Raw genomic sequence first — 144179 nt, 5'->3', positions numbered from 1 at the left:
TAATGTTTTTATTTTTCTACGGCATGCTTATAAAAGCTACTTAAATGTTCTAATTAAGATAAGGCTAAATCTAAACCCTGTCTGTGAAATCAGGGCAGTGGCTATTTGCACTGTGTAAATGGCAACTAGGTGAAAATAAAATTTTCTTAGTGATAGATGATATTTACACTAAGTGCAAATAGTTGTAGATCCTATTTACTAAATTAAAATAGTAGGGGTGTTACGGTAGGCTACACATATTCGGTACATAGTTTTAGCTTCGGTGCACGCGTGTACTGAACGGTTTCCTAATGTAGGCTTGTTTTAAGCACAGAACACACTTCAATCCGAGTTCCCACACTAACAAGTATTCAGTCCATTTTATCACGAAATTCAAACGATAAATGCCGTTTTTGACGCTCTTTAATGTGGCGTGACTGATCACAGTTCAAGCGGCCGCGCGCGCGTGAACGCAATCATCTGTGAGCGCGATCATCTCTTCCTAAAGAATAAACATGATGAACATCTGAAGGTATGTTGAGGATACATTACAGCTTACTGTCACTTATATATGTGGTGTAATCGCTCAATCAGTGTTTCAACGGCGGAAAGACCTCAATATAACTGCTTGTAAACTCAACATTGTCACGTAGTATCACATTTACCTCAGGCAGTCATTCAGTGTTCACAGAATTGTATTCACTTTAGAAATCAATGCTTTCACTAAATATATGCACTATATTCATTATATCTAATTAACCTGTTCGTGATGTTTAAATAAACCTGTCATGAAAATGACAGACACTGTGTATAAATGATTATATTTCAACAACGAATTGGAGAAAAAACCTATTTTATAATTAGATTTAGAAGTTATAGCAAAAACTGCCTAATGTGAAGTTTGCGTAGGCCTACTATGTTATTTGAGTGTTGATTATTATACCTAAAAATAAATCGCAACTGAATTTAGGCTGTTGTTTACCTTTAATATTAATGCGCAAGTAAGGGCTCCCTATATGCAATATCTTAGATAAACTTATTGAAGTTATAATTTAATTAATTTAAGGACAGACACTGTGTAAACCACTTTTTAATAAAAATAAATAAAAGCAATTTTGTAAAACTGCTGTACCGAACCGTGACTTCAAAACTGAGGTACGTACCAAACCGTCAGTTTTGTGTACCCCTTGAAAATCGTGATATATTCTATTTACACCATGTAAAAGTAGTTCTGTGCAATATGTGTAAATAGTAATTAGATGCTATTTATACTTTATTTTGACAGATACATACTATTTGCACCTCAGTATTGTTGTACATTAACAGGATGCAATAATAACATGGAGTGTATGATTACATTTAATAAAATAATTAAATGGATGCCGCCTTCATGGGACAAAAAAGCCCTTCTTACACCGACCCCTAACCCTACCCAATAAATGCTTTTATTATTATTAAACATTTCATTAGTCACCATTTTTAGAACATTTTCTTCATTTTTATTGAAAGTAAATGCCTTTCTGATGTGATATGTGATGGGAAAAGAGAGAAGAGCGAGCTCGGCAAAAGGTGGATTCGAACCCGGGTCGATCGCGTCAACCTAGATCTTTAAGCCTTACGCTTTACTTACTACTCCTAACGTAGAAATACGCCCGTTAATTTTTTTTTAATCTTGTTTTTCCTAACCAGGCATTGTTAGGCGGAGCTAGCGCGAATAGCACTTGCCAACAAGGCACGCAATTTGCACTAGAGTGGGTGGTACGTGTCAAAGTAACATCCACATAGATGGCAGGACCCAAGGTTTCCTGGCCGCCCATGACCCTGTCGCCGGTTCTCCACTGTTCCTTCCTTGGAGCACTTTTGATAGAGACTGACCTCTGCAGACCGGGAACACCCCACAAGAGCTGCAGTTTTGGAGATGCTCTGACCCAGTCATCTAGCCGTCACAATGTGGCCCTTGTCAAATTCACTCAAATCCTTACGCTTTCCCATTTCTCCTGCTTCTAACACATCAACTTTCACAAAATACTTGACTTGCTGCCTAATATAGAGGAAATAATTTTAGGTATTTCTGCCAATTTATTGTTGCTTTTTAATTGTATTGCATGTATTTTTTATGAATCATTTTAGTACATTTTGTTTTAAGAGAGTCAAGACAGTTACGGTTAACAGTTAACAGAGTTTTTTTTATGCAAGACCCTTTTATCCTCACTTTTGTTTCGTTTTTTTTGACTGTTTTTGTGCTAAGAATGACTGTCATTATGACTGTAATGTTTCAGTTTGCTACACTGGAATGACCATTTTTTCTTCCCATAACCCCATAAAAAGCAAATGACTGCTTCATTACTGTGGCCATAAAGAGCACCTGTAAGAATGCAGTGTAAGCAGTGCCAGCGTACAGAGTCCAGAGCGTTCAGTCATTCAGTGTTGTGGGAGATGCACTGGATGCATTCGGTGACGGCTCACTCTTAGGGGGATTTACTGAAGACTCACACTCTCAAGATGGCCTCTTGGAAGACCGTCAAACTCATCCTTTATGAGCTCCTGCAGTTTGCATGTCTCTGTATTCCTGTGTTTGTAGTCATGGAGCGCTTCGCTTCAGTCATTCGACTCGTGAAGTCTAGCACCACTGCCTACTGGCTGGTGGTGGCCGCCTCTGTGGCCTATGTGGCGTCTGCAACCCTGTTTGTGTGGGTTCCTTTGAAGTACTTCATCCTCAAGACTCAACGCTTCTCAGAAGTCACTAACTGGTGAGTAATAGAGCAAATGCACACCTTATGTCCTCCGACCGATCATAGTTTTTTTACATTGTAATTATACCATTCATAATCACCTTTTTTGCCTCCTCTGGTTCAGTGTAAATGGTTATGAGGTGTAATGATATACATTTTTTATATATTCAGTATAGTCATAAAAACTAACGATAGCAGTTTAGATGAATTATAGCATGTCACTGATATAATGTCATGTTAACTAACTATAAACCAAGCTGTATTATACGGATGGGGCTTCCAAAATATGGAATCATGCTCTTAATCTCCAATCTGCCTCTTAGTTTGTGATGTTAATTCAATAATGAAACTACTCTTATTTCTTCTGCAGGAGACCTGTTACACTTGCATATGTGATTCTCAGTACTTTACCATGCTTTGCCATCATCATAGCCAGCTCAAAGGTAATGCATTATTCACTCTCATCAAGAATCTACTATATGAATATACAGCAATACATTATTTTAATGTAATTCATATATTAATAACAGCTAATAATCATAATTACAAGCAACTAACACTAAAACAAACCAAACCTTAAGCACACGTTATTACAATTACGCAGTTCTTATTTTTGTAATTACACTGGTGCATTAAAATGAATATTATAATCCATATTTCCGATTGCAAAAATAAAGTTTCTTCAACGGTTCACTGTAGAGGGTTTTTAATTTGTTTCATGTTACGTTATTAGTTCTTAAACATTGCTTTGATTTAAACATCACTACCTTAATGGTTTCCTAAGAACTAAATTTCAGACTCACTGTAAAACTCTATTATTTTTGTAAAATAATGTCTGTAACCACTTGAACGTATACAAATACGTATTGTAACTTCATTATGAAAGTATAGGAAGGAATGTATTCTGAATGAGAGACATTATGGCAGTTTCGGTATGTAATAAAAACCGCAGGGCTCATCAACACGACAGAAACCTTTCATAAACAGATCCTCTCTGAGGTACTCAGTAACTCTGTAGAACTGCAGATTTACTATTAACCCAAAGATGGGGTATTATAGACTGTGGAATGTGAATGGAGCTGTATTGCAGCCAGCTTTAGTCTCTGGTTAAAATCACGCGGCCCGTCGTCTTCAGATGAGCATTACCAGATTCTAAAGGGGTTCTTGCGGTTTTTGATTGGTGATGATACACTCAAAAAAAATATTTGTTGAATTTACTTCAAAAAGCTGCGTCAAGTGGTTCCACACAACTATATTGAGTCATTTTTACGAATAACAATTTAGTTATATGAACAAAAGAAAGTCAAGAAAGCTGACAAAAGTTCTTTAAGTAAATACAAACCATTTGAATTTGTCACTATTACATAATATTTATATGTGCAGTTTACTTAATAATGTTATGTTAAATTGATAAAAGTTTATTATGTTATGTGAACTTACCTTTTTAAATCAACTACTTGATCTACAAGTGTAAGTGGAAAACTATTAAATATAACAAAAAGCATATTTTCACAAACAACATTCAAAAATAACTTAATTGAGAACAGGAAGTCCATCCAATAAATGAGCGTATGAGTGGCCACAGCCTAAACACAGGCACCACTCTTCTGCATAATGGTAACCACAAAATTACAGAAAACTCCTCTAAATGTCCAACATAACTGAACACAACATCTTTCCCTTTACTGAAAAAGATAAAATAACACTTTAATCCCTAAATTTACTCTCCTAATGCAGTCCCTTGCAAAGCATGCTGGGAACTACAGATGCACTGCCCAGTTTGTTCGTTTCACTCAGCAATGTTAAGTTGACCGAACAAACACTTATTAAGTAAAGCTGACAATACTCATTTTTAGTAGAAACAACTCACAATAAATTTAGTTACATGAGTTTTTTAAGTAATGTGAACAAGGATGATTTGAGCGCAACTAACAACAGTGAAAGTTCATTTAGTGTATAGTTTGTTTTTGGCGATAAATCTAAAACTCATTTTTTAGTGTTCTACCTCTCTGTTCTCTTGGGATGATGAAAGGCTTTTTGCTCCTAACACTTTATCCTCTCAGCAACTTTCTGGCCTATTTATGGTTGTGCAGGTTCAGGTTGATGCTGACGTTAAGTATGACTGCTTCACTGAGCTCCCCGTCTCTCTGGTCTTGTTCTCCCTCATTTGCGTGGACATAGTGGAGAGAATTCGTCCTCTTTGCCTGACAGGACAGGGTAAGAGATAATAACCAATAATATAATACGGCCAATTGAATGCAGTGTCTAAGTTTGTGCTCTACTTTTAAAAGCAAGCGGATTAGAGCTGGATTTTGAGATGCCGGGTCCGGTTCTGACTCACTTGGAGCAGGTGACATCAGTGTCCGCACAGCTGCAGGCTAATGGACGGGACGGCAACACATCTTCCAGGTCACCGGTCGGGAACGGGTCGCTATTGGGCCGTTGGGGAGATACGTCCCGCACCAGCAGCACGGCATATCTCTACTCCTCTCATTCTCACTCAGGTCCGTTTCGCTTTGCCTGGATACGAGACCCTCGGCATGACCTCTTTGTGGCCACCTTCGTGTTCTGGTTTGACACTGTGGAAATGGTGAGGGTGGCCGGGACAGATTCTGTATATTACTCGGCGTGGGTGTTTCCCATATACATACTGGCTTATCTGTCCATCCTGCGCGCTGTTATCGCTCCAGACAGTCCTCTTCTGGCTTCCTCCAGTGTCCTTTCCCAAGATTTGCCCTTCCTGGTGGTGCGCATATGCCTGGTGGCGGTCTTCGGTCATGTTACCCCCGTGCTGTACATACTAAAGAACATTCTGGCTGCGGTATCTTTTGTGTACTTTGTCTTTATGACTAAACTAAAGCTGCTGAACAAAAGAAGCATGTTCTGAGGGCATTGTGGAAAAAAATCCATACTGATTTACAGCCCGTGTATTTTAACTTGTAAATATGTTTCAGTCTCAGAATGTTATTTTTACAGATGACCAAAACTATAGACAGACATCTGAATGTTTAGTCATTCTATGAATATTTATTGAAAAATATATTGGTAAAAATATATATATTTTGAGTATATTACATGTTTTAAGGCTTTTTTTCACAATACATGCATTACTGTACATTTTAATTCATTATGCCAAATGTCATGTTTTCAAATTGTATTAAGAAAATCTATTATTGCAAACGTTTATTGTTGGATTTCATTTCAGCATATGAGTGTAGCTATGGTTCATATTGACTTAAGGTAATGCAAGATCATCTTATGGCAGGACCTGTTTTTATCATGTAAAAACTGATTGCTTTTCATAAAAAGCCTGAACAGTAATGCTTCGGTTCGACTCTGATGCATATCATAAGACGCAGAGAAGCTTTTGAATTCCCATGATGTTCAGAAATCCCCTTGCATCTCATAAATGAAACCTCATTTAGCTGCAAACCATAATTCCATCCATCATTCTTTTTAATTTCATGATACATGGGCACACTTGATTTGTTGTTGTTATTGTCAGATACCAAGTACTGCATTTGTAACCTTGAAAGCTGTGACAGTGTGTGGTGTGACAAGGCTCATATATGTAGGGTCTTAGGGTTACATATTATTAAATTAAATTTAGCTCAATAGGGAACTATGGGTATTAATATTTAGGGATTTATGATCAATCATAACGGTTTATAATCTAATCATAAATCTCCAAAATCACCCAAAAAGGGGGATACCTAACCTAGGTATTTATGCAATATATAATATATATGGTCAACAACAATTTATTGCAATTAACTACAGATATATCTATATTAAATAATCACAGAATAACCTCTAGGGAGTTGATTCAAAATTCCTTTCCATTCCGTTTAACGAATGAGCAGTAATCATTTATCCACTCACAAGGTCTATTCTTCCTACCCAATTTTCGGGAAGTTTATCCCTCTGGCCACAAAGGACAAACTTTCTGAGTTCTGGTTTTAATTAAAGAATTCAATGATGCTTATAAGAGCTCGTAACTTAGATCTGACATTAAAGGGACTCGTGTTTTGTGAGCAACAACAATGACAATCAAAACGTGGATACCATGGTTTTAATAATGATTGATACTACGATTACATATGACTAAGTAAAGGATACATGTATATACAGAATAATGGAAAGTAAAGAAAGAGGATGAGGATAAGGGAAAGGAAGAAGGGTATGATCGTGTCCGATCCGACACCTTCCCAAACATAACCACTAGAGCCAGCAAGAACCATATCACCTTACAGGGGTACAATCTTAAAACGCATCTAAATTTCGATAGAATTGATACTTGCATGGTTTCTTTGTGTTGTGTAAAGCAAGATGCGTGCGTTGGCGTTTCTCAGAGTGTTCGTCCGCTGAAGCGCTCTCTCCGTTTGGTCCTTCCGGAGCTTAGTCGGTCCGCGGGAGATTTAAAGGTGTTTGGAAGGGAGTGTCTTGGAAGGGAAAGTTCAACTCGTCCAAGCTGAGAAGGTTCCTGCTCTGACGGAGCGCGCCGCTGGTCGTGCCGCGGAGCGCGTCGATCTTCAAAGGAAACAACCAGCTTGGCTGGACCGCGCTGATGTGATGTGAGGAAAAGAAAATTTGTCTCGTCGGAGTCCTTGCAAGTTAACTGAGCAAAGATGTGCTTGTGTTTCTGTCCTTTTAAGTCCATTAAACTATGCCCATTTTCCCTGAGACGACCAATCGTTGGTGTGAATTTCAGGCGGGAGAGAGTTTCTTTGTTCGCACTTTATTACTCAATGGAATGTTCTTGCTGGAAGCCAGAACTAGTAAAGTTTCACTCCAAAAGGACTAAACATACTAGTGGTACATCTCATAATCATATACTTTGCACCATTGACTAAGACAAAGAAAAAGGAACCTTTAGACATCAAACATGCCTTGGTTAAAAGACATAAAAGCAGTGCATCTTCTATACAGAGCCATTTTGAGCGTTTAAGATGGCTCTTACATCACGCAAACATGAGAAATATAGGGAGCATGCATATACTTAAAGGGTTAGTTCACCCAAAAATGAAAATTCTGTCATTAATTACTCACCCTTATGTCGTTCGAGACCCGTAAGACCTCCGTTCATATTCGGAACACAAATGAAGATATTTTTGTTGAAAGCTGATGGCTGAGAAAGGCTTCAGTTAGGCCTCCATTGGCATTCAGTACACTTATACTCCCAAGACCGATAAAAGGCACTTAAAATGTCGTTACAAAGTCCATCTCACCAAAGTGACTCTACAATAATCTTACGATGCGACGACAATAGTTTTTGTGCGCAAAAAAAATCAAAATAACACCTTTATCCAGCTTGTTATTGCCTTCCGCGTGTGCCTCCACGACGCATGCGCGAGAATATGACGTAGCGCCGGGGCTCGGGATTCCATGAAATGCACACTCTAACCCCATTTTGAGCACTACGCCGAGACCTAAAGCACGATCAATGTAGAATCCAACAGCTGAGATATGCGCGTCTTCCTCTGATTGTAAACAAATCACTTCTGGGTCATCTGTCCGAACGCCGGATCTGCGTCATATTCTCGCGCATGCGTCGTGGAGGCACACACGGAAGGCAGTAACAAGTTGGAAAAAGGTGTTATTTAGATTTTTTTTGCGCACAAAAACTATTGTCGTCGCATCGTAAAATTATTGTAGAGCCACTGTGGTGAGATGGACTTTGTAACGATGTTTTGAGTGCCTTTTATCCGTCTTGGGAGTATAAGTGTACTGAATGCCAATGGAGGCCTTTCTCAGCCATCAGCTTTCAACAAAAATATCTTCATTTGTGTTCCGAATATGAACGGAGGTCTTACGGGTCTCGAACGACGTGAGGGTGAGTAATTAATGACAGAATTTTCATTTTTGGGTGAACTAACCCTTTAAAGGGGTGGTAAAACACATTCTTTTGAAGGCTTGATTGTGTTTGTGGGGTGTACTGTAACATGTGTTCATGCTTCGTTTTTAAAAAAAAATCATTATTTTTCATATATTTGACCTTTATTCTACACTGCTCTGTCCCTCCTTGTAAAACGGTCTGATGCTTTCCGGGTTGTATGAAGCCAGTCCCTCAAAAATACGCAATGGGCTCAGATTGGTTAGCTGGCCCAGTGTGTTGTGATTCGCTAACCGCCTAGTGCACGTTTGTCGGAAACGTCACGCCCCTTTCCCGGTAGACTGTGCTTTGGTCAGTATTAGAAACGATGGCGTCAATAAAACCATACCAATCTGAGCCCGAATCAGACCCAGAACATTTTAGTGAAGATGATCGAGCAGAACCTGTTCAGTCCTCAAGAGTAAAGACTGCGGATCTATAATGATCGCTACTGAATGGCACTGTTACTTTTGTATTTTTAGAACGATTATAGCCAAATATCTGTCGCAAGAGCTATTAACCCAAAACACTAATAATAAATCAGACTTACAGGTTGTGGCCCATAAACAGCTTCTGTTTGTAAATCCAGCTTTCAGGACAAGCCGTTGTGCATATCCTGCATTGAACTCGCGAACATTGTGGAAGTTTTCCTCCGTGAAATGTGCTGAGGGAGGGAGCCCCGCGCGCGTCGTGCATTCACACACTGGCAGTGTTTGTCTTATGCAGCTGACGTTGTGCAATTCCGGCATTGAACTCGCGAAGATGGAAGTTTTCCTCCGTGAGATGTGCGTGCGGGCGCCTGTTCCCTTCTGTCTCATACACACGTGCATATAACATGCTGTATGTTAAACGCTCTGCAACGCACCCCCGTCCCTATGAAGGCTGAACAAAGCAAGTACCCCAGACCTGCAATCCGGATGAATATAACAGCGTTTCCTCGGCATCGCGGCAACAACACTCCAGCCTAACTATACCACAACAGCGCCGCGATACAAAATGGCCTCACCCCCCCCTATTTAATATTCTCGGAGGAGGGGTTTATGTAAATATTGAGCCTAGTGATGTCACCAACCCTGGAGGAATGTGTGTAGTCGCCTACTGGCCGTTTGCTGTAGTTCTTAGAAATGGATTTCTTTAAAAGCAAATATCTCCCTTTGCTTTAAACTTTGAATGTTGTAACTTTGCAGATGTTGTTTATGCTCAAGCAGCAACATTACACGCTAGCTAAAGTTAGAATAGTGAAATCGTGGTTTACCACCCCTTTAAGAAATCATCATATATGTAATTTATGGGATAGTTTAATTAAAGGCTAAATAAAGAGGAATTCTTGTGTATGTGTGTGTTAAGGTCATTCCCCGGCCATTCTCGACCGAAAGGTGGGTTAGGGGCCTGGGCTGATTAGCATCTCCTTGAAGCCCTCACAGGGCCATTCTCATATCTTCTGGTCACACTCAGGCATGGGCAACTCCAGTCCTCGAGGGCCACTGTCCTGCAGAGTTTAGCTCCAACCCTAATCAAACACACCTGAACCAGCTAATCAGTGTCTCCTGGATTACTAGAAGGCTACAGGCAGGTGAGTTTTATCAGGGTTGGAGCTAAACTCTGCAGGACAGTGGCCCTCGAGGACTGGAGTTGCCCACCCCAGTCATTAACCAGTCGGTGGTGTAATTTGACTCAGACTTGTTGGAGCCATTGGAGCAGGGATTTAATCAGGGCTCCGAACCGGTTCAAGGAACGAAAACGAAAACCGGAAACGAACGAAATTTTAAGAGGAACAAAAACGAAAACGAAATTAAAATCAATTTGAATCGTTCTGAACAGAAACGTTAATTTGAAATGACCATTAACCGGTTAATAACGTTATTTTATCGTTCTCTTTAATATTTTTATTTGGCAGTGACCAATCATGAATTGAGTAGTACAGCATGTGACGTTGACGGATCAAGCGTGAGTGAAATGCCCGCGCACCATCATCTATGAATCTACCGTCAGTGCAGACTCAGAGCGCGCATTTTCATGCCTCAAGTACGTTTTCTTTCCCCGCTGAGGTCTACAATGAAAGCGCAGGAGGACATTCTTTTCGTACGTTTAAATAAGCAGTACAGACTTTAAGCTCAAATAGACTGATTTAGGCTAGTTTATGGATTCCGTTTAAGCCTCTTTAGCATCTATCAAACATTTTTCCTATAGGCCTAGTCTTTCAGATTGCCAATACAGGACAGGTCAATGTTTTCTATATAGACGGTTGTTGCTTCGTATAAAATGGTATGTTATATTGCATTAAATGATCGAGCTTTATTAGCAGACTGAATTTGATTATGTGATGCTGTGTTTGCGCAGTGTTTGCTTTGAAATTAGCAGTTGACGGTGCATTAAAAGAGCAATGGTTATCCAGTTTATTTATTCTTTATTCATGCAATTTTTAAAACAAGTCGTGTTGAAAAAAAGTTATGTACAAAGAATGTTATCACTCTTCTGAAAAGAATTAGGCATAAGAGGCCACTTTAGATTGTCTAACGCTCCATTAAAACAGGTCCGCTGTTTATGCCTTGTGATTAATGCATGTATTTCTGTTGTGGTTTTAAAAATGTTATGAAATAAATATTCAAGTTTAATTACCATGCGTATTATTATTATTGAGTGAAAAATAAGTCTATTTATACATATTTGTATAGGCTAAATTAAAATAACGTTATTAACCGGTATTTTTTCAAATCAAACCGTTTTCGGAACAGTAATGTTTATTGAGGAACGCAAAAACGGAAACGCTATAATATCGATTCTGCTCGGAGTGAACCGATTGATATTTTTTTTCGTTTTTAAGCCCTGGTTTAAATAAGCAGTACGGACTTTAAGCTCAAATAGTCTGATTTAGGCTAGTTTATGGATTCCGTTTAAGCCTATCCAAGTAGGCTATAGCATCTATCAAACATTTTTCCTATAGTCTTTCAGATTGCCAATACAGGACAGGTCAATGTTTTCTATAGACGGTTGATGCTTCGTATTAAATGGTATGTTATAGGCCTATTGCATTAAATGATCAAGCTTTATTAGCAGACTGAATTTGATTATGTGATGCAAGGACGTGTTGCGCAGTGTTTGCTTTGAAATTACCAGTTGACGGTGCATTAATGGTTATCCAGTTTATTTATTCTTTATTCATACATTTTTTAAAACAAGTCGTGTTGAAAAAAAGTTATGTAACGTTACAAAGAATGTTATCACTCTCCTGAAAAGAATTAGGCATAAGAGGGCCACTTTCGATTGTCTAAAGGCCTGTACACACCGGGACGAATATCGCGCGCGCTTATCGCCAGCGTTTTTCGTGCCGTTTTTCGGCGCGTCTTGAGTGTTCACACCCAAGCGATTTTCACTGGCGCTGCGCCGAGTGAACGTGCACATTCAGTAGATGCGCTCCCGGTACACAAGATGGTGCTGCGGCACTTTAAGCCTCTGACACTCACTTGTCACACAGAAGGAGAAGAGAGACAGTATTTACGTGCTTGCCAAAACCATAGACATATTATGTATATGGACAAAACCATTCACACACTTTTTGCTAACTGGCAAGCAGCATTAGCAGTTCATCTTCTTCTTTGTCTACTTACTACTTCTTCGTCGTGTCAATGTGTGCTCGGCAAGAGCGTTTTGTGCTTGAGCGCCACCAAGTCGTGTTTTACTGTCACTTCAGCAGCTCCAGGCACGTGAACAAAAGCGCCGATCTCATTGGTCGGCCAGTTTTTTACGCGCCGCGTCAAAATAAAAAAACGAACCCGAGGCGTTTTTTTTAAAAATGACGCTTTTACGCCTGGCGTTTTGCGCGTCGGTGTGAACACTCACATTGGCGCCCATTGTTTAGTCCCGAGGCGTTAAACGTCGGCGATAAACGCGTGCGAAAATCGTCCCGGTGTGAACAGGCCTTTACGCTCCAAAACAGGTCCGCTGTTTATGCTTTACTTAATGCATACTTCTGTTGTGGTTTTAAAAATGTTATGAAATAAATATTCAAGTTTAATTACCATGCGTTATATTATTATTGAGTGAAAATTAGTCTATTTATACATATTTGTTTAAAGTATAGGCTAAATTAAAATAACGTTATTAACCGATATTTTTTCATATCAAACCGTTTTCGGAACAGTAGCTAATGTTTATTGAGGAAAGCAAAAATGGAAACGCTATAATATCGATTCTGCTCGGAGTGAACCGATTGATATTTTTTTCCGTTTTTAAGCCCTGGATTTAATTTATATGCAGAGCTGCTTGGAGAAAAGCATCTCCGATGTTTCTCCAAACGACTCACCACTTTGATCCCATGAGAGAGATACTCCAGACGCTACATATAGTTATGCAGTCTTTTTACTAGATCTTAGATATTCTTACTATTTATTAAATACTATATAATATATTTATATTTGAATTAATGTAATAATAAGGATAATATATACATTAGTAATTTTTACTAGAAAAGAAAACAAATATTTCATTATTATATATCAAATAATTTTCAAATGATCAAATTATAATATTATTGATATATATTTTTTTATGTATTTTAATTATAATTCTAGCTAATTCTTTTCATACTTTTTTACTTTCAAATTTAATTTAATTTCAACAACAAGAAAATAATGTTATTAATATTTTACTGTAAAGAACATGCATTGCCTTTTGTAGATTTTCACAGAAAATTACATGGTAAATGTATAAGTAAGTTTTTACAGCATTTTGCATTAAACTGCACGAATTGTCCTGATAAATGTATTTTTACCACTGTATATTGTAAAGGTAACATGCCAGGTTTAACAGATTTTTATTAAAATTCTATGATTTTCCTATTAAACGTTCAAACATATATATAAATAGATATATATACAACATTTTTGTTTTTGCCACCAATTTTCATGAGCTGAGCTCAGACTTTTGTACACAAAAAGGCCTATTTCTCTCAAATATTGTTCACAAATCTGTCTAAATCTGTGTTAGTGAGCACTTCTCCTTTGCCGAGATAATCCATCCACCTCACAGGTGTGTGTGACATATCAAGATGCTGATTAGACAGTATGATTATTGCACAGGTGTGCCTTAGGCTGGCCACAATAAAAGGCCACTCTAAAATGTGCAGTTTTACTGTATTGGGGGGGTCCCGGGGAGGTCCAAAAAAAGTAAATATCTGGTGTGAGCACCATTTGCTTCACGCAGTGCAACACATTTCCTTCGCATAGAGTTGATAAGGTTGTTGATCCAGAGCATCCCAAACATGCTCAATGGATGACATGTCCAGTGAGTATGCTGGCCATGCAAGAACTGGGATGTTTTCAGCTTCCAGGAATTGTTTACAGATTCTTGAAACATGGGGCCTTGCCGATATCCAGACCCCCCTAATACAGTAAAACTGCACATTTTAGATGTGGCCTTTTATTGTGGCTGTGCAATAATCATAATGTCTAATCAGCATCTTGATATGCCACACCTGTGAGGTGGATGGATTATCTCGGCAAAGGAGAAGTGCTCACTAACACCGATTTAGACAGATTTGTGAACAATATTTGAGAGAAATAGGCCTTGTGTGTACATAGTAAAAGTCTTAGATCTTCTTAGTTCAGCTCATGAAAAATGGGGGCAAAAACAAAAGTGTTGCATTTATAATTTTGACATATATATAGTCAAATAAATTATATTAAATGTCCAAATATTTTTGGAACCAGAATGTTGCTTTATGTGTTATGATTTCTCAATTATTTTATCTGAAATCCCAATCCTTTTCAAGATGAAACCTCTGAATATCATATTTTTCTTTATCTGTCTAATGCTTATTTCAAGCCTATTTTCTCAGCTCCGCATTATCCCCATCTAACCAATGAAGCGTAATTTATTCTCTCGAAAGATGTTAAAAACCCATCTCTGAGCGTGACTAAACTGTTCGCCTCAGTGTGCCTCCCACAGATTTCAGAATAGAGCTTCATTTGAATTCATTCCGTTTAAACTTGACAGTCAGCATGTGAACAGATGAGCTCTCACTCGCCTCCTCAGCAGGGGACCACAGAGGGAGAGGAGACAGCAAGGACAGACACTCAGATACAGTATACTGATAAAGAAGAGTGGACTGACTGATAAAGCCCATGATGCCGGAAAGGGGCTGAGATTTAATGAGAGAGGAAGAAGGAAGCGCATTTTAATTCAGTCTGTGTTTCCCCTGCGTTATGAGCCCCACTAAGTGCTCTAGCATGCAGCGTAGCATCAGGGAGAGAGGGGAAATGGGAAAATACAGCCACAGAAAGGACATGAGGGGGTAACCTGACGACATTGAGGGAAAAAGAGACCGAAAGAGCCTGAATCCACAGGGGACGGAATCCAGCAGCGGAAACCAGGGAGGAGAGACAGCAGACGGTGGACTCCAGCCTCCTCTGCCTGTGTGGACTGGAGACAAGGCAACCCAGACGTGGCTCGCTTCTGGATTGTGATTGGCCAGAGTGGGCGGGGAAAAGCTGACGCAGAGAAAGTCAGGCAGGAAAATGACATTTACACCGTGTATCAATTTTAAAATCTGAGCCTGTGTCTGTCTTTGAAAAAAGGGGTGCGGTGGGAGGGGTGGGGAGGGGGGGGTTTGTCTGGGGAGGGCATAAATAAATAAGGCGAGGAACTCAACGGGGGAAGAGCGGAACAAACAAAATCGCACACACCTGGAGCCAGCAGACTGTGAGCCTGTTGGTCTCAAAGCATCAGGAGGATGTGAATCACTCACTTTGACTGACTGCATCGCATTGATCACTGTTTGTGGCGGAATGTGCTCTTTTTATACGCTCTGTGAACCCAAGGGCTGGACCAGAGGCTGCGTGGAACGGAGACAGTTACCTGCTGCTGTGTCTCTCATCACACTGGTGTGATGGCTGTCCCTTACAGAAAGGGAACCAGAGGCTGTGTGACACAGAAAGAGTGATTTAGACTTGGCTGCACCCTCATCAGGACCCCCTGGATGTTCTCTTGATGTATTGCTGTGGTCTGGGACACTGGCGGAGAGAACAGTCCACCTATGTGAGTAACTGCAGCATGCTCGATGCGATCTTCCACTGTCAGGATGCTCAGGGGCTGTGCATGAAGATGTAACCTGTAAACATACAATTTTGAGAAAGTATCACAAAGTGCACTTTATGGAGAACTTGAAAGTGTGAAATAATGGTATCGTTCTAAGCCTCAAAGTTTTTTTTGTGTTTTATAATGCTATAAACAGGGGTGAAGTTCATGTCATTAATAACGTCCTGACTGTTTTGTTCTGGACTTTTAATGATTTCAAAATGGCAACCTGTTCCCTCAGTAGCATTGAGTGAAGAGGTCCGAAATGAAAAGGTCCCACGATCCACCTACCACCACCACCACCATGTCTCGTCATCATAACATTTGACGTACGAGTACCTATTTTCAGCGGGAACTCGAGGTCTAAAAATATCCTTGCTGTCATTATAAGCCACGTTTTTACTGCCACCTGGGTTGCCGCATGGAGAGAAAGTGAATGAGAGTGTGTGTAAAAGAACAGAATGAGAGACGCGTGAGTCACTGTGTGTGTGTGTGTCATGATGAATGCCTTACCTAAATCCCCCAGAGCAGGCGGAAGGGGATCACAGTCACACAGAAGCACACTGAGCTCCAAAGCTGTCAAAGCAAACAGGTAGTAAATAGGCTTATCGTGCCTCAGACCTTATGCAGTGTCAGGCGCAGACCTCAAAGTGCAAAGAAAGGAATCATAAAAATGAGAGCAGCGTCTTTTACTGTAACCGCTGCGTCAGATGTTTCCAAATCCTCAGAAATGTGCCGTTGGTATTTTTGGCACAGGACGATCGATGTCTTGTGCTATGAGTAGTCAAACTAACTGACAGTGCGATGTGTAAGTGTGTATTCTAGCACTGCATACGATATTAACAAAGAAATTACCTTGATTTGTAGCTTGTAATTTCTTAAGTACCTTGTGTGGAGTCAACATGAAATGAACATAAACCCTGTTTACTTAATGGAATTGCCTGTTTTATTGGGGAGGGATGTGTGGAGGTCATCTGTTCAGGTCATTTCAATGAAAAATAAGTTTGTCTTTGCAATATTTTAATTGAAACGTAATTGAAAGCAAATGGAACTGAAAAACGACGTTCTTTGTGCTGACGTCACTTAGGCAGTGCGGGCTATTGTATAATGGTAATAACATTAAAATGTGTTACAGGTAATCAGTGTTTATGCATGTTTCCTAGTTTTCAGTTCGTTTTTATTGATTTTTCATTGATTTGATCAGATTTGCACCTGTTGTTCATTTTGTTAATTCGTTTGCTTTGGTATTTAAGCTACGTTTCTTTTATTGTCTGTTCTCGTCATGTTTTTCTAGTTCTGAGGATTTATAGTTTTTGTATTGAGTTTGAGTTTAATAAAATAATTACTGCTGCGATTTGTTCCGTTTCTCATCTTTATTTGCAACCGCCACTGACAATGTGAATAGTCAAGTCACCTTTATTTATATAGCGCTTTTTACAATGCAGATTGTTTTTAAAGCAGCTTCACAGTGTTAAACAGGAAAATAATGCAACAGAATTGGATTCGGCTGTACAGCCGCTCTGAGGAAAACAGTGATGTCATCAGCTCATTTCAACAGTGAAAATGTGGGCTTTAGATCAGTAATTTAGTTTATATAGTTAATTTAGTTTATTAATTAGATTTATTTGGATATTTAGTTGAAAATGTAGTGTCCCCAACTGAGCAAGCCAAGCCAAAGGCGACAGTGGCAAGGAAACCAAAACCCCATCAGGTGACCTAATGGAGAAAAATAAACCTTGGGAGAAACCAGGCTCAGCCGGGGTGCCAGTTCTCCTCTGGCCAATTAACAAACAGCGTATGATTATTATTCTGGCAACTTTACAGGTCAGGGGTCATATTAGATCGAAATATTTGAAAGATCGGAGTCATCATAATATTAATAATACATGTTACAAATAGTCAAATATTCAGGCTTTGTTTTAACAAACATGTTCAGAATGTACTGCTATACAACTTACTGCATATTGTGCTGTATACATACTGTACAAACTGTATATGGCCTACTTTTTTATTTAAAGTGATAAACATTTCATAATAAATGTTTCAAGCTGCTTAATTTTTATCCCGACTATTGCCACATGACCTCATCAGCAAGTGGAGCCTAAAAATCTTGGGTATAAAAACAAATGTGACCCTAGACCACAAAACCAGTCATAAGGGTACTGCTTATGCTGAATAAATAAGCTTTCCATTGATGTATGGTTTGTTAGGATAGGACAATATTTGGCCGAGATACAACTATTTGAAAATCTGGAATCTGAGGGTGCAAAAAAATCTAAATATTGAGAAAATCACCTTTAAAGTTGTCCAAATGAAGTCCTTAGCAATGCATATTACTACTAATAATACATTTTTATATATATTTACAGTAGGAAATTTAGAAAATATCTTCACGGAACATGATTTTTACTTAATATCCTAATGATTTTTGGCATAAAAGAAAAATCGATAATTTTGACCCATACAATGTATTGTTGGCTATTGCCACAAATATACCTGTGAGACGCATGACTGGTTTTGTGCTCCAGGGTCACAAATGTTATTTTGTATTTCAAATCTAGTTTTGTGAAAAATATATATCCTAACTTGGGATAGTCTAATCATGTACATTGCATTGTGGGATGCAGTATTTCACACACCTTTGTCGTATAATATTCTATGCATAAAGAAAATTTGTACACACTGTACTGTAAACTGTAAAAGTATGCAATTAAGTATGCAATAAAAGTATGCAATAATTAGCATTGAATGTCCTGTTTCAATCTGACATATCACATTATACGGACTACAGGTTGCAAATGTGTTTTCATGTTTACTGAAATGATTTTAGGGTAACACTTTACTTTTAAGGTTCCCTTTGTAAAGGGTTCATAGAGGTGTTTTTAAATGACTAATAACTCATTTATAAATGCATTATAAATCGTTGATAAGCTGTTTTAACTGCATGAATAAAAAGAGTGACTTTAACGCAATACCTGCCAAATAGTGAGCCATTTTTAACTCACATGTTATAAATACTTAATAAATGTATTTATTCACACTTATTTAACTCAAAACCAGATTCCTGATTTATTTCATGATGCAGCAAAAATAGACAATCATAGTGAGACTGAAGGGTGTTGTATTTGTGGTTTTCTCATTAATATCTCAATGACTGATACTTTTCTTAAAATGTCTTACCCGTGATATTCCACAAAAAGCTCATGATGCCTATCCACAGCAGTGTTTAAAAAACTGATTTCTTGTTTATCAAGATGAAATGATCAAACTTTATTTTGGGAAGAAAAAAAAACCCCACAAGGGCACAACGATAACTTGATGAGATATTAATAATGAATATTTTAATTCCAATTTAATTGTGAACCTTAATGTAGGGAGGACACTTGCGAACCATTTATTAATGAGTTACAAACATTTATAACCTGTGAAAGTGAACCTTAATGTAAAGTGGAAACCTGAGAACCTGTTCACTTCAGGAATCTGGAATCTGGTTTTGAGTTAAATAAGTGTGAATAAATACATTTATTAAGCATTTATAACATGTGAGTTAAAAATGGCTCACTATTCGGCAGGCATTGCGTTAAAGTCACTCTTTTTATTCATGCAGTTATAACAGCTTTTCAACGATTTATAATGCATTCATAAATGATTTTTAGTCATTAACAATCACCTTTAGAAACCCTTTACAAAGGGAACCTTAATGTAAAGTGATACCGATTTTGGATATCTTTTTATTAGAAAACATGTTTTTATGTGAGGTGGTTTTTCCACCAAACTCTAAATTTGTCTTCAGTCAGTGTGGGAGCTTTGTGCGATATATTGATGCATTGATCTTTCATGTTAAACCTCTGAAGTGCACTTGGGAGGTGCGGCCTGTTCCAATTCCCTGTCATGTGTTCTTGGTTTCTGTTGTGGATCTAATCCCCTAACATGGATTATACAGCGAGTATTTGTGTCTTAAAGACACACTTTAGATTTCATCCTCTTGTAGACACATTTACCACTTCCCTTGATAAAAGATTATCTGACTTAGTGATGGCATTTGCAAACTTGATCAAAGGTTATACCTTGTGGGTACTATTTGTTTTTGATGTGATTTTTTTTTAGATGTGATTCACGTAAGGGTGATGTTGTGAGGAAGAAACTTAATCAGTTATAGTTTCATGAAGAAATCATTAAATGGAAATGCTATCACTTAGCTGCTTAACTTGACAAGGTGAAGCATTACGGCTTTAATATGAGTGGAAGGGTTGGAAACATGGCCTTTGACTTTAATGTTCTTCCAATACGACGTTCAACTCTTGTATTTCTTTGGCAGATATTGATCTTGAGTGAACTTGAATTATATTAAGTGTTTATCTGGCTATTGGCAGTGGCTAATGGAAGAGAACCTGTCTCTGTCATATCCTGCCAGAATACTGGAGACAGGATGGCAGCGGATGAAGGACATTCCTCTGTTAATGCCAATTTCTGGCATTCACATACACCACATTATTTAAATGAAAAGGTTGAGCAAAGCTATTCTATTTGGTTTGATAAGCCAGTAGAGTTGACGACACCCCCCAAAATGTTTTATTAATGTACACATGACACTTTAGCAATGCATTTCATAACCCTTGGAACGTACTTTATTGTTTTATGTGAAGAATGATGTGTCACATGAGTGGCAAAGCTGAGGAGGTTTTGAATTAAGGAAATGAATGTAGGCGCCAGTACACAGTGTAAAGCTTCAGCAAGGGAGTAGATTTGGTTTGAACATCCCCTTGTTCGAATTATTTATTTAATCAATTATAGGTTACCTAACATCCACACATGCAAAGTTGGATGATAACTGCAATTAAGTAAGTGAGTGTGTTTACACGTGTTTACTTGCTTATTTTGTGGACAAAATTGACCACCGTAACTACAATAAAATGTGATCAATTCTAGGATGGCCATGAAAAAAAAAAGCCTTCCAATTAATTTTGGTGCAAGACGGTGTTTTCTCTGTTTCTCTTCAGTCTTTTTAGATTATGTGGCTGTTTGATGTTTCTATATAGCATTTTAAGTACATTTTCAATAGAAATCAGATAGTTTGTATCATAGGCATTGTGAAAGGAGCGGCTTTTGTTGATATTTAATCATATAGTTGGCCATTTTGTGCGGGAATCGAATCATTCTACATGTATTCGTTAACTATGGTATAGACGGTTTCAACGGCAACAACATAAACAAACATTACTGCGCATGCGCGCTTTTGTGGCCCAAACTTAACTTCCGGTAGACGTCCGCAAAGAATCAATAACAACAGAGGCTGCGTTATCTTTCTTATTTCTTTTAATTGGGCAACATTGTCTTAATTTACATGTTTTTATTGTTTCAGCATGTTTATTATAAATAATCTCCCATTTCTGTCTGCAATATAGAGTGGGAGAAACACCCCCCTTAAAGGGTTAGTTCACCCAAAACTGAAAATCCTGTTATTAATTACTCCCCCTCATGTCGACCCCAACCCATTAGACCGTAGAGAAGAAGAAAAATATCTTAAGTTGTGTTCCGAAGATGAATGAAGGTCTTACAGGTTTGGAATGACATGAGGGAGAGTAATAATGACAGAATTAAAATTTTTGGCTGAACCCTTTAAGGACCGTGTAATGCCGTTTTCTGTACAGTATCTATAAATGCTTGCGCGCTCGCCTTCAATCATGCAATGCATCGGAATAACATGTTTCTTTGTTTCATAATATAAGATTAATGTTGGGAAACTTAACTTGTAGATAAAGTACCCTATTTGAGATTGATTGTATATGAATGCATTACAAAAAATCCCGTGCTCTATGGGCACTGCCATTAATGGAGGACAAAGCGAAAGTTGTTTTGCACTCCGTGATAAAGGCACATTTAAATATTATGCGGGAAACATAAATCTGATCAGTTATGAATGGCGACCACTTGCTGTGAACAAATGTAAACTTGCTGTGTCCTGATTGACTGATGATGATCACGGTGCTTGCATGTCAATGCCAAGTCTAAAGGCAGCCAGAATAAGATACTTCTAGAGTAGATTATTTCTGATAATAAGCTAAATAAATAACAAGTAAATTACATTAGACATACGGTCTAAATTACATTAGAAGCTGCTCTCGTATGCTGGATATTTATGAAGCATTTAAGGCTTTTTGGTGAGTCGCACACTGTTTTTGCACTGGTGTAATATTCTCTCTGCTTGATCGTTAATATTTATATCATGTTATCCAAGAATAGTACGTCAAAAATGTGTTTCTACTGAGTAGTGCGCCATACTATCCCCTTGCCAGACCGATAAACAATCACACACCGGAAGTTAACTTCGGGCCAGGCGCGTAATCGTGGCAATGCGCGTGTGTCCGATGAAACCGTCTATAAATATTGAAGTTATGCTATAGTTTTGGTTATTCTATTTTACCTGTATGTTATCTTAAAGATTCTGTGGTAAATAATAGTTCATTGCTAGATGAATATAGTGGCAGAGTCAGAATGGTGTCCCTTGACATCTGATTGGCCACCTTTATTTGCTGTACTGACAGTTTGCTGCTCATTGAAATTGAATGTCCCCTGTTGTTGATATAAGCATTTATTTTGACGTGTGGCGTATATTAACATTGAGTATTAAGGGAAAAATTAACATTAGTTGCAAGATACATATTAAAGGGGGGTGGGGGGGGGGGGTCTAATGCTATTTCATGCATTCTGACTTATTTATCCTGTTAAAAAGTTGATTATCATGCTTAAAATGGCCAAAATTTCAAAATAAGAGTTGGACATATGACGGCGTATTTCTGTGCCAAATACACTCCTTCAGGATTCAAACAAGTTTCGGAATTTTTTTTCCGAGTATGGCTGTATGACGTCATAAAGGGCGAAATTGCTTGTATGGGCACTTCTCCCGGATGAGCACACACACACACATCAACCAGAGCGAGAGCAAGAGCAAGACCATCAGGGTTACAGAAGGGTTATGTCACTAAAGAAGTGTGTTTGTGGTTGTGAGAGAAAGATAGCCTTGTTCAGCTTCCCAAATAACCCAGCGTTAAGCAAACAGTGGATGCAGTTCAGGGCTCCAGACTAAATTTTTTCACTAGAGGAGCACAGTGGCCCCCAACTGAACATTTTAGGGTCACAACCAGAAAATTTAGGGGCGCACACCTACTAATCTACTAATTTCCACTGTATTACTAATAGGGATCGGTATCGTTAAGGTTTTAATGGTATTACTACTCTTACCGATACTGCTTATCGATCCGGTACTTTAACGGTATTCTTATCGGTTCTTTTTATTATACTGTATATATTTTTTTTATGAAAAAAACCCCAACATAATTAAGAACATAATTAACATGGCTTTATAATCTGAAAAGTAAAATATCTATAGCAAAACAAACAGCAATGTTTGAACAAAAATATAAAACATCTATTTGTAAATGGACCAGTGTGCAGGCATTCGGAAGGTCTGTTAAAATTAATGTTACTTAGAAAGAACAACAAACAAACAAAGAAATCTAATAAAGTAATGAAATGTAAAATAACACTGCATAGTTTTCACTGTATGAATTGATAGATTAATGCTTATAAAAGCTAAAGTTATTCATTCAAGAGATGTGAATATTTTCTATTTGCCTTTTGTTCGATTTGAATTAATGGCTCAATCGTCAGCAGGTTTATTAGACGCTGCCCCTTTAAGACCGAATAAAGAACTAATAATATCATATTCTCCTATTTCTCCAAACTATTTACACCCATTTAAAATATAAACTGTTAAAATAACTACTCTCCAATCCGGTCAATTTGACACCGGCTGTTTGTTGTTTATTTGATGGTTTAGACACGCACACAAAGCCTAAAATATAAAGTGCAAGTCGGTCCATTTCGCAGCACACAGACACACACATAAGCCGCCTTGAAGTTGGAAACAGCGTCTCTTGCGTGGATTATTGTGCATTTAATAGCTCTTTATTATCAAACACATCCCGCAGTTTAGCAACAGTAGAGACTGCAGTTTACAACAATCACTGATTCTGACGTTAAGTTTAGGTTTAGGGAGAAATGACAGCGCAAATCTGTGAAGGGAAGGATATCGCGCTCGACGGAACACGGTTATAGTTTTACCTCAGATCATCTTTTTATAATTCTTGGAAGCCGCAATCGAAAATAAAATTAGATTAATATCACAGCACATCCCTAAAGTTTAAGCAGACTAAACTTTTGTGTAGTTCTCTTGGCCATCGTCACTCATTAAGCAGACTGTGGTGTTGTGTTCGCTGTAGCTCCACGTGAGAGAGAGAGAGAGAGAGAGAGCTTTCTCTCTCTTCTGGATTGCGAATAGCAAAAAAGTCCTCACGAACAAATGGTTTAATATTATCTCATATAGAAACGGCTGGCAAAAATAGAATTTGCCAGATATAATGCAGGGTTGCCAACTTTTAAGATCAGGTTGGAGTGAGATTTTCTTTTCTTTTTTTTAGGGGTGTTGAGGGGCTGACGGTATACAACGGTATATCGATTTCCGTATCAATTCATAGCCTGCTGTACATATAAGGAAATAAGGATATGTACGTTATTAACATTTTAAAATTTCACATTTAAAGAAATCTAGTGTTTGATCATATCTAAATATTTATTCAAATGCAAAACTGCAATACTTTTTGAGCAACTAGATTAGATACATGTATATTGATTAAAGAGCCATAAAAGCACCAGTGGGTAATGGCATTACAAATGGAAATTATTATTTTTCGAGCCACAAAATGACTCTAATTTGCCTCTTTGAATAAGAATTCTCTAATTTAACCTTAATTACTATACTAATTGTAATATAAATAAGAAAAATATTAGAAGAAAAATATTTTAAGTGGTCATTAATGTACCATAATTATTGCACAAATAGTATTTAGTACCAAAATATCTCAAAATATTCAATAAATATTATTTAACTAAAATATAGAACATTTATTCAATTGAAAAATAGTTAAGGTGTATGGTCACATTTGACCATCAATGAGTATGAGTGTGACCAATTAAGGAATACCTGAGGGCTAAATACAATAAAAAACATGAACATTAATGTTAACATTGTTGCATTTCATGATTATATGCATAATATCAAGATTATTACGCATCACTCTCCATTATAAAACGATCCTGTATGGTTGATGTAATAATCAATGCACACTATGCTGTACTTTTTACCAAAACTTGCTGCAAACACCTGTAAAGTGGAGCTGTTGTGTATCAAGCCATTCAAATGTATTGACACAGTGCTAGAAGTATTGAGAGCTCCGTGAAGCATGTGACCGCGCGCGCCACCGGGAGATGAGAGAGCATGTCGCAACTCCATTTTTCAACACTCTGGCTTTAACTGTTATGCCATATTAGCGCCAAAACGCTATTTATTGTTTGAATTTCGCATTAAAACTTAAAAAAATGTAAAAGCTTAGACTTTGTTTAATATCAAAAGCAGGTTTGGCAATTTGGCGTGAGATTAAGTTGGGCAGCATGAGAGCATGAGACTGAGCCTGAAAGCGTGAGTATCACGCCAAATGCGTGAGAGTTGGTAACCCTGTATAACATCTATCAATTATAAATAGTAAATGTATTTTCTTAATTTCTCCAGCACACTCTCAAATTTCAGTTGCAAAATGCGACCATCTGGTCGCAGTCTGGAGCCCTGCAGTTTGTGTTTCCGGAGTTCTGCAAGTGTGTGTGTTTGTTCCCGGTCACGAGTGGAAACCGCAGGCGGTGAACGAAACTGCATCAAATGTGTGTGTTTTGTTGGCAATCGGCGCGTAAGTGCATATAATGTGAACAACACGAATGTTTAGAGAATCAAACGTTATCCAGGGATAATGGCATAATGTATTGTGTGTGTGTGTGTGTGTGTGTGTCTCTTTAGCTCCGCCCACTGCACGCCAGCACGAGCTTGGTTGTTTTCAGAAAGGATCGATACAGTGTATCTGTCTTTTATAAATCTGATAAAACTAAAGACTCTTGGGAGATATGAAGGATGCAATACTGCTCTATAGGTACTCAAGATTAACATGAAACTGTGTGTGTTATGTACCCTTTAAGAATAAAGGAGGTTGCACACTGTTCAAAAATCCCGCCGCAGCTGAGTGACATTCACACTTTTCCATAAAAATAGGCTACATTATAGTATTTTCACCAATTTTGGTCAGATCCGTTTCATTTGTCGTTACTACCAAACTCTTTATATACAGAGAAAAGGCTGGTATTAGTTGATGATTATGAAATGCATACTGTGCTGTTTTGCCTATTCCAGAGGAAGGACAGAGAGTGTTTGAACAGTGGCGGAGGATTATGGGCATTGCTCATCCTGTTTTAGAGAGACATACAATCTGTCTGACAACACTGGGCAGGACGTGCCCTGTGCTCCACCTTATTCCTTCTATCATTTTAAATCTCCTCTCCCAGCTGTTGGGTGGGCTGGATTGGCCGCTCATGAGTTCCTGCCTCCAGCACTATGGGGCGGAGCATCATCCAGATGTTACGTTGCATATCCATGCAGTATTTTAATGCATTGCCAGTCAGAGGGGTTGAGGAGGGAGAAAATGATAGAGACAAGACGACCAAACTTTGTGTTTTTCGTTATGTCCCGGTCATGTCAGTTGCTGTACACATAATGTAGGTGGTGGCCGATGGCCGCTGTGTATCATAGCAAAGCCTAACTTCAGTGGGACCAGACACCAGCGCACATGGGCCACAGATCTCAGAGGTGAACTTGGAACTTGAGGGCATCAGTCGCCGGTTCTCCTTCTCCTCTTTGCAGAAATGCCTAAAACTCTTAAGAATAAAAACGTCTCTTGGGTGAGTACTGTCTGAAACTAAAGGGGTAAACGCTGAGGTACATTGTGTGAGCTAAACTGTCATTCAATGCACATGGATTTCGTCGGGACATTTGACTTAAGATGAACTCTGACCTCTTTATTGACATCCGTAGAGTGTGAGAGAGGGCCAGTTTTTGGTTAGAATGATGTGACTGTCAAAATTGTAAAACAAGGTCCTCGTTTGCATATAAAAGGAGCAGCCCATCCTATGCCACAACATTAGTCTTTATGCATAATATAATTTGGCTTGACATTATTAGCACAATGATCTTGCGAAAGTGGTTTGAGGTTTGAAAATGCACAAAACGCGGCTCAGCAAGACTAAAAATTGCTCCATGGTCCCTGGAGACCCTATACGTTTGATTTATAATACCATATCCAAACAGATGTGCAGGGAAAGATGCTTTCATGCCAGGACGCATTTCAAACAGGCATAATGAGTGACCTGAATGCTGTTAAGAACAAGGATTACTGAGGGGGAAAAAAACCTCCCAGAAACACAAATTAAGCTCTTCTGGAGACTGGAGTATTGTAAGTAGACAATCAGATAGCCAACATTACAAACAAGTACAAAAAAAGCGGCAGATATTCCAGTTGACTAAATTTGATAAATCATTAAAGTCAGCAATAACCGAATTGAATCCCTCAGAAAGTTCAGTGAACTTATGAACTATGCTTTTTTTTTGTTGGCAGTTTTGGACCCCATACTTTCATTGTATGAAAACAAAGAGAAGTTAATCAAACAGTTTAAGATGACATGAGGGTTAGTAATTGATTTGCATGAACTGTCACTTGTCACCTAGAACTAAGGAACAGTGGGTTAGGCTTTTAATCTGATCATTTCTGGTGTGATTGTAAGGTCAGACAGATGTTTGTCTTCCAGCTGGATGTGTTTTTGTGTGTGGGGTTGAATGGACCAGAGGAGCGTGGAGCTGAAGCTGGAACTCCAGCAGTGAACGTCTGCCTAGTTGTGCCCTTCTGAGCAGTGTATTACTGAGCGTGGCTTTACACTGCACACACCCCTCTGTAAGAGGCTTATAGATTCACTCTCTGTGTGTGTGTGTATGAAAAGTGTAATCCAACTGCATGTGCTTTCACATGCATATCATTGCATGTTCATTGCCATGAATATATCATGCTTGCTTGCGTGTAATATTTATGCATATGTAAATGTGCAGGTATATAAAAATAATTTTATAAACAGGCGAAGAGTGTGTCCCTATTTGGATTGTAGGCTAATGCAATCTATTCTTAGACTATGCAGCAGACATTTTTATGGTCGAATTCAGTTAGTGTGGCTGACGTAAAGTGTCTCATGCTAACATTTGTCACCTAGTAATTTAGTAAGTGCATCTGTGTACTCATGGAATGATCACGACTACTGTGTGTGTGTGTGTGTGTGTGTGTGTGTGTGTGTGTGTGTGTGTGTGTGTGTGTGTGTGTGTATGTGTGGGCATGTTTTCGTGAAATATCAGGACACAAATGTGTATAATGACATGGGTATGACATAGGTATTACAAAAAGAGGGTGAAATATGAGGACGTTCCCCATGTCCTCACTTTTCAAAATGCTTATAAATCACACAGAATAAGTTTTTTTTCACAGAAAGTGAACTGCACAGTCTCCTGTGAGGGTTAGGTTTAGGAGCAGGGGCAGTGTAAGGGGATAGAAAATACGGTTTGTACGGTATAAAAACCATTACGCCTATGGAATGTCCTCACATTTCACAAAAACAAACATGTGTGTGTGTGTGTGTGTGTGTGTGTGTGTGTGTGTGTGTGTGTGTGTGTGTGTGTGTGTGTGTGTGTGTGGATGGCATTTTAAAGTGAGAAACATATTGGCTACTCAGACAATTACACTATTTGTTGTCATTTTTACTGGTGTAGACGATAAAAATGTAATTCTGTAAAAATCTAAAGAAATCAAAAGAACCAGGCTAACTAATGCTGCCTTCACGTGCTATTGGAGCAGGGCCGTTTCAAGCCATTTTGACGCCCTAGGCGAAATCCTTATTGGAACCCCCCAGCCAAATCTTTTAAAAGCAACATGGTATTACTGGTATTAATTTGAATCCTTATTAACAAATACAGTGAGGAACATAAGTATTTGAACACCCTGCTATTTTGCAAATTCTCCCACTTAGAAATCATGGAGGGGTGTGAAATGTGCATGTCCACTGTGAGAGACATAATCTAAAAAAAAAAAATCCAGAAATCACAATGTATGATTTTTTAACTATTTATTTGTATTATACAGCAGCAAATTTGAACACCTGAGGAAATCAATGTTAATATTTGGTACAGTAGCCTAGTTTTTCAGCAGGTTTGCACTGCAGGAGGGATTTTGGCCCACTCCTCCACACAGATCTTCTCTAGATCAGTCAGGTTTATTGCCTGTTGCTGAGAAACATGGAGTTTGAGCTCCCTCCAAAGATTCTCTATTGGGTTTAGGTCTGGAGACTGGCTAGGCCACGCCAGAACCTTGATATGCTTCTTACAGAGCCACTCCTTGGTTATCCTGGCTGTGCTTCGGGTCATTGTCATGTTGGAAGACCCAGCCTCGACCCATCTTCAATGCTCTAACTGAGGGAAGGAGGTTGTTCCCCAAAATCTCGCAATACATGGCCCGGTCATCCTCTCCTTAATACAGTGCAGTCGCCCTGTCCCATGTGCAGAAAAACACCCCCAAAGCATGATGCTACCACCCCCATGCTTCACAGTTGGGATGGTGTTCTTGGGATGGAAATCATTATTCTTCTTCCTCCAAACACGTTTAGTGGAATTATGACCAAAAGTTCTATTTTGGTCTCATCTGACCACATGACTTTCTCCCATGACTCCTCTGGATCATCCAAATGGTCATTGCCAAACTTAAGACGGGCCTGGACATGTGCTGGGTTAAGCAGGGGAACCTTCCGTGCCATGCATGATTTCAAACCATGACGTCTTAGTGTATTACCAACAGTAACCTTGGAAACGGTGGTCCCAGCTCTTTTCAGGTCATTGAGCAGCTCCTCCCGTGTAGTTCTGGGCTGATTTCTCACCTTTCTTAGGATCATTGAGACCCCACGAGGTGAGATCTTGCATGGAGCCCCAGTCCGAGGGAGATTGACAGTCATGTTTAGCTTCTTCCATTTTCTAATGATTGCTCCAACAGTGGACCTTTTTTCACCAAGCTGCTTGGCAATTTCCCCGTAGCCCTTTCCAGCCTTGTGGAGGTGTACAATTTTCTCTCTAGTGTCTTTGGACAGCTCTTTGGTCTTGGCCATGTTAGTAGTTGGATTCTTACTGATTGTATGGGGTGGACATGTGTCTTTATGCAGCTAACGACCTCAATCAGGAGCATCTAATTTAGGATAATAAATGGAGTGGAGGTGGACATTTTAAAGGCAGACTAACAGGTCTTTGAGGGTCAGAATTCTAGCTGATAGACAGGTGTTCAAATACTTATTTGCAGCTGTATCATACAAACAAATAGTTAAAAAATCATACATTGTGATTTCTGGATTTTTTTTTTATTATGTCTCTCACAGTGGACATGCACCTACGATGACAATTTCACACCCCTCCATGATTTCTAAGTGGATTTCTAAGAACTTGCAAAATAGCAGGGTGTTCAAATACTTATTTTCCTCACTGTACATACACACATACCATTTTGGAACTGTAATCCTTATGAACAAATATATACAAATACAATTTGGAAACTATAAAATGGGACAATTACACACTGGTCCTTTAACAATGCATTGGCGCAAAAACACACACCTTTTGAAGGTGCAAGTAAGAGAAGAAAGCTTTATAGAGTCAAAATATAATAATATCATGAAATGCTAAAGCGAGTGTGGTTAGCCTATATCTTGCCTCTAAAATACACACTGAGCAATATTACGCCATCTGCCCATTTCACAGCGTGATTTCTCGACTGCCACAAATACGGCCCTAACAAAATACAGATTTGTGCACTTTTTATTGTACCTGTTTTTTTAATTGGCCTTTGAATTTAGCTTTATTGTGTGGTTAAAAAAAGTGTTACCTTACCAAAGCTTTGACCGAGCTCTTTGATCTAATGGTGTTGAGCACTCCAAATGCCAACTTTACATGCAACAGTCAAGTAATTGACAGTACACTCAAAAAAAAAAATCTTGTCTAAACATAGCATTTATGTATTTTAATTGCATATAATTTTTTCATGCATTTAGATTACATAATTTTAACATTAACAATTAATACATGTAATGCGATTCTTATATGCAAGTCATACATAAATGTAACAGGTAAGATTTATTTAATTGTATTGATTAATTGAATGTTATTCATATATGCAAGTTTTACGTAAATGAGCTAAGATTTATGTAAAAGTGCACAGAAAAACGCCCATGTTAAATTAACACTTCGTAGTGTTCATGTGTGTGCTCACTACGGTGTTAAAGTACAATTGAAGCAGTGTTAAAGTTAATGAGATAATTAAGTGATGATTAAGCATTAATGATGAACACCTATTAATAATGAGCAGAATCACTGACACAAGAAACACGACAATGTATAAAAGGCTCCATTACCTTGTATCTTACACTATTCACCCTGTAGAAGCCGTTTTTGTAAAAATAGGCTAACGATTGCGTCATAACCACGCGACTCTCTGTCGCACAGTAGAGAAATTGTAGACCGTTTAGACAGGAGGAGAAGCTCAAAGGCAATCTTTACTGCGTACTGGCGTTACATTTTAAAATAAATAAATACTATGCAAAACGACTAAATAATTCATCAGAATTCTTACCAAAATGTGCTCCTGCTCACGCTCTCCGTCTCTGCAAGATTCTGTGATTCAGATTTCACTTTGTACAACTACTAGAAGACTTACAAAAGTCAGACAGGTTGCTCACGTCACATCTACGTCCTCAAGCTCAGTCTGAGGCTGCGCAGTACGCTCAGACATCAGGAAGTGAGTGCTTCTAATTGACTTCCCTTTCCTCCGTTGAAGTCTATGGGGTCGCTGTGTCCCTTTCTTTTACTGTCTATGGTTTTTTCCCCAAAACAGCTAACGTTAGGTCGTCTTGTCTTGACATTAATGTAGTGCACATTTACGGGTAAAATCAAAATCATTCGAAGCGTATTGTATGTTTGATACACAGCGAAAATAGCCTGCATTTGACTGAAATGACAGAATCGTCAGAAAGCGGACTATCTGGAATGTTTATATGGTTGTCAGTGCATGGGACACTACATGTGATGTTAGTTTTAATATGATTTTCCCAATAAATAGGCAAGAATAAACCAGTGAGTACTCTAGAATCAAGCATTTGAATTAAATATTGGTTAATTATTTGTGCAGGAGTTTATATTTTATAAGAACACAGAATGCATCAACATTAACTCTTGTAGCATTCAACATTAATTTTTATGAAACAATTATAATCAAAAGACTTTTGACCGACTGAATTACTTATGATGACTAATTCCATGATGATTTTCATGCTTATTTAATTGCCTAATATATATGATAAATCCAAAATAGCAATCCATTCAGGATGATCCAAATATAATATTTATGCCAAAATAATAATAACTGGAGGCACAATATTTAGTGTTTTGCATTTATGGTTCTGATTCCACTTTCTCACTTTTTTTCCCCTGCAAGATCTGCGTTAGTGCTTTCCCATTGTTTTTGTATTCGACTTCTTTAGCGCATGCTATCTAGAGTCCTTACTATCCTTATACTTCTATCAAAGCAAAGAAACATGCAAACACTGAGGAGAAATACACATCCTAAAAGAGTCTCTCTCTCTCTCTCTCTCTCTCTCTCTCTCTCTCTCTCTCTCTCTCTCTCTCTCAGGTGTACACCTTTAATACCCTGTCATCTGATTAGTGCCATATATAGGTCATCTAGAAAGATGTAGTGGTCTTTAGTGGGCTATAGTTTTAGTCTATAGTAATTATAATTGACTGTATATAAAAACAATAGGGTCTACATTATTTACAACAGCCGTGTGTCCAATCAGACTGCAGCATTTTGGTGCAAATTCACCTGTCACTTGGAATAATGGCTATGCTAATGTAATATTTGGCCCAGTGTTTTCTCCATGTGTTGGATGGTGAATCATACTCCTGCTGTTGTTTATGCATTTAAAATGTCCAATTTGCTGTCATGTTTTGTTGTGTGAATAATTTGGATGTTATTGGGCCTCTGCTATTTTTGGTAATTTAAAAAGTATCTGATTTTAAGAACACAAAGTTAGTTCTGGTCAAATTTGATTGGTCAAGCGCCATTCTAAAAGTGCTGATATTACAGTCCAAGAGCAATGGGCCTTTTCACTGTTTATAATTCTGGTTTCCAGACAGACTGGGAATTACTCTTAGTGACTTTTTCTAGATGTTACATCATTTCGCCAGTAGATGGCGACAAGTGACTTTAATATGAGTGAGTAATTTCCCCCATCTGATTAATTTCAAACACTTGATTCATTCAGGAATGCAAGTTAAGCAACAATCATGTGCTGAAATCGGAATAACGTTATATGGCAGGAATAGTAAAAGTAGTGTTCTAGCATGCTATTTTGAATTCAGCCAATGTCTTCTTAAAGGTGCAGTGTGTAAATTTTAGCGGCATCTAGCGGTAGGTTGTGAATTGCAATCACCTAACGCTCACCCCTCCCTTTCGAAACACAGAGAAGCTACGGGGGCCAACATTGGACAAAAATGTCATAATCGGAGAGAGCAGAGAGTGACTAGCGCTCTGTAGAGAAGTTTGTCCATTTAGGGCTACTGTAGAAACATGGCGGCGCAAAATGGCGACTTCACTATAAGGGGACCTGTGGTGTATGTAGACAGAAATGGCTCATTCTAAGGTAATAAAAACATAACGGTTCATTATGTAAGGTCTTTATACACCACTGAAAACATAGTTATGTATATTATATTGCATTTCTGTCAATAGATCCTCATAAATACTACACACTGCAGTCATTGAATCATCTACTCAACCTGACTAGTTTAGAAACTCCTGTAGGCTACTAAATACTAGAAAATTTGAGTAAATGCAACTTTAACATATATTAACAAATTTGGAAAAACAAAGTAGATCCCACTTTAACTTTGTAATATGGAAAGATAAGTTATGTAGATTACGCATGCAAATAAAAATGACTAGAGAAATGTTAAACTTAAGTTTACTTTATGTGCAAATTATCTTTCAACAGATAGAGAAATTCAGTCGTTTGTACAAAAACTAGTCTTGTTTGATCTACAATACAACTATGCCAAAAAAAAAACAAAAACATTTTTATCGCATCTAGCGGCAAGGTTGTGAATTGCAATCACCTAATGCTCACCCCTCCCTTTCGAAACACAGAGAAGCTACGGGGGCCGACATTGGACAAAAATGTCATAATCGGAGAGAGCAGAGAGTATCTAGCGCTCTGTAGAGAAGTTTGTCCATTTAGGGCTACTGTAGAAACATGGCGGCGCAAAATGGCGACATCACTATAAGGGGACCTGTGGTGTATGAAGACAGAAATGGCTCATTCTAAGGTAATAAAAACATAACGGTTCATTATGTAAGGTCTTTATACACCACTGAAAACATAGTTATGTATATTATATTGCATTTCTAAAGATAAGTTATGTAGATTACGCATGCAAATAAAATGACTAGAGAAATGTTATACTTAAGTTTACTTTATGTGCAAATTATCTTTCAACAGATAGAGAAATTAAGTCGTTTGTACAAAAACTAGTCTTGTTTGATCTACAATACAACTATGCCCAAAAAAAATCATATTTTTTAAGTCAATCAAGCAGAACATTTTGTATCCGTGTAGGTGTGGCTCGGAGATGTGAATCATTTAATTCTGAAGTAGCCTTAATAGGAACAATTTTATTTTTGAGGGCCATTAATTGAAAATGTCCTCACTAATATACAGTAGTAGGCCTAAAACATGGCGACAATCGACTTGAGAGGGGTCTCCACTATTTGAAAAGCTCATATCTGACATGAATTCTCCAACTAATTTAAATGTACTGATATCAACAGGTCTGTGAGATTAAGTTTAGTTGTAATGTTATGATTTGGGGTAGGAAAACATCATTATCTCCGTGTAAAAAACGTTAAGAGATGTCCTTACCTTCTATAGGCCTACAGAATATCAGTTTTGCTAATCTCGCGGGTTTGCAGCTCGTGCTTGGAGCAACAGATGCCACGATGTGGAATAAAGCCCTTTCATGGCGGGGGAGGGTGGAGGAGTAGTGTGGCAAACTCCACTCACAGAGAGAGAGACGCTCAGCACTCACTGCGTGTGTGTCCACTCATGGAGAGACTTTCGGTCATCATCGTTTGCGACAACTATCAGATAAACTCGAGGCTCGCGACGTTATGAATTTCAACACGCGCAAAAACATGCCGTAAAACCTGCTTAGGGTTCATCTGACAAAGTTGGCTGGCTGTCCTGGGACGGAACAGATTAAAGGGGATAGTACATGGATATTTCTCAGTCGTTGGTCAATCTCGGCTGTGAGAGCACAACATTGACCACTACTTAAGCTGTTAATCGTGGAGAAACGAAAAGAAAAGCGACCAAGTGGGCATGCCACCCAAGAAAAAGGTAAAATATCTGTTAGTGCATTTGTGTGTGTGTGTGTGTGTGTGTGTGTGTGTGTGTGTGTGTGTGTGTGTGTGTGTGTGTGTGTGTGAGAGAGGGAGTGATGATGATGAGATAGACATGAGAGTGCCATTCGAGGAGAGTGCCATCTGTTGCTTTCAGCTGTAATCCATGTGAGCTTGAGCTGCTCTGCATTGCTTTAATGTAGCTACCACGGACAGCAGCTACACAGTACTGGGGTAAAGAGCGCTCTAGAAGCTGTCAAAAAGTCAAATTGTCCTGAAATGCAACCTCATCCAAGTGATTGCGCAATGCTGAAAGTGATGGAATTGTGCTGAGCGGTGTTATGAACGTAATCCTTTTTCAATTGTCAGGATTACAAAACTCAGCTGTTTCTCAAATGATATCTAAATATAGAACAGGTGTGTGTATATTTTTTGGGGGAAATACCTGGATAACTGTTTGGCCTACCTGAAACACTTGACCTGGCAAAGGGGCATTAATCTAGTCCCTTTTGTTGTTTTTTAATACCATTGTGTGTGTGTGTAGGTTCGGAGACATTACTATTTGTTTATATTTTTGAAAGAAGTCTCTTTTGTTCATCAAGGCTGCATTTATTTTATCTAAAATACAGAAAAAACTGTAATATTGTGAAATATTATTACAATGTAAAATAATGGTTTTCTATTTTAAAATACATTGAAATGTAGTTTAAACCTGTGATGGCAAAGCTGAATCTTCATCAGCCATTACTCTTCAGTCTCACATGATCCCTCAGAAATCCTTCTAATATGATGATTTATTATTAATATTGTAAATGAATATATATATTTTTAATAACCTACACTTTTTCAAGGATTCTTTGATGAATACAAATTTTAAAAAAAGAACAGCGTTTATTTAAAATCGAAATCTTTTTTTAACAATATACACTAGCGTTCAAAAGTTTGGGGTTAGTCATTTTTTCTTTCTTTTTTTGAAAGAAATTCATACTTTTATTTATGTGTTATATTAAATTGTTAGAAAAGAAGATTTCTATTTTTAATAAATGCTGTTCTTTTTAACTTTTTATCCATCAATGAATCCTGAGAAAAAAAAGTATCACAGGTTCCAAAACACTATTAAGCAGCACAACTGTTTCCAACATTGTTAATAATAACTGAGTATCAAAACAGCATATTAGAATGATTTCTGAAGGATAATGTGACACTGAAAACTTGAGTAACAATGCTGAAAATTCAGCTTTGCATCACCAAAATAAATTATATTTTAAAGTATAATAAAATAGAAAACCATTATTTTAAATGATAATAATATTTTTTCAGTATTTTGATCAAATAAATGCAGACTTGGTGAGCATAAGATTAGAAAAAAATTGAAGATCAATAACTTTTAAAACGAATTAAAATGTAGTTGCAAGTCCATGTTTTAGCTTCAGGTGAGGACGTGTGAAACGGTCGCTGTCTGCAGTGTTGTCCGCTGGACAGGACGAGTTTGTATTTGTCTCTTTCTCTCCAAATCCTGGATTGACGCATGCCATCTTAATCTCCTTACAGAGAAGCAATCATGACCAGGAGCAACAGCCAGAAAGAGAGACATACTGTCCATGAGTGTAGCTTGGCCCAACGTCTCTCCCACAGTTCTCATAGTGTGCTGTTTTTTGTGTTTAGTAGGCCTACAGAACGGGCTGTATCTGTTCCTGCTATACATTGCCCCTAACTAGTGTTTAGATGATATAAAAATACAGGTTGACATTGTATTTGTCTACTAGGGAAAGAAATTATTCAGGGATTGAGTAAAAAAAAAGCCTCTAGAGCGAGTCCCTGTTTTATTGAACATTTGATATGTCTGTCTTTGAAGTGAGAGTTATTCAATGCTTTGGTAATATGCAGTGTTTTTATGGGAAAACACTAAAATCATCTCTCAAAACTGATAAATGTGATTAACGCCCCTTATTATTTAACATAGGGACCAGCCAGTTAATCTAGCAGAGCCTTTTTTGTATTATGATATCTTGTGCCTTATTTAAAGTTGGAGAGGTGCACTTCTTGTATTAAGAGATTAATATGACATTTACTTGCATGTTTACCTATTTCTAGATGATAGCATCACTTACTTAAACATTACAAGTATAAATTGTAAAAGAAATCAATACAGTCATTTCTTTACAGTGTACAAACAGTAACATTTGGCAAAGCCATGCATACAGAGCAGTTGAATACCTGGGCGACCTGCCAGAGCTCATTAAGCAAAAGTCAGGAAATCTTAATCTTATAGTCTCAATTAGATTAGGAAGCAGTTTCGAATAAGAAAGTGTGATGCTTCACCATCCGGATTTGTCCTCGGGTACTTAAACCTCACCCATACATTCACCTGAGGCCGAACTTAGCCTCGAATCTAGTTAATTAAACGCTCACTTTTTGTATTACTCTGTATATGAGCATGTAGTGTTACTGTCTGAAGTCATTTTTCCGAGAGAATATTTTTCACTAAATTTGTGGCTCCTGCTGGACTCCCAGTGTTGAAGTGAAAGGTGCTGACTCACTAAATGGATCTGACCCAAATCTTATGACATGTTCTGTGGTGCGGTAGCAGGAGTCACACAGGTTGCAGTAGGTGGATGTTGGAGTTCGGCCCAGGACTCAAACCATTATAACACTAGACTAAAAAATACAGTGATACTGTGACATACTTGTGTCTATTAATCAGAATCTTTTAACTATCATAATTGCTCAAAAACAGAACATGAATATGAATAACAAAAAACCTTAACTACTCCTACTATTACTTTTTCATTACTTATTGTACTTTAATGGGAAATCTAGAAAGTAAAAGTCATAAGAAATTTACTGCATAGCCAGCAAATTTCCTTTTCTTGAGGTTTCCATAGCAACCTCTGTTCTCGCCTCTGTCCCTTACAGATTTTAATGCAGACACACACACACACACACACACACACACACACACACACACACACACACACACACACACACACACACACACACACACACACACACACACACACACACACACACACACACACACACACACACACACACACACACAGTTCTCTGATGCATTGATAAATAATTTTTCCTCACTTGAATTTCGTAATACCATCAATCTGAATTAGGTTTATGATAAATGTTTGCAATGTAATGTTTCATCTAACTGCATTAAAGCTGCAATGTGTAACATTTCTACAGTAAAATATCCAAAAACCACTAGGTCAGTGTTTATATATTTTGTTCAGTTGAGTACTTACAATATCCCAAATGTTTGTTAATCGTGTGAAAATTGCTATTTCAACCAAGGAACCAGGACGTGTGAGGGAGTCGCCTGTCATTGGTGTCATATCTGCGTTCCCCACGGTTTCCTAGTTTGATTCTGCAGAAACACTTTAAGGTCCTTTCACACTGGACGCGATTTTGACGCGCAAATAATTTGTGCGATGGTTTTATTTTTTGATCAGCTGTTTGTGTAAAGAGTGCTTCCACACCGAACGCGAATGTGCTGCGGCGAAAAAACAATGTTTATTTTTTCCGTTTCGATGACGATTTTTTTTAAAGGTCCCATGGCATGGCATTTTTCTATTATTTTATAATGTTTCCTGAGCTGTACTTATATTGTTAGTATGACTTTTACATCATAAAATGTCATAATTTAGAAATAAAAGGCATTTTTTCTATACTGCTGTTTGCCCTGTGGCTGAATGCCCTGCTTCAAGAGGCGTGTCTGCTGTGAGACTTCAGTAAAAACACCCACTGTTGTGATTGGCTGACATCTTTGCATTTTATATGAGCGGAGGGGGCGTGGTTTATCGAGGCACGAGCAGGCACGAGTCTGCCAGGGAGACGGATGGACCTGAGTTCACTTCACATCAGTTCTCAGCATGTCTGAACTGTTTTAGTTACAGCATATACTTTAGGTTATTAGTCTATTTCTAGTCGGAGGGACTGTCACTCATGTCAGAAAGTTAGTAACTTTAGTAAATTATGGATCAGCGCTGACTGGAGACGCGAACCGTTTAGAACGATTCAGTCCGATTTGGTGAACTGATTCGGTTCACTAAAAAGAACTGGTTCAAAAGAAAGATCGTTCGCGAACCGGACATCACTAATGTATCAGAGACTGAGCTCAGCGATTGCTAACAAAGTTATTTATAGTAACTACTGAGTTATGAGAGCGCTGTCAGTCAGCGCGAGTTTATTGTGTTTGTATCTGAGAGTTCTGAATAAACAGTCACACCGAGTCCGTCTCTTCATCATTATTCTACCAACTTTGTAACACATGCAAAGTACCATTACAGCTGTCGAGATGAACGAGTTAAAAGTAAGTGTTGATAATAGCATTATTTTTAAAATAAAATAAAAGCGTCAGTGACGCGCGTTGAGTACACAGCGCAAACACTGTGGGTCGGGGATGTTGAAGGCCGAGCTTCGGCGTGTGTGAGGTTTATCTCTGCTGATGTTGAGCAGAAACTCATGACTGTATGCACATTTTAGAACCGATAGACGCGACGAGGACGTACAAAAACACTGACTCACAAGATATAAAACACGAAAACACCGTTCTGTCTGGAGAGAGAGAAGCCGCATTGTGTGCACGAATAATAAATAATTAGCTACACATCAGAAATCACTGATCACAGATCAGAAGGAACTGAAAAAAGACTTCTGTTTTCATTTGTACATCCAAACACTGAGAAACTGCCAGCGTTCACTCGTTCACAAGCAATGATGCAATGATCTCTCGACGAGCGTTTGCATGGGCGTGCCAGATTCTCTGGGCGGAGGAAAGGGAGGAAACCGTGCCTGCTTGGACGTCAAACCAGGAGACTTCAGGATTGGCTAGTCTGGCCTGTCATTTTCTCAAAGGCAGAGAAAGACAGCCACAACTCGGTTTTACACCGATCAACATTTCTATCCACTTGGGGACAATATTCAGGCTAGGGGAACTCATATTAATGTTGAAAAACCTCATAAAATGAAAATTTCATGCCATGGGACCTTTAACACTCGCAGCAACAGAAAAGGCTTAAACCAATCACATACAAGAAAACAAAGCTTAATGTATCCACGACTATGGAAAGTGATTGTGTTTCCATCAAGTATGACTGTGGCACTTAAATGTTTACATTGTGACTCAACTGGAAACTAGGCTTGCTACGATAGTCGGTGTTGCCGGTGTTACCGGTGTCCAGACTCAACACCGGTTACATCACTTGCCCACCGTCTTTTTGATTTTTTTATAGTAATAAAATAATTTAGTTCAGTTAGAGAACAGACAATACAAATAAAAACTGAACGTATCTGCTTAATAAAGCAGGATCCGACCGTGAGTCTCGGCAGCGGCAGGAGTCATTCATCAGATTTAAGAGTGAGGAGCTGACTGAGATGATCGCGGAAGATTTGGTTTCAAAGCGAAACGTAAAAGCGCCTATTTAAGGGAGGTTGTCATTTGTTTTGTTGTTGTGTTCTTCATTAAAAATAATAGACTAATGAACCCATAATTCAAGCAACCCGCAGCCGACTTGGCGCTAATTCAAAACCGAAAGTTAAATGTGCACGGCCGCACAGAGAGCGCATTGTTTACTTTCGCCTGGCTCCGCAGTGCGAGCCTCCGCTACGCTGACTGTGCGCATTTATTTTTGCCGCGCGCACCCTCGCGCTCGTGCGGGCGCGCCGAGTATAAACGAGGCTTTACGGACGAACTGTTATTCATTCATGGCGTGCATCTCAATCATAGACTGATCAATGCTTGATCAGTGCCCTGACTACTGAACTAGGGAACTGATTGAGACGCACCCATGGCCTCACAGAGCGCGCATTTACAGACGAGCTGTCATTCACGGTTTGTGAATACGCAACACTGGCGCGTTTTCAGTTCAGAGCGGTCGTGTGCATGTTACTTTCGGTTAGATAGAATTAGTGATTTAAAAGCCTCCGCCGGTGATACCGGTATTACCGGTGTTGTCACACATCAATTAACCGGTGGGAAAATTTCCTCACCGTCACATCCCTACTGGAAACATAGCTGGAAAAACACCTGCTCCGGATCGATTGGTTCCTGAAATGTGTGTGTCTCGTCAGATGCGCTGTCACTGTCTGTCTCGAGCTCCACAAATTGTCCCACTGACATTTGAAGTAACTTAAGTGCGGAACCGGCATGATAAAGTTTTAGCTCCTGTACAAGATTAGCATACTCCCCTTCAGACTCTCTGTTCTTTAAGACTGGGTGCACTCAAAACCTTCTTCTCTGTCTTTTAAATTAAATGAAAAGCTTGTCTTCACTGCATGATGAAGTGTCTGTGTTTTCTCAGCTGTCGCCGCGAATGTCTTGGAATGTTGGAGCTCTGAAACGTTGCAAACTCGCGTCGTGGCTGGTGTGAATGGTTTTGACACAAACTATTCACACGCAAAATATTCGTTTTTCCGCTTCACTTTTTCGTTACGCATCCGGTGTGAAAGGGCCTTTACTCTCATTGCAGTGTGAACAAGTGTCATAGCAGCCGCCGAGCAAACGCAGAGTAACGTCATATCTTTTTCAACACACTCAAATGTGTCTAATATGATAAAAAGAGCTGCGTTACCTCATAATCATGACCGGAAAAGCGGTAACGGTGCCGGCGACTATCCCGATTCTTTTCCACCGGCTGTGAGGTGAAGACCACATGTCCCAAGATTCTGAGCTCAAAATTGGCGTCATCAAACTACACCTTTGTTTTGAATAGGCGACCTCTAGCGGACGGAAAAGTTACATAGTGCACCTTTAATTGTAGCTTTAACAAAACAAAACAAAAAAACAAGTTGTCATACTCTTGTTTGGAAGTTAATAATATTCATATAAAACCATGTAGGGTACAACGGGGCTAAAGGCTCCACGGGGTAAAAGGCTCCTTTGATTTGATTTTCCTCTAAACCAGTAGATGGCACAAAAACTTGCCTCAGCACTTTCCCAAACATTCACTTTTCAAGATGCACGTGGACATTTGTCTGATCTTTGACGCGATTACAGACAGCAGCGCGAAGTTGATTCTGCGGTCATTTGATCTAATATTTGATGTGTTTAAAAATGTTGTAGATTTAAGTAGCAAATAAGAATCGCTAAAATTATTGAATATATTTTGAAACAAAGGTCTTGTTAATGTTTGTCAGTTTTGTTCAAGGTAATTAAAGCAACAGTTTTTCAATAACAGAAGAAGTATGGTATTTGGGGTAAAAGGCACCATATTTAACATGATAATAAACAGCGGCTGACTTTTCCATTTGTTGACATGACATGGTTAGATTCAGATGGTAAATATAATTTATTAAGTTGGTTGTCCACCTTTAGAGATAATCACCATATTTATAATGAAACCGTCATATTTAAAAATGTGATATTAATCATAGCATATACATTTTATTTATTTATTGTTACTACTGTAAATCGATATAAAATTATTATGGGATCTCCTTCAATGCTTTCAGAATCTTTACTTTTTTTAATGATTTTGTTTCTATATTTTTCAGATATATTTCTATATTAACATATTTTAATGACAGCATATGTATTGATCAAAAATGTTATTCATCAAAATAAACAGAAAATAGTTCAAACTTTGCTAAAGTGATTGTTTTGAACCAGTATTAACTTAAAAACATATTATTTTAGCGAAAGTATTTGTATCAATACCCCCATGTGTGGGGTAAAATGCCCCCCTCGACACCCCATACATTTTTAAGATTTTTAAATTAATAAACCCCTTTTATGATATATTTTCACACAAAATCTGTTGCTCCATAAATGTTCAATACAAACATATATATTTTTCCTGCATATCATACATTATAGTAGTAGTGAAAAGCACATTTTTCTTAAGGTGTCTTTAGCCCCGTTGTACCCTATGAACTATACATAATCACATCTTAGTAAGATATGTCAACATTTGAACCGCTTTAAAGTTAATTTTTTTTCACATTAGTATCATCAGAGTAAGTTGAAACCCAATACTTACGTTTAAAAGTGTAATTCCGCATTTTCTCTCAAAGAAATTATTTTGTCTCTGGCGCAAAATAGGCAGCGAAGGATCCAGCTGTTCCCTTTCGTTCAGTCACTACGACGTAACGTTAGTGACTAACGAATGGGGGTTTCGCTTAGAAGCCTATCAACTTCGAGTTTTGAGAAAACGCCCAATGGCGTGCCAATGCCATGGGGCATGCGGAATTTGCATACGTAACTCCGCCTCACTGCGTGAGTATATAAGGAAGTACGAGGCAATATCGCATTATGTTTCTGCTTTCGGAGCCAAGAGTACCTACCTCTTCACTCCTACAGCCTTCTGAGACTCTGTCAGCTTCTTCGAGACGAGCAGCTTTCCAGTCGGTGTTGGTGTGACGGCGCGTTCCAGTGATCGCATACTTCCTGCCTGCTGATCTGTGCAGTGGTCCGCCTGACAGCTGGTGTGTGTTTCCCTGGGCGCTTCGGCATCGACTGCAAAGTTTCCTCTCACAAAAGAGCTTGCACGTGACACGTCCTTTTCAGGATGTTTCGTCCGTGCACTCCTGGGTGCGGTAGATCGCTTTTTTCTTTCGACGGGCACGATGCTGTGTGACGTGTTTGGGCTTTCAGCACGCTCAGGCAGCGCTCGTGGATGACTCATGTTCTCTCTGCGGGAACCTGGCCATCTCAGTGCTTCGATCGAGACTCCGTGAATTCCGTGCTGATGCCGGAACGAGAGTCCCCTCCGCCACCCCCCAATCTGCGGTCTCCTCTGGAGGCGGCACTTTGGCTGGTGACCAGGGTGATCTGAGGGTGACGGTGTGGAACAAAGCTCCGACGCTAGTTCCTCGGCCCACACCCCCCTCTCAGGCACTTGACCCGGTCCGCGCTCAGGCGTCTACATCGGGGCCGGCTCCTGCTGTCCCGACTGTGGCGTTTGGCGCGGCGGAGGAGGAAGTGATGTCTATCGCCGCATCACAAGGTGGGCTGGAGTCATCTGAGGATGAGGATTCGGCTGTGCTGCCACCTTCGGGTGCGCCAGCATTGCCCGAGTCGGACCCAGAGTTGACAGCCATGCTGTCTCGGGCCGCCGCGGCGCTTGGACTGGAGTGGAACCCTCCGCCTCAGCCCGAGCGTTCGCGGTTGGATGATTGGTTTTTGGGGGCGGCGCGTTCGGACACCCGTCCGGCCGCTCCTCCAATACCTTTCTTCCCCGAGGTGCATGAAGAGGTCGCGCGTTCCTGGAAGGCCCCGTTGTCTTCCCGTGAACGTTTGGCGGCCTCTTCCGCCTTCACCTCTCTCGATGGAGCCGCGGCTCATGGGTACACTGGGGTCCCCCCAGTCGAACGTTCTGTTGCGATGCAACTGTGTCCACAGAGCGCTTCGTCCTGGCGTGGTGACCCAAAGCACCCCTCCAAGGCCTGTAGGTTTTCGTCATCTCTGGTGGCGAGGTCCTATAGAGCTGCGGGGCAGGCCGCCGCTTCTTTGCATACCATGGCAACTCTTCAGGCTTACCAAGCCAAGTTGCTGTGCGATATGCACGAGAGAGGGGCTGATCCAGGGCTCAGCAATGAGTTGCGTGCCGCCACCGACCTCGCTCTCCGGGCGACGAAGGTGACCGCACGCTCCCTGGGTCAGGTGATGTCCACAAATGTGGTCCAGGAGAGACACTTATGGCTCACCCTGTCTGATATGCGCGACGCCGAGCGAACACGTTTCCTCGACGCCCCCATATCACAGGATGGGCTATTCGGCGGAGCGGTCGAGAGCTTCGCCCAACAGTTCTCGGCCGCTCAGAAGCAGACTGAGGCTATAAAATACATCCTGCCCCGGCGGTCAGCTGCTGCCTCCACCCCACCGCCCGCGCAGGTGCCTCAGCCTGCTCGCCGCCGAGGACGCCCTCCCGCGGCTTCCTCCGCCTCTGCGCCACCCAAGCAGCAGCCTCCACCCGGGCCGCGCAGAGGCAGCCGCAGGAAGGCGTCCCAGTCCGCTCCAGCCCCACAGCCCGCGAAGAAACGCCAGGCTAAGCGGCGCTCCTGATGCGGACGGCTCAGGGATGGGCAGTTCTTTCCAGGAGACGGCGGCAGGGCCGCTCCTTCCCCCGGTGGAGGGCCGGGGGAGAATCTTTTGTTCAGCTGCTGGCCCCCGGGTCAGCAGCACCCTAATGTGGTTAAAGAAAGAACTGACAACCCCATCCCTGAGCCCCCAGAGATCGGTGACGGCAGTGCGCGCCACCCTCGGGTCTCGCCACTCTCGTCCCTCTCTGTCGCCAGCCCCCTGGCAGAGCAGACCCCCGTGGAACGCGAGTCCTTCCCTGGTCTCCTCTGTCAGGGCGCAGCCGTTAACCGTGCTCCGACCCGGGGACGCCCAACAGCCTCCCCTGTCCGCGCCGGTAACGCTGCCTCGCTGCCCCACCCAGGGTACGTCTGTCGTCCGTATGACCCCGTTGGTGCAGTCTCTGGAAGCCTGGCTTCAGCTTCCGGGGCTGTCCCGCTGGGTTGCCCGGACCATCAGGCTCGGCTACGCGATTCAGTTCGCGCAGGCTCCTCCCCGTTACAGGGGAGTCCGCTATACCATGACCGGGGCCCATGCCCCCGTCATGCGTGCGGAGATTGCCACTCTACTGGCGAAGGGTGCGATCGAGCCTGTCCCTCCAGCCGAAATGAGGTCGGGGTTCTACAGCCCCTACTTCATTGTACCCAAGAAAACCGGTGGGTTACGCCCAATCCTGGACCTTCGCATCTTGAACCGATCCCTTCACCGGCTTCCGTTCAAGATGTTGACTGCGAAACGCCTTTTCGAATGCGTTCGTCCGGACGATTGGTTTGCAGCGATCGACCTGAAGGACGCCTACTTCCATGTCTCCATCCTTCCTCGACACAGACCGTTCCTACGGTTTGCTTTTGAGGGGCGGGCATACCAGTACGCAGTTCTCCCATTCGGGTTATCTCTGTCCCCTCGCGTCTTCACGAAGATCGCCGAGGCAGCCCTTGCGCCCCTTTGGCAGCACGGGGTCCGCATCCTGAACTACCTCGACGACTGGCTCATACTAGGCCACTCTCGAGAGCAGGTTTGCGGACACAGAGATCTGGTTCTCCACCACTTAACCCGTCTGGGCCTTCGGGTCAACTGGGAGAAGAGCAAACTCTGCCCAGTGCAGAGGATCTCTTTTCTCGGTATGGAGATCGACTCGGTCGCCATGTACGCGCAGCTTTCGAGCGAGCGCGCGCAGTCTCTGCTGACTTGCCTCCGACAAATCGAGAGCAAGAATGCGGTTCCACTGAAACTTTTTCAGAGGCTCCTGGGGCATATGGCATCTGCAGCCGCGGTAACGCCGCTCGGATTGCTTCATATGAGACCGCTTCAGCACTGGCTTCGCGATCGAGTCCCGAGATGGGCATGGCAGTCTGGCACGCTCCGGGTCCAAGTGACTCGGGCCTGCTTACAGACACTCACCCCGTGGTCGAACCTCAGCTTTCTACGGGCCGGTGTGCCCTTAGAACGAGTTTCCAGGCATGTTGTCGTATCGACGGATGCCTCTGCCACGGGCTGGGGTGCCATGTGCAATGGACAAGCAGCCGCGGGCTCCTGGACAGGACCCCAGCGCCTCCTGCATGTCAATTGCCTCGAGTTGCTGGCAGTACGGTTCGCCCTGCACCGCTTCCGAGCGTTGCTGAAGGGTCAACATGTGCTTGTCCGGACAGACAACACGGCCGTAGTAGCGTACATCAACCACCAGGGCGGTCTACGCTCCCGCCGCATGTCTCAACTCGCCCGCCATCTCATCTTATGGAGTCAGAAGCGCCTGAGGTCCCTTCGTGCTGTCCATATTCCGGGAGTCCTGAACCACGCAGCCGACGAGCTCTCGCGGTTTCAGCCTCTCCCGGGAGAATGGAGACTCCATCCCCGGACGGTTCAGCTGATTTGGGAACAGTTCGGCGACGCACAGGTAGATCTGTTTGCCTCCCACGACTCTTCCCACTGCAGCCTGTATTATTCCCTGACCGAGGGCACGCTCGGCACGGATGCAGGACAGCTGGCCGCGGGGCCTACGCAAATATGCGTTTCCCCCAGTGAGCCTACTCGCACAGCTTCTGTGCAAGATCAGGGAGGACAAGGAGCAGGTCCTTTTGGTCGCCCCGTACTGGCACGGCCGGACCTGGTTCCCCGAACTCATTCTCCTTGCGACAGCCCCTCCCTGGCCTATTCCTCTGAGACCGGACCTCCTTACTCAGAGACGGGGCACCCATTGGCACCCGCGTCCCGACCTTTGGAGCCTCCACGTGTGGCTCCTAGACGGGACCCGGCAGGTTTGAGTGGCCTACCACCTACGGTGGTCGCCACCATCACTTCCGCTAGGGCAGAGTCCACTCGGCATGCCTATGCGTTGAAGTGGAACCTCTTCGTCACCTGGTGCTCTTCCCGCCAAGAAGACCCCTGGAAATGTCCGATCGGGTCCGTGCTTGAGTTTCTCCAAGAGGGGCTGGAGCGAAGGCTGTCTCCCTCCACCCTCAAGGTATATGTGGCCGCAATATCTGCCCACCACGATCTCTTGGAGAACAAAAAGGTAAGTCAGCACGACCTGGTCATCAGGTTCCTGAGGGGAGCTAGGAGACTGAATCCTCCTCGCTCTCCTCTCGTACCCTCTTGGGACCTCGCAGTAGTGTTAACTGCTCTGCAGAGACCTCCCTTTGAGCCTTTGCGGTCGGTCGATATTAAGTTTCTGTCTATGAAGACGGCTCTGCTGACCGCATTGGCCTCAGTCAAGAGGGTCGGGGACCTGCAGGCATTTTCGGTTGACGAAGCGTGCCTGGAGTTCGGGCCGGCTAACTCTCACGTGATCCTGAGACCCCGGCCTGGATATGTGCCCAAGGTTCCCACCACTCCGTTCAAGGACCAGGTGGTGAACCTGCAAGCGCTGCCTTTGGAGGAGGCAGACCAAGCCTTGGCATTGCTCTGTCCAGTACGCGCTCTCCGCGCCTACGTAGACATGACGCAGTGTTTCAGGACCTCAGACCAGCTCTTTGTCTGTTATGGTGGAGAGCGGAAGGGAAGTGCTCTCTCAAAGCAAAGGCTGTCTCACTGGATAGTGGACACCATTGCTTTGGCTTACCAGCAGCAAGGCCGACCATGTCCCCTTGGTGTGAGGGCACACTCCACCCGGAGTGTGGCTTCCTCTTGGGCTCTAGCGCATGGCGCCTCGCTAGCAGACATCTGCAGAGCTGCAGGCTGGGCGACACCCAACACATTCGCCAGATTCTATAATCTCCGAGTGGAGCCAGTGTCCGACTATGTACTCGCCCCCCCGAGGGGCCGGTGAAGGACCAGGTTCAGGTGTCTTCGCTTGCTCGCCACTCCACTCCACGGACTGGATACGTGCGATATTTCCTCAGGTGAGTTCCCCGAGAGCCCTGAGCTCCTCCAGCACTGTCGACGCCGACATCAGTTCAGTCTGCCCTTTCGAGCCCAGACCCTCATGTCCGGCCAGGTGCCCCATGTGCATGGTTCCCTCTGGCGACCCCCACATGTGTATTTCACCGTAAGTCTCCGCAGTGAGCGGGTTTCTTCCCTTGGCGTGTCCCCGCCACCCCTAGGGTTAAAAATCCACCTTCGGCTGGTACCCTAGAGATCTTCCATATGCAACCCTCTCCGGGTCATATGTGTCTCTTAAGTCCTCCCCACGGGTAGGCATCTTGGCATTCCCTCACTGGGATATGCTTCCCAGTGTACCTTGGTAATCCTGTGTTAAGTGGGAGTCCCTCGTCCGTACTAGTCTTACGACAGGGTACTCACACTTACGCAGGGCACTGGAAGACAGCTGAGTGGCGGGATTATATTGGGACCCCCATTCGTTAGTCACTAACGTTACGTCGTAGTGACTGAACGAAAGGGAACGTCTCGGTTACGGATGTAACCCTCGTTCCCTGAGGAGGGAACGGAGACGTAACGTCCCCTTGCCACATCGAGCTGTGTTGCCTGGAACGCAGGAGTTCAGTCTTGGCTCCTCAAGCAGGTAACATAATGCGATATTGCCTCGTACTTCCTTATATACTCACGCAGTGAGGCGGAGCTACGTATGCAAATTCCGCATGCCCCATGGCATTGGCACGCCATTGGGCGTTTTCTCAAAACTCGAAGTTGATAGGCTTCTAAGCGAAACCCCCATTCGTTAGTCACTAACGTTACGTCTCCGTTCCCTCCTCAGGGAACGAGGGTTACATCCGTAACCGAGACGTTGTATCCTTTATTTCATGGGATTTTGGAGCTTTTGAAGTAGCCTTCAAATTGGGACAGCCTTCATGGTGGCGCTCTGACGCAATCGGCCTTCGATCGCGCCCTTCGAAGGATGCAGCCGGAATTGGGACGACGGAATTGGGAATTAGCTACTGTTTCAGATTTATGGGGAAAATGGTTGTGGTTGTGTAATGTGTACACACACTGCGGACAAATAAATATGTTCAAAAATCCTCCCTTTAAGATACACTCACCTAAAGGATTATTAGGAACACCTGTTCAATTTCTCATTAATGCAATTATCTAATCAACCAATCACATGGCAGTTGCTTCAATGCATTTAGGGGTGTGGTCCTGGTCAAGACAATCTCCTGAACTCCAAACTGAATGTCAGAATGGGAAAGAAAGGAGATTTAAGCAATTTTGAGCGTGGCATGGTTGTTGGTGCCAGACGGGCCGGTCTGAGTATTTCACAATCTGCTCAGTTACTGGGATTTTCACTCACAACCATTTCTAGGGTTTACAAAGAATGGTGTGAAAAGGGAAAAACATCCAATGATGTGGTGTGGGGGATGTTTTCTTGGCACACTTTAGGCCCCTTAGTGCCAATTGGGCATTGTTTAAATGCCACGGCATTGTTTCTGACCATGTCCATCCCTTTATGACCACCATGTCCCCATCCTCTGATGGCTACTTCCAGCAGGATAATGCACCATGTCACAAAGCTCCAATTATTTCAAATTGGTTTCTTGAACATGACAATGAGTTCACTGGACTAAAATGGCCCCCACAGTCACCAGGGGCCTCATTTATAAAACTTTGCGTAGGATTTGCGTCAGAAGTGGCGTACGGATGAAACATAGGACGTGGGTACGCACAGAAATATTCGGATTTATAAAACCGTGCGCACGCACATCCTACGCAGTTTTCCCTTAATAAATCACAATCAATTCTAAATGTAGCGCAGCTTTTGCGGCTTCATGTCACGCCCATAGTTGCCCATAAATAGTCCGTGAAACGCCCACAAATTAATATTCATCGATTGCGAAATCATGGCAAATACAGAGAGGAAATCAAAAAAACGTAACTTCACTCAATGTGAAGTAGAAATTATCGTTGGCGAGGTGGAAAAGAGGAGAAAAATATTTTTTGGAGGGCACAGTGTGGCCATTACTAATGCCAAAAAGGCACTTGAAGTGCAAAAGGTTGCAGACGCCGTAAATGCTGTAGCCTCACAACCTCGGACCGTGGCCGAAAAAAAAAGAAATGGTCGGACATCAAAGTCGAGGCAATAAAGCGTCTAGCGCTGCATCGCCAGAGTGTGTCTGCCACGGGTGGGGGAGACGGGACACCGGAGCTGACCCCTCTTGATGAGAGACTGGCGGCAATTATTGGGGAATCCCTACTAATCCCTATCTATTATCTATGTGGAAATGGGAAATAGTTCAGTGCAAATGTAATTTCTTGCAGCTTTCTGAATGGTTGAGACATACGTCAGTTATTTTATCGAAAATAAAACAAACTAAAGGCATTTGCATGAATACCATGATTCCGTAGCTGATGAAGAAATTTTTACTATGAAAACAACTTTCCCCAGTGGACCATTAATACATCTATCTATCTATTTATCTATTTATCTATCTCCCTAATTATCTATCTATCTGTCTATCTAATTGCATCTATATCTGCTCCGCCAGACGGACACATTGACGAGAATATCAGTTTTGTACATTATTTCGTTCTGTTTACCATATTATATATGAGGATGAATTGCATAACATGCCAATATTGTTGCAGAACATATTTCCCTTTTTTTTTGTGTTGCATTTCTGTTGTAATTTTCGTTTGATTTTGTTTGTTTTACACTGCAGATCGATCAAACGGGTGTTCGTGTAGGCTGTTAATTGTAATACTTGTTTTGTGAAGTCTTCAAGTTATTTATGAGAGGCATAGCCTATTGCCATTTCTTTTACACAACGGTCTACAGTTTCACACACTTTCACGTGTTTCTTCCATCTGCCGACGGTGTCGCCATTTCTCATTTCATCCGTTTTTGTGCGTACGCCTGGGTCAGAGCTTGCGTGAAGGACCGCACATTTTCCCGTCAAGTTTGCTTTTTATAAATACCAATTATTGCGTAGAGAGCGGCGTACGCCTTCTTTTGTGCGTACGCAACGTTTATAAATGAGGCCCCAGATCTCAACCCAATAGAGCATCTTTGGGATGTGGTGGAACGGGAGCTTCGTGCCCTGGATGTGCATCCCACAAATCTCCATCAGCTGCAAGATGCTATCCTATCAATATGGGCCAACATTTCTAAAGAATGCTTTCAGCACCTTGTTGAATCAATGCCACGTAGAATTAAGGCAGTTCTGAAGGCGAAAGGGGGTCAAACACAGTATTAGTATGTGTTCCTAATAATCCTTTAGGTGAGTGTATTACACAGTGACTGACTGGCTTCGAAAATGTATTATTTATTTACAATCTGCAAACATGACTGTCCATTCTGTTCAATCAGTCCAGTATTATAAAAGGAGAAGTAGGACCACATGGCCCACTAAGTGGCCCACTATCTATTCACTTAATATCTGTCCTCTAATTAAAAAAGTGCAACACTTAGCAGCACTCTTTTGACATTTTATGGATATTGCCCTAAAACTATATACACAACATAATTTTTATTGCAATCTGTGAATATTTGTCAAGAAATTATACATTTTCTTTCTGGTCTGAACTTTTTTATACCTTTTCTTTATATCAGAGTGGTGTGGGAAAAGTAGTTTTTTACTGAGCATTTCCCAAAGAATGGTTAATTAACATCAAATACAATTTAATTTTAGACAATGGAAGAAAATACAAATCACAGTTTCTAAATTATTATTTTAATATCCCATATCGGCCCTGTGAAAACTAAGCATGGAACTTTGAATGCAGGTCTTCCTGATGTAAAGTGAGTATCATTCCCCTGTAACAATATCATATTGGCGGCAGATTGATAGTGTAGGTGTGTTTTGATGCATTAATAAGAACTGTATAATTTGCAATATTCTAGACACTTCTTAAAGAGATTGTCTAACCATCTGTGCATGAGCTGAAGCTAAAGCCTAATTGGGTGATGCAGTAGGACAATCATCCAAAACACAAAATCAGGATGGGCCTAGTCAGCTTTTGAAGACTTTCCAGTCTGTCACAGTTTGTTCAAAGCAGTATGGCAAAGATATTGCTTAAATAATGCATTCAAATAAACCATTACAATTATACAGTCTGTTCTCTTTGTTCAATGTTACATTTAGTTTGATTTGTTTTTTAACCATTAGTTCCCCAAAGAGGAATATCCACTGTAGGTCAGATCAGGGAATTCAACTTTGGCTAGCTGTCACTCACTTAGTTGTTTCTTAATTTGGGTTAATCAATCACAGGGCCATCTTTAATGAACCTATGAAGATAAAGGAACACTGAAGTCTAGGGCCCTATTTTATTGATCTAAGCGCATGGTCTAAAGCAAGTGCACTTTAGGGCGTGTCCGAATCCACTTTTGAAAAATGGAAAAATGGTCGGTGTGCCCGGCGCATTGACTAAGGGTTTGTCCCTATTCTCTTAATGAGTTATGGGTGTGTTTAAGGCGTAATGTGCAATAAACCAATCAGAGTCTCATCTCCCATTCCCTTTAAAAGCCAGTTGCACTCGGACCACTGCGGATTTGCTATTTACATGGCAGAATATAGACAACCTTTATTTTATTTGATTAAATACATGTGTGTATTGCCACAATTGGTCAATAAGTAGACAATTTCATTCGTTATTAGGCATTTTTATCTTTATGTACACAATAATAATCTTTTACATTGTAATCCTTTTATTTTTAATATTTGGCATGTTTGTGTGCTGCTTTGCCCTGTGTTTGTAATAAGCAGAGTGTATGTTGTGCACCCGCCTATATACTAACGCACCCTTTAAATAACACAAAAAATACTGCGCTATTGATTGTAGAGCAGGTTTTTGTTGGTCAATGGCGCAGTCGTTTTCAGTTGCCTCAAAATAGCAACACGCCAACAATGCGCCTGAACACACCTGGTTTTCAGACCAGCATGGCCGCACAAATAGGCGCAAATACATTTGCTATTTGGACGTGAAAATGATACCTGCGTCGGGCTGAAACTAGCAAAAAACACCACATTGCGCAGGGTGTATGTTAGGTCTCCAAAAAATGTTCTTGTCACAAAAACAATAAGTGCTTGTACATTTAATTTCTGCTGTTGCATTTCTGCGATGTTTTGCATAACATGGCAATACTTTGAACAATGTGGGAAAGAATGGGGAGAGACGGTCAGATCCGCTACTCCTTTTCAGCATTGTGGAGAGGCATCACACTTCAATACATGTAAGGCCTATAAATGATCCGAATCCCCACTAAACCCTGTGGTTGGAAGAGCATCTTGGTGAGCGTGGCATTGGTTAATAATTCAGCAGCGTTTTGTACCGCTCTCTCCGTGACATTGACTTGCAGGAGAGGCGGCACTGAGTGAACAGATGTCTATGGCAGACATGAGTAAACAAAAGCGAGCACCTCTACATGACTGTGCCTATGGGAACCCAATTATCCCAGTCTCCTCAATTCCTTCTTTTATTCACTCCTTTTCTCAATCTCATTTCACCACCTTCTCTGTTAATTAGCCTAATTTCTTCTAGCGCAAACTATGTTATGCTCATGTGTTTGCTGCATGCCCTTGAGTCAGTTTATCCAAGCCGGTTTGTTTTAAACACTCGTGAGCACAATATTGATTAATAATAACATTCAAGCTCACATTGATGCTCTTGACAGACTTTATGAAACACTTACACCATTTGCAATATTAATTCAAATGTTGCTTTGATGTGATAATTTTCATTTTGTCTTCCTTTCTGATTCACGAAAGCATGAATTTCCATGCTGGTTTGGTGCTGGTCTAGCTGGTTAAGTGATGTATATGCTGTTTATCAGCACTCCGGCATCCAAATCACGGCATATGCTGTTGACCAGTAGTCCAGTAGTCTTGTCAGCAAGGTTATCAGCCTTATATTAAGGTCAATATGATGTTGTCAGACTGCGTAGCACCAGTGTCTCTCGAGGGGCTTGTCACTGTGCCATTACTGTCAGCGTGTTAGTGTGCATGTGAGCATGTAGGTGTGCCTTTGGGAGAGTGTGCTAGAGTGAGGGTGCATTTCAGTCAGCATGACTTTTGCTGACTTTGTAAAACTTTTTTCAACTGAAATTTTGAACTGTTATACACTAGAAATGGACTGAATCTTGGGATGAGAATTTTAAACTGCACATATCTAGTGACATAATATGCTGTTAACCAGGCTAATTAGGCTAGAGGTTTGAATATTTATATATAGTCTAGTCATAATATTGTGTTTAAACAAAAAAAAAATGTTTGAAGAATACAAGAAGCAGGCCAGGAAACATTAAAGTGCCCCTATTATACTTTTCGGATATTATCTTTCATGTAGTGTGTAATATAGTTGTTTGTGAATGCCTGAATGAGTCGTCAGTAATTCAAGTCATACTTCCTGCACAAACCCACGTAGGTTTGTAAAAAATCAGGATCGGAAGCAAAATCCGTAAGGATGAGGACTGTTCATATCACTGTGTATACAAGGGCTGAGGAAGTTTCTGGAGCTGAAATTCAGATCTGGGAATGGGCGTTTTGTTTCCGGCACAGGCTGTAAGCGGTCAACCAATCACAACAGACTGGACTATCTGACCAATCAGAGTACCTGACCTACAAGAGTAGGCTCTCAGACAGGATTTGTAAAGAGAGACTGGATTCTTGATCCTTATATTGTGTTGGTCCCACTTTTGCTGCCAAATCAGCCCTGACCCGTAGAGGCATGGACTCCACTAGACCCCTGAAGGTGTGCTGTGGTATCTGGAACCAAGATGTTAGCAGCAGATCCTTTCAGTCCTGTAAGTTGCGAGGTGGGGCCTCCATGGATCGGACTTGTTTGTTCAGAACATCCCACAGATGCTTGATTGGATTGAGATCTGGGGAATTTGGAGGCCAAGTCAACACCTCAAACTCGTTGTTGTGCTCCTCAAACCATTCCTGAAGCATCTGTGCTTTGTGGCGGCGCATTATCTGCTGAAAGAGCCACAGCCACCAGGGAATATCGTTTCCATGAAAGGGTGTACATGGTCTGCAACAATGCTTAGGTAGGTGGGACGTGTCAAAGTAACATCCACATAGATGGCAGGACCCAAGGTTTCCTGGCAGAACATTGCCCAAAGCATCACTGCCTCCGCCGGCTTGCCTTCTTCCCATAGTGCACCTGGTGCCATGTTTTCCCCAGGTAAGCGACGCACACGCACCCGGCCATCCACGTGGTGTAAAAAAAAACGTGATTCGTCAGACCACCTTCTTCCATTGGTCCATGGTCCAGTTCTGATGCTCATATGCCCACTGTTGGCGCTTTCTGCAGTGGAAAGGGGTCAGCATGGGCACCCTGACTGGTTTGCGGCAATGCCGCCCCATACACAACAAACTGAGATGCTCTGTGTATTCTGACACCTTTCTATCAGAACCAGCATTAACTTCTTGAGCAATCTGAGCTACAGTAGCTCGTCTGTTTGATCGGACCACACGGGCCAGCCTTCGCTCCCCACGTGCATCAATGAGCCTCGGCCACCCATGACCCTGTGGCCGGTTCACCACTGTTCCTTCCTTGGAGAACTTTTGATAGAGACTGACTAGGGGTGCACCGAAATTTCGGCCGCCGAAAAGGTTCGGCCGAAAATGGCATTATCGGTTTCGGGCAGAAATAAAAAAAAAAAAACAGCCGAAAACGTAAACCAAAAATGAATGTCACCCGCCCCTCCCATCCGTGTGCAAGCGCTTAGGTTTCACTCACGGTTGAGCTGTTCAAAAATTAAGCATGTCAGCGTTATGAGAACAAATAGAGATGTATCTAACGTTAGCTGAACTACCCATCACCAGAAGCGACAATCCCCTTGACTACTGGCGCGCGAACGAAGGCCGATTTCCATAGCTTGCGCGGATTGCACGCAGGTATTTATCTGCCCCAAGCAGTGTTGCCAAGTCCGTGGTTTTCCCGCGGGATGTTTTTCCATGTCCGTGGGTTGAAGCGACCCCAACTATGTGATATTTAGACCCAGGAATGCGAATTTTAGCAGGCAACCCTGCCAAAAAAACACATATTTTACTCCCCCAATGCCATTTTTCCCGGAGAACAGTGACAGACAGTGAGAGACTATTCAGTGCAGCATCTCATGTTCTTAATGAGAACCATTCTGTGATTTTGTGTGCAGTTATTCTGATATTGTGGATTTTTTTTTTTGTCTTTTTTTGCACAACTGTTAAAAAACTATTTTATTTAATGGAACATAAAACTTGAAGAATAATATTAGGCCTATTTGGTATTATTATTTATATTTATTGTTCAAAATATTTTAGGTTTTGTTATGTAACTTAATAAAAGTTTGATTATTCTATTGGTTCCTGATTTTTTCATTTCAGATCCATTCAATTCAAGCAATTTATATATATATATATAATTAGTATACATTTTTAAAAGAAGCCATTTTCGGCTTCAGTTTCGGTTTTCAGCCAAGTGCATCCTAAATTTTCAGTTTCGGCCCAGAATTTTCATTTCAGTGCATCACTAATACTGACTGGCCACTGCAGACCGGGAACACCCCACAAGAGCTGCAGTTTTGGAGATGCTCTGACCCAGTCGTCTAGCCGTCACAATTTGGCCTTTGTCAAACTCGCTCAAATGCTTGCCCATTTTTCCTGCTTCTAACACATCAACTTTGAGGACAAAATGTTCACTCGCTGCCTAATATATCCCACATACTAACAGGTGCCGTGATGAAGAAATAATCAATGTTATTCACTTCACCTGTCATAATGTTATGCCTGATCGGGTAGAAAACTAATATAATTTGTTTTACCTTTGATGCATCTAAACCTATTGTAGGAGTCCTCCAAAAAGGGAACCTTTAAAATAGCACAACAGAGAGAGTTTTTTTTTTCTTTTTTTGCAATGTGATGAATTCACATTTCTACAGATTTTTTCATCAAAAGGTTGTGAAGGCGCCATGTAATATATTATGTAATATCAAACCCTTCCATTTGGTCTGCAAACGTATAAAATATTTAGTATCATAACTGCTTTTCACATCACTGGGTTGAAAACTTTGTTAGTGTTAGTGTTGAAAAATGATAGGGAGTGAAATGCTCATATCAATTTACAAGCTCAATTTGACAGAGCTAAACTATTGTCTGACGTTGACTTTGAACAGTGCCCTTTGTGGGGAGTTGCTAATAAAAAGTAATGAAGGAGCCCTGAAGGAAAAACCTTGGGATAATTTGTGACTTTGATGGCTCTGTCTATTAGATAGTGGAGTGATCTCTATTGAAATCAACATATCAGAGCATATGGCTCATTTTATTATTTTATAATCAAAGACCGCACATTAGTTTCAGCATAATTCTCCTGAGTGTTACATTCGAGACTATGCGCATAGGCAAGTGCTCAGAATGAGACAAGTTATGTCTTGTTAAAGAGAGTGAGTCTGTAGTAATAAAGACAGTGTCTGTAATAATAATAATGCTAGTTCTTCCTCTTGTTTGACTGTGGTAGGGTTCGGCGGACCGTCAGGACACAGGGGCCACTGAGGAGAAGGAGAAGAATGCCCAAGTCCAGCTCGATAAGGCCAAGGTACATTGTTCTCTCGGCTGCACATTTCCTGCCACCAGTGACGTTGGCCACAAGGACCGAAATATATCACGGTTTTAGATGTGCTCATAAATTTTGCACGGCTCTTTTCCCTCTGTCAAAGTAACAAGGTAGCTGTGTCGAAAAGCTAATTACCAAATGTCTTGGTTGAAACAGCATTTGAGTGGTAAATCTTGTACTCTACAAAATGAATGGTCTACACGCAACTGACAAACGATAGCAACAATTATCACTTCTCCTGTTTTTTACACAGTCCAAAAAGTGATTAGAAGCTCCAGAGCAAATTGTGAAAGAGCAACGACAAATGCTTGGTGTTTTATCATCGGCTATTTACAGAGTCCACTTTTGCTAGGCTTTAAAAACTGAATGAAACCCCCTGCCTGTGCGAGTGAGCTCCCTGAGGTCCTTTTAATTAAGGTACTGAGCAGACAGCATCACATCCTGCTTCAGACCACCATCTCCCACAGAGATTCGGCTTTTCAAACCAGGCTAGAAACAGCCAGACTGCCATTGTGCTGACATTTCACTTCCTTTTAAATTAAATACCAAATTATAATATAATAATATTTAAATTCATATTTTATTTGATTCATTTATTATTTTGTTATGGCTTATATACATTGGCATTGGAGCTTTGTTTTTTAAAGATAGCAAAGTAAATACATTGTGATCTACAGTAAGCCAATGTTTTTGTCTTAGTAACGCTCAAGTAATCCTTCAATGAAATGTGTTTATTTATACCAGATTTGCTTAAGACATTCACAAAAATAATAAAAATTAAATACTATTTAATAATAAACAAACAAAAACATTTTAACCGTGTTTTAATTTTCGTTTTAATGGGTTAGTTCACCCCAAAATGAAAATCACCCCATGATTTACTAGTTACTAGTCATCCCAGGTGCATATGAACACAATCGGACTGCCTTCAGTGTTCAACTTCCGCAGAAAGTGTAACGCCTCTCGCAGTTCAAAACACTTACGCTGCGTCCAGGGGTGTAGCACAAAATCCTGGGCCCTATGCATAGGCAGTCCTGATGGGCCCCCATGTTCCATGTTAAAATATATTCCAGACTTTTCAAAGGGCCCTCTCCCTAGACGGGGCCCTGGGTAGACAGGTCCACTTTTCCCCCCACTACCACGCCCATGGCTGCGTCCGACGTCATCGTTGCGCCAGGTACGTTTTTTAAGTTGAAAATGGAAGGCGGTCCGCCGGAAGCTAGATATTTAATAATAAAAATAATAATAATTTGTTACATTTAGGCTATATAGCGCTTTTCTAGACACTTTCTAGACGCTTTTTCCTCAAACACCACCAATGTGCAGCACCACCTGGATGATGTGACTGCAGCCATATTGTGCCAGAACGTCCACCACACACCAGTTGATTGGTGGAGAGAAGCCAATCGGTATATGGGGATTATTAGGAAGCCTTGATGGACAGAGGCCAATGGGCAAATTTGGCCAGGATGCCGGGGTTACACCCCTACTCTTTTTCCGAAGGACATCCTGGGATTTTTAATGACCACAGGGAGTCAGGACCTCGGTTTAACGTCTGGACGTCTCATCCGTTACTTTATAACATGTTAAATATGGATATTTTTTCTTTCAAAAACCCATCGGTTCGCTTCAGAAGGCCTTTATTAACCCCCCGGAGCCGTGTGGAGTACTTTTATAATGCATGGATACACTTTTTTGGGATTTAAATTTTGGGCTGCCATTATAATGCTTGGATTTGCCAGGACATTTTTTATATAACTCAGATTGTATTCATCTGAAAGAACAATGTCATATACACCTAGGATGACTTGAGGGTGAGTAAATCATGGGGTAATATTCTTTTTTGGGTGAACTAACCCTTTAACAAAGCAAAATTAAAATGCCACATTTTTTACACAACCCTAGTTGGCAATCACTAACCCAAACAAACCAACTGTTTATCACAAAATCTCAGTTGCTAACACACAATTCTACAATTGTCCTTTTGTCCTGTTACTGTAAAGGTATGTGAATATGAACGAATCAGATCTGATTGCATATTTGCTTGTAGCTTACCCTGCTGCACTCCTTATAAATTATCCTTGCAAATTTAACAGCACTTGAAGGACACGTCAATGTACATTCAGTCTCATCATATGTATTCAAACCCGCACTGTCCCCAAACCTCATGTATCTGCCATTAGACTGCATTACCCTTCACTGGGATGATATGGAGCTCTTCAAGAATGAATTTGTGCATTGCTATTGGTTTGAAGGTAAATTAATGAAGGCTATTATTAGTAACTTGCTTGGGGCAATGCAGCACATGTGCCGTGGCTCAAATTAGCAGTTTTAGTTCCAGCACCCTCCGCGAAATATCTGTCTGCTGCCATTTACATGCTCACTATACACAACCTCAATGACAGATTTATAAATATTCTCACCCATACATGGTACAACTACACAGCGAGATTTTGTTTACACAACCAGTTGCAGCAGTTCAGGTGTTCACAAAGGATCCTGATGAAAATGTGTCACATTCATGTGTTTTGTGTTATCAAAATGTAGAGTCTTACCTTTTTGTTGCTATTATTCAGTATAAGCCTGTTGCTTTCGCCGTTCGCACAAACTTCACCTACACTCCTGCAGATGATGACAACGTCCCCATACCAGGGCATGGGGTTTCCTTTGAAGCGAAAGACTTCCTACATATCAAAGAGGTCAGTGTGTTCCCAGATCACCTGCACTATCATTACATTTAATAAATCAAATGAATGCCAATATAGTCAATATACAGTCAAACTAAAATTTATTCAGACACCTTCAACATTTTCATCGTTTATTCACTATAGTTTAGAAAATGGTAATAAAATAAAAGTGAAAATAATATTTTCTTAGTGATAGAGGATATTTACACTAAGTGCAAATAGTGATATATTCTATTTACACCATGTAAAAGTAGCAGTTCTTTGCAATGTGTAAAAATAGTAATTACATGCAATTTATACTTTTTGACAGATACATACTGTTTGCACCTCAGTATTGTTGTACATTAACAGGATGCAATAATAACATAGAGTGTAAATGATTATATTTATTAAAATTATTAAATGGATGCCTTAATGGGACAATAAAAGCCCTCCCTACCCCTACCCAATAAATACTCAAATTATTATTAAACATTTCGTTAGGCACTTTATTTCCATTTTTAGAACATTTTCTTCATTTTTATTGAAAGTAAATGCCTTTCCGATGTGACATGTGATGGGAAAAGGGAGAAGAGCTAGTTCGGCAAAAGGCGGATTTGAACCCGGGTCAATTGCGTCAAAACCTAGATCCTTAAACCTTATGGTGCGTTCACACCAGACGCGAATTAAGCGTTTTGCGTGAGTGATTTACATTTTAAAGGTCCCATGGCATGAAATTGTCATTTTATGAGGTTTTTCAACATTAATATGAGTTCCCCTAGCCTGAATATTGTCCCCAAGTGGCTAGAAATTTTGATCGCTGTAAACCGAGTTCTGGCTGTCTTTCTGAAAATGACAGGTCAGACTAGCCAATCTTGAAGTCTGCTGTTATGAAGTCAAAACAGGAACGGTTACCTCCCTTTCCTCCGCACAGAGAATCTGGCACGCCCATGTGAGCGCCATATTTGTCCTCGACAGATCATGGCTTGTGAACGAGTGAATGCTGGCAGTTTCTCAGTGTTTGGATGTACAAATGAAAACAGAAGTCTTTTTTCAGTTCCTTCTGATCTGTGATCAGTGATTTCTGATGTGTAGCTAATTATTCAAGTTCACACAAAACTGTATTATTCGTGCACACGCTGCGGCTTCTCTCTCTCCCGACAGAACGGTGTTTTCGTGTTTTCTATCTTGTGAGTCAGTGTTTTTGTACGTCCTCGTCGCGTCTATCTGTTCTACAATGTGCATATAGTCGGGAGTTTCTGCTCAACATAGGCAGAGCCACATCTCTTTAGAGATAAACCTCACACACGCCGAAGCTCGGCCTTCAACATCCCCGACCCCCAGTACTGCATCTGGCCCACAGCGGAGGCACCAAACGTGGCGCGAGATTAAGCAGAAGGGGGGTAAGCGCGAGCGTATCCGGGCTAGCCAGCCTAGCCCACAATAAACTAGATTACATTCGATTACTGCTGTTGTGTCTTTGTTTGCGCTGTGTACTCAATGCGCGTCACTGACGCTTTTCATATGATAGGAAAATATCTAAAAATAATGCTATAATCAACACTTACTCGTAACTCGTTCATCTCCTGTAATGGTACATTACATGTGTTACAAAGTTGGTAGAATAAGGATGAAGACGGACTCGGCGTGACTGAGACTCGTGTTTATTCAGAACTCTCAGATACATAGTTACTATAAATAACTTTGTTTGCAATCGCTCCGTCTCTGGTCCGTGATGTCCGGTTCGCGAACGAATCATTCTTTTGAACCGGTTCTTTTTAGTGAACCGAACCAGTTCACCAAATCGGACTGAATCGTTCTAAACGGTTCACGTCTCCAGTCAGCGCTGATCCATATAATTTACTAGAGTTACTAACTTTCTGACATGAGTGACAGCCCCTCCGACTAGAAATAAACGAATAACCTGTAGTATATGCTTGTAACTAAAACAGTTCACTGAACTGAGACGTACTGACAGAACTGATGAGAAGTGAACTCAGGTCCATCCGTCTCTCTGGCAGCAGGCTCTGCTCGTGCCTCGTAGACCTCGCTAAACCACGCCCCCTCCGCTACAAGATCTGATACTCGTTCAAATGCAAAGATGTCTGCCAGTCACAACAGTGGGCGTTTTTACTGAAGTCTCACAGCAGACACGCTCAGAATAGAAAAAATGCCTTTTATTTCTAAATTATGACATTTTATGATGTAAAAATCATACTAACAATATAAGTACACCTCAGGAAACATTATAAAGTAATAGAAAAATGGCATGCCATGGGACCTTTAAGTCAATGCAAAAATGCGAATAGACATTCTGCAGCGCGTTTTGCGCAAATGAGGCGGCGCAAATGACGCGATTTGCGCGAATGACACGCCGCAAATTGAGCGTTTGACGCACGAGTTGAAAAACCAGGCATTGTTAGAAACGAATAACACTTGCCAACAAGGCATGTTATTTGCACTTGGTGTAAATAGACACTCCGTAAAAGGCAACAAGAACTCAGTTAAACTGTGTCAGAACAAATTCATCTTGATAATGTCAGATAACTTTGATAGAAAGGTGTGTAATGGATTACAATCAACCAATTAGCTGTTAAATTTAAGTACACAATAAGATAATACCAATTAGGTCAACCAATGACAAGCTTCATTTTGTTCAGTCTGTGGTGTCAAAGGTCACATTAGAAAGAAAACACTTCAGTAAAACATGGTCAGGTCAAAGTGTCTGAATAATTTTGGTCCCAAATGTGTATACATTGTACTGGTAGTAACTGTATGAAGAGTTTTTGGGTATAATATGTCACAGTTTACTTTATTTTGCTATCCTCACTTACATAAATGAACTGCAGTGTTCTGCACCCACTAGTAAAAAATATATCTGGTGTCTGAATCATTTTTGGTTTGACTGTAGTTTTTTTTATTTATTTTTTTTATAACATGGTATTGTTTTGTTGTTGTTGTTTACAGAAGTTTAATAATGACTGGTGGATTGGACGGCCTGTAAAGGAAGGGGGAGAGGTTGGTTTTATCCCCAGCCCAGTGAACCTGGAGACGATTCTGATCAGGAGAGAGGTGCAGGCCAGGAAGGCCGCCAAAGCGCTGGCCAGGTAAGCAAAACTCAATTAATGCAGTGTGGGGTCTTCATTTTGTATCTTTGTGTTCTACTTGCATGAATGAATCAGACATTTAGGGAGCTTTCACACTTGGTTAGATCGCCTGGTACGAACCTGAGTTGTTTTCAAAGCATTCAGCACATAAAGACACTAGTGTCTATCTTTCTGCACACAAGTCCATTTCTGCTGAAGTTGCGCAGATAAGAGATATACATTAGCTGTGTCTCATTTCAAAGGCTGGGGGTCCGGGGGTCGCATCCCAGCAAATATTAGTCCGACGGCAACGTCGTGTCCCTGGCAAAAAATAGTCGCAGTAGGACGGCACAAACCGGTAAAAATATGTAACACAGAACGTGACAAAAGACGTGGAATTCACGGCCAGATAACATCAAAGACGTCCGTTCAACTTTCATTTTGGAACTATTTTTCAACCATGACGGGACGTGTCGGAGGGACGTCTTTTCAAATGTCATTAAACGTTTGCTGGGATTTGTCAGCCGCATACATCATTGTGGCTGATTCATTTCAGTAAACTGACCACTACATTCCAAAGTCATTAAGACATTTAAACAATTTATGCTTCACTAGGAATAACGGTCAATTTTATAATGGTTACTGTTCTGAAATAAGACATTCTTTATGACGTACAGTGGCATGGAAAAGTATGTGAACCGCTTGCAGAATCTGTGAAAATGGGAATAATTTTAACTAAATAAGATGGATCATACAAAATGCATGTTATTTTTTTATTTTATTTAGTACTTTCCTGAATAAGATATTTTACATAAAATTTTTTTACATATAGTCCACAAGACAAAAAAATAGCTGAATTTATTCAAATAACCCTGATAAAAAGTTTATGAACCATTGATTCTCAGTACTGTGTGTCGTTCCCTGGATGATCCACGGCTGTTTTTTTGCTTTGTGATGGTTGTTCTTGAGTCCCTTGTTTGTCTTGAGCAGTTAAACTGGCGATGTTCTTCAGAAAAATCCTCCAGGTCCTGCACATTCTTCAGTTTTCCAGCATCTTTTTCATATTTGAACCCTCTCCAGCAATGACTGTATGATTTTAAGATTCATCTTTTCACACTGAGGACAATTGAGGGACTCAAACACAACTACTAAAAAAGGTTGAAACATTCACTGATGCTCCAGAAGGAAACACGACGCATTAAGAGCCGGGATGTGCACCAAAGTGCTAATGTGAAAGCACCCTTAAATGTACATAGGCCCACTTCACATGCACTTACAGTCTTGTGGACTTACAATGGCTGCTGCGAGCATGTGTCCGTTAAGTCAGAGGGTTAGAGGGTGCTTGCGAGCACACCCTTTGCGGTCGATATGCGCCCTCGATGCTCACTTTTGCCGAGCACGCACTGAAGCGAGCTCCGCAACAGACTTCTTCCCAACAGTCAAAGTGGTGTTACGTCACAAAAGTGCGGACGTAGGAAGACCGCGAGTGTTTAGGGTGCCATTTGGGACAGGGCCATAAATTGCTCCAATATTCATTATGAAAAAAATGATTTTTTTCCTCTCATCACAGTAAAGCGGCTAGTTCTGTCAAAGATGATTTGAACACAAAGAAAGTGGCTCCACCTCCAACAGGTGCGCTGAATATTTCTTTCTTTCTTTCTTTACAGGTTATTCTCAGTATTTATTTACAATTAGACAAATGACTGAATTGATAGTGTTTGTCATTGCTAAATTGTTGTCATCCACTAAACTGGAATTTCATCAGTGCTTTTAATTAGAATGCATGTGGAAAATAAATAATATAATTGTATGTGTCAGTTTAATTAAAATTTACATTTTTCCAAATGTTTACCTTTAGTTCAGCAAGTGAAGAAGAAATCGGTGAGCAAATACATAATGCTGACATTATGACCCCAACACATACATTTATGTTAATATATTTATAGATTGCCTGCTTATTTACACTCTTTAAATGCAGGGAGAGCAACTGGCTGCGTATGATGTTGTGCCTTCCATGCGTCCTGTGGTGCTCATGGGGCCTTCGCTCAAGGGCTATGAGGTGAGGGTTTCCATATGTGCATGTTCAGCCATTCACTGTCCAAAGGATTTTCAACATTTAGTGCTTGTAAGGACCCAGTGGCTCAGCAGACATATACAAATATTTTACTCTTTAAATTCAATTTAAATTGTATATAATGTATCTTATATCAGATACAATGTTCTAATGTTCTCTTATGCCACACTTATTATGTAAAAATATGTACTGCCCTCTACTGTACGTAACTGAAGCTACACTTCAGTAGCTCTTTTTATGAAGTGTTATGAATGAATTGCATATTTCCTCTCATTTACAGGTTACAGACATGATGCAAAAAGCTCTCTTTGATTTTTTAAAACACAGATTTGAAGGAAGGTATGGTACACGTGATTTAAGAAGTTAATGGACTCATCATTACAAATTAATATTTGCTATTGTAATAATTGTGTGTAGTCATACAGAGTGTTGTTTCTAATATGCTAATCCATCATTAGAATAACTATCACCCGCGTGACGGCAGATATTGCACTTGCCAAGCGGTCGATCCTCAACAACCCCAGCAAGCACGCCATAATGGATCGCTCCAACACCCGCTCGAGTTTAGGTAAGCACTCCTTCGTCTTTTCTTAGTGTCTTATGTCATTCCATACCAGTTGCATAATATATTGTGAATGTATTGACTTGAGATATTAAATCAGTCTAATTCAGAATCAGAGATGGTCTAGAAATTATTTATTAGTCATTGAACCCAAACAAATGCATATAATTCAGCTCATGTATTGATAAAGCTGATTAATAATTAACAACTTCTTAACACTGGGATTAAATGTCCAGAGTTTGATAGTAAACGGGTGAAAAACAGTATTTTTGTCTTAATTTGAGGTAATAATATCATATTTTAAAACAAGATGCAATTGCGTGATAAGCAAAACTGCACAAAATATTACAACTTATTTTCAGAGAATATATCTTGACTTAAGTTTATATTTTCCACCCCACTGGCAAGTTGTTTTTTCTTTTTTAAGCATAAACTGTAATAGGATATATTACGTGCTTATAAGTCTTACACATTTTTCTTATCAAGTACATTTATTTGGTTTTATATATTTTTTAATATTTGGAAAACAAGACAAAAATACAACTATTTTTGCAGTGTGTTCAGAAAAAAATGATCCCACTTACAGAGAAACTCCCACTGCTTTTAAATTCTTACAATTCTCACAACACACAAAAAGTTTTGTCATTGTAGTTATTAAGTAGCTGTTTAACATGAGTGGGTGTGATTTCTCACCAAGTGTGGATCTGAGGTGTGTAGCTAGCTTTGTTGAGGGGATCTGATTGGTTCTCTCCACTCTGTCCCTCATTTTGCTGTCTCACCTCAGACGCCGCGGGTATGTATTACAGCAGTAGCCTGTCTATGTTCCCCAACTCATTCCTGTTGGTGTCAGAACTGCTTTACCTCGTAGAGAACACTATAAGTGTCAAAGAACCCTGATACTTTTAGTGAAGGTCACTGCTTCGGCTTGTGTTAGACACAGTCACCACAAAATCTCCATAATTTGTGCATAATTATATTGGTCAAAAAAATGCAAGCCAAAGTATTCAGTGTATGTGTAAGAGTAAGTTTTGCGCTGCTTAATTAGTCATTTTGTATTGATTTTCTGAAGAAAAAAAATATCTAAACATCTTTAAAACAAGATAAATCTTTTTCTTCCTGATTCACTTTTTTTTTTTTTTAAGAAACCTGTTTCCCAGTGGAGTAAGAAAAATCTTGGTCCCACTTTATATTAGGTGGCCTTGACTACTATGTACTTACTTAAACATATAAGTATAATGTACTTATTGTGTTCATATTGTATTGCAAAACACTTGCTGATATTGAGGTGGGATACGGGTAAAGTTAGGGACAGGTGTGGCGGTGTGAGTAAGTTTAAGGGTAAAGTTAGGGACAGGTGTGGCGGTGTGAGTAAGTTTAAGGGTAAAGTTAGGGACAGGTGTGGCGGTGTGAGTAAGTTTAAGGGTGAAGTTAGGGACAGGTGTGGTGGTGTGGGTAAGTTTAAGGGTAAAGTTAGGGACAGGTGTGGCGGTGTGGGTAAGTTTAAGGGTAAAGTTAGGGACAGGCACTGCATGAAAAGTGGGATTTTCGACCCCATAAACGCCTGTATACTCCTGGAAATCTCCCTAATTTTCGGCAGTTTTCGACAATTTAGAGGCAGCGAACGTCGCGTTCGTCTGTGCCACAAATTGTCGTAAACGAACCATGACGTAGGTGGAGAGCCCCCCGCTGAGAGACCGCGCGGAGGTGCGACGCCTCTAATTTGCATATGAATAGCAGCGAAACCAGAGAGTCAACGGCCAGACTTGAATTTACTCACTCACTATTGGCTGAAGCCACTACATTTAAAAAAGAAAAATCCCTCGTGATTGGTTGGCAGATCACTGCAAACCAATCATTATTGGTCCCCCTGGCTCATTATAAATGTAAACCCCAATAATAATAATAAATATATAATTTATGTTGTAATAATTTGTTTCATATTAATGTTATTGTGCTATGAAGTATTCATACCATCAAGGAATATATGGGAAAATTATACGGACCGTGCCGTTTATTCAAACAAGGGGCTTCATTTATAAGCATACAGCTGTTCATTCAAAGAAAGGGCTTAATTTATAAAACACAGCGGTTTACTCAAAGAAAGAGCTTTATTGTTAAACACACAACTATGTACAGTGCAGCAGTAATGTCTCGTAATGTAATGTAAAGTTCGGCGAGCTCCAGGCTGCGAGAGGGCGGTGGCCGCACAATCCATCCAGACACCCCGTCAACAAAGCCGTCTTCCTCGTCAAACATGAGTTCAATGGACTTCCAAATGTCCACCTCATCCAGCACACTCTCGCTTCCAGCAACTGTAATACAATCCATAAAGACAATAAGCAACCTGAAAAATACTCACATTGACAAAAAACGGATCTAATATAATAAATCTTACCCTTTTTCTTCTTGATCGACTCCGAGCTAAACTTCGCAGTTTCAGGTTGTTTGTATCTGAAGCTCCGGCGTGTCGATTCATAATACGTCTTACAGGCAGCTGGAAAACAATTACATGAGACTGGTATTAATAAAAACAGTCACGGTAAAATTAAACAAGGAATGAGAAACACATTAGAAGTTACTTACACACAATTTCGTCATGATCAGCGGTTAAATCTAGACTCGTGGAAATCGCTCCAAGCAGATAAGAGCTCACGGCTTCGTTATGAGGTGAGGATAGTCTGTGTAAACAAAATGTGCAGTTTTAAGCTCGGATCTATTAACGCATCCATTTCCTTATACAGCTGAATAAAAGCATATTCTTTAAATCGTAACATTACATTACCCATGCTGTGGTTCATAGCGACTGCAGTTTGCCTCAGAGTTATGAAGACGAAGACAGCCTCCTGAAAATGAGTCCAAAAAGTTCGTCGCGTCCATGCAGAGATTGAGTTGAAGACGGTGTCCTGTCATTGTTGATCACGAAAAAGGAAAGCAGCAAAAAACATAAAAAAATAGTTTAAAGCTCGTCTTCTACGCGTCATGGCCATGACCTCGACCTCGCACCCCATTGGACTAGGGCTCTGATATGGAACGCGCCCGGGGCCAAATCTCTTTATACGAAACGCGTGACTTATGATCGTTTCAACCTTCAACACGCCCTGTTTTCCGCTTCACGCACAGTTTTAACATGACACATTTGAACGTGTTTCTTAACGCGCACATTCTGTACATGTCGAAGTGTAATATTTTTTTTTAAAGCAGACTTACCTTTAGATGTAGCCTAGGCTACATACATATTAATATAAGATATTAATTAATTGCTTAACTGACTACTGTGCTAGAGTAAAGTAGCCTAATGTTACAATGTATATTAAGTAAATGCTTAATATTATACAATTATTATAATTTATCTATATGGGTTATTGTTTGTTTTTTAAAGTTAGGCTATATATAATTTCAAAAAGTATAGGCTAATTTACACAGCACATATTAATAACTGAAAACACACACCACATTATTCACTTTCACATAATAATGTTTTTGTAATTTGGTGTTTAGTTTGTTGTATAGTTTGTTTATACTGTTCTGTCTCTGTTTTGTTTCCAGGAACATCTGATGAGTGCTATAATAAAATGACTTCATTATATTTAAAATATGTTTTGATATTCATTTTATTTATATTATTAATATTTTATTTACCCATAAACGTGTCTTTAGGAAGCCATAAGTTATAGAGACAAGAATAACTTTTGCCATTTAAATGCCACATTCATTTACTGAGGACCCATACAGCCAATGATCATGTGTGAAAACACATACATAAATTGATCACTTAGAAATCAAAACTAAGGTTTGAGAAAGAAAGAATATGCATTCAACAAAATATATTGTTTCATAGCAGCTTCAGTAACAAGTTCAAAACAAATTCTGCTGTAAACCGGCTCTAACAAGCCAATATAGTGTCAATATTCAGCTCAAGTGACTGTGTCACTTCAGTGTTGATTCAGTTCAGTTGATTTCAGTTCAACTGTAAATTCCTCAGTTGTGCATTGTGTAGTTAGATATATGCAAAAACAACATTTTTGGAAATAGTTAAAATAGTTTTGCACAAAGTGTTGCTTTTGCAAGAGATGTCTGATGTTTTGTGTGTAGAGTTACAAGAAATGGAGCCATATTTTCAGAAATTGTGTGTAAGCAATTAGATAAAACTGTAAATGAATCCAGTTTATTTTAGTTCAGGACTCATAGTCCAGGTGTTAGTAATCTGTGCTTAATCTTTGTTCCAGGCAACAATTTTTTAACTCACGATTAACTAGATTAAGGCCTACTCTTGGCATAATTTAAACCCTGAAACCACCTCTTGAAAATCTGCATTGATAATTAATAAAATGTGGTGTGAGCTCAATTTAAATGACAATTACAGAAAAACACAATCTGACTTAACTATAAACACACAAACTTGTACTTTTCACATTTATGATTAATAGCCATTTAAAAAATCATTCACAGTGCAGGGTGGAAAAATTAATGTTGGTATGTAAACTGTATGCTTTACTTGATTTATTTGTGTGCTTTGGTTCATTGTCTTGTTGCATCACATAACCTCTCTAAAGGTTGAAGACATGAACTGCTGTCCTGTATTTTTTTATTTTTTTTACATAACATTGGTTATTGCTAATGACATACAGAGTAATTAATCTACACTGTGAGCCCGGACAAGTTGAATCTACTTAAAAAATTGGAGCAAACTGGTTGCCCTAAAAATTTAGTAATGTGTACTAAAACGAGTACATTTAACTTAAATTTAAGTTAACATTTTAACTTAAACTTTAAACTTGTTTTAGTCAAAAAAATTCAGAACCTAGATAAAACTCCCCCTGCTGCTACTCTGATTTGCATTTGTGTAGCTCACAGCATGTTCATTTACATGATAAAGCCTCCCCTAGAATTAAGGGGAGGGGGGGTCATGGGGGGACAACTGCCAAGCAAGGCCCACGTCAATTTACCACAATTTACGGCAGTTTTCGGTGTTGCCTGCAAATTGCCGTGCACAGTCGTAAACCTGAAGTTTCACGGCAATCTACAGTGTCACATACTGACGAAAATCCCACTTTTCATGCAGTGAGGTGTGGTGGTGTGGGTAAGTTTAAGGGTAAAGTTAGGGACAGGTGTGGCGGTGTGGGTAAGTTTAAGGGTAAAGTTAGGGACAGGTGTGGTGGTGTGGGTAAGTTTAAGGGTAAAGTTAGGGACAGGTGTGGTGGTGTGGGTAAGTTTAAGGGTAAAGTCAGGGACAGGTGTGGCGGTGTGGGTAAGTTTAAAGGTAAAGTTAGGGACAGGTGTGGTGGTGTGGGTAAGTTTAAGGGTAAAGTTAGGGACAGGTGTGGCGGTGTGAGTAAGTTTAAGGGTAAAGTTAGGGACAGGTGTGGTGGTGTGGGTAAGTTTAAGGGTAAAGTCAGGGACAGGTGTGGCGGTGTGGGTAAGTTTAAGGGTAAAGTTAGGGACAGGTGTGGTGGTGTGGGTAAGTTTAAGGGTAAAGTTAGGGACAGGTGTGGCGGTGTGGGTAAGTTTAAGGGTAAAGTTAGGGACAGGTGTGGTGGTGTGGGTAAGTTTAAGGTTAAAGTTAGGGACAGGTTTGGCGGTGTGGGTAAGTTTAAGGGTAAAGTTAGGGACAGGTGTGGCGGTGTGGGTAAGTTTAAGGGTAAAGTTAGGGACAGGTGTGGCGGTGTGGGTAAGTTTAAGGGTAAAGTTAGGGACAGGTGTGGCGGTGTGGGTAAGTTTAAGGGTAAAGTTAGGGACAGGTGTGGCGGTGTGGGTAAGTTTAAGGGTAAAGTTAGGGACAGGTGTGGCGGTGTGGGTAAGTTTAAGGTTAAAGTTAGGGACAGGTGTGGCGGTGTGGGTAAGTTTAAGGGTAAAGTTAGGGACAGGTGTGGCGGTGTGGGTAAGTTTAAGGGTAAAGTTAGGGACGGGTGTGGCAGTGTGGGTAAGTTTAAGGGTAAAGTCAGGGACGGGTGTGGCGGTGTGGGTAAGTTTAAGGGTAAAGTTAGGGACAGGTGTGGTGGTGTGGGTAAGTTTAAGGGTAAAGTTAGGGACAGGTGTGGCGTTGTGGGTAAGTTTAAGGGTAAAGTTAGGGACAGGTGTGGCGGTGTGGGTAAGTTTAAGGGTAAAGTTAGGGACAGGTGTGGCGGTGTGGGTAAGTTTAAGGGTAAAGTTAGGGACAGGTGTGGCGGTGTGGGTAAGTTTAAGGGTAAAGTTAGGGACAGGTGTGGCGGTGTGGGTAAGTTTAAGGGTAAAGTTAGGGACAGGTGTGGTGGTGTGGGTAAGTTTAAGGGTAAAGTTAGGGACAGGTGTGGTGGTGTGGGTAAGTTTAAGGGTAAAGTTAGGGACAGGTGTGGCGGTGTGGGTAAGTTTAAGGGTAAAGTTAGGGACAGGTGTGGTGGTGTGGGTAAGTTTAAGGGTAAAGTTAGGGACAGGTGTGGTGGTGTGGGTAAGTTTAAGGGTAAAGTTAGGGACAGGTGTGGTGGTGTGGGTAAGTTTAAGGGTAAAGTTAAGGACAGGTGTGGTGGTGTGGGTAAGTTTAAGGGTAAAGTTAGGGACAGGTGTGGTGGTGTGGGTAAGTTTAAGGGTAAAGTTAGGGGCTGGTGTGGTGGTGTGGGTTAGTTTAAGGGTAAAGTTAGGGACAGGTGTGGTGGTGTGGGTAAGTTTAAGGGTAAAGTTAGGGACAGGTGTGGTGGTGAAGGTAAGTTTAAGGGTAAAGTTAGGGACAGGTGTGGTGGTGTGGGTAAGTTTAAGGGTAAAGTTAGGGACAGGTGTGGTGGTGTGGGTAAGTTTAAGGGTAAAGTTAGGGACAGGTGTGGTGGTGTGGGTAAGTTTAAGGGTAAAGTTAGGGACAGGTGTGGCGGTGTGGGTAAGTTTAAGGGTAAAGTTAGGGACAGGTGTGGCGGTGTGGGTAAGTTTAAGGGTAAAGTTAGGGACAGGTGTGGCGGTGTGGGTAAGTTTAAGGGTAAAGTTAGGGACAGGTGTGGCGGTGTGGGTAAGTTTAAGGGTAAAGTTAGGGACAGGTGTGGCGGTGTGGGTAAGTTTAAGGGTAAAGTTAGGGACAGGTGTGGCGGTGTGGGTAAGTTTAAGGGTAAAGTTAGGGACAGGTGTGGCGGTGTGGGTAAGTTTAAGGGTAAAGTCAGGGACAGGTGTGGCGGTGTGGGTAAGTTTAAGGGTAAAGTCAGGGACAGGTGTGGTGGTGTGGGTAAGTTTAAGGGTAAAGTTAGGGACAGGTGTGGCGGTGTGAGTAAGTTTAAGGGTAAAGTTAGGGACAGGTGTGGCGGTGTGGGTAAGTTTAAGGGTAAAGTCAGGGACAGGTGTGGCGGTGTGGGTAAGTTTAAGGGTAAAGTTAGGGACAGGTGTGGTGGTGTGGGTAAGTTTAAGGGTAAAGTTAGGGACAGGTGTGGCGTTGTGGGTAAGTTTAAGGGTAAAGTTAGGGACAGGTGTGGCGGTGTGGGTAAGTTTAAGGGTAAAGTTAGGGACAGGTGTGGCGGTGTGGGTAAGTTTAAGGGTAAAGTTAGGGACAGGTGTGGCGGTGTGGGTAAGTTTAAGGGTAAAGTTAGGGACAGGTGTGGTGGTGTGGGTAAGTTTAAGGGTAAAGTTAGGGACAGGTGTGGCGGTGTGGGTAAGTTTAAGGGTAAAGTTAGGGACAGGTGTGGTGGTGTGGGTAAGTTTAAGGGTAAAGTTAGGGACAGGTGTGGTGGTGTGGGTAAGTTTAAGGGTAAAGTTAAGGACAGGTGTGGTGGTGTGGGTAAGTTTAAGGGTAAAGTTAGGGACAGGTGTGGTGGTGTGGGTAAGTTTAAGGGTAAAGTTAGGGACAGGTGTGGTGGTGTGGGTAAGTTTAAGGGTAAAGTTAAGGACAGGTGTGGTGGTGTGGGTAAGTTTAAGGGTAAAGTTAGGGACAGGTGTGGTGGTGTGGGTAAGTTTAAGGGTAAAGTTAGGGGCTGGTGTGGTGGTGTGGGTTAGTTTAAGGGTAAAGTTAGGGACAGGTGTGGTGGTGTGGGTTAGTTTAAGGGTAAAGTTAGGTACAGGTGTGGTGGTGTGGGTAAGTTTAAGGGTAAAGTTAGGGACAGGTGTGGTGGTGAAGGTAAGTTTAAGGGTAAAGTTAGGGACAGGTGTGGTGGTGTGGGTAAGTTTAAGGGTAAAGTTAGGGACAGGTGTGGTGGTGTGGGTATGTTTAAGGGTAAAGTTAGGGACAGGTGTGGTGGTGTGGGTAAGTATAAGGGTAAAGTTAGGGACAGGTGTGGTGGTGTGGGTATGTTTAAGGGTAAAGTTAGGGACAGGTGTGGTTGTGTGGGTAAGTTTAAGGGTAGGGTTAGGGACAGGTGTGGCGGTGTGGGTAAGTTTAAGGGTAGGGTTAGGTGTAAGGGATTGTAATTACAGAAATGAATTACAGATGTAATTACATGCAGGCATTTTTTTAAATGTAAGTGCAATGTAAATACATGTATGTACACAATAAGTGCATTGAATCAAATGATAAATTAAAATGTTAGTACATAGTTGTTATGGCCACCTAATATAAAGTGGGTCCTAAATCTTGTTTTAAGAATTTTTTATATTTTTTACTGGAAAACAATATAAAACTACTGATTAAGAAAAATATTTTTGCAGTGTGTTGTGAAAGATAACGTTGAACACAGTGTGAGCTGATTTTGAACTCACTTGTGATATTTTTATCATTAAAGTTTGCACAATTTGGAGCAAAGAGCAAGTTTTAAACCTTCATTGTTCTGTTACTTCCTGTGTTAATGAGGAACTGTTCTGTCAGCATATTCTGATCATCTCTATTTTCAAAGACATATTGCATGACCTTTGTATGGAATGTTTTTTGTTTTAAAGATGGGGCTTTCACCTAAACACTTTTTTTTTCAGTTCTAAAACTTCATGAAATGGTGCAAAAAAAGCTTTATTTCTTCTTTACTCTACTTTTAATATATTAGAGGAACTGGACATAAAAAAGCTTCCCATCCCATTGCATTTTAAGTGCTTTTGGCTGCGCTTGAGCAGATTTGTACTTTGATTGAATAATAATTTTTGAAGATGTCATATATAAGGATTTTTAGGTTGACGACTAGCCTCATTTATATCTTTATCTGTCCCTACAGCCCAAATCCAAGGAGAGGTTGAGAGGATTTTTGAGTTGGCACGCAGCCTACAGCTCGTGGTTCTGGATGCCGACACCATCAACCACCCTCTTCAACTAAGCAAGACCTCCTTGGCCCCAATCCTGGTGTATGTCAAGATTTCATCACCTAAGGTCAGAAATTATGTTCACAGAACTTCTAAACATTCTCACAATAATGATTTTCTTACCGATGGAACAGATATATATTTAAAAAAAAATATTTTTGAAAGAATTCTCGGCAACAATAAGGTCTCATTTGTTAACATTAGTTAATGTATTAACTAACATGAACTAACAGTGAGCAATGTCTTACTTACAACATTCATGTATCTTTGTTAATGTTAGTTAATAAAAATAGAGTTGTTCATGTTCTCTTTGTTAGTTCACAGTGCATTAAAGGGTTAGTTCACCCAAAAATGTAAATTCTGTCATTAATTCCTCACCCTCATGTCTTTCCAAACCTGCAAGACCTTCGTTACTCTTCAGAACGCAAATTAAGATATTTTTTTATGAAATCTCAGAGCTCTCTGACCCCAAAATATAGACAGCATTGCCATTACCACTTTTAAGGCCCAGGAAGTAAAGAGATCATTAAAATAGTCCATGTGACTACAGTGGTCCAACCTTAATGTTATGAAGCTACGACGATAATACTTTTCATGCGCAAAAAACTAAAATAACATCTTTTATTTATGTCAGTGTCTGTGTGCATGTGATGCTGACGCAGGAACTGGCCAATACTGAATCAGTGTGCTGACGTAGAGCCAAGAAACGCTGTACTGCTTTTACTATGGGAACAGCATCAGAGACTGACACAGAAGAGAAGAAATTGTTGAATAAAGTCATTATTTTTGTTAGTTTTTTTGCGCACAATACCTATTCCCGTCACTTCATAACATTAAGGTTGAACCACTGGAGTCACATGGACTATTTTAATGATGTCTTTGGGTTTCTGCAGGGTGTTAAAAAGTCTAAAAAAAAAGTCTAGAATTTCAAAATTAAAATTTTAAGCCTTCAAAAGTCTCTAAAGTATTCTGTTGTAGGTGTTATATAATTTTAAACAGGTCTTAATTTTCCTACGTCCATGTAACGCTACCTCTGATGCTCAATGAAATGCTCCCGCAGCGCTTTAGAATGTTTTTTGTTTTGTTTTTTAATTCTGTAGTGTTGTAGTTCTTTCTTTCGCTAGTCCAAATATAATTTGCTGTATTACGACTACAAATGAGACCAACATGCAGCTTATATTGCAGCTAATCAGCTTTCGTGTTATTGGCGCAAGTCTCTTTCAGATTGTACCACAGACACATAAAACAGATTTTATTCTTCAGCTAATAGTCCTCCAACAATGCATTTTTTGAGATCCAGCATAATTCATAATTTCACTGCGAAATAATGGCAAGATACCAAAATAAACAAGATTTATGCATAGTCATGTGTGACTATTGTGCAGCTAACATAATATATAATATAGTAAATGTGGTATCCTAATTATGAAAAAAAAAAACTCTGGAAAAAAAAAATCTGGAAATTACCACCACAAAATTCAGTAATTTTGATCTCACAAATCACAAAAAAATATGGCGAAATCCTGGTGGGATTGAGCTATGGGGAAGTGCAAGTGTATCGATACAAGTTTATCGATTTGTAAAATTTGAATAAATTAAATTAATTTACTTTGCAAGTAATTTTGTGATTGCATTTCCTTTATAGGTCTTAAATTTAATTCATAATGGTCTTAAAAAGTCTTAAATTAGACTTGGGGTGTGGTAATACCTTGAAAGTGGTAATAATGTTGCAGTCTCTTGCCTGGGGGGGCGGGGGGTCAGAAATCTCTCGGATTTCATACACAATATCTTAATTTGTGTGAACGAATGAAAGATGAACGAAGGTCTTACGGGGTTGGAACGACTTGAGGGTGAGTAAATAAGGCCAGAATTTAAATGTTTTGGGTGAACTATCCCTTAAACATACAATGTTTGATTTAAAAAATGTATTAATAAATGTTAAAATGAACATCCAATCCAATCGAATTCTCCTCTTAGCTGAATTTTTCATTTAATTCTTCCAGTCAGTTTGGTGCTCACAAGAACATTTATTATTATCATTGTTGAAAACAGTTGTGCTGCTTAATATTTTTTTGGGAATCCGTGATACAATTCTTTGGTGAACAGAAAGTTCACAAGAACAGCATTTATATGAAATAGAAAACTTTTGTAACAAATAAATATAAATGTCTTTACTGTCACTTTTGATATGATAGTAAGATGTGGGTGATTGATTTTTTCCATTTTAAATGATGTTTAAATTATCATTCTGCGGTAATTATCTGTAAAACTATTTATTTTAGGTTTTGAAAAGTTAAATGCCAAAACAGTATTCAGTGTTCAACTCTTTTTATGAAATAAATAATGTACTCACATAATGTATGTTAATAACAATACTTAGTTACCAATTTAATACCTAGTCATAGTTAGTCATCAGAAATAACCTCATTTAACTTTAATTCAGTTTTAACCAGTTCCAGCTGGTCCCTTTCCCTAGTTTGGGAAAATGCTCAAAAATGCCATTTGCTAGTTTGCTAGTATGCTCAAGTATTCTATTAGTTTTACGATGGAATAAAAATGTTAAGCCACAGGGAAGCAGAAACAAGATTATTCTGTCAGTACAGCGTTATCTGATATGGTACTACTATGTCAGCTTGTTTGATAAACCTGCGGTTGATCTGATGGCCACAAATGTTTTTTTTAAATGTATTTCCTTTCAAAGTGCACTACATCGCTCAAAATGATGATAATCTGTCATATGAACAAGATCTATCTGTCTGTCACTAGGCTACGCAAAGCAGGGTTTCACTCACTGGCCAGAAGCTGTTGAATGTATAGCTGTTACATTCACGTAGGAAACCCTAATTTGAGAGAAGACCAGTTGCACAAAAACACTAACCTTTCTCTTGTGACCTAACGTCCAGTGTTCTTTCACTCCCCATGCCTCCCACTCATCCTTCCTGTCCCTTTTTCCTTCCTCTTTTCATCTGCTGTTCAGGTTCTCACAAGATTGATAAAGACCCGGGGCAAATCTCAGACTAAACATTTGAATGTCCAGATGGTGGCCGCAGACAAACTGGCCCAGTGTCCTAATGTAAGTGTGCCATCCGTATACTTAAAAACATTCAGAGATGTTAAGATCTATATGATTGCATTGACTCCAGCCCTCTTAACTTTACAGAATGTCCCATAGGAAGGATTTGGAAATCTTTCATGATAAACTCTATTTTTAAGGAGGAATAGTCGATTATTCATGAAACAAAATGTCACCCTGTTATGCTCTTGATATATAACCTCTAACAAACAATTAATTTAGAAAATCAATATGAACACCCACATTTGGAACATCTTTGCTGGCCTCCTTTTAACACTGCCCTTATTTATAATTCAAGTCTAGCTGGAGGGCCTAATCACAAACTGATCTGATCTATCAAGAGACTGTTATTTTTATGCTGCATCATGTTGCAAACTAGCCTGGCTCCGCCCTCCTACGTACTTACTTTAACCGGTCCAATCAGCGAACAGAGGGAGTGGCTGAGAACGATGACTTTGATGTTGTGCGCTAGTTTAAAGGTCCTATGGCATGGATTTTTTTTATTATTTTATAATGTTTCCTGAGGTGTACACTCTAAAAGAAAGGTTCTATATGGCACCAAAAATTTGTCGTAATCATAGAGGAACCACTTTTGGTGCTATTTAGCACCATATCTTAACATGTTCTGTATATAGCGGTGCTATATAGCACTATAGTTAATAGTTGAGACTTTTAAAAAAGGACTAAAAACATTTCTTTTTAGGAGAACTTATGACTTTTAACCATTCAATCTATTAGTATTTTATCCTTCTTAAATTATCTTAACTGTAGCACTTTGAGATTTGTTCCAAATGTAAAGTGCAGTACAAATAAAATGTATTATTATTATTATTATTATTATTATAGTTCCCTTTCGTTCAGTCACTACGACGTAACGTTAGTGACTAACGAATGGGGGATTCGCTTAGAAGCCTATCATCTTCGAGCTTTAAGAAAACGCCCAATGGCGTGCCAATGCCATGGGGCATGCGGAATTTGCATACGTAACTCCGCCTCACCGCTTGAGTATATAAGGAAGTACGTGGCAATATCGCATTATGTTTCTGCTTTCGGAGCCAAGAGTACCTATCTCTTCACTCCTCACAAGCCTTCTGAGACTCTGTCAGCCTCTTCGAGACGAGCGGCTTTCCAGTCGGTGTTGGTGTGACGGCGCGTTCCAGTGATCGCATACTTCCTGCCTGCTGATCTGCGCAGTGGTCTGCTAGACGGCTGGTGTGTGTTTCCCTGGGCGCTTCGGCATCGACTGCGAGGCTTCCTCTCACAAAAAGAGCTTGCGCGTGGCACGTCTTTTTCAAGACGGCTCGTCCGTGCACTTCCGGGTGCGATCGATCTCCGCTGCTGTCTATGGGCGCATTCACTGCTCAGCGTGTTTGGGCTTCAGCACGTTCGGGCAGTGTTTGTGGATGTGTCATGTTTCTATTGCGGAAACGTGACCATCGCGATGTCGCGGTCGAGACTCTATGATCTCCGTGAGGAGAGAGAGTCCCCTCTGCCACACCCCAATCTACCGTACTTTGGCTGGTGGCCAGGGTGACCTGAGGGCGGTGCGTGGTCCTCGGGCCACGCCCCCTCTCGCACATCGCTTCCCGCGAGTGTTGGACTGAAACAGCGGCCCGTCTCTGACGCCTCGTTCGTTTCGTTCACGCTTCAGATAGCAGTGAGATGTCGATCGCCGCATCCCAAGGTGGGCTGGAGTCCTTTGGGGATGACGATTAGGTTGTGCTCCGCCTCCGGGTGTGTCAGCGCTGCCTGATCCGACCTAAAGTTGACAGCCATGTTATCTCGGGCAGCCGCGAGTCTCGCGCTGGTGTGGAACTCCGCCCAGTCGCGAGTCCTCTTGGTTGCGCGATTGGTTTTTGGGGGCAGCACCCGACAGCCATTGTGCCCCGCCCCCAATGCCTTTCGCTCCCGAGGTGCATGAGGAGATCATGCGGTCCCGGAAGTCCCCGTGCTTCCCGCGACCGTTTGGTAGCCTCCTCCGCCTTCTCTGCCCTTGATGGGGCCGCGGCCTAAGGGTACTCTGGGGCCCCCTCCCCCCACTGTTGAACTCTCTTGCGCACTACGGTGTCCACAGAGGGATTTGACGTGGTGTGGCTGTCCTAAGCACCCTCCCAAAGCCTGTGGGCTCGTCTACTTCGGTGGCGTCGTCCTGCAGAGCTACGGGCAGGCCGCCGCCCCTTTGCACATGCACAAGGGTGGAGCCAACCCAGGGCTCTTCAATGAGCTGCGTGCCGCAACTGATCCCGCCCCCCCGGGCGGTGAAGGTGGCCACATGCTCCCTGGGTTGGGCGATGTCCACAGCTGTGGTCCGGGAGAACACCTGGCCTTACCTGGTGATGTGGAGGACGTTGAGCCTCCTCAACTCACCCATATCCCAGACTGGCCTCTTCGGCGGCGCGGCTGAGAACTGCGCCCAACGGTTCTCGGCCGCCCCAGAGCAGACTGAGGCTGTAACACGTACTGCCCCGGCGGCCAGCTGCTGCACCCAGCCGCCGGCTCAGTCGCCTCGGTCCGCTCGCCGCCGAGGGTGCCCTCCCTCCTCCCGCCCGGCCCCAGCAGCAGCCTTCACCTGGGCCGCGCCGTGTAGGTGGTTGAGGATGACGCCCAGTCCGCTCCCCAGCCTGGTTAAACGCCAGGCTGGAGGTGGACAACTCAGAGATGGGTTCCAGTTCTTCCCAGGGGATGGTAGCAGGGCCTCTCCTTCCCCCGGTGGAGGGCCGGGGGGAAAATCCTTCCGCTGCAGGCCCCCGGGCTAGCAGCGCTTGGGAAGAACTCATGTTCCTGTCTCTGAGGACCCAGAGACCGATGATGACGGTGTGCGCCACCCACGGGTCCCGCCACTCGCATCCCTCTCTGTCGCCAGCCCCCTGTCGCGAAGACAATCAGGCGCGGTCCTCCCATTCGGGCTATCTCTGTCCCCTCGCGTCTTTACGAAGATTGTCGAGGCAGCCCTTGCGCCCTCCGGCAGCACGGGGTTCGCATCCTGAATTTCCTCGATGACTGGCTCATAATGAGTCACTCTCGAGAGCAGGTTTGCGGACACAGAGATCTGGTTCTCCACCACTTAGCCCGTCTGGGCCTTCGGGTCAACTGGGAAAAGAGCAAACTTTGCCCCGTGCAGAGGATCTCTTTTCTCGGTATGGAGATCGACTCGGTCGCCATGTGCACGCAGCTTACAAGCGAGCGAGCGCACGCAGTCTCTGCTGACTTGCCTCCGTCAAATCGAGAGCAAGAGTGCGGTTCCACTGAAACTATTTCAGAGGCTCCTGGGGCATATGGCATCTGCAGCCGCGGTGACGCCGCTCGGATTGCTTCAAATGAGACCGCTTCAGCACTGGCTTCGCGATCGAGCCCCGAGATGGGCATGGCAGTCTGGCACGCTCCGGGTTCAAGTGACTCGGCCCTGCCTACAGACGCTCACCCCGTGGCCGAACCTCAGTTTTCTTCGGGCAGGTGTGCCCTTAGTACGAGTTTCCAGGCATGTTGTCGTATCGACGGATGCCTCTGCCACAGGCTGGGGTGCCATGTGCAATGGACAAGCAGCCGCGGGCTCCTGGACAGGACCCCAGCGCCTCCTGCATGTCATTTTCCTCGAGTTGCTGGCAGTACGGTTCGCCCTGCACCGCTTCCGAGCGTTGCTGAAGGGTCAACACGTGCTTGTCCGGACAGACAACACGGCCGTAGTAGCGTACATCAACCACCAGGGCGGTCTACGCTCCCGCCGTATGTCTCAACTCGCCCGCCATCTCGTCCTATGGAGTCAGAAGCGCCTCAGGTCCCTTCGTGCTGTCCATATTCCGGGAGTTCTGAACCACGCAGCCGACGAGCTCTCGCGGTTTCAGCCCCTCCCGGGAGAATGGAGACTCCATCCCCAGACGGTCCAGCTGATTTGGGAACAGTTCGGCGACGCACAGGTAGATCTGTTTGCCTCCCACGACTCTTCCCACTGCAGCCTGTTTTATTCCCTGACCGAGGGCACGCTCGGCTCGGATGCACTGGCGCACAGCTGGCCGCGGGGCCTACGCAAATATGCGTTCCCCCCAGTGAGCCTACTCGCACAACTTTTGTGCAAGATCAGGGAGGACAAGGAGCAGGTCCTTCTGGTCGCCCCGTACTGGCACGGCCGGACCTGGTTCCCCGAACTCATACTCCTTGCGACAGCCCCTCCCTGGCCTATTCCTCTGAGACCGGACCTCCTTACTCAGAGACGGGGCACCCTATGGCACCCGCGTCCCGACCTGTGGAACCTCCACGTGTGGCTCCTAGACGGGACGCGGCAGGTTTGAGTGGCCTGCCACCTACGGTGGTCGCCACCATCACTTCCGCTAGGGCAGAGTCCACTCGGCATGCCTATGCGTTGAAGTGGAACCTCTTCGTCACCTGGTGCTCTTCCCGCCAAGAAGACCCCTGGAAATGCCCGATCGGGTCCGTGCTTGAGTTTCTCCAAGAGGGGCTGGAGCGAAGGCTGTCTCCCTCCACCCTCAAAGTTTATGTGGCCACTATATCTGCCCACCACGATCTCTTGGAGAACAAAAAGGTAAGTCAGCACGACCTGATCATCAGGTTCCTGAGGGGAGCGAGGAGACTGAATCCTCCTCGCTCTCCTCTCGTACCCTCTTGGGACCTCTCAGTAGTTCTAAGTGCTCTGCAGAGGCCTCCCCTTGAGCCTTTGCGGTCGGTCGATATTAAGTTCCTGTCGATGAAGACGGCTCTGCTGACCGCATTGGCCTCTCTTAAGAGGGTCGGGGACCTGCAGGCATTTTCGGTTGAGGAAGCGTGCCTGGAATTAGGGCCGGCTAACTCTCACGTGATCCTGAGACCCCGGCCTGGATATGTGCCCAAGGTTCCTACCACTCCCTTCAGAGATCAGGTAGTGAACCTGCAAGCGCTGCCTTTGGAGGGGGCAGACCCAGCCTTGGCACTGCTCTGTCCAGTACGCGCTCTCCGCGCCTATGTAGACATGACGCAGTGTTTCAGGACCTCAGACCAGCTCTTTGTCTGTTATGGTGGAGAGCGGAAGGGAAGTGCTCTCTCAAAGCAAAGGCTGTCTCACTGGATAGTGGACACCATTGTTTTGGCTTACCAGCAGCAAGGTCGACCATGTCCCCTTGGTGTGAGGGCACACTCCACTCGGAGTGTGGCCTCCTTTTGGGCTCTAGCGCATGGCGCCTCGCTAACAGACATCTGCAGAGCTGCAGGCTGGGCGACACCCAACACATTCGCCAGATTCTACAATCTCCGAGTGGAGCCAGTGTCCGACTATGTACTCACCCCCCCGAGGGGCCGGTAATGGGCCAGGCTCAGGTGTCTTCGCTTGCTCGCCACTCCACTCCTCGGACTGAATACGTGCGATATTTCCCTCAGGTGAGCTCCCCGAGAGCCCTGAGTTCCTCCAGCACTGCCTACGCCGATACCTGTGTGTCTGCCCTCTAAGCGAGCCCAGACCCTCGTCTCCGGCCAGGTGCCCCGTGTGCATGGTTCCCCTCCGGCAACCCCCACACGTGTATTTCACCGTAAGTCTCCGCAGCGAGCGGGTTTCTTCCCTTGGCGTGTCCCCCGCCACTCCTAGGGTTAAAAATCCACCTTCGGCTGGTACCCTAGAGTTCTCCATATGCAGCCCTTAGCAGGTCATATGTGTTCTCTTAAGCCCTCCCCACGGGTAGGCATCTTAGCATTCCCTCACTGGGATATGCGTCCCAGTGTACCTTGGTATTCCTGTGATAAGTGGGAGTCCTTCGTCCATACTAGTCTTACGACAGGGTACTCGCACTTACGCAGGGCACTGGAAGACAGCTGAGTGATGTGATTATATTGGGACCCCCATTCGTTAGTCACTAACGTTACGTCGTAGTGACTGAACGAAAGGGAACGTCTCGGTTACGGATGTAACCCTCGTTCCCTGAGGAGGGAACGGAGACGTAACGTCCCGTTGCCACATCAGCTGTGCTACCTGGAACGCGGAGTTCAGTCTTGGCTCCTCAAGCAGGTAACATAATGCGATATTGTCACGTACTTCCTTATATACTCACGCGGTGAGGCGGAGTTACGTATGCAAATTCCGCATGCCCCATGGCATTGGCACGCCATTGGGCGTTTTCTTAAAGCTCGAAGATGATAGGCTTCTAAGCGAAACCCCCATTCGTTAGTCACTAACGTTACGTCTCCGTTCCCTCCTCAGGGAACGAGGGTTACATCCGTAACCGAGACGTTAGCGGTGCTATATAGCACCTTAGTCAAAGAACCGGTGAAGAACGTCTGAAGCACCAAAATTGGGGCTATATAGCACTTAAAAAGGTTCCCCTATGATTATGAGCCAAGAACCATTTTTGGTGCCATATAGAACCTTTTTTTAGAGTGTACTTATACTGTATTGTTAGTATGGTTTTTACATCAAAAAATGTCATAATTTAGAAATAAAAAGCATTTTTTCTATACTAATATTAGCCCTCTGGCTTGAATGCTCTGTTTGAAGGGCATTTGCTGTTGTGATTGGCTGACATCTTTGCATTTGAAATGAGTGTTAGATTATGTGGCGGAGGGGGCGTGGTTTAGAGAGGTCTGCGAGCCTGCCAGAGAGAGAGAGATGGACTGCATGTGGACCAGAGAGACCTTAGAGCTGGAGAAAGATTGCTGAGAAAATTATATTGTACTGAGTTGTTGAGAGCGCAAGTTTATATAGAGTGTTCTATGATCGCTAATCTAGAGTCTAATCACAAGTGAAATAACAGATTTGTTTCATGCTACAAACAGAAACGATGTGAAGTTGATCGTTTTAGTCACTGGCTTGATTCACTGATGCATTACGCTTAGGGCATCAAGACGGCCAGTGGCAGGACTGACAGTACTAAACGATTTAGAAAGAAAGTCTGCGTGAACTTGAATGATTAGCTACACATCAGAAATCACTGATCACAGATCAGGCATTAATGAACACTGTTACTCACTGTTTGTGGCGGTGCTGTCGAATCCATATGGTGAAAGTCTGTTTGTAAAGCCTGTGCTGACATTGCGACTGATAAACGGAATCCATTTTCTCCAAATTCTCTGGGCGGGCAAAGCAGAGGAAGGGGAGGTAATGTTCCCCGTATGTCGACATACAGGGAAGATTTCCAGATCGGCTCGTCTGAGCTGTCATTTTCTCAAAGGCAGAGAAAGACAGCCAGAACTCGGTTTACACCTATCAAAATTTCTAGCCACTTGGGGACCATATACAGGCTAGGGGAACTCATTTTAATGTTAAAAAACCTCATAAAAGGAAAATTTCATGCCATGGGACCTTTTAAGATGACATACGTCACGACCAAACGTTAGCGATTGGTTATGGCAGATCCAGAGTGGCTCTGGGCAGATCCAATAGTTTTAAACTTCAAACGAGTAAACGCCTTCAAGGAAGTTAACGCTTGTCAATGGAGAGTGGCCAGACTCTCTGTACAAATGAAATGTACAAGAGTCTAGTAGGACCAGGCTAGTTGCAAGCACCCAAGGCAGTCATTGACATAGATTAGCCTCCCAGCAGTGCTATTATTGGCTTCACTTCACTGTCACGTATGCTTACCCTTGTTGTGACGTCACCATTGGTCTCTCTCACAGGAGCTGTTTGATGTCATCCTGGATGAGAACCAGCTGTCGGATGCCTGTGAACACATCGCTGAATACCTGGAGGCCTACTGGAAAGCCACACACCCTCCTGAAATGGAACCTCCCAACCCCATGCTGGAGAAACTGGTAGAAAACACACTCCCTACCAGCCCCACACCTGCTAAGGTACTGGACACACTCAGGAGATGAAGTACTGAGACTGAACATTTACTGTACAGATAGTAGCCTACGGATTTCTAGGCGAAAATCATTCAAACAACTTCAGAAATACTCAGAAAAACATTTTTGGCCCTGGGGATGTTTATAAAATTTACCCTTTTAAAAAAACTTTCACACTCTCACTAGTTTCATTTGTCCTTGGACAGTGTTCAACAGTGTAAATATATATAAAAGCGTTCAAAAGTTTGGGGTTGATCCCTTTTTTTTTTTAAAGAAGTCTCGTGTTCTCCAAGGATGCATTTATTTGATCAAAAATACAGCAAAAACAGCAACATTGTGAAATGTTATTACAATTTAAAATAACTGTTTTCTGTTTTAATATATGGTATCACTTTACAATAAGGTTGTATTAGTTTACATTAGTTAATGCATTAGTTAACATGAACTAACCATGAACAACACCTCTGTTCCCATTCAGTCGGTCACTCTCGACGCCACGTCGGAGTACCGACGAATAGGAATCTCGCTCGCGAGAGCCAATCTACTTCGAGTGTAACTAAACGAGCCAATGCACATTGGCATGCAATGATTGCACCAGGTGCTCATGCCACGCCGTGCGGGTATAAATGAGACACAGGTGATTGCATCAAATCAACCTTTTGCTTCGGAGCCGGGTGGTAGATGGTAACGCCAGATATCACTCACTACTTCGCAGTCCTGACTGAAGACGGAAGCCGCCTTTCGGAAGCGATCTCTTCAGTCGGTGTTGGTGTGACGGCACAGCAGCGGTCGCGTGGTTTTCGGATCATCTCTCTGTGTTGTTTGTTAGAGCAACCACAAAGGCTGTTCTCACAGCTGGTTCGGTGCGCTAGGTGGAGAGCGCTGAAAAGCTGTTCTTACGGCTGGTAAGAGAGCGCCTTCGTGTGAGAGAGCGCGCACGTCAGGCTGCACCCACCCCCTGACTGTGTCGCCGCGACCCCGCCCCCTGTGTGCTTCAGCACCAAGGAGAGCGTCCTTCTGAAAGAGCAAACACAGATAGAGCTTGCGTCTTTTTCAAGATGACATTCTATCTGTGTGTTTCTGGATGCGGTGGTTACCTGTCACCAAGGGATGGTCACCAGCACTGTATCTCGTGTTTGGGCGTTCAGCACGCTGAGGCAGCACTGGTGGATGACTCATGTTCTCACTGCGGGAACATGACCATCTCGGAGTTGCGGTCTAGACTCCATCTCGCAAGGGGTGGAGTCCCCGTGCCTCTGCCTCGATCTAACCCTCCACAGAGGGTTACTTCAGGCAGTAGCACAGGTGATTTGAGGGTTACGGTGAGCGCGCTTCCCCCCAGGGAACCAACCCCCGGGGAACCCTCATCCCTCTCGCACTCCGCAGCCAGCAGAGCTGCCGTTGGAACGTGGTGGGCCGTCCTCGAGATGTGCACCATCCGTATCCTTCGGGGCTCCCCCTGATGATCAGATGTCCATCGCTGCATCGGAGGGAGGGTCAGACTTCTCTGGAGATGACGTGTCGGCGCAGGGGGCTCCTTCGGGAAGATCCGCTGTGCCCGATACAGATCCAGAGATGATGGCCATGCTTTCCCGGGCCGCCGAGAAGATTGGGCTCGTGTGGAACCCTCCACCGTGTCCCGAACCTTCAAGGTTGAATGATTGGTTTCTCGGGGTGGCCCGTGCTGGTTCTCAGCGCTCCACCCCGGTTCCTTTCTTCCCGGAGGTGCACGAGGAGCTCACTCGGTCATGGACGGCACCTTTTACTGCCCGAAACCGGCCCAGTGGATCCTCCTCCCTCACCACCCTCGATGGTAGACCTGCAAAGGGTTACACGCAGGTTCCTCCAGTGAGCCTACTTGCACAGACTCTGTGCAAGGTCAGGGAGGACGGGTAGCAGGTCCTGCTGGTGGCGCCGTACTGGCCCAACCGGTAAGTCCTGGTTTCCAGAACTTATGCTCCTCGCGACAGCCCCTCCTTGGCCGATTCCTCTGAGGAAGGACCTTCTGACTCAGAAACGGGGCACCCTTTGGCACCCGCGTCCAGACCTGTGGAAGCTTCATGTCTGGCCCCTGGACGGGACGCGGAGGTTCTAGGTGACTTACCCCAAGAGGTAGTTAACACCATCACTTCGGCACGAGCGCCGTCTACAAGACAGGCTTACGCCTTGAAGTGGAGCCTGTTCGTCGAGTGGTGTTCTTCTCGCCGAGGAGACCCCCGAAGATGTTCGATCGCGTCTGTGCTTTCCTTCCTGCAACAGGGGTTGGAGCGTAGGCTGTCGCCCTCCACCCTCAAGGTTTATGTTGCTGCAACATCCGCCTATCACGACCATGTAGAAGGTAAGACAGTTGGGAAGCACGACCTGGTCGTCCGGTTCCTTAGGGGGGCGAGACGGTTAAATCCTCCTCGCCCTCCCTCCATACCCTCTTGGGATCTTGCTCTGGTGCTCCGAGCACTTCAGAATGCCCCATTTGAGCCTTTGCAGTCAGCAGGGCTAAATATTCTGTCTATGAAGACTTTGCTGTTGGCTGCATTGGCCTCCATCAAGAGGGTAGGGGACCTGCAGGCATTTTCGGTCGACGAATCGTGCCTAGAGTTCGGGCCGGGTGATACCCACGTGGTGTTGAGACCCCGGCCTGGCTATGTGCCCAAGGTTCCTACCACTCCCTTCAGGGACCAGGTGGTGAACCTGCAAGCGCTACCCCCGGAGGAGGCAGACCCAGCCCTAGCTTTGCTCTGTCCCGTCCGCGCTTTGCGGGTTTACGTGGATAGAACTCAAAGCTTCAGAACCTCAGATCAGCTCTTTGTCTGTCACGGAGGCCAGCAGAAGGGAAAGGCTGTCTCCAAGCAGAGGATGGCCCACTGGATAGTGGATGCCATCACCTTGGCTTACCAAGCACAAGGTGTGCCCTGTCCGCTCAGGGTGCGAGCACACTCTACTAGAACTGTTGTATCCTCCTGGGCGCTGGCACGTGGCGCCTCGCTGTCAGACATCTGTAGAGCTGCGGGCTGGGCGACACCCAACACGTTCGCTAGATTCTATAGCCTACGTGTAGAGCCGGTCTCCTCCTGTGTTCTCACCTCAAACGGGTAGAAGCACTGAGAGGCCCCGGCTCTTGTCGGCTTGCTGCGCTACGGCGCTTATATTCTCCAGAAGCAAACTCTGTGAGTCCTCCACCGCCCTCGGTGCCGGACGTGGCGGAACGTCTGGCATCGGTATTGGGCTTGGGCCATATGAGTGACCCTGCGGGGATCCCATATTTTCTTCCACGGTCGCTCCTACGGGAAGCCTGTGTCTTTCCCTTGGGAGAGCCTTCCCTGCAGTGGGACTGAGCCCCCTTCTCCTTGCGGGCTACGGCTCAGCATTGTACTCCACATAACTCCTTCGGGGTACGATGTGGGCTCCGCAGCGTTCCCTTCTCTAGGGCACGCTTTCCCAGTGTTATCCAATAATCACTGAGCGGGTCATGCGGAACAGCAGTGATGGACTTCCCGGTGTGAGCCCCGTCTCATCAGGTAAGAGAGCTCAGGCGGCTCACACAGGGCACTGGATGGGGGCAGAAGCCATGGCGCTTTGGTAGGGATTCCTATTCGTCGGTACTCCGACGTGGCGTCGAGAGTGACCGACTGAATGGGAACGTCTCGGTTACGTATGTAACCCTCGTTCCCTGAAGGAGGGAACGGAGACGCCACGTCCCGTCGCCATGTCCTCTGTACCCTGCTGGGGTGCCTGTCTACCTACCAGGCTCCTCAGCAAAAGGCTGATTTGATGCAATCACCTGTGTCTCATTTATACCCGCACGGCGTGGCATGAGCACCTGGTGCAATCATTGCATTCCAATGTGCATTGGCTCGTTTAGTTACACTCGAAGTAGATTGGCTCTCGCGAGCGAGATTCCTATTCGTCGGTACTCCGACGTGGCGTCTCCGTTCCCTCCTTCAGGGAACGAGGGTTACATACGTAACCGAGACGTTCAGCATTAGTTCATCTTTGTTAATGTTAGTTAATATAAATCCAGCTGTTCATGGTTTTTTCATGTTAGTTCACAGGGCATTAACTAAAGTTAACAAGATGTTAATAATGCATTAGTAAATGTTGAAATTAATATGAACTAATAATGAACTGCACTTTTAAAGCATTTATTTATCTTTGTTAATGTTAATGTTAACTAATGAACCTTGAAGTGTTTAAAATGTAATGTATTCCTGTGATGGCAAAGCTGTATTTTCAGCATCACTACTCCAGGCTTCAGTGTCACATGATCCTTCAGAAAGCATTCCGATATGCTGATTTGGTGCTCCTGAAACATTTCTGATTATTATCAATGTTGAAAACAGTTTTGCGGCTTAATATTATGGTGGATCTTTTTGATGAAGAATTTATTTAAAATGGAAATCTTTTGTAACATTAAAAATGTATTTTTTGATCAATTACTGTCACTTTTGATCAATTGAATGTGTCCTAGCTGCATTGATTAAAAAAAAAGGATACTGCTGAGTCTGACCCCAAACGTTTGAAAGGTAGTGTACATATATTCAATACAATCTCCCATTATGTATCCTGTAGCGTTCTGTTATAAAATGTCAGACTCTTTCGTCTTATCTCATTTAAAGGCTGATCTCATTGCTAGCATTTTATGTATCCTAAATACACACAATTAGATAATATTTGCACAGTTTACTAAATAGTTTAAAATTACAGACCAGGTTCTTTATTTTCCTCACACATCACATATTTCATCTTCACTGACACATTTATACAACATTTTTGTGCTATTTTCTAATTAATCTTTCAGATTTTATTAGATTTTGTTTACTGATTTGTTCTTCTGTGCAAGTCCTAAATTACGACTGCTTTGTATATGTGCATTTCTGAAATGCATAATATGTACAAATCAATTTAAATTGTAATGTAGATGCATTTTCTGTGAAGCTGCTTTGAAACGATATGTATTGTGAAAAGCGCTATACAAATAAATTTGAATTGAATTGAATTGCTTGGAAACATCTGCAGGCTCCATAAAGTCTGTAATTTTGCCTAGTGGTGTGTCCTTCTGTGACATTTTCAATTTCCTCCCTACCTCTTACTAAACTCTCTTGGACATTTAAAGAAGACCTTCGGTGTGTGAGATGGTGGTCTCTGAGGTAAAATGCCTTTAGTGTCAGTATCTGCTAGTTTGTTCTACTACTTCGTATTAGTAATAGCTTATTAGGTGTTGTAAGTAAACTGTATAGTAGGGCAGTATAGTGCCATTTTTGTAGTTTAGTGTCTTTGTACAAGACTAAACAAGCAGTTGCTTACTTGTATTTTTTATCAGGCTATTATTTGGTTTTACATGAGCGTTTATTTTGTGAAACGAACTACTACATATTTCAATAAATGACTAGTCGGTGGGGATGTCTGAATAATTTGTTTACTGGTAGGCCTGTATAATTAAGCCCTGGCTGGCAGGTTTCTTATGAAATTATTAAACATGGTGGGTTACATTTATTGCGAACACTTTAGAATAATGGTCCGTCATTAGTAAGTAACTATGCAGGAAGTAATGCAGTACTAATGAGTAGTACTACATTAACACTTCAGCTACTACTACTAACTAATATAGAAACAAGCTTAACTAATCAGTAAGTAATATCAAATTTAAGACTAAGATTGTTCCTTATTAGGTAATCAATAATTAATGTTTCATATCAAACGTAACTTGCTCTGTCCTGTCTGTCGGTGTGTTGTCAGCAGTGTTGCCACAGTTACTTTGAAAAAGTAATCTGATTACAGATTACTTGATTTTAAAAGTAAATAAATTAGATTACAAGTTACTTTATTAGTTACATTCAGCCGTTGCCGACAGCACCCCTGCCGCCTCAACATAAAAATGACAACCGTTTTTGCCAATACTCACTTTATTGGAAGTGCATTTTTAACAGTAACGTTCAAAAATGTATCTCCTGACATTTTAAGTTGAAATTAAAAAATATTTCCTGAAAAAAACAAACATGTTTTTTACATTTAATAAAAAATTTAATAAAGACAGTCTTTCTTGACTTCACTTAACATAAACACTCTCCCCAAGACGCAAGAAGAAAGCAAAAAAATATATTTTTACTTAGGAAAATGACAAAAATAGTAACTCACAGTGACTTGGATAAATGACTTTAATCTGATTACTGGTTTGGAAATAGTAATGCGTTAGATTACTCGTTACCGGAAAAAAGTAGTCAGATTACTGGCATCACTGGTTGTCAGTGTCCTCTTTGCTCCGTGATGTATTTTCTCTACGTGAGAACGTGTGTGGTGTGAGAGCGCCATAGAGACAGAGCGTATTTAGGCCACGCCCACACCGGGGGGGAAAACAATCCAACGCTCTCCATTGACTTTGCATTGCGGGAGGCTGTCTCATTGTCATTTCGGACTTATAACAATAAACAGAACAATGTCTAAAAGCTGAGATGTGACAAGGTGTACAGCAAACAAGCTAAAAAACACAGAAATAAGTTTTTATAAGCTGTCGACCCAAAAAAACGAGTGTTTAAGGAGACAAAAGTGGATACAGGCAATACGAAGTGAAGCTTCAGCAGGAACAATGGGTAAATTTTGGGATCCTGACACTCAGTATGCCTCAATATGTCTATGTGTGCAGTAAACATTTTGTCAAATATCCAAATGTCAGTATTACATATTATATTTACGGTCTCTGATTACGTTCCCCTGTAGTGGGTGTACTTCTCAGTGTCTCAATGGCCTGAATCCACTTTTTTGTCCTTAAACGCTCGTTTTTTGGGTCAACAGCTTATAAAAACTGCTGGGTTTTTGCTTCTGGGTGTTGTTTAGCTTGTTTGCTGTACACTTTGTCACATATCAGCTTTTATACATTGTTCAGTTTTTTGTTATAAGTCCGAAATGACAAGGAGGCAGCCTCACGCAATGCAAAGTCAATGGAGACGGTTTGATTGTTTTCCCCCCCGGTGGGCGTGGTCTTCAGATTATGACGCGTGTCGCTCTGTCTCTATGGTTTGTTGGACATAGCAACAGTAACTAAAGGGGGCGGGTCTTTGCGAACGGTCAATTCTACAGTTCAACGTGATTATTAAAAAAAATATATGTTTAAATAATGCAGACTGGTGGCTTTAACAAAAGCATATTCATCACCTCAAACCTCACAGTAGGTCTGTCAGTATGTTTAAAAGTTCAAAATCAATGCCCTATGGAGAAAATAAATGGAACATGTTTTGGTCTGTTTCTTTTCTAAATGGCCTCAAAGCTAACAGGCGTGTCTAAACTCCACAACACTCTAATTTTTTATTTGTTGTATCCCATATACAGGACGAACAGAAAAGCAAGAAGACGGCCGCCACCAAGAGAAAAGGATTTCAAGAGCACCTGCAGGAGCATCTGCCCCAGGCTCAGGAGACGAGAGAGGAGGAGGAGCAGGAGGAGGAGGAGGAAGAAGAGGAAGTGCAGGAGGAGGCCGAGGAGGAGGAGAGGCTCCTTCGTAGCGAGCCAAAGAGACACAGCCATCACCATCACCACCATCATCATCATCACAACCGCTCCAGCACTAGCCGACCGACCGAGCCCCATAACAAACACCAGCATCACGTGCGCCACCAGCAGCCCACCGACATGGAGCAGATTCCCACTAAAGACGCTTCGTACACGGAGCAACGGAGCAGGCGCGCTCTCCCCGGCGAGGGCGACCCGGACCAAACCGAGGTCTACCACAACAGGACTACAACTCAAAGGGACCATAACCACCACCATCACAATCATCACCATCGACATCACCACCACCGCCGCGGTGGGACCACGGACATTCAGCCGGATTATTCCCACCACGGGCAGCAGGACTATGAGCTGGAGCACAACGAGCACAACAGGCAACAGAGACAGCCGATACAGCTGCGCTCGCACCAACAATCACACCACTACGCTCACCCACACCACAACCACTATCACTACCAGGGACGGGAGCGGGACAGGGAGAGGGACAGGTGCGTGGACACGGAGGAGTGGACTGAAGACATGTACATTCATCGCTGAGACGGACGTTGTTTTAATGCTGCTATGTGAAATGCTGGCTAGCGTGTACTCAGGACAACATGGTTTCTCTTTCGTTATCCGTTCTGCTGTGTTATTGCCTACTCTGGTCGACATCTAACTTTCCTTGATTTTGAGTCTTTCATTCGTATATTTCCTTGGCTTTACGTGCCTCTTGCTATCAGGCCTGTGATTATCATATTTTTTTAAATGATTTCAGCACATTTGGTCCTTCCAATCCCAAGTGTGTGGTTACATCCCTGCTTGATATTTCCCCTGTTGTCAACGGTCAGATACATCTTTTTTCAAATGATTTCGTGAAACGAACATATGCAAACTGGTCATCCATCTTTATTTGTCACCTCTGAGAAAGATAACGTCAGTTTTTTAGTTTCTGTGTCTTTGTTTGTTTGGACATGTGCTGCTACACTAGTGAAAGGGATGAAAATATTAAGCAAATAGTGTTTTAAAATGGTAACAAGAAGTATTAGCACAAATAAGCTGTATGAAAATTAATTATAGGTTCACTCTGGCTGCATTAAAATTAGGCAAACTAAAGAACCCTTTTATGGTTGTCTTGGGGCTTCTCATCTCAATGATTGGAAGGTCAGTTCAACAGAAAAACAATGACTTTTTTTTTGTTAACCATCATTTTTTAATATAACTTGAATGTGCAAGGCTTTCAATTTTTAGTTGTACAAAAAAACAATATACCACTTGATATTGCAAACGTATTTACAATATTTTAATTCAATACAATATTCATAGCACAGATCATTTTACTGTTTACTGCGCTTTTGTATTAGTCCAGTTATTTACCTCTAGGGGCTATTAAATCGGCTTGCACATTCAGAGGAAATAGCTTGTTTTGAAAAATGTTACAGTACTTTCTCCTATCCTTACTTCTAAACAGAGACAACAAGGAATTTGTAGGTTGATTTAACTGAAAAGTAAAAACTCGACCAATGACGTGTTTGGCAGCAGCACTATATATTTTTCTGACCAATGGCAGATTAGGGGGTGATGTGTTCAAGAAGCCTGTTTGAAAAGACATTATTTTTGCGATTCCATTTGCGGACACTAAGGGGCTGTTTACACGATACCATTTTGGCCGATCATTTACACGACAATAGCCGCGTTCCCATTACAGATTTACACATTTTCTAAATGTTGATAAAAACTATTGCGAAATGACGCCGTTTCCATTTACCGATGTTATGCGTATTTCTTTTCCTCACGCGATAAGTCGTTCCAAAAATGATGCTAACGTATGTTGGTAGGTTTACTTATATCCCAGCAGAGGCGGACAGTACTTTAGTATTTTTACTTTCCACTCCAGTGCATTTTTCAAGTATATATTTTATCAGTGTTTTTCTTTGGAAAACTTACATTTCATTACATTCTAAAGCATAATTTATAATGTCATATTTTTACTGCACTACATTTCATAAATAAAAGTAGTTTTTTTACCTTGAATACTTAATTACATTTAAAAATATAGTACTTTCTTACTTGTACTCAAGTCAAATTTTAACGACTTTTACTTGAGTAAAAGTATACAATACTACATTTTTAATGTAATTAAGTATTACATGATATTCAATATGAAACATAGTGCAGTAAGTACAATATTATGTTTTGGAAGGTTGTGAAGTAAAAGTTTTCCAAAGAAAAACACTGATAAAGTACATATGCTTGAAAAAAAAAATTACTTTGAAAGTAAAAATACTTAAGTACTGACGTAGGCGTGGTATCCAAGCATTAATGGCAAGGAAAGCCCCTTATACTTGGGAGCAGCCACGAATGCACTGTAAAAAATTTCAGGCCTCTCCAATTTAACATTTTCTAGTGACTGGTCACATCTAAATTTTTCAGTTGGACAAATTTAATTTGTGGCATTTCTTAGTTGTTTAGAATCCAGTATTCCTGTAATTCTATTGTGTTTTATGAGTTTAATAAAGAACTCTGTCTCGTCTTCTGTACAAACGTACTGCGTCATCTTTAAAGACTGATCGACTTTTACGTACGTCATGTGACCTGTAAATGCGAAATGTTTCCATTGCAAAAAAAACTTTTTGCGATATATGGGAATTTTTGTGAAATTGACGCGTTTCCATTGGGCGTAATTTCCATTTGCGCAATTTGAAGGGGAATGGAAACACGGCTAATGTTGTTTTAAGGGCCTGAAAACACAAGTTTTTGATAACGGGTTTCAAAGTGCACGTTTTTGAAGACAATACCGTTATCGTCTCTGTGTGGACAACAAAAACGCAAATTTGTCATGCGCATGTGTATTACGTATTCAGTCTATAGGCCTGTAGTGTTTCTTTACAAAGTGACATTGCCAACTATTGGCCTGGCATGCATAACACAACCTTTTTTTGTTGTTTTCACGGATTTGTGTGTCGTTTTGACAAACTTTTCAGCTTTTAGTACATTGTTGTTGTGTAAACGTTCCCTGAGAGCAATTACAATCTTAAACTCTGAAGTCAGCAACAAACTATTTAATTTCTGTAATCTGACACATTTCAGATGGACACAGAATAATCGGAGAGATTTTTATTTTCATATTTCAATTCCACATTGGCTTTAATGTAATGTATACACGGCTCAGTGTTTAGCTAGGCCAGGTTTTGTAGATTGTCATGACAAAAATTAATTCAGTAAATTTCATACATTATTAAAGGATTGTTTGTGTCACTACAAAGACCTTTAGCTGACCTTTGCCATGTCATGTAAAATCAACTCTCGAGCCATACTGTGTTCTTTGCTCATGCAAAATTATTTCAAATGAACACTGTTGATGTTTATGAGCACATCTTGTTTTTCCATATTTATAATATATACAATGTGATCATTTTTAGCCAACCAGCAGCATGTGTTTATGATTTTCAAAATGTTTGTTTCAATATATACAGTATGTATATCAAATTGATTTTTTTTCTTAATCCTCCTAACTTTCATTTTCATAAAGTAAAAAGGCACACTCAAATGTCTTGAGCGAAACAAGTACAATGATTATAGAAAATACCTGTTGTACAACAGCATGGTAAAAGTTTTGTTTCCAGTTATGTTAAAAAAGGAAAGAGAAAGATGGTGACGATATATAAGCACTCAGATCTGTACATATTCTTATTGCACCTGGAACCATGACTTTTATTTACATTTATACCTTTATGTTTCCTGAGTACTCTATGCATTAGTTTGTGACACACTATAGCTTGAAAATTGTTTCTATGCATTTGTATATACCTCATGAATGCCTTTGTAGATATTGGATCGATAAAACTGAGTACAGATACTGCTGCACTGTAATATAGATATACATCTGTATTCAGTTGATCTGACTGTATATTGTCTTTATTGTACCAATAATGCACATGTCATATTTACCATTTAATGATTTAGTGCATTGTTTTCCCAAATGTGGCTCATGTTTTCACATTTAATTAGTCTGGGAATAAGGATATTATGAAGGACTATTTTGAGCACATTCAGTATAAAACTTTTCCATTTTTAGTTTTAGAAATGTATGCCCTCTTTGAATAAAATGGCATATTATATATATATTTACGATCAGACATAACATTATGACCACTGACAGGTGAAGTGAGTAACACTAATTATCTCTTCATCACGGCATATATATATATATATATATATATATATATATATATATATATATATATATATATATATATATATATATATATATATATATATATATATATATATATCCATTGTATATATAAATTGACATTTCAATCAAAAAAGGCACATATTTCTGAACCTAAAAATTGAAAAGGTTAAATAAATTGTTGTCCAACACTGTCCAAATACTCCAAATACTCCCATGTCAGCTGACCTTACATCATCCTGTTTTTTTGGCACTGCTCCCCAAAAGATGACACTTTTTCCATACTAGCAAAAACTTTGCACTCCACAGTCGGTGTAACTGAGGTGGTTTGCGCAAAAACAGAGATATATTACAGTGTACATATTAAAGTTTATTCAGAGACAGTTTTTATGTAAAAAATAAACAAAAACTTTTTAAAAACTTGTACAAAAGCCTTGAAGTAGCATCACAGGGAACCATACAGGACAATGCCATATTAAATCAGTGGTTTCCTCTCATGTTGGTTGAAACATTTGATTCTGATTAGTCATACGCACTATGTAGTCCGAATTTTTTTTTTTTTTTTTATAGCATAATGACTGCTAAACTATATAACTGACATCTGATTCCTACATATCAAATTTGATTTTATATCCGAAAAAAAATTCAGCTGAGTGGCCATGTATAAAGCAGGATAAATTACAGCCATTATCGCAAAATAAACCTGATGATCCCTGTCATTGTTTATTTTATGATAATGATCGGCTGAGTGTATATTATCCCTTACATATATACAAGTACTAAGACATTATAAAACAGGTCTATTCAGTGATCTCAATGTGGCCGAGCAATGATTTGTTATCTTTACTATCTGAATGAGCAGCCTCTGTGTTATTATACATGGGATTCTCAAATGTAGGCAATGACCGTCTATTTGAACTTCTGTAGTAAATGTATCCCAGAGCTCCCAATACGCAGACCACTGCAATAGTAAAGAACACAGCCAAACCAGTATTGACCTTGTGAGGTTCAACACCTGTGAAAAAAAATAAAATAATGTGTGAAACTGTGATATACACATTATATCAAACTACAAGTTTACTATATTAGATATGCTGTTAATCATTTGAGTGAAGCTGCTGTAAGCGTGATTGTGTGAGTGTGGAATGTGATCTGTGAATGTGATGTGAATGTGAAAATGCACGAGAAAAGGCATTAGGAATAAGTCATCATATTACCTGTTTGTGGAGCCTTAGTGGTTGGATTTATTACTGCAGGAAAAAAGCATAAATAGATAATTTATTAAAATGTTGGGGAGTTTTACTTCATCTCCCTTTTACTCTAAACAATCATAATTAGCATATGTATTCATATGAATAATATAGGTGAGACTAAAGCTAGTTGTCAAGTTTCCAGTGACTAGATTTTTTCTTCACTTTATGAAGTGTTGGGGGGAACGCATTACAAGTAACTCGAGGTAATCAGATTACTTTTTTTCAAGTAACTAGTAAAGTAACGCATTACTTTTAAAATGTACAACAACATATCTGAGTTACTTTTTCAAATAAGTAACGTCTCGGTTACGGATGTAACCCTCGTTCCCTGAGGAGGGAACGGAGACGTAACGTTAGTGACTAACGAATGCGGGTTTCGCTTAGAAGCCTATCAACTTCGAGTTTAGAGAAAACGCCCAATGGCATGCCAATGCCATGGGCATGCAGAATTTGCATACGTAACTCCGCCTCACTGCATGAGTATATAAGGAAGTACGAGGCAATATCGCATTATGTTACCTGCTTGAGGAGCCAAGACTGAACTCCTGCGTTCCAGGTAGCACAGCTGATGTGGCAAGGGGACGTTACGTCTCCGTTCCCTCCTCAGGGAACGAGGGTTACATCCGTAACCGAGACGTTCCCTTTCGTTCAGTCACTACGACGTAACGTTAGTGACTAACGAATGGGGGTCCCAATATAATCCCGCCACTCAGCTGTCTTCCAGCGCCCTGCGTAAGTGTGAGTACCCTGTCGTAAGACTAGTACGGACGAAGGACTCCCACTTAACACAGGAATACCAAGGTACACTGGGAAGCATATCCCAGTGAGGGAATGCCAAAAATGCCTACCCGTGGGGAGGACTTAAGAGACACATATGAGCCGGTAGGGGCTGCATATGGAAGATCTCTAGGGTACCAGCCGAAGGTGGATTTTTAACCCTAGGGGTGGCGGGGACACGCCAAGGGAAGAAACCCGCTCACTGCGGAGACTTACGGTGAAATACACATGTGGGGGTCGCCGGAGGGAACCATGCACATGGGGCACCTGGCCGGACATGAGGGTCTGGGCTCGAAAGGGCAGACTGAACTGATGTCGGCGTCGACAGTGCTGGAGGAGCTCAGGGCTCTCGGGGAGCTCACCTGAGGAAAATATCGCACGTATCCAGTCTGTGGAGTGGAGTGGCGAGCAAGCGAAGACACCTGAGCCTGGCCCATCACCGGCCCCTCGGGGGGGCGAGTACATAGTCGGACACTGGCTCCACTCGGAGATTGTAGAATCTGGCGAATGTGTTGGGTGTCGCCCAGCCTGCAGCTCTGCAGATGTCTGCTAGCGAGGCGCCATGCGCTAGAGCCCAAGAGGAAGCCACACTCCGGGTGGAGTGTGCCCTCACACCAAGGGGACATGGTCGGCCTTGCTGCTGGTAAGCCAAAGCAATGGTGTCCACTATCCAGTGAGACAGCCTTTGCTTTGAGAGAGCACTTCCCTTCCGCTCTCCACCATAACAGACAAAGAGCTGGTCTGAGGTCCTGAAACACTGCGTCATGTCTACGTAGGCGCGGAGGGCGCGTACTGGACAGAGCAATGCCAAGGCTGGGTCTGCCTCCTCCAAAGGCAGCGCTTGCAGGTTCACCACCTGGTCCTTAAACGGAGTGGTGGGAACCTTGGGCACATATCCATGCCGGGGTCTCAGGATCACGTGAGAGTTAGCCGGCCCGAATTCCAGGCACGCTTCGTCAACCGAAAATGCCTGCAGGTCCCCGACCCTCTTAACTGAGGCCAATGCGGTCAGCAGAGCCGTCTTCATAGACAGGAACTTAATATCAACCGACCGCAAAGGCTCAAAGGGAGGTCTCTGCAGTGCAGTTAACACTACTGCGAGGTCCCAAGAGGGTACGAGAGGAGAGCGAGGAGGATTCAGTCTCCTGGCTCCCCTCAGGAACCTGATGACCAGGTCGTGCTGACTTACCTTTTTGTTCTCCAAGAGATCGTGGTGGGCAGATATTGCAGCCACATATACTTTGAGGGTGGAGGGAGACAGCCTTCGCTCCAGCCCCTCTTGGAGAAACTCAAGCACGGACCCGATCGGGCATTTCCAGGGGTCTTCTTGGCGGGAAGAGCACCAGGTGACGAAGAGGTTCCACTTCAACGCATAGGCATGCCGAGTGGACTCTGCCCTAGCGGAAGTGATGGTGGCGACCACCGTAGGTGGTAGGCCACTCAAACCTGCCGCGTCCCGTCTAGGAGCCACACGTGGAGGCTCCAGAGGTCGGGACGTGGGTGCCAAAGGGTGCCCCGTCTCTGAGTAAGGAGGTCCGGCCTCAGAGGAATAGGCCAGGGAGGGGCTGTCACAAGGAGTACGAGTTCGGGGAACCAGGTCCGGCCGTGCCAGTGCGGGGCGACCAAAAGGACCTGCTCCTTGTCCTCCCTGATCTTGCACAGGAGCTGTGCGAGTAGGCTCACTGGGGGGAACGCATATTTGCGTAGGCCCCGCGGCCAGCTGTGCGCCAGTGTATCCGTGCCGAGCGTGCCCTCGGTCAGGGAATAATACAGGCTGCAGTGGAAAGAGTCGTGGGAGGCAAACAGATCTACCTGTGCGTCGCCGAACTGTTCCCAAATCAGCTGAACCGTCCGGGGATGGAGTCTCCATTCTCCCAGGAGGGGCTGAAACCGCGAGAGCTCGTCGGCTGCGTGGTTCAGGACTCCCGGAATATGGACAGCACGAAGGGACCTCAGGCGCTTCTGACTCCATAAAATGAGATGGCGGGCGAGTTGAGACATACGGCGGGAGCGTAGACCGCCCTGGTGGTTGATGTACGCTACTACAGCCGTGTTGTCTGTCCGGACAAGTACATGTTGGTCCTTCAGCAGCGCTCGGAAGCGGTGCTGGGCGAAACGTACTGCCAGCAACTCGAGGCAATTGACATGCAGGAGGCGCTGGGGTCCTGTCCAGGAGCCCGCGGCTGCTTGTCCATTGCACATGGCACCCCAGCCCGTGGCAGAGGCATCCGTCGATACGACAACATGCCTGGACACTCGTTCTAAGGGCACACCGGCCCGGAGAAAACTGAGGTTCGACCACGGGGTGAGCGTCTGTAGGCAGGCCCGAGTCACTTGGATCCGGAGCGTGCCAGACTGCCATGCCCATCTCGGGACTCGATCGCAAAGCCAGTGCTGAAGCGGTCTCATATGAAGCAATCCGAGCGGCGTTACCGCGGCTGCAGATGCCATATGCCCCAGGAGCCTCTGAAATAGTTTCAGTGGAACCGCACTCTTGCTCTCGATTTGACGGAGGCAAGTCAGCAGAGACTGCGCACGCTCGCTCGAAAGCTGCGCGTACATGGCGACGAGTCGATCTCCATACCGAGAAAAGAGATCCTCTGCACGGGGCAAAGTTTGCTCTTTTCCCAGTTGACCCGAAGGCCCAGACGGGCTAAGTGGTGGAGAACCAGATCTCTGTGTCCGCAAACCTGCTCTCGAGAGTGGCCCAGTATGAGCCAGTCGTCGAGGTAGTTCAGGATGCGAACCCCGTGCTGCCGAAGGGGCGCAAGGGCTGCCTCGGCTATCTTCGTGAAGACGCGAGGGGACAGAGATAGCCCGAAAGGGAGAGCCGCGTACTGGTATGCCCGCCCCTCGAAAGCAAACCGTAGGAACGGTCTGTGTCGAGGAAGGATGGAGACATGGAAGTAGGCGTCCTTCAGGTCGATCGCTGCAAACCAATCGTGAGGACGAACGCATTCGAAAAGGCGTTTCGCAGTCAACATCTTGAACGGAAGCCGGTGAAGGGATCGGTTCAAGATGCGAAGGTCCAGGATTGGCCGTAACCCACCGGTTTTCTTGGGTACAATGAAGTAGGGGCTGTAGAACCCCGACCTCATTTCGGCTGGAGGGACAGGCTCGATCGCACCCTTCGCCAGTAGAGTGGCAATCTCCGCACGCATGACGGGGGCATGGGCCCCGGTCACGGTATAGCGGACTCCCCTGTAACGGGGAGGAGCCTGCGCGAACTGAATCGCGTAGCCGAGCCTGACGGTCCGGGCAACCCAGCGGGACAGCCCCGGAAGCTGAAGCCAGGCTTCCAGAGACTGCAGCAACGGGGTCATACGGACGGCAGACGTACCCTGGGTGGGGCAGCGAGGCAGCGTTACCAGCCCGGACAGGGGAGGCTGTTGGGCGTCCCGGGGTCGGGGCACGGTTAATGGCTGCGCCCTGACAGAGGAGACCAGGGAAGGACTCGCGTTCCACTGGGGTCTGCTCTGCCAGGGGGCTGGCGACAGAGAGGGACGACAGTGGCGAGACCCGAGGGTGGCGCGCACTGCCGTCACCGATCTCTGGGGGCTCAGGGATGGGGTTGTCAGTTCTTTCTTTAACCACATTAGGGTGCTGCTGACCCGGGGGCCAGCAGCTGAACAAAAGATTCTCCCCCGGCCCTCCACCGGGGGAAGGAGCGGCCCTGCCGCCGTCTCCTGGAAAGAACTGCCCATCCCTGAGCCGTCCGCATCAGGAGCGCCGCTTAGCCTGGCGTTTCTTCGCGGGCTGCGGGGCTGGAGCGGACTGGGACGCCTTCCTGCGGCTGCCTCTGCGCGGCCCGGGTGGAGGCTGCTGCTTGGGTGGCGCAGAGGTAGAGGGAGCCGCAGGAGGGCGCCCTCGGCGGCGAGCGGGCTGAGGCACCTGCGCGGGCGGTTGGGTGGAGGCAGCAGCTGACCGCCGGGGCAGGATGTGTTTTATCGCCTCAGTCTGCTTCTGAGCGGCCGAGAAGTGTTGGGCGAAGCTCTCGACCGCTCCGCCGAATAGCCCATCCTGTGATATGGGGGCGTTGAGGAAACGTGTTCGCTCAGCGTCACGCATATCAGACAGGTTGAGCCATAGGTGTCTCTCCTGGACCACATTTGTGGACATCACCTGACCCAGGGAGCGTGCGGTCACCTTCGTCACCCGGAGAGCGAGGTCGGTGGCGGCACGCAACTCATTGCTGAGTCCTGGATCAGCCCCTCTCTCGTGCATATCACACAGCAACTTGGCTTGGTAAGCCTGAAGAGTTGCCATGGTATGCAAAGAAGCGGCGGCCTGCCCCGCAGCTCTATAGGACTTCGCCACCAGGGATGACGAAAACCTACAGGCTTTGGAGGGGTGCTTTGGGTCACCACGCCAGGACGAAGCGCTCTGTGGACACAGTTGCATCGCAACAGAACGTTCGACTGGGGGGACCCCAGTGTACCCATGAGCCGCGGCTCCATCGAGGGAGGTGAAGGCGGAAGAGTTCGCCAAACGTTCACGGGAAGACAACAGGGACTTCCAGGAACGCGCAACCTCTTCATGCACCTCGGGGAAGAAAGGTATTGGAGGAGCGGCCGGACGGGTGTCCGGACGCGCCGCCCCCAAAAACCAATCATCCAACCGCGAACGCTCGGGCTGAGGCGGAGGGTTCCACTCCAGTCCAAGCGCTGCGGCGGCCCGAGACAGCATGGCTGTCAATTCTGGGTCCGACTCGGGCAATGCTGGCGCACCCGAAGGTGGCAGCACAGCCGAATCATCATCCTCAGATGACTCCAGCCCACCTTGTGATGCGGCGATAGACATCACTTCCTCTTCCGCCGTGCCAAACGCCACAGTCGGGACAGCAGGAGCCGGCCCCGATGTAGACGCCTGAGCACGGACCGGGTCAGGTGCATGAGAGGGGGGTGTGGGCCGAGGAACTAGCGTCGGAGCTTTATTCCACACCGTCACCCTCAGATCACCCTGGTCACCAGCCAAAGTGCCGCCTCCAGAGGAGACCGCAGATTGGGGGGGGACGGAGGGGACTCTCGTTCCGGCATCAGCACGGAACTCACGGAGTCTCGATCGAAGCACCGAGATGGCCAGGTTCCCGCAGAGGGAACATGAGTCATCCACGAGCGCTGCCTGAGCGTGCTGAAAGCCCAAACACGTTACACAGCGCTCGTGCCCGTCAAAAGAAAAAAGCGATCTACCGCACCCAGAAGTGCACGGACGAAACATCCTGAAAAGGACGTGTCACATGCAAGCTCTTTTGTGAGAGGAAACTTTGCAGTCGATGCCGAAGCGCCCAGGGAAACACACACCAGCTGTCAGGCGGACCACTGCACAGATCAGCAGGCAGGAAGTATGCGATCACTGGAACGCGCCGTCACACCAACACCGACTGGAAAGCTGCTCGTCTCGAAGAAGCTGACAGAGTCTCAGAAGGCTGTAGGAGTGAAGAGGTAGGTACTCTTGGCTCCGAAAGCAGAAACATAATGCGATATTGCCTCGTACTTCCTTATATACTCACGCAGTGAGGCGGAGTTACGTATGCAAATTCTGCATGCCCATGGCATTGGCACGCCATTGGGCGTTTTCTCTAAACTCGAAGTTGATAGGCTTCTAAGCGAAACCCCCATTCGTTAGTCACTAACGTTACGTCGTAGTGACTGAACGAAAGGGAACGCAAGTTACTTTGTTTTCACATTTATTGATTGACAGCTCTCTCATCCCAGTGTTGAGAAAAATCGTAAGTGCAGAGGCGTTGTGTGCGCTGTGTAAACATGTTTTTTTGCATGCATTTACTCTTATTATAGAGATAAACTAATATTTATCTCACTTGAACAAAACAGATTCTGTATTCCTCAAAATGAATAAAATCAGCCAAATGCAAAGTCAGAATACTATGCAAACCAATAAAATAAATATTTGTATGCATTTAATCTCACTTTATTGACCAATATACTTGCTGCTTTCATCTTATATATAAATATTTTATATATAAAAATATTTTTTTTCTTAAATATATTCATGCATGTGTGTGTATTTATATATAAATAATTATACACAGTACATATACCTATTATGTAAACACAAACTTTTATTTTGGATGCGATTAATTGCGATTAATCGATTGCCCAGCATTAATAAAATTGTAACAAATGAAACACCAAACTCAAAAATACCCTTGTATTTCTTATATCCTATTCAATTGGATGCTATATCTGTATAACAGATTTTTTTAGTTTCTATTCTAAATATTTAAACATTCTTAAATCAAGATGAATTTACTAGATAAGTACAATTTTCAACTAAATAAGAAGATAATTCTTTTTCAGTGTAGTCAAATCTTTTGATAATTTAAAATATAATAGGCCTTAGTTGACTACATTCTAAATAAAGGATTCTGGAGTTTTGTTTTGTAGAAAGTGATTTTTTGTTGTTGTTGTATAAAGTGAATTGCTTTCTTTACAGTGACTTTCGTTTTGTATAAATTGGATCTTAATTTTAATTATTTCTTATTTAATTTTTTTAGCATGAGACTACTTTAAAAAAAAAAATAGGACAAAAAATGTAGAAAAAAATGCTCTTAGTCCTTTTTGTCTTGTTTCTAGTCTAAATGTTTAAACATTCTTAAATCAAGATGCATTTACTAGATAAGAACAATCTATAATATATGTCCTGTTGCTCTCAGTCACACACCTGAATTAAGCTCATTCATTATGCAGGTCATTATGCGGGCTATTATGTTCGTTTGTCCTCTCAGGTGATATCCAGCATTATTCATTAGCTATCATGCCTCCTCGCATATGGGTTTTGTGAAGAAAAACTGTCTTACTAATTTTAAATCAGTGTATTGTTTTATGTGAATGAGTAGGCTCAATGATTCTCACATCAGTTTAAAGCCAAAACTCTAGGCAAATACACCCATGAGTCAAAAGTCTTGTGGACACATATCTATTGTGTGTTTTGAGGCCTTAATTTTAAAACAATTTTTTTTTGTTTTCTCAAAAACCATGCATAAACATTTTTCTCTCAAAAATACAAGCATGTACATACATGTTGCTCACATATTATGGTAGCCCAGTTTGTGCTGAATACAGTGCAATTACACTTTTGCCATTAATGTGTTTATAAGCAACTGAAAAAAACACAAATGTCAGAGCATGTCAAAACTTCTAAAGGGCCCCAAAACAGCTCAGACTCCTAGGGGTTAACATTATTTACCTTTGCTATATAGTATAGTATAGTATAGTTGCTATATAGTATAGTATACCTTGTCTTAAGATAGCCTGTTTTTATTGTGTTGCCTAATGTTCACTGCACAAATATGATGATAATTTACTGTAAATTTAGGTGTTTGTTTTTTTTTAATTGGACTCAAAACGTTAGTTACTGAGATTACTGCGTTTCTCCAAGTGACAACTACTCCTATGTTACAAAATGTCACAAAATATGCTACTGTGAAATTTTACAATACGTACCTTTGGGGGTTTTGCAGATAAACGGTAAGACTGTGTAATCACAATGTCGTTTTTTCCATTTTTTAGATTTGGAAGAGATTAAAGCGCAGTCAGGATTCCAAGAATGGTCTTCATAGTCATCTTCATAATCGTTTTCTGATGCCCAGTTAGTGTAATCTACCACGCTGTTGTCTGACCATAACCAGTGTCCTGTGTAGTTAGATAATCCAGGGTGAGTTCGTTTGTAAGACAAATGAGTTCATTCACGATTTGTGTGAAGACTCTGGGGCACTGGAAAGGAGCTGAACAGAAGAGACTCCTGCATGTGAGTAGGTTGGCACATTACCTTTCTGGGTGTGGAAAAGTCCAATCCAAAAATCTCTGTTACTATCAAGGAGCTTGATGTTGCCCTCTATAAACTTCTCTTCTTCTTCATCCCTAATGCTGACAAGAGACGCTCCTGATGAGAAAGAAAAATCAAGTGCAAATCTTGTTACTCTTTGTACCTGTCATGTAATTGGGTAAACAGCTTTTAAAATCGATCTATAACCTTACCCCATCTCATACAGAGTCTAGTTGCTCTGCCCCACGGTTTGACATCAGTCACAAAAGTATAGCAACTGTCTTTGAAAGGTATCCACCTTAAAGGACTGTCATCCTCTACGTGAGGGCAATGCCCGGGTTGCTGAGCTGGAAGAGTCGGGGGAATGTCTGGGGAGAATGTCACATGGAAAAGTGTGCTTAAGAGAAAGTGATGGATTACTGTACAGCCGTTACAAGAAGCTCTATCCATTGAGTGTGGAACGATTGGATGAGACTCGTTCCAGGAGCACTGATGTATGGTGCTGTCACAGCAAAGGAGAGTTGAGGCGCGATCGAATTGCAGCAGTCACGTTTATGATCACAATTCAGTCAAAACGACAAACACAGGAAAAATACAACCGACTATTCACTGAGAAGAACGGACAAAGAAACAACTGAGGGACTCCTAGTCCAACAAGCCTTTATATCTCCTTTGTAAAAGCTTTACGAGGCATAAATAGTCCTCACTTTAGACGAGCTCAAAAAAATGGTTAACTGACAACTACTAAGTGTTTTATAACTACCTGAATTAATCACGAATAAGAGTAGAAATACATGTTAATAAAGCATTTATTAACACACTGAGCAACTATTTCTATATGTCTAAATAATAAGATGTATAAATGTACATTTAAATAGTGTATTAATCCTTAACTTACACTTTCTAAATGATCATATGAACCACTGACAACTCCTAAATAACTGGTTTGTAAATAATGTAATACTTCAATTAGAAATGATAAATTGATCATTTATAAAGTATGAAAATACAATTATTAAACACATTATAGATTATGTTTATAAATCAAGAATAAAGCATTTACAGCTGTATTTATAAACTGCCTATTAATGTCTATTAATGCTTTATAAATGATTAATTAACTATAAACTAATGCTTAACTAATGATTCATAGCGTGTAGTTACTATAAAGTGTTACCAAGTTTTTTTTATGTTTCACCAGGAATATTCCAAAAACAATTTTCATCAAATATTAGAATGAAAAATCTTATATAATGTTTGTTATAAATGTGAGATGTTAGTCAGTTGTTGTTTTTCAATACTACTGTATGTTACCACATTTTTCTTTAATTACATCACACATACATACATGCACATACACACACACACACGTTGTGTTTTCATGTTTTTTTCCATATACATAATGATTTTTATACTGTACAATCTGTATCTTCTCTCTCCCTACACCTAGGCCTGACACGATAACTACTTTTTGTTTCGCGATATATCGTCCCAGAAATAATTGCGATAAACGATATTATTGTCATTTTAAGACTATTTTATGCCACTGAATATATAATCCTAACAGTATAATAATGCAAGTAGACCTACACACTTTCAAATGACAACCTTTTAATTTTTTAGATCATGGAAATTAAGGGTAAAAAATATATTATCCTAAAAAAAATTAAAAATGTAATAAATAGTAAATAAACATTTTCCTCGTCATTCTGCGCTGACATTTATATGTGCAGTGGAACAGGGGATTGCAGCTTTAAGAACATTTGGGCTTATTCTTCCAAACTGTCAGTAGTTGTCAGGAAAACACTATAACGCCTCAAATGGCGTCTTTTTTTCACCTGTCGATAACCGCTCTGTGTATGAAGGAACTGCCCGAGAACCTCTTTCGCCTCCATCACGGAAAACATACAAGATGACAGCTCAATCGAGTAAAACGTTGGTAACATTCATTATCATGTACATATATTGTGCGATATATCGATATATTGATTATTGCAACAAGCCTACCTACACCAACCCTACCCCTAAACCTCCCAGAATATCACAGAAATATATAATTTATAAGATGTAATTTATATAATTTATAAACTGTTTTCCTCACATGGACCAAAAAGGTCAAGGATTTTGAATATTGCCCCCATAATTTACACTTTGTCCCCATAACTTAGGGTTTCCCTGAGCCACACACACATGCAAGCATGCACGCACGCAGACGCACACACACACACACACACACACTTTGTATCCCACCTGTTGATTGCTCACAGACACTGTAGTAGGTTTGATTGCAGAGAGCCGTTCTCCATTCTCCTTCTATTTCCATGTATGCACAAGGGCGGTTGGGCCGTGGTTCAGAAGAAGCCCATTTCTCCATTTTCATGGGCCAGTTATTCACCCATACAAAATATCCATTTGACTGTTAATGAATACAAATATATAATGAGTCATCACTATATCACACATACAGAGGAGTAGGAAATATGGTTCACTTTTCATTTAAAAAAGCCTCATTTAGATGAACAGATGTGCCATTTATACGCTTGTTTTTCACATAATGTTTAAAATGACTTTCATGAACATTTGCTTTTAAGATTTGACCTTTTAGGAGATTGACTGCCCATTTTATGGCAATGAGCAGCCTGAACATTCGACCAAACATCTTTTTTTGTGTACCACACACGATGAAGAAACCCATGGAGCTGACTTTACATTTTTTGGGTGAATATTCCTATTGATTTTCCCTTTCTCACTCCGATGCAGTACCTTCACACTGTTGAGGCCAATCCACATGGGCTGCTGGGCTCTGAAGACCTGCAGCTCAAGGTAAGCTTGTGTCATCAGGTCCCGAATGCTGGCAAGATGAGCCCCCTCTGCCTCACAGCGACTGTTTGCCTCACTCCATGTTAGGTTCTCTCGAATCACTTTGAAAGATGAATTTCCAAGCTTGATAAAGGTTTTAGGAAGTTCAGTCGGCACTGGGGCAATATCGGGATCTGAACATGTGAAAAAAAGAGACAATGCAAGCAGAATATTATGAAGTCAGCAGAGGATCAATCAATCTCTCTACAAGTCCACAGCGGTTGGCTAAACTCACCAACATCACGACTGCAGATGAAACTGTGAGTAGAATTACAGTCATTTGCCACCCACTTGCCAAAAGAGCCTGAACCCATAATGGCACATTCCTGTTTGAAAAAGAAACACAGCTACTGAAGCCTTTGTTATCACACACACACACACACAAAAAACTGTTTTAGCTTATCACAGTACCTGTTCATCCGAATAGTGATATTTTGACCAAGAGTATGACTCCCACTGTGCAAACAAAACAACCCATAGTCATGCGAAAACATCTTCAGGTTAAAATCATAACGTTCACTCATAAATGACAAAAATATGCTCATACTCTATAGGTTTGAGGTTCCCCTTTGGCCCAGTCTGTGAATGCAACATGACTCCCATCTGTCCACTTGAACCTCCCATTTGCCAAATTGCTGAATCCAATCCAGAAGTCTGTGGTTTTATCTCTAATCATTGTGGTTAAAAAGGCTGCAGCAGATGGATGAATATGATGTAATACATTAAACATGCAATATATAATAATGATCAAGTCAATCAAAGGGCACTGCTAAAACAACAACGAACCAAATCAACATTCACCAGATCAATACTTTAGAATAATGTCACACTTTTTATCTATCCATGCACAGAATATGACAAGATATTTACACATTCATCATCCCTCACAAAGCTTTTACCTTGTTGTTGTCTACTCATAACAGACGACAGATCTCCGCCAAGCTCTCTGCAGCGTTCTCTTGCTTCCTTCCATGTTTTCATGTCTTCCATCATGTTATAACACTATAAGGTTTTATATAAAATACCATTATTTATTTTCTTCTATCACTAATTGTCATAAATATGAATATATTTCACAAATATTGCACTGGACAATCTATTACAGTAGTGTTTTTCATAAGAAAAGGCTTTATTCTGTGAGATATGATTTTCTATTTCATTGAGCTGATGCGAAACTACAAAGACTACATTAAAGGATTAGTTCATTAGGATTAGTAGCCATCCAAGATGTCCGTGTCTTTCTTTCTTCAGTGGAAAAGAAATTAAGTTTTTTCAGGAAAACATTTCAGGATTTTTCTCCACACAATGGACTTCAATTGCAACCAAAACGTTGAACGTACACATGAGTGCAGTTTCAAAGACATTTGAAGAGCTTCAAATGGTACTGTGCGATCTCAGCTGAGGAACAGGGTCTTATCTAGCGAAATGATCCGACATTTTCAAAATAAAAAAATCAAATGCATATACTTTTTAACACCACAATTGATTGTCTTGTGCTGGTCTGCAATGAGCCAGGCATTACGTAACGTACGTTGAAAAGGTCACGGCGAACGTGGGCGGAAGTACCGCCCCATTGTTTAAAAGTGTGGAAAAGGAAGATCGTTCGAATTTTATTGTAGGTTGAATGACATTTATTATTTAATTTATCATTGTTTTACCTGTTTTGTTTAAAAAAAAAGCGTTTGTATTAGTTAGGGCTGGGCAAATTAACGCGTTAACGCGGGCGATTCATTTTTTCAGCTTAACGCATTAAAAATATTTTACGCAAATAACGCAGCGTCCGTTTTTATATCCATTTTTGCCTAGTGTTACATGATCACGCTCCTATTCATGTAAATGCTTCGAAGCGCGACAAGACACAAGAGAACGCGCTGTATGTCAATGTCCTGTCTGTGTGGCTGCGTCTCATGTCAGCTAATCGAGGGACACTCTGACACACACACACACACTCGACACACAGACAGACTCGCGTCAGTCTCCTTCTCACATCGAGTTCTATTTTGCTCTTGAACAAACAATAACAACAACACTGAGAATTTTGAGTATTCTCATATTAGGAGTCTTAAATTAGTTAAATAACGTCTTAAATGAACTTAAAGAGTTGTGAGGAAATGAGATGCGCGGGACCGCGCATGAGATCCGCGTCATGTTTGTCAGCGGCCGTTCTTAAAGTGACAGGAGCGCTGATGATGCCTGTCATTAATGTTCATCAAAGAACAATGGGAACAGAGAAAATTGTAGCTTTAATGATGATTAATCTATATTTCATTTATTATTTATGCAGTTAAGGAAGGTGTTTGATAACTATTACATTTCTGTATATGTCTAACAGGGAAGGCCACAGGTAAAAATTACATTTATTATAATGGGTTTATGTAAAGATTGTTTTAAGTTCACTTAAATTAAAAGTTGTTTTTTTAAAGCCTAATAAATGTTGAAATTGGGAGCTTTCAGTAATACTGTACTGTAACATCATAAATTTTTCATAGAGACAATAGTATCAGTGATACTGGCATTCATTCATAAAAAGATGCCATTACAACACATATTTAAAATATACTGTCTTTATTTTGGAGAGTAACTGAATTTTTACAATATCAAAATATTAAAAAATAATCGCGATTAGTTACAGAAAAAAATGCGATTAATTAGTTTTTTTTTTTAAATATCGATTCCCAGCACTAGTATTGGTACTTCCGCCCACGTTCGGCGTGACCTTTTCAACATACGTTACGTAATGCCTGGCTCATTGCAGACCAGCACAAGACGATCAATTGTGGTGTTAAAACGTATATACATTTGAATTTTGTTTTAGAAAATGTCGGATCATTTCGCTAGATAAGACCCTGTTCCTCAGCTGGGATCGCGCAGTACCATTTGAAGCCCTTCAAAGCCCTTTGAAACTGCATTGATGTGGACGTTCAACGTTTTGGTTGCAATTGAAGTCCATTGTGTGGAGAAAAATCCTGAAATGTTATCCTTAAAAAACTTTATTTCTTTTCCACTGAAGAAAGAAAGACACGGACATCTTGGATGGCATTGGGGTTAGTAAATTATCAGGAAATTTTAATTTTGAGGTGAACTAACTTAATCCTTTAACACTATAACCTTCACATTTACAATATACTTCGAATATCTAGCATTATAATATATTTTTTTATAATTTTATATATTATATGGTTATAATTACTTTTTCGTTGAAGTTTGTCCACCCAGGAGCACAGCCTCCTTTTAGCTTTTGTGTAGGGGCCACCGTGGCATTAACTGGTGGAGACTGACTTCGCTTACAAAAAAAATTATATTCATCACCACAGTTGATGCTTTCCCAGAGTCCTGTAACATTTCAAATGATTTTGTCATCATTCACAAAGAAACATTTCCTTCATCAATTGTATCAGCGGTCAATAACACATTCCAGATCAGGAGATATGATGTACCTTGAGAGGTGGTCATCTTCACACATCTTTCCTCACTGTTTTTAAATGCCGGCTGATTTTCTTCCCAAGCTTGAAATACAACAGGGGACCCATCTATCCACCTTTAAAGAGCAAACATGTATTTGTTTATTTCTTCTTTTGTAAGTGAATATTGAGGCTATTTACTGTACATTCTTTAAACTTACTGGTAAGACCCATCCAGATCAACTGTCAAACCAATGATAAACTCATTGTGCATATCTTTAGCCTGCAACACATAGAAAAAAGCACTTTAGTGAGACAGTTCTGAGGAAGTCCGTAAATTGAATGCAATATAAACCATACTCAAAATATCACACTAATACAAGTGTTGTGTGATATGCACCCCAAACGTCACTCAGCCCATCATACCTTATGCCAGAGGAACAACCACTCTTCCTTATCATTGATAGTCACAAGATCTCCATGTGATTTCTTACAGAATGTCCGTGCCTCGTGCACAGACATTGCTGAGTAGTGAGACGCATAATACTGGCCACTTCTGAATTCAATCCAGCCATCCTCGGTTTCGTTATAAACTAAAAACAAGGAACATATTTTTTAATTTTAAGATTCTCTTTTACCCCATCAGTGTGACCAAAAAAATTATGTCTGAGACTTACCTGGAGCTGTGATATTTACTTCCTTTGGGGTCTTTCCTAAAGAGAGGGCATAGCAGTTAGCTGTCAATTAAATATAGAAAATATAATTTTCTTCCTGATCTCGTGATGGAAGAACTAGAATTGGCATTGTGTACCTTTGCGAATCTGACAGAGCCAGTCCTTTTTGTCATGACAGTTCACGTCATTCCACATTCCATCGCTGTCCCAGATTGAAATTCTCATTTCAACACAATTTTCAATGTTGTTCAAATTGTTTGGTTCATCACTGGCCCAGCTTTGATAGGATGACTAAAAGACGGTAGATTTAAAAATAAAAAAGAATAATAAAAATGACATCAAATGCGAATTCTATCTAGCATTAATTGTCTTTGTGAACTCACCGAAGAACCATCACTCCAAACATAACCCACCGAGGGATCGTACATTCTATAACCAATCCATGCTGGATACCCTCTACAAGAAAAACCATGCAGTTTCTATACTTTTTTAATCAAACATTTATGTATTCATCTGTTTCAGTCATGTGACTTGTCTGCATTCCCCGTATTTACGACCATCAGTGATGTACACCGCTGGCGATAAATATAAAAACACATGAACAAACATATGTGTTAGAGGAAACCCATCCAAATCTAACATTCGTGGACATATATATGCGCGTTTATATGTATGCAAGTATGTGGAGATGGATTGTGGCTTAATTGTGGATAATTAATAGCGGATTATGACTGCTGATGGTCGGATGGTGGAAAATTCTCAAGACTGAAACAGATTAATAGGGCCTGTTATAGATCATGTGGGACTGTTACACTAGTGGAACAAATTTTTAGCTGGACATTTATCATTGTGCAAAAGGAATGATAGATATTACCCTGCTTGTTTCCAAGGAATATCAGATTCATGATGGATACTCAGAAGATCACCACCAATCTCTTGGCAGAAGTCAAGAGCTTCATCCCAAGTCTTCATCTCAAACGACTGTACATTAAAATACTGCCAAAAAAAGAGAAGGAAATAATGTTATGAAATGTTGAGGAGAGCGGGGCACAACCTAACGCTTTTTGACTTTCTCAGTTTGTGTAAATCCACTTGGGGTTCAGAGCATTTATTTTTTACACATTCGTTTCACACATGTCTAGTACAATGATGTGGTTTGTCATGTGATCCTGCCATGTGCTGCCTTTGTCATGCGATTCCCTTGTCCTCATATGTTATGTTCTCATTGGTTGTTTTAGTCATGTGTTCTCAGTTCAGTTCTATCATTGGTTCATTATCTTTATTTGTTCACAGGTGTGTCTTGTTTAGTCATTAGTCTTCGTGTATTTAAGCCTTCATGTTTGCCATGTGTCCTTGTCGAGTATTGTTTGATTTAACCTGCTGTTGGTGAGTGTCTGTCATAAGTCAAGTCAGGTCTGGTCTGGTCTGGTCTAGTCTGGTCAAGTCTGTTCTAGTCTAGTCAAGTCTGTTCTAGTCAAGTCAAGTCTGGTTCAAATCATTGTTTGTGTTGTATCTGTTCACGCTGTAAATAAACTGCACTTGGGTTTATCACTTCAACTTGCCTCCAGTGGACTCTATGTTACAAAATGCTCGACCACACAGCATGAACCCAGTAGTTGCCCTCCTGTGCATAGGCCAGGGCAATCGTTCCCTGGAGGATTATGTGGCGGACTTTAGTGAACTTTCAAACCTGGTGGACTTTAATGATGTGGCATTAAAGGACATTTTTTGCCATGGACTTTCTGAAACCCTTCAGTTCAGCTCCCTGAACTGCCTGACCCTCCATGGCTTCCCTGAACTGCCTGACCCTCCATGGCTTCCCTGAACTGCCTGAGCCTCCATGGCTGCCTGAACTGCCTTAGCCTCCATGGTTCCCTGAACTGCCTTAGCCTCCATGGCTTCCCTGAACTGCCTGAGCCGCCATGGCTCCCTGAACTGCCTTAGCCTCCATGGCTCCCTGAACTGCCTTAGCCTCCATGGCTTCCCTGAACTGCCTGAGCCTCCATGGCTCCCTGAACTGCCTTAGCCTCCATGGCTCCCTGAACTGCCTTAGCCTCCATGGCTCCCTGAACTGCCTTAGCCTCCATGACTTCCCTGAACTGCCTGAGCCTCCATGGCTTCCCTGAACTGCCTGAGCCTCCATGGCTTCCCTGAACTGCCTGAGCCTCCATGGCTTCCCTGAACTGCCTTAGCCTCCATGGCTTCCCTGAACTGCCTGAGCCTCCATGGCTTCCCTGAACTGCCTTAGCCTCCATGGCTCCCTGAACTGCCTGAGCCGCCATGGCTCTCTGAACTGCCTGAGCCTCCATGGCTCCCTGAACTGCCTTAGCCTCCATGGCTCCCTGAACTGCCTTAGCCTCCATAGTTCCCTGAACTGCCTGAGCCGCCATGGCTTCCTGAACTGCCTGAGCCTCCATGGCTCCCTGAACTGCCTTAGCCGCCATGGTTCCCTGAACTGCCTGAGCCTCCATGGCTTCCCTGAACTGCCTGAGCCGCCATGGCTCCCTGAACTGCCTTAGCCTCCATGGCTCCCCGAACTGCCTGAGCCTCCATGGCTCCCTGAACTGCCTGAGCCTCCATGGCTTCCCTGAACTGCCTGAGCCGCCATGGCTCCCTGAACTGCCTTAGCCTCCATGGCTCCCCGAACTGCCTGAGCCTCCATGGCTCCCTGAACTGCCTGAGCCTCCATGGCTTCCCTGAACTGCCTTAGCCTCCATGGCTCCCTGAACTGCCTTAGCCTCCATGGCTCCCTGAACTGCCTTAGCCGCCATGGCTCCCTGAACTGCCTGAGCCTCCATGGCTCCCTGAACTGCCTGAGCCGCCATGGCTCCCTGTAATGCTCTCCGGCCCAGGTCCGCCCACGTTCCACAGCCCAGGTCCACCCACGCTCCAAGGCCCAGGTCCGCCCATGCTCCCAGGCCCGTCTATGTTATGCCAGGGTCCTTGTCCTGCCCACCAGCACGGGCCTGACCCGACATCCCTCCCTCAAGACCGCCCTCCTAGACTTTTGTTTGTTTAGTGTGGCTTTGTTGGGCGTTGGGAGCCACCCATAGAGGGGGGAATCTGTCACGGTGTGTTTGGGTTTTGTTTCATGTTCATGTTTTCGGTTTGAGTTTATCAGTCATGTTTCCTGGTTTTGTCATGTGTTCCTGTTTGTCATGTGATCCTGACATGCCTTTGTCATGCGATTCCCTTGTCCTCATGTGTTATGTTCTCATTGGTTGTTTTAGTCACGTGTTCTCAGTTCAGTTCTGTCATTGGTTCATTATCTTGATTGTTCACAGGTGTGTCTTGTTTAGTCGTTAGTCTTTGTGTATTCAAGCCTTCATGTTTGCCATGTGTTGAGTATTGTTTGATGTAACCCGTGTCTGTTCTAGTCATCGTTTTTGTTGTATCTGTTCACGCTGTAAATAAACTGCACTTGGGTTTATCACTTCAACTTGCCTCCAGTGGAATATCGTTACAGACAGCTTAAAATGTTACCTGATATAATCAAACAAATATCCACGACAAGCTAAAATATTTTGTCAAAATACAATTATTAACTTAATCAAATAAAACAATGGCATTTTTTAAGTAAAAATAAACTATTTTTTGAGTTTGACAAACACGCCTCAAAACACAGCTATACAGCATATTTAAAAACATAATAATAAAGCATTTCTGAACATTGACTCTTAGTGATTATTCACCTTTTTCTCATGGTTCCCAAAATTCAACTTATAATCACTAAAAAGTCAAATTTACCTTGACACACATGTCTCTAGACGCAAGTGCCACCCAGTCTTCAGGACAGCTCAGGGGAGGATGGGTTGACGGGGCTGGAGTTGTAACTAGTCCATCAGCTATCTGCTTGCAGATGTATTTTTCCTTATTTGAGCAGCTAAGCACATCCCAAAGCCCAGCAACAAGTCCAGTTGTCATGGCAACACAGCCTTGCTTTCTTCCTGAAACATTAATAAAAAGTGATTCTAAAATGTAATACTATAATTATGAGCAATCAGAATTTAGAAACATTATAATTTCATTGACATTGTGTTTTTAATACCTGGCATCCCAGCATTGAAATGAGTAAAGGGGACTTTTTTGGTGTTGGTCCATTCAAAAGTGTGAAGATCCTTCTGATTAGAAAATCCAATCCAGAAGTACTTTTCTGGCCGTGCTCCTACTAGACTAACCAAAAATGCATTTTCTATTCTAATGGGGGGAAAACGAACAGATTAAATATTAATGGCTCCCTTTAATAGCTGCCTTAAATATGCAGTTTTATTATTTTATGAGGCTGACACTAAAATCTGTTCAGTTATACATTTATAAAAGTCTTTTTGTTTTAGAATTAGCTTAAAGGTTTTATCCAATGTAGTACAAATGCAGTGTCAGCTGTAGAATGGACAGAAAGCATGTAACTGAAGAAGTGATCTAACCCGGAGGAAACATCAACCAGTTGAGACTCAGCTTTTTCACACATCTGTTTTGCTTCTTCAAAGGTCTTGGTCTCAGATCCTGCCATGTAGCAGTAGTACCCATACCTAGACCAACCCTTTAAAAAAACAAAAAAACAATTGTAAATACATACATTTCACCACCTGATGTCAAAGAACATAAGAGAATAACCTCAAATTGTAGAAATGTCTTCTAATATATAAATATACATACTGTTTTGCATCCTGGGCTCGAGAGCACTGTGTCATTTTTCGAGGCTTTAGAGCTGGACTTCTTCTTGCAGATGAATCCATACTTCTTCTCGCAAATGTGATCGGCCCACTTTCCTTCCTAAAGGAAAAACAGGCATTATGCAAAAGCGTAGTTTAGCAACAGATAATGCTATGAGAAAAACTATGCAACTAGAATTTAAAGGGTTAGTTCACCAAAAAATGAAAATTAGCCCATGATTTACTCCCCCTCAAGTCATCCTAGGTGTATATGACATTCTTCTTTCAGACAAATAAAATCAGAGTTATATTAAAAATGTCCTGGCTCTTCCAAGCTTTATAATGGCAGTGATTGTTGTTCCGTTTTTTGAAGTCCATAAAAGTGCATCTATCCATCATTTAACTGCTCCACACGGCTCCGAGGGGTTAATAAAGGCCTTCTGAAATGAAGTGGCGTGTTTGTGTAAGAAAAATATCCATATTTAAAAAATAACTAGCTTCTGGCGGTCAGTGGTAGCAAGTCGACTTTGGGTGAGAGAGAGTGCCCTTGAACCCTTGACGCATGCGTAGTGACGAACATAGAAGGTGCAAAACAACGGTCATGAATTAGAGTCTAAAACAAGATTTTTTAAAGAGAAATGGCGGAGGATTTTGATATAAGAGAAGAGGGTTTTGAGTTTGTTGCCCAGCCCTATCCACAAAGCTTGTGATGCTCCTGTACATCGCGTCAGGGGTCACTCTTTTAGTGCAAGTCGACCTGTGTACCACTGACCGCCGGAAGTTAGTTATTTTAGTCTATAAAGTTTTAAATATGGATATTTTTCTTACACAAATGCACCACTTCACTTCAGAAGGCCTTTATTAACCCCCCAGAGCCGTGTGGAGCAGTTATATGATGGATAGATGCACTTTTATGGACTTAAAAAATGGAGCAACAATCACTGCCATTATAAAGCTTGGAAGAGCCAGGACATTTTTTATATAACTCTGAAAGAAGAATGTAATATAAACCTAGGATGACTTTAGGGTGAAATTTTTGGGTGAACTATCCCTTTAAGATGACTTCTCAAATAATGTGTAACATGTTTTCAGTATGAAGTTCTAACCTCTCCTCTCATTAACACACAGTCCTCTGCGTGAACAGCATTGTGACTCGGCTCCCCCACCTCCCATGAGGCAAACGTGACGCTAGACTGGTCACTCCACTCAAACAGCATCTGAGTTTTGCGGTCATTGAAACCAATCCACAGCGTGTCTGTCCTCACTGAGAATAGTGATGCAGATGATTGACTATAGCAACCTCATACAGGGGTGACTTTGTCTTTACAATCACACTATTAAAAATGCATTCCAGTTAAAAGCCAAAGATCGAAACTTACAGTATCCAAGCTGTGTGATGGCAAAGCTTTGCTCTTCTGTGTTGAGGATACTCAGCAGGTCTCCTCCTTCCCGCAGACATGTATCTCTCGCCTCCATCCATGTTCGCTTGTTGCGATGAAGCAGATAACAGTTGCCTGAATATTGAATCCAGGGGCTTTGGCAAAATCCAGTGTTCACCACTGTCCAAAAAAAAAACCAAAAATAACATTATCAACAGTAATATGCTTCCATTATTCTAGATAGTAGAAGTTCCCAATTAATCTCATGACATGCTAAAAACAAGTGAAATACAGTATGAGCTATAAATACCTTTGAAAACATTTCTATTTTCCTTATTAAATCATTATAGCCTATACTGAAGTAGACTAATGACGCATTGACATGCAGTTTAATAAGTTAGTCAAATGTATTGCTGCATCCCAATTCGCCTATTTACTATGCCCTAAAAGTATGTACTCTGTTTGTGAAGTGTATAGCAGAATAGTAGGCAAGCTTTGAGACTCTTCATAATTGTGACTTAAATGGACTGCCCTGTTGCTTAGTTATGTACATCCTGTCATCGTTTAAACTGCCTTGTCAATCAGTTAAAATCCCCCACAGTCATTAGAATTTAATGTCCTACTGTATCTTAAAGAATAGCACATGTACCACATTGACCTGCCAGTCATGGATCTTTCATGCGGAGAACACTTCATATGTTTGCATTTAACCCTCTGGGGTTCTTCACTTATGGGTCACACTCAGGACCTTCGGGTCAAAAATGACCCGGAGGGCGGGATTAAGATAAAAAAAGATTTGAGTAAAATCAATGAAATATATTTTTGTTCAATAATATTTTTTCTTTTCTTTTTTGGTGTTTTGAGATAATTTTATGATTAATAATGTATATTTATGCAATAATTATGACCCATTTTTTCCCCATTATATATATATATATATATATATATATATATATATATATATATATATATATATATATATATATATATATATATATATATATATATATATATATATATATATATATATATTATTTTTTTTATTTTTTTTATTAAAGCTGTATTTCATTTTAGAGTCAAGCCTAGGCCTCATGTAAGCAATTTTTTTAATGAGATCGGTGCCATCCGGTGGACACATTGAGCATTTTTATCACACAACAGGCTAACACAATAGCACATTTTTACCACTATAGCATAGTCTTGTGTTTTATAAAAAAAAAATTAAAAATCGTAGCTTCATCGGAATGGTAAGAAACTTGATGACTTTATTGGTTCTTTGTATATGAACACCCAAAAAAATTGGGGACAGGATTTGAAAAGTCTAAGGGGTCGTACAAAAAAATAGTCACATTCAGGACCTTCCAATAGGAAATAAATGGGAAATTAGTTTTTTTTCTGCCTACAATCTACAAATCAGCCAGAATGCAGAAAAAAAGGACTCAATAGTGAAGGGGTGAATCTCTAAAACATCAAGAGTGCAAAACAGACAAAAAAACTCACACACACACACACACACACACTTATACACACAAAAACACACGCACACACAAATTAACGTGTGCGATTCCAAAAGCTAATTGTGTTTTTTTGTGTGTGTGTGCGAGAGAGTTTTTTTTTGTCTGTTTTGCACTCTTGATGTTTTAGAGATTCACCCCTTCACTGTTGAGTTCTGCATCCTGGCTGATTTGTAGATTGTATGCACAAAAAACCTCTGTATTTTCATATTTTTGCCAATTTCCCATTCATTTCCTATGGGGGTCATTTTTGACCCGAAGACCCTGAGTGTGACTATTTTTTTTACCTGTCCCCAATTTTTTTGTGTGTTCATATACCAAGTACCAATAAAGTCACCAAGTTCCGTACCATTCCGATGAAGCTACGATTTTTAACATTTAAAAAAAAAAAAATTGGGTCAGAAATGACCGAAGACCCCCAGAGGGTTAAAAATGAACAACCAAATCTTTATAAAAGTTCACAATGCTGTTGGAGATATATAATGTGAATAACATCTTTTCGTCAGGTTAGAAAATAATTATGAATCACTCAAAACCCTTTGTCTAAATCTCTCTACTTAACCGTCAGCCTAACATATCCGCCATGTTTGTAGTTTTTAAACATTCGTGTTTATAGTTCTAATCGAATCCACATTCCAGCATGCAATGGGTTTTTGGGCAATATTAGCCGTAGAGAGTGCACGGGTCAAATACTAATTTCAGCTGCATATGCATATGAGAGCCACTCAAGCATTTGTGGGCCTTTATGAATAAATCATTAAAAGAACGAGTCAATCGCACTACACAGATCGCGCTATATGTTTGATTTTTCATGCACAGCACCTTTCTGACACTGCTCGACTCACTAATATCCACTCCCACATCGCTGCTATGTGGAATAAAAAAGTGGTTGGAAAGCATACCTGGTGGAATAGTAGGAACAGAATGGCCTCTTTGGCAGATGTACCCATGTTTTTTCGAACAAGGTTTGTTTAACCATTCAGAACTCGATTCGTATGTCAGGACACCACAATTGTAGCCTGGTTGTGTGGTTGGGAATCCTTCAACAAAGACAGAAATGATCATTTCAGTCAATTATGCTCAGTTAGCTAGTGAAAGCTGGTGAAAACAGGCCAAAGACATCTAGGATATGATGAATGAAGGCATAGTAAACTTTTCTCAATTCATGCAACATTGACATTTATTAAAATGCAAATTTCTTTTTATCTGTTTGTTCATCACTTGAGCTACAGGGATTCAACAAGACTGAATCCTTTCATTGAAAGAGAGTCTTACCACTGAGCCAATTCAGATAACGTAAAGGTTGTCCATTGCTCCACTTCCATCCACTGGACACATCTAATTTGTTTAGACCTGTCCATAGTGAGACGTGTATATTCTGAACCATTCCTAAAAAAAAAAGTGAGAACGAGCACTTTTCTTTTAGCATTTTATTCTTTGGATAACGATGACTCTATTCAGAGTGTGTCTTTGATGGGACTGTACCTGCTATGAAGGTGTGTTCATGAGGTTCAGAGACACTCAGCAGCTCCGCACCTTGCTGCTGGCAGCTCTTTCTAGCCTGGTACCATGTCAGGGGCGACTTATCATTTACTTGGTAATAGACATTTGTCAGAGGATGTTTGGTCCAATATGCACCTGCAAAAACATAACTACCCATCAATATATGCAAGCCAATGTTTAATTTTTACACGTAAAAAAAATCCCAGTAAAATTTATGGTAAAAGACTGGCAGCTGTGGTTGCCAGAATTTTACCGTAAAAAATACGGTAGCAATATTTTAGGTTTTACAGGACAGCACTTTATTTTACAGTTCAAAACCGTATAATTTAAAGGTTTAAATTGTAATAATTACGTGTACGCTGTAAAAATTGACCTTAAGTTTACGGGGAAAAAAAACATATATCATTAACTGAAATAGTGTTAAATTACCAACCTATTGAAATACTAATATCTGTTATGTCCCTTTGATATATAGCCTACTCACAACCACCAATCACAGTGGAGCTGAGAGTCACATGATGAATGAAAGCCCCTTACGAGCAGCTTTTATAAGGACAATACTAATATGGGAGGTGTCATTCACACAAACACTAAACACCATCATGGTAACATACATGAAATTTAAAAAATTCAATAATTTAACAACATTAGATGTAACATAAAACCCTAATGTGCAAAACTGATTGGAAAAAAATAAGAAAATACTTCCATGAAAATACATCAAATATGAAGTGTCATGCAAGGAATTCTGGGAATGTCAATTTATGTTTTTTTTTTCACTGTAAATCACACAATGTTCTTTTTCACTTCCACAAACGGTAAATTTTACTGTAAAATTAAATTAATAGATCTATTACAGTTATTCACCGTATATAGTACGGAAGCTTTCTGTTAACCAATTAAGTTTTCACCCTAGCACCATACCATTATTCATTATTGTGCAGGTAACACTTGAAACATAAAATGGAGGGGAAGTAAACCTACTTTCATGTGTTGGGCAGTAGCCCCACAGCTGATTAACATGGTAGTCAGCCTCAATGGAGCACCATAGACGTTCATTGGGCTCATCATCTTTGGAACAATCTGCATACCATTTATTCTCATAAAGAAAAGGAAACTGACATGGCCGCCCAAATGCATTTCCATCAATGGTGTATATTTCTGTTAAAAATAATACAAGAGTTGATCAGTAGTTTACACCATGTTTTATAGTGCTGGTGAAATGATCAGATTATGCACAAAAACATAATTCATTTAAGCAAAGATATTACTTTTATTAAATAATTCAGTTAAATATTAAATAGTATAGGTTGATACATTGTCCTGCTTATTACAGCAAGGCTGTTGTATGTTACTCCCTGCATGGTGAAATAACATACATTTGCATAGAAAAGAAAACAACAGCAGCGTCACTTTATGACAATAAAGTTCAATAGAGACACATAGAGGCACATACCTTCATAAGGCCGAGAGCAAATGCTGTCCTGTGTTCCATGAATTGTCCATTTGCTCTTTTTACCAGTGTCCGTAGTGATCACTGGCACACCGTTATCATTTACAGCAAGGTACAGAGACTCATTCTTTAGGCCGAGCAATGTATCACCGTGGCATTCCCACTTCTGCAAAACATTGTCATCTTCACATTTCAGCCACTGCAGTTTTTTGCCCACTGCTTTACTTCCTACTCCAAGGCACTTCTTTGTGTAAATGTTAAAAATGCGATTATTTGAAGTCCAACGGAACTGTTGTGATTTACTGAAGGAGTCACAGGTGGCAAGCCGTTCCAGGGAGCTTAACATGCATTTGTTATAATCCACGTTGTATATTAAAAAGTTTTGTCCTGCACAAAAATAGGATGCGAAGATGCACTCAAAAAGGTATTCACACTCAAAAAAAAGTGGCTTTTTCACATTAAATAGTACTATTTGCAACAACAAAAAAGTATGATTATTATTGTCGTTAATTTTTGTTTGATTAAAGAAAAAAATACATACCTGACTGTGCAAAGCAGTTTGAAAGTTCTAATACAAGCAAAATAACTACTGTTATTGTTTTCATCTTGATCCAAATATATTTTGTGCTGCTCAGTTCATTCCAGTTTCGTTCTCTGTCTTTGGCTGAGCTTCTGCAGTCTCAGATTTGATCATGCAGACCTGCCCTTTAAACGGGTCCGATTGTTCCAATCAGAATTACATCCTGTCACGTCTCTTGCTTCAGAACTGTCGAAACCCTGTTGTCACAAGGCTTCTTTGGAAAAGAAGAAGGAATCTTCTTAATTATCGAAAATGGTCTTAGTCATTTTTATTTTGCTTCTTGGTCAGCTTTGGTTTGGGTATTTGAGGAACACAGATCATTTTGATACTATACATTAATTCACCACAGGACACCTAAATGAAGTCAAACCTTTACCTCCTAAATCATTGAGATGCTCCCTTTTCCCAGCAAAGGTTTTGCCCCGTCAGCATACACAACAATAGGAGTTAAAAAATCTGATCTGAATGCTCCCCTTTTCCTGTTATGCCTTGTACTCATGTTCCTGCACATCCTGTGCAAAAACTTGTGATGACAGCAATTTACCTCATAAGAATTTTGTTCTGCTTGTAGGCACATGTTATGAACATATACTGCACTAATACTGAAGGACTGTCACTGTCTGTGACCCCATCCTTTTGCATACATTTATACTTACCTCTTGTTATGAAATCTATCTTTCAGATCCAGCTGTCAGATGCCTGTGAGCACATCGCAGTGCGTTCCAAATCCCATGCCTTAGAAACTGTGGGAAAACACACTCCCCACCAGCCCCAAACTGGCATCAACTCCTTCATATTAGGCTATCAATAACATCTGGATAGGACTTAGAGATGTCATAGAGATATGGGTAACACTTTACAATAAGGTTGTATTTGTTAACATTAGTTAATGCATTAGTTAACATGAACTAACCAGGAACAACACCTCTGTTAAGCATTAGTTAATCTTTGTTAATGTTAGTTAATAAAAATCCAGCTGTTCATGGTTTGTTCATGTTAGTTCACAGTGCATAACAAATGTTAACAAAATGTTAATAATGCATTATTAAATGTTGAAATTAACATTAACACAGATAAATAAATAAATGCTTTATAAGTGCAGTTCATTATTAGTTCATGTTAACTAATGTAGTTAACTAATGAACCTTATTGTAAAGTGTTACCGAGATATGCTCATATGCCCAGTCGTATTGTGATAAAATAGCGAAGACTCAATAAATAAAATTGTCATAATTTACTCACCCTCATGTTGTTCTAAACCTGTATGACTTTCTTGTATTATTTTTCTTTCTTTCTTTTTGTAAATTTAACAATAAAACGATAACTCAAGTCGTGAATCTTTTTGATTTACCGAGTCATTAAACAAACTTACTCAAGGAGTCATTTGGTCGTGGTGAATCAGTTATCGCCAATTCGCCATGTTTATTTGTTTTTGATGTGCAGGCCACACGTTTTCTTATATATTTTCCTCAGTATGCGTTTTTTTAAACTCTGTTCAATTTAGACTGCAACCTCACATTGAAAAATTTGGTAGGCCACTGTTTTGTTTTCTTTAGCGAACGGTAGCAGACATTTTGCCTTCATGAGGACCGAGCTTTCAAAGCGTTTGTGTTTTCCGTCGCTTGCTGAATGGTTCTCTCTATAGTGAGGACATCCACAGTATATCAGCATGGTTGGTATTGCTTATTGGGCCCCGATTGCAAGTATTTTAATCTCAGTCCTTTGATAACGGATGAATATATAAAGAATGTCATAATGGTCATTATCATTCCTCTATGAAAGTGCTGTCCATATCCATTCTTGAGTGCAGGTGTGGTTGGCGGGGCTGGAGTTGTTTATCAGCTCTAATGTCAAAAACATAATTTCATTCATAACTCAGTCCTTCTTACTGTAGCACAATACAGTACCTGGCATCACAGAATCGTTCTATAAGTGTGGGTAAAAAGGGGCAGATCCTGATTTAACAATCCAATCCTGAAGGTCTAACCATGCAGGAATGCATTTTATAGCCTACTTGAATGGGGAAAGATTATGCAGTTTTATTTCTACACAGACATGGTGTTTTGTACCTATTATACATTTTTAAAATATATAATTAAAAAGGCTTATTTCAGGGAATGAATTTCTTAATAGTTTAAGTCAAATGTAGAAAGCATGATCTGACCTGAATGTAATAACCTAGACTTTTTTTTTTTTTCAAAGGTCCTTCAAATTATGCAGAATATGAAGAATATATGCAAAAACACAGCAACCAGGGTGTGCACATAAATGTTGTTAGCAGTTTTCCTCCACTATGTCCTATTTCGAGGCAAAATGCGACATTGAAGTCCAGCAGGATTCTTGTGTGTTAGCTATGGGTCACAGTTGGCAAGCCGTTCCAGGGAGTCATGCATTTGTTATAATCCACATTATATATTCAAAAGTTTCCTCCAGCACAAAAATAGGATGAGATTAGAAAAATAGGTTCAGATTTTTGTTTACCATCAATGAAAATTTATGCTCAAAATTACAGCATTCAGAAAAAACAGCATTATATATATATTTTTTTCTAGAAGCCCTTGCATTTAACATTTTATTATAATCAGCTGTATATATATATATATATATATATATATATATATATATATATATATATATATATATATATATATATATATATATATATATATATATATATATATATATAAAATAGTACCTTGATATTAAATATTTTAAATATTTTGCATGTAAAATGTCATCATGTCCTTGAAATGATTTCTAATAACAGTTCCGTCTTACTTGGCAATGTTTTTTTTTGCCATCTTTGCCGTTTTTCCTGGTCACCTCATAGGTCAAAGTGATCGTCAGCCTTTGTGGTTCCTTGTGTTTGGATTTGTGGAGTTGACTCATAAAGTGAAATGAAGGTTGATGGAGGAAAGCAATTTTCACTTCCTTTTCGCCTGTCGTTACATAATCATTATTTCCCTCTCTGGCTTCCCACAGTGATTCCAAAAGCATCTGTTTTTATGTCATCTGTTTTTTTTTTCTCTGCCTTCCTTTGCTTATTTGCACTTAGCACTTTATTGTGAAGCACTTTGGTGTGGCTCAGCCATCTGTAAATGTGCTATAGAAATAAAATTTGACTTGACTTGACATTATCTGTGCTGAGTTGGCAGGGTGGGGACAGTCAGAGGAAAGGGATTGAGAAAATAAGTGGGAAACCTGCCTGAATACTGGCATCGATGTCAGTGTATTGCAAAATGTCATTGGCTAGTCATTAGCAAAAGAGACATACTAACTGTATTTCTTGTGCGTGACTTGCATGACTTGAGTTTATTTTGCACGATTAAGGAAGTACATCACAACGTGTACTGTTTTACCTATTTTAAATCACCTTTTTTATCTTTACTAGTTCATTTTATATTATCAGGGAATTTTTCCCAGCCACAACTAGAGGTCGTGGTTACTCATTTACCCTTTTACCGTGTATATATGTCTACATATGGAGAAAGCTATATTACAGTCTCCTAAATTGTGCCTTTTAATGTGCTAACTAGCTTGAGACTGTTCAAAGGTTGCAATTAGTTATGTTCAAAGACTCATGTTCAATTTATTGCTTCTTGGAACTAGCGTCTGTTTCTGAATTTCCCTACAGACACTATTGCTTAAGGGAGGTTAGACTTCCAAGCATCCAGTGCTGCTTGCTCAATACATCTATAGTGTCTGTTGAAATCAGACACTATAGATGTATATGCACCCCCCAGTGAAGACTATTGACGTAACTATGATAGTACTAGAGAAACGTACGCTAAGTGCGGTAAAACCATGATGTCATGGAGTATGGCAATATCCACATTTAAAAGTCTTAGTGAGGCTGTTTTTATTACCATTTTAACTAAAGAAAAACATGTTTGCTTTGCAGGATTTATCTTTCTTTCTGAAATCGTTGGTTCAGTATTTAAGTACCATAAATGAAGAATTATCACCAAATGAGTTCTTGAAGGAAACTGTGAGGACCAATTCCTTGACAACCGTTGGAATGCCAGTACTGGCTGTATTTTGCTGTACAGTATGCTTTTTATCTGGCCTCAGGAAGTTATAAAAAGCAGGCAGGTGAAAAGTAATATTTGAGGTTGTTGGGTCCACTGAACTTTAACATGCACTGATAAACACCCCTCATTACAAATTATCTACATAAAGAATGATCTCTAGTCTCAGTGTGACGTTTCATTGCCTTCACACTCATGAACTGCCAAGCAAGAGACATTGGAGGAACGCACTAGTTCACTGAGGAACTCATGTTCTCTGCAAAATGAGGGGATTGTTTCTACTGCTACTCCGTGAGGTTTTTTTTTCTTGTATCAGTTCAAATACAATGCGTACATTTTACTTTGTGAACCTAGGCTATGAGGGTAAATGTAAAGGTCAGCAAGCCCTTATGAAACATTTTATGAACTATACTTAAGTAATGTTCAAGTATATTTTAAGTATACTTTATGTAGTAAGTATACTAATATCAATGTGTACTAGTAGTAAACTTGTAAGTGTGCTATTTCAATACTGGGACTAAATTGGCCCACTTTTAGTATATAAAAGTAAACGTTTAAGTGTACTATAAGTGTAACAGTAGCAAACTTTATGTGCACAACTAGGTTCCCTTTCGTTCAGTCACTACGACGTAACGTTAGTGACTAACGAATGGGGGTTTCGCTTAGAAGCCTATCATCTTCGAGCTTAGAGAAAACGCCCAATGGCGTGCCAATGCCATGGGGCATGCGGAATTTGCATACGTAACTCCGCCTCACCGCGTGAGTATATAAGGAAGTACGAGGCAATATCGCATTATGTTTCTGCTTTCGGAGCCAAGAGTACCTATCTCTTCACTCCTCACAAGCCTTCTGAGACTCTGTCAGCTTCTTCGAGACGAGCAGCTTTCCAGTCGGTGTTGGTGTGACGGCGCGTTCCAGTGATCGCATACTTCCTGCCTGCTGATCTGTGCAGTGGTCCGCCTGACAGCTGGTGTGTGTTTCCCTGGGCGCTTCGGCATCGACTGCAAAGTTTCCTCTCACAAAAGAGCTTGCACGTGACGCGTCCTTTTCAGGATGTTTCGTCCGTGCACTTCTGGGTGCGGTAGAACGCTTTTTTCTTTCGACGGGCACGAGCGCTGTGTGACGTGTTTGGGCTTTCAGCACGCTCAGGCAGCGCTCGTGGATGACTCATGTTCCCTCTGCGGGAACCTGGCCATCTCGGTGTTACGGTCAAGACTCCGTGAGTTCCGTGCTGATGCCGGAACGAGAGTCCCCTCCGTCACCCCCCAATCTGCGGTCTCCTCTGGAGGCGGCACTTTGGCTGGTGACCAGGGTGATCTGAGGGTGACAGTGTGGAACAAAGCTCCGATGCTAGTTCCTCGGCCCACACCCCCCTCTCATGCACCTGTACCGGGCCGTGTTCAGGCGTCTACATCGGGGCCGGCTCCTGCTGTCCCGACTGTGGCGTTTGGCGCGGCGGAAGAGGAAGTGATGTCTATCGCCGCATCACAAGGTGGGCTGGAGTCATCTGAGGATGATGATTCGGCTGTGCTGCCACCTTCGGGTGCGCCAGCATTGCCCGAGTCGGACCCAGAGTTGACAGCCGCAGCGCTTGGACTGGAGTGGAACCCTCCGCCTCAGCCTGAGCGTTCGCGGTTGGACGATTGGTTTTTGGGGGCGGCGCGCTCGGACACCCGTCCGACCGCTCCTCCAAATCCTTTCTTTCCCGAGGTGCATGAAGAGATCGCGCGTTCCTGGAAGGCCCCGTTGTCTTCCCGTGAACGTTTGGCGAACTCTTCCGCCTTCACCTCCCTCGATGGAGCCGCGGCTCAAGGGTACACTGGGGTCCCCCCAGTCGAACGTTCTGTTGCGATGCAACTGTGTCCTCAGAGCGCTTCGTCCTGGCGTGGTGACCCTAAGCACCCCTCCAAAGCCTGTAGGTTTTCGTCATCCCTGGTGGCGAAGTCCTATAGAGCTGCGGGGCAGGCCGCTGCTTCTTTGCATACCATGGCAACTCTTCAGGCTTACCAAGCCAAGTTGCTGTGTGATATGCACGAGAGAGGGGCTGATCCAGGACTCAGCAATGAGTTGCGTGCCGCCACCGACCTCGCTCTCCGGGCGACGAAGGTGACCGCACGCTCCCTGGGTCAGGTGATGTCCACAAATGTGGTCCAGGAGCGACACCTATGGCTCACCCTGGCCGATATGCGCGACGCTGAGCGAACCCGTTTCCTCAGGGCTATTCGGCGGAGCGGTCGAGAGCTTCGCCCAACAGTTCTCGGCCGCTCAGAAGCAGACTGAGGCTATAAAATATATCCTGCCCCGGCGGTCAGCTGCTGCCTCCACCCCACCGCCCGCGCAGGTGCCTCAGCCTGCTCGCCGCCGAGGGCGCCCTCCCGCGGCTCCCTCTACCTCTGCGCCACCCAAGCAGCAGCCTCCACCCGGGCCGCGCAGAGGCAGCCGCAGGAAGGCGTCCCAGTCCGCTCCAGCCCCGCAGCTCGCGAAGAAACGCCAGGCTAAGCGGCGCTCCTGACGCGGACGGCTCAGGGATGGGCAGTTCTTTCCAGGAGACGGCGGCAGGGCCGCTCCTTCCCCCGGTGGAGGGCCGGGGGAGAATCTTTTGTTCAGCTGCTGGCCCCCGGGTCAGCAGCACCCTAATGTGGTTAAAGAAAGAACTGACAACCCCATCCCTGAGCCCCCAGAGATCGGTGACGGCAGTGCGCGCCACCCTCGGGTCTCGCCACTCTCGTCCCTCTCTGTCGCCAGCCCCCTGGCAGAGCAGACCCCAGTGGAACGCGAGTCCTTCCCTGGTCTCCTCTGTCAGGGCGCAGCCGTTAACCGTGCTCCGACCCCGGGACGCCCAACAGCCTCCCCTGTCCGCGCCGGTAACGCTGCCTCGCTGCCCCACCCAGGGTACGTCTGTCGTCCGTATGACCCCGTTGGTGCAGTCTCTGGAAGCCTGGCTTCAGCTTCCGGGGCTGTCCCGCTGGGTTGCCCGGACCGTCAGGCTCGGCTACGCGATTCAGTTCGCGCAGGCTCCTCCCCGTTACAGGGGAGTCCACTATACCGTGACCGGGGCCCATGCCCCCGTCATGCGTGCGGAGATTGCCACTCTACTGGCGAAGGGTGCGATCGAGCCTGTCCCTCCGGCCGAGATGAAGTCGGGGTTCTACAGCCCCTACTTCATTGTACCCAAGAAAACCGGTGGGTTACGACCAATCCTGGACCTTCGCATCTTGAACCGATCCCTTCACCGGCTTCCGTTCAAGATGTTGACTGCGAAACGCCTTTTCGAATGCGTTCGTCCTTACGATTGGTTTGCAGCGATCGACCTGAAGGACGCCTACTTCCATGTCTCCATCCTTCCTCGACACAGACCGTTCCTACGGTTTGCTTTCGAGGGGCGGGCATATCAGTACGCAGTTCTCCCATTCGGGCTATCTCTGTCCCCTCGCGTCTTCACGAAGATTGCCGAGGCAGCCCTTGCGCCCCTTCGGCAGCACGGGGTTCGCATCCTGAACTACCTCGACGACTGGCTCATACTAGGCCACTCTCGAGAGCAGGTGTGCGAACACAGAGATCTGGTTCTCCACCACTTAGCCCGTCTGGGCCTTCGGGTCAACTGGGAAAAGAGCAAACTTTGCCCCGTGCAGAGGATCTCTTTTCTCGGTATGGAGATCGACTCGGTCGCCATGTGCGCGCAGCTTACAAGCGAGCGCGCGCAGTCTCTGCTGACTTGCCTCCGACAAATCGAGAGCAAGAGTGCGGTTCCAATGAAACTATTTCAGAGGCTCCTGGGGCATATGGCATCTGCAGCCGCGGTAACGCCGCTCGGATTGCTTCATATGAGACCGCTTCAGCACTGGCTTCGCGATCGAGTCCCGAGATGGGCATGGCAGTCTGGCACGCTCCGGGTCCAAGTGACTCGGGCCTGCTTACAGACGCTCACCCCGTGGTCGAACCTCAGTTTTCTACGGGCCGGTGTGCCCTTAGAACGAGTTTCCAGGCATGTTGTCGTATCGACGGATGCCTCTGCCACGGGCTGGGGTGCCATGTGCAATGGACAAGCAGCCGCGGGCTCCTGGACAGGACCCCAGCGCCTCCTGCATGTCAATTGCCTCGAGTTGCTGGCAGTACGGTTCGCCCTGCACCGCTTCCGAGCGCTGCTGAAGGGCCAACATGTGCTTGTCCGGACAGACAACACGGCCGTAGTAGCGTACATCAACCACCAGGGCGGTCTACGCTCCCGCCGTATGTCTCAACTCGCCCGCCATCTCATCCTATGGAGTCAGAAGCGCCTGAGGTCCCTTCGTGCTGTCCATATTCCGGGAGTCCTGAACCACGCAGCCGACGAGCTCTCGCGGTTTCAGCCTCTCCCGGGAGAATGGAGACTCCATCCCCAGATGGTTCAGCTGATTTGGGAACAGTTCGGCGACGCACAGGTAGATCTGTTTGCCTCCCACGACTCTTCCCACTGCAGCCTGTACTATTCCCTGACCGAGGGCACGCTCGGCACGGATGCACTGGCGCACAGCTGGCCGCGGGGCCTACGCAAATATGCGTTCCCCCCAGTGAGCCTACTCGCACAGCTCCTGTGCAAGATCAGGGAGGACAAGGAGCAGGTCCTTTTGGTCGCCCCGTACTGGCACGGCCGGACCTGGTTCCCCGAACTCATACTCCTTGCGACAGCCCCTCCCTGGCCTATTCCTCTGAGACCGGACCTCCTTACTCAGAGACGGGGCACCCTATGGCACCCGCGTCCCGACCTCTGGAGCCTCCACGTGTGGCTCCTAGACGGGACACGGCAGGTTTGAGTGGCCTGCCACCTACGGTGGTCGCCACCATCACTTCCGCTAGGGCAGAGTCCACTCGGCATGCCTATGCGTTGAAGTGGAACCTCTTCGTCACCTGGTGCTCTTCCCGCCAAGAAGACCCCTGGAAATGCCCGATCGGGTCCGTGCTTGAATTTCTCCAAGAGGGGCTGGAGCGAAGGCTGTCTCCCTCCACCCTCAAGGTATATGTGGCCGCAATATCTGCCCACCACGATCTCTTGGAGAACAAGAAGGTAAGTCAGCACGACCTGGTCATCAGGTTCCTGAGGGGAGCAAGGAGACTGAATCCTCCTCGCTCTCCTCTCGTACCCTCTTGGGACCTCGCACAAGTGTTAAGTGGTCTGCAGAGACCTCCCTTTGAGCCTTTGCGGTCGGTTGATATTAAGTTCCTGTCTATGAAGACGGCTCTGCTGACCGCATTGGCCTCCGTTAAGAGGGTCGGGGACCTGCAGGCATTTTCGGTTGACGAAGCGTGCCTGGAATTCGGGCCGGCCAACTCTCACGTGATCCTGAGACCCCGGCCTGGATATGTGCCCAAGGTTCCCACCACTCCGTTTAAGGACCAGGTGGTGAACCTTCAAGCGCTGCCCTTGGAGGAGGCAGACCCAGCCTTGGCATTGCTCTGTCCAGTACGCGCCCTCCGCGCTTACGTAGACATGACGCAGTGTTCAGGACCTCAGACCAGCTCTTTGTCTGTTATGGTGGAGAGCGGAAGGGAAGTGCTCTCTCAAAACAAAGGCTGTCTCACTGGATAGTGGACACCATTGTTTTGGCTTACCAGCAGCAAGGTCGACCATGTCCCCTTGGTGTGAGGGCACACTCCACTAGGAGTGTGGCCTCCTCTTGGGCTTTAGCGCATGGCGCCTCGCTAGCAGACATCTGCAGAGCTGCAGGCTGGGCGACACCCAACACATTCGCCAGATTCTACAATCTCCGAGTGGAGCCAGTGTCCGACTATGTACTCGCCCCCCCGAGGGGCCGGTAATGGACCAGGCTCAGGTGTCTTCGCTTGCTCGCCATTCCACTCCACGGACTGGATACGTGCGATTTTTCCTCAGGTGAGCTCCCCGAGAGCCCTGAGCTCCTCCAGCACTGTCGACGCCGACATCAGTTCAGTCTGCCCTTTCGAGCCCAGACCCTCATGTCCGGCCAGGTGCCCCATGTGCATGGTTCCCCTCCGGCGACCCCCACATGTGTATTTCACCGTAAGCCTCCGCAGTGAGCGGGTTTCTTCCCTTGGCGTGTCCCCGCCACCCCTAGGGTTAAAAATCCACCTTCGGCTGGTACCCTAGAGATCTCCATATGCAGCCCCTTCCGGCTCATATGTGTCTCTTAAGTCCTCCCCACGGGTAGGCATTTTTGGCATTCCCTCACTGGGATATGCTTCCCAGTGTACCTTGGTATTCCTGTGTTAAGTGGGAGTCCTTCGTCCGTATTAGTCTTACGACAGGGTACTCACACTTACGCAGGGCGCTGGAAGACAGCTGAGTGGCGGGATTATATTGGGACCCCCATTCGTTAGTCACTAACGTTACGTCGTAGTGACTGAACGAAAGGGAACGTCTCGGTTACGGATGTAACCCTCGTTCCCTGAGGAGGGAACGGAGACGTAACGTCCCGTTGCCACTTCAGTTGTGCTACCTGGAACGCAGGAGTTCAGTCTTGGCTCCTCAAGCAGGTAACATAATGCGATATTGCCTCGTACTTCCTTATATACTCACGCGGTGAGGCGGAGTTACGTATGCAAATTCCGCATGCCCCATGGCATTGGCACGCCATTGGGCGTTTTCTCTAAGCTCGAAGATGATAGGCTTCTAAGCGAAACCCCCATTCGTTAGTCACTAACGTTACGTCTCCGTTCCCTCCTCAGGGAACGAGGGTTACATCCGTAACCGAGACGTTTCTCAGTTGTACTGCATTTGTACTACAAGTGAACAAGTATACTAGTAGTTTACAATTTAAGTACAAGTAGTAAATTTCTTAGTTTATGAAAGTACACTTTGAAGTGTACTCGGTAAACTACTAGTTTAGTAGTTTATACTGCAAGTATACTTATAAAATATCTTTAAGTGAAGATAACAGTATACTTAGTTTACTATTTTGTTAATTTTTGCACTCAGTACTACTATGTTCAAATGTAGATATTTTATTTTCTCATAGTTGAAATATACCTTTAACTGTAATTTAACTAATTTTAAAAACATTTCATTATAGCTTCATGCATTCTTTTTTATCAACACGAGCATTTTTCGCATTTTTGTCAAACACTACGCCTTGATCAGATTGATGATCAAAACACAGATGGAGTAGATTGAGTCCATCAACTCAAAGCTTCACAGTTGTTTCCTCTTCATAGGTTCGACATTTCATTCAGTAACATTAGGCAGTTTTAATTTACATGCTGTTTAATGTTTGATGATCGCGTTATATTACATTACATATTTTACATCTTCTATCACTTGTTTCAGCTTCTTCTTCACCTGTGTTTTGATACAGAGATTCTGTACTAGATAATGTGTCGTAGCGCCGCCTTCCATATAACAGTGAAAACATGGATAGCTGGAAAATTAAGTCAATGGTGGGGAAAGAGTAAAGTAGATTAAGTAAATTCCTATGTACACTACCAGTGGACTAGCCCACGCTTAAATCAGATACACAGATAGATTAGGAACATATCTGTTTTATATCAATAATCTAATCAATATTTTCAAACAATGTAAGTTTAATAAGACTGTAAAACTATTTGTAGAAAAGTATATTTAATAGGCTACTCAATCAAAAGATTAAACACAATTACAAGCCAAGTATACTTTGAATACTTAATTATACTTTTAAGTATATCTCGATTAAAAGATTGAGTACAAATATAGGCCAAATATATTTAGACTTTTTTTGTCAGTATAAGTCAAGTACACTTTAGTGCATTTTTAAGTATATTTCTGAGAAGAACATAAAAAGTAGATTAGTTTTCGTAAGGGAGGTCTTTGATGATTGTTTTGTATGCATAATGTATAGTTTTATGAAATTATTTCCTTAATATGATCAGGTACCAGTTGAAACCTGTTTGAATTTGTGTTACATTCATTCGATTTAAAAAGTTTGAAATTTGTATGTGCATATGCATGGATTTTGAAAACTTCAATAAGAAATAGATCAGACTAGACTGAAGTAAGGGCAGTCAAAATTGCCCAAAATGCATATCCCAAGTGGGAGAAATGACAAATGTGTGCAGAGCCGCTATCAGGGCAAATGTCGCTGCATAATTTCCTACACTATTTCATACTTTTGATAGTTATTATTCTATGTGGAATATAGTAACAAATAAAGAATGAATAGCTGTGTCTAATATTTTGACTGAGACTTTAAATCTATTTAGTTGCGATGGGCTCTGCCTCCTGTCCTGATGGACAGTTCCAGTGTATTCACTCTCAAGAATGTCTTTCCATGGAGCAAGAGTGTGATGCCCACCCCAACTGTGAGGATGGATCAGACGAGGAGTTCTGTGGTAGTTACAGCATTGTAATCTTAAATCACATTTACATTTATTCATTTAGCAGACGCTTTTATCCAATGGAATATAGGAAGTGATCTGTCATGAAGAGGCGATTAATCACAAAAAGTGCCTGAAATACTACGTTTTGGACATTGCTTAGAGAGTAGCAGAGGCTAGAATAACAAATGATGTTTCCCCTTGCTGATGACACATCTTTGTCATGTAGTAATATTTACTAAAAACTCTAGTCCTGTACAGTTGTGATATCTGTTCTGTATGTGTTGTTGCATGCAAATAAATGGGAGATAATAGCTTTACAATACAATTCTAGATTCACAGTAGAAATATCCTTCGTCACAGGCTCTTGTGACTTTGAGGAACATGAATGCGGATGGATCGACTCCAGTAAGAATGACTTTAAATGGCACAGAGACATGGCAAACATCAGTGCTGTCCCTGGTGCGGACCATACCACAGGATCACCTTGGGGTAGGCGTTTGGACTAGGACAGTCCACTTGGATTTGATTTGATATCATGTAAAAGTTTTATATTTAGACTTCTGTATTCTTTATAGGTGGAGTTATGCATGCAGAAGGTCTTGTAAGTCTTTTCTCGGAAGCAGTTTTGGAGCACACACTTCCCAGAGCTACTGCACTCGGATGCAAGATAAGGTGCAGAAGCAGCACATCAAAGTCTCACTTTTAAATCATTCTTTTCAGATTCTCATTATTTTATATATTTTTGAAATGCTTAGCAGTGTGAGCACAGTTTTGTAACTCTGTTTCAGCTTTTGGTATCATCTCCATGACGCTATGAATATAGCTTCTGTGTTTTCCCTGAGTTTGATCGGTGGCACTTCACCTGTAACGTTGTGGTCGATTAAAAAGGGCCAGACTTATGGTTGGGAAAATGCTTATTTGATAATTGGCAATCGTCCTCTGGGCTTGAAGGTAATGCACTGCATGCAAAGTCGTCTTGATCACACAAATTTTTTGATTGTTGAATTTTTGGACTAATTGGAAGAGACTTTTGCTGTTTCATGTACTGTCCTTATTTTGTGTTAAAGGATTAGTTCACTTTAAAATTAACATTTCCTGATAATTTACTCACCCCCATCTCATCCAAGATGTTTGTGTGTTTCTTTCTTCATTCGAAAAGAAATGTAATTATTATTTCACAGTTTAAACTTTAGTTAGTGTGTAATGTTGCTGTTTGAGCATAAACAACATCTGCAAAGTTAAGACGCTCAAAATTCAAAGCAAAGGGAGATATTTTCTTTTAAAGAAATTGCTTTTTAAGGACTACGACAAACAGCTGGTAGGGACTACACAACCTTCCACCCGAGTTAGTGACATCACTAACCCTGAAATTTACATAAATCATGACAAAAACACTCAAAAAAGGGGGTGAGATTATCATGACAGAATATGCTAATTAAGAGTTAACTCCACATCAGCTACAGAAATTCATCAACTAACCATTCAGAAACATCTTGTTACATTCTACATGTTGTCCCTTCTTCTTGAGTCTCTCCGTAATTGTCCAACTCCGGTTTGAACATAAAAGGCTGAACAGTTTCATTCATTGCCTTTCTGCATGAAGTGATCAGAGCTGCTAACTGGAGTTCTTGAAGCTCCGCCCCATGAGCAGCAGCTCATTTGCATTTAAAGGGACACACAAAAAAGTTTTTTTGCTCACACTCAAAAAGTGACAATGATCTGTGGGGTATTTTAAGGTAAACTTCACATACACACTCTGGGGACATCAGAGACCTATTTTACATCTTGTAAAAAGGGGCAATCAACGACCCCTTAAAGTTTTTGAGGAAAACATTCCAGGATTTTTCCCCACATAATGGACTTCAATGGCAACCAACGGGTTGAAGGTCCAAATCAATGCAGTTTCAAAGGAAGGGCTTCAGAGGCTCTGCACGATCCCAGACGAGGAATAGGGTCTTATCTAAACCATCTGTCATTTTCAAGACAAAATATAAATTTTTCAACCTACATTGCTCATCTTGCACTGCTCTGTGACACCACGGATCACGTCGGAAAGGTCACGCTAGAGATGTACGCAGAAGTACCGCCCCAAGCAAATGTGCGAAGAGACAAATGCCCTTTATAAAAAAATCTCCAAATTCAAAATCGTCCAACATTAGTCTTCACATGAGCGCTTTGTAAACACAGGGGCGGTACTTCTGCCTACGTCTAGCGTGACCTTTCCGACATGATTGTGCAATCCGTGGTGTGTCTCAGAGCAGCGCAAGATGAGCAATTTAGGTTCAAACATATATAAAACTTTTTTTTTTTTACAAAATGGCCAATGGTTTGTCTAGATCAGACCCTATTCCTCATCTGGGATCGTGCAGAGCCTCTGAAGCCCTTCCTTTGAAACTGCATTGATTTGGACCTTCAACATTTTGGTTGCCATTGAAGTCCATTATATAGAGAAAAATACTGAAATGTTTTTCTCAAAAACTTAATTTCTTTTCCACTGAAGAAAGAAAGACATGAACATATCATTACATGTGAACTAATCCTTTAATGCTTTCTTGTTCCATTTCAAAAACACAGCTTGCATTTTCTGTGGCTCCTACATACATTGGAGATCAGGATATCATGCTGGATGACATTACACTGATAGACTGTGCAGAGGGAGACATCCCTGCAGCTTCAGACCAGCTCAGCTGTGACTTTGAGAAAGACACCTGTTCCTGGTACCATGACCAGTCAGCTGAAATCAAATGGAGGAGAGAAGATGGACAGAACCCTTCGTTTGGTTATGAGGGACCTGCACATGATCACACCACTGGTTCTGGTAGGAATATATATATATATATATATATATACATATATATATATTAATTAGTTTCGTGAGGTGCCTTCATTGCACAAACGCTGCCTTACAAGTCATTATCTGATAAGGCAGCGAGGCAATGAGTCAGCTCCCTAGGTTTTTGGATGCAGCCCATACCGCCAAGTTTAACTTTACTAAACCTAAAAATATAAACCTAACTTTAAAGCAAACAAATATGTTTTTATTTTGTGCAGGCTATTTTGTGTTCATAGAACCACAACGGTCCTCCAAACCAAATAAGACAGCCAGACTGATCAGCTTTCCACAGCAGGCCAAATGTGTCAGCTTCTGGTATTTAATCTACGGTGGAAACATTGGTGAGTTCAGAACATGCTCTCATCATGCTCTTTGATAAAATAAAATAAAAGTGTAGAGCGGGAATTGATTTTACAGAGTGTCTATTTACACCAAGGGCAAATAGCGTGCCTTGTTGGCAAGTGCTATTCGCACTAGCTCGGCCTAACCATGTTGGGCCAAACAAGATTAAAAAAGACATGCATATTCCAACGTCTTCAGTGGCATAGTCAGTAAAGTGTAAGGCTTAGGGATCTTGGTTTTGACACGATCGACGCGGGTTCAAATCCGCCTTTTGCCGAGCTCGCTCTTCTCGCTTTTCCCATCACATATCACATCGGAAAGGCATTTACTTTCAATAGGAATTTTAAAAAAATGGAGACTAAAGTGCCTAACGAAATGTTTAATTATAATAAAAGCATTTATTGGATAGGGTTAGGTGTAGGTGTAGGGAGGGCTTTTATTGTCCCATTAAGGCAGCATCCATTTAATAACTTTATTAAATATAATAATTTACTCTCTATGTTATTATTGCATCCTGTTAATGTACAACAATACTGAGGTGCAAATAGTATGTATCTGTCAAAATAAAGGATAAAATGTAATTACTATTTACACATATTGCAAAGTTTTTACACATAACTGCTACTTTTACATGGTGTAAATAGAATATATCAATATTTTCACTTAGTAAATAGCATCTACAGATATTTGCACTTAGTGTAAATATCATCTATCGCTAAGAAAATGTTATTTTCACTTGCTGTAAATAGCATCCATCGCTATTTGCACTTAGTTCATGACACATTTCATGAAATTTTTTGTGTAAAAAAGTTTTTTGTGTACTAACATACACCAACAAATTATGCACAATGAGACTAGAAATGTGTATTAAGAACGTATATAAGGTCAATTTTGAGTTCATGTTTATGGTACTTATTAGTACATATTCATTTTGCAATGATGGACATTCTGACTTCTACACACATTTGCACAAATCCAGGTCTACTTCTAAAGTTCACAAAAATATTTTGATGACTTTTGAGATGGTCAAACAGATGGCTTTTGTCTAAGCTCTTTATGTGAACAGTCAAAAACTAACCAAACACATATTTATGTTACAGCATATATTATTATTTATTTACATACATATGTACATGTGGTTATAATAATCATGAGTGTCTGTGGCTGTTGAAGGCTCTCTCAGATTCATCACCAAGCATGCTAATGGAAATCAGACGCTTATGTGGCAGAGGACAGGGACTCAAGGCAACAAGTGGCGTTTTGTGGACCTTAGTTTCGCAGACAGTGAAGAACCAATTCAGGTACTGTATCATACACTCTATACCTAGATGGATATATGTGTACATGTTTGTTCTCATGCATTGCATCCAATAGTTTATATTTGAGGGCATCCTGAATGGCACTAAAGGCTACATCGCCATAGATGACGTGCAAGTGTTAAACGGTACAAATGGGTCCTGCCCAGCTGAGCGGGAATGCACCTTCCAAGGCTCTCTATGCGGCATGACGTCCGACCCTACAGCTGATTTTACCTGGATCCGAACTAATGGAGAACTGGCCACTGGCTCCCCCAGCCCTGCAACGGACCATACTTTAGAGACTGATAAGGGTCTGAATATCCACCTTAGCTACAGGACACCAGACATCATAGTAATAGCAACAATGTGATGATAATTCATATTTTGTTTACCCATAGGCTTTTACCTGAGTGCACAGCTGTGGAGGAACCCCAGTGGCAGCAGAGGCAGCATGCTGACGGATGTCAATCAACCCTCCTCTGAGCACGGAGAGTGCTTGATGTTCTGGTACCACATGAATGGAAGAGACGTGGGTTCTCTTAACATCTATGTCCAGGAGCTGCACAGTGCCAGATCTCAAATGCCCGTGTGGAATGCGAGTGGAGATCAAGGAGAACAATGGAGACACGGCAGAGCAACGGTCATAAGTCCTCACAGCCCATATAAGGTGCATGTAGAAGAGTTTTAAAGGTCCACTCTGTAATTTTGTAATTGTTGCACATCTGGGACTTAAATGGTGGCGTGAAAGTAAAACAAAAGTTTTCAGTTACAGATTCTAGATTCACTTTAGGGACACATTACTAACAGCCAAACATGATTCTTTTATTTTAGGAGTACCATGGGTTCAGCGGCGCAATGATATTATACAGTGCCTGAAAATAGGCTAACTTCCGTCAGCATAACCAACGTGACAACCTGTTTGCACAGAGAACGCTGGGGACTATTTTCAGGCGCTGTGTAATATCATTGCGCCGCTGCACTCATGGTACGGCAGTAAAGTTCCTTTATTATTACGCAGGAATGAGAGTATAGTTCCTTGCCATATCGGCCTAGAAAATCACAACCGTTGGTCTTAGTACACGATGTAACTACAGAAGAGTCAAGTTTTAAATAGGAAAAATATTGAAACTTTGGTCATTTTTTGAGTGAGATGCTAACGGTCTAATTAGATTCAATGATCTATGCTAAGCTATGCTAAAAGTTCTACCGCCAGACCCGGAGATCGGCTGAATGGATTCGAAAAACGGTAAAACTCAACTGTTTAACTCTAGGTCATACTGCCGTAAAATGAGCCTATTTTCAAAAAAGTGCAGTGTTCCTTTGAGGGCCAGATTTACTATACAGGGCAAATTAGCATGAGAGTGGAATGGGAGTGAAAAGTTCTGGACGTGATCTACTGACGACGCGCAAATCAA

General features: G+C 42.1%; 4 protein-coding genes across 4 annotated transcripts; 2 read left to right on the top strand and 2 right to left on the bottom strand.

The window, feature by feature from the left end:
- Positions 1-2481: 2481 nt before the first annotated feature.
- On the top strand, positions 2482-5598 carry tmem236 (transmembrane protein 236; the record flags this gene model as incomplete). Its single annotated transcript, XM_079819208.1, has 4 exons — positions 2482-2729; positions 3082-3154; positions 4805-4928; positions 5003-5598. 4 exons carry the CDS (start codon positions 2482-2484, stop codon positions 5596-5598), a joined length of 1041 nt encoding a protein of 346 aa, XP_079675334.1.
- Positions 5599-34777: 29179 nt separating this feature from the next.
- On the top strand, positions 34778-97827 carry cacnb2b (calcium channel, voltage-dependent, beta 2b). Its single transcript, XM_079819646.1, has 13 exons — positions 34778-35115; positions 57976-58053; positions 60648-60770; positions 63705-63844; positions 65394-65455; positions 65682-65704; positions 65802-65882; positions 66178-66236; positions 66356-66465; positions 75543-75694; positions 78605-78700; positions 86291-86464; positions 93779-97827. Exons 1-13 carry the CDS (start codon positions 35098-35100, stop codon positions 94493-94495), a joined length of 1833 nt encoding a protein of 610 aa, XP_079675772.1. The 5' UTR covers positions 34778-35097; the 3' UTR covers positions 94496-97827.
- Positions 68554-69466, bottom strand: LOC307127286 (uncharacterized protein; the record flags this gene model as incomplete). The annotated part of the gene is made up of 4 exons (XM_079818419.1): positions 69242-69466; positions 69043-69137; positions 68855-68953; positions 68554-68771 (listed from the first exon to the last, which is right to left on the bottom strand). The coding sequence occupies exons 1-4, from the start codon at positions 69367-69369 to the stop codon at positions 68554-68556; spliced, it is 540 nt and encodes a 179-aa protein (XP_079674545.1). The 5' UTR covers positions 69370-69466.
- Positions 97828-98478: 651 nt separating the features above from the next.
- mrc1b (mannose receptor, C type 1b) lies at positions 98479-126426 on the bottom strand. The gene is made up of 32 exons (XM_079819618.1): positions 126336-126426; positions 125921-126173; positions 125383-125766; positions 124911-125087; positions 123909-124061; positions 123699-123812; positions 123326-123463; positions 120910-121089; positions 120637-120794; positions 119535-119651; positions 119303-119418; positions 118927-119075; positions 118626-118825; positions 115753-115874; positions 115262-115334; positions 115016-115169; positions 114882-114917; positions 114631-114797; positions 114426-114487; positions 114241-114341; positions 113994-114136; positions 111703-111805; positions 111351-111493; positions 111215-111259; positions 111039-111129; positions 110708-110937; positions 110195-110360; positions 108157-108312; positions 107948-108061; positions 107623-107811; positions 99347-99379; positions 98479-99144 (listed from the first exon to the last, which is right to left on the bottom strand). Exons 2-32 carry the CDS (start codon positions 125982-125984, stop codon positions 98930-98932), a joined length of 4293 nt encoding a protein of 1430 aa, XP_079675744.1. The 5' UTR covers positions 125985-126173; positions 126336-126426; the 3' UTR covers positions 98479-98929.
- Positions 126427-144179: the final 17753 nt, after the last annotated feature.

This window comes from Gobio gobio, assembly GCF_949357685.1.
Source record: "Gobio gobio genome assembly, chromosome: 6".
Lineage (NCBI taxonomy): Eukaryota > Metazoa > Chordata > Actinopteri > Cypriniformes > Gobionidae > Gobio > Gobio gobio.
The sequence above is the reverse complement of the archived record's forward strand: the minus strand, read 5'-3'. Positions and strand labels throughout refer to the sequence as shown.

Bases quoted from the DNA above. Each gene is read 5' to 3' on its own strand.
- cacnb2b (XM_079819646.1), top strand. The intron at 63,845-65,393 runs GTAAGCAAAACT...CTCTCATCACAG, and splicing joins GCCGCCAAAGCGCTGGCCAG to TAAAGCGGCTAGTTCTGTCA. The intron at 86,465-93,778 runs GTACTGGACACA...TCCCATATACAG, and splicing joins CCAGCCCCACACCTGCTAAG to GACGAACAGAAAAGCAAGAA.
- mrc1b (XM_079819618.1), bottom strand. From the start codon at position 125,984: ATGAAAACAATAACAGTAGTTATTTTGCTTGTATTAGAACTTTCAAAC. The intron at 119,076-119,302 runs GTTAGATCACTT...TCCCCCCATTAG, and splicing joins CTGGTTGATGTTTCCTCCGG to AATAGAAAATGCATTTTTGG. The intron at 114,342-114,425 runs GTAAGTTTAAAG...TGCTCTTTAAAG, and splicing joins GATCTGGATGGGTCTTACCA to GTGGATAGATGGGTCCCCTG.